The sequence below is a fragment of the Platalea leucorodia genome, assembly GCF_965183815.1.
Source record: "Platalea leucorodia genome assembly, chromosome: Z".
Lineage (NCBI taxonomy): Eukaryota > Metazoa > Chordata > Aves > Pelecaniformes > Threskiornithidae > Platalea > Platalea leucorodia.
The window spans coordinates 75,785,745-75,929,923 of record NC_138858.1 but is presented as its reverse complement, the minus strand read 5'-3'; the positions used below and the strand labels follow the sequence as shown (position 1 = coordinate 75,929,923).

The 144,179-nt window shown below is 39.9% G+C and overlaps 1 protein-coding gene across 7 annotated transcripts; it reads right to left on the bottom strand.

Annotated features, from left to right (window-relative positions):
* Positions 1-49,863: 49,863 nt before the first annotated feature.
* ELAVL2 (ELAV like RNA binding protein 2) lies at positions 49,864-104,238 on the bottom strand (the record flags this gene model as incomplete). 7 transcript variants are annotated; one of them, XM_082337481.1, is made up of 7 exons in its annotated part: positions 49,864-50,194; positions 50,670-50,708; positions 54,380-54,605; positions 57,135-57,288; positions 78,123-78,226; positions 101,457-101,697; positions 104,152-104,238. In XM_082337481.1, 7 exons carry the CDS (start codon positions 104,221-104,223, stop codon positions 49,864-49,866), a joined length of 1,167 nt encoding a protein of 388 aa, XP_082193607.1. The 7 variants fall into 7 exon arrangements, with proteins under 7 accessions (XP_082193607.1, XP_082193608.1, XP_082193603.1 ...); XM_082337482.1 differs by having other exon boundaries at positions 49,864-50,191; positions 104,152-104,235; XM_082337477.1 differs by having other exon boundaries at positions 101,457-101,694; positions 104,152-104,223.
* Positions 104,239-144,179: the final 39,941 nt, after the last annotated feature.

Below are 144,179 nucleotides of genomic sequence, written 5' to 3'. Positions count from 1 at the left end.
CAACTTTTAAGAATTCTCAAAAGATTTCATGCTTTTTCAGTAAAAATACACCAGGTTTTAGGACAAAGATTTTGGTTCCTTTAAATGCATTTTCAAAATATTTCTATTGACCTGCTTTCTGAAAGACAGCTGCCAGTTTATGTTCAGCTCCAATGCAATTAGTCATTGCTACCAAACATACAGATTTGGAGTAGAAGCTTTTATTTACATAAGTATATGACAAATGCATATTAAATATAGATAAATAACTATATAAATACAGTCTAAAGACACATGTTTTCAAATTAAGGGAAAATGAAATGCTCTTTTTATACGGGAGAACATAACATAAGTGATAACACATTGGTCTGCCATTAGGTAAAGAAATACTTATTCAAAGTTACAAATGTAATTATTCAGCTGCTTGTAATAAACTTAATGCCTTTGCATTGTGTGTTGATTTACCTCCAATACTTCATACCAAGTACCTGACAACTTTCTGCAAACGAGAAGTTGGCTTTTTAATGCTGAGTAGAAAAAAGAATTGTAAGACAAGTTATTATTTCTCCCTTCTTTTGGAGTTAAAAATAGGATTGGTTTGTGTATATATAATTGGTTGAAGGCAGTAGCAGTCACCTAGGCAGCCAAATAAAAATCACAACAGAGTTTGCTAGTGTACCAGTTCTCCTTGTTACACAGTTTTAGGTACAGAATCACAGCTAACTGAAATCAGCAGATCGCAAGCACTGCAGGGATAAGAGACAGGATTTTAAAGCTGTGCTTCAGCCAATAATGTAGTCCTGGCTTTGTAAGTGCCAAAATTTGGTGCTTAATCATAAACATCATTCCTATTTCGAAATCAAATACTAGCCATTGGGGCATAACTAGTATTTGTATGGCTAAGATATCACCAATTAAAGGAAGACTTAAAAGTTACAGTTAGTTAACGCAACCAGTAAGATGTGACGTAATGTCCATGTAGGGATCTTGCTAGGTCAACAGCTATCCTAATCCTAAACACGTCTCTAATGTGTCGTAAAACTATCTGATAACTGGAAAGTGGTGCATAGTTAGTATAGCTAGACTACCATTTGACTTGGATTTGTTAGGATTTCCTAAAAGAGTTCAAAAGATGTGTTCAGTGGGATAAACGTTGACGTGCTACAGCATCCAAGCTGTAAAGTTCGCAAGAAGCAAACTTTTCTACCTGTTTAAATCTCAGTTCAGCAGGGTATTATATATTTGCAAAGGTGAAAGTACTAATAATCACAACTTACAGGTTGCTTGCTGGAGCGTAACACATACTTACTCGTGTTCATATTCAAAACCAAACAGCTCATCAATGAAGTTGCCCTATCCCAGAGAGCACTAGACCTGTGCAGGTGGGCGTAGGCAGGCTCTCCACCACTTAACTGGAGGCACCAATGTCCAACACCACCTCCCCTCACACCATGGCAATAGTTTGGTACATCCAGAGCAAAAAGTATTGGTATGTAGACGCTTCTCTGTTCCCAAGAAAACGAGACCCCTTCTTTCCCACACCCTTTGGCTGGGGCTGCACGGCTAGAAGGCGCATCCCCTGGGTGGTGGATAGGGGATCCCTCTCTGGAGGGTGCACCGGATAAAATTGAAGAAGGTGCCGCGAACCAAGGCAGCCTAAGGGAAGGCCACCCTGACAGAAAAACCACTGGCCCTCCAAGTCATGGGGGTTGGGCAGGAGGCCAACTACCTCCTCCTGGAAAAAAAAAAAAAAAAAAAAAAAAAAGTTGCAGAAACGACGAGCATCAGAAATGGCGGGGATGGAGAAAATCAGTAATGAAGTGAGGAGGAGGAGATGGAACTGGATCGGTCATGTCCTGAGGAAAAAAACGATAGAAGACTGCGCTGTGGACCTTGGGTGGACTCCAGAGGGAAGAAAGCGGGGTTGCTCAAAAACGACCTGACGTCAGATGGTGGAGGTTGAGGCACGGCACGCAGCCGCAGACCGATCAAAGTGGAAGAACGATGTTCGCGCCTTGTGTGCCTCCTGGCACTGAGAGAATTCAGATCAGATCAGATCTTTCCCACACTGTTAGTCAGACATTCCTATCGAAAGCACTTGATTCACTTGTACATAGTGGTGACAGACACTTAAAAACATGGTAAACACACATCACTACCAGACTGTGGAATCTGCGTCTGCAAACACAGGTATGCCTTAGCCAAGCCTAGGTAACAAAGAAACATTTAATTTTGCACATCTTTAAAATACCAACCTACCTATGTGCATAAAAAATTGTCTCGTGTTCCAACAACTGTTAAAAAAGACAATGTCAATTTGTTACAAAACCTGAAGCCAGGAAAATTTGGCTCAGTTTTTCGTATTAAGAATATTCTTTATGCAACTACAATCTAAAAGAAGAAAAAACCAAATAGATTGTTTATCTCTGCTACAGCTCAACCACCATCTTCCCCAAGTTTACTAGCAGATGTGGGGACCCTGGCATCTTTTGAAATGTATCCAGCAGGATACCTACAACATCTAGCATAAAACAAGAGGATATTAGAAAATGTTGATAAATAGAAAGTGTTCAATCTTCATGTTACTGAGACAGCAGATATCAAGAAACTGTTCAAAGAGTATAATGAGATCAAAAAACCAAGAGGTCACACAAAGTGAGCCCAGGGACAGACTGGCCTGCAAAACAAGTAATGAAAAGCTCATTTGCAGAGGGATAATTGATGTAACTGTGTATATGATCAAAATTTTCTATTTTAATTAAAAAAAGCCAGAGGGTATAAAGAACATATATACAATAGCAGAGTAAATGGAACAGTAAAGGTAGGACATGTGGTTTCTGTCTTTCTAAGAAAGATTATAAGCTTAACAAAGCCAAGAATTTTTGATTCAATAATAAAAAAGAATTAAAGAAAATGTACTCAGAGAATGCTTTTTATCTTCAGTTTTTCTGTAAGAAAGAAGCAGACTTTTTTAAAATACTCATAAAATCAGTACGATATACTTTAATGGACAACTGAATACAATTCCCAGCACTAAAATTTGTGATCAAGCATTTAAAATGAGACCATCAGTTTTTTTTTTTCCCCTAAAACCTCAGCCTTATAATTAAAGCTGATTTCTACTCCCTCTTATTAGTTTTATTTCAATAAGAACACCAGCCAACAAAACAGAGCTGCACCAGTGTATTATGCTTATAGGTTTTATCTCACATCCTATTTAGCAGAAATTTAAAAAAAAAAAAAAAATCAGCAAAAGCCTAACTTTTTTGTATGCTTTAAACAGACTTTTGGCTTGCAGGACACTGACTCAGTTTTTCCATTTACTACCTACACCATCAAAAAAGTGGCAAAAACCTGGGAACAGAAGGAAAAGAAACAAGGGCCATAGAGAAGATGCTAGCAAGTGAAACTATCACCCTTCCACTGCAGAACAATACACTCAAAAGAATTAGGTGGACAATAATATTTAGAAACTTTAGTACGTAATGTTTTATGTAAGCCCAGGAAATGTATGTAAATGACAATCTATCTCAAATATTTTAAAACAATGCCACGATGGAAATCAGTTACCTTTGCCTCAACAAGGAGTTCTAAGCCTGAAGATTATATTTGAAGTGAAACTTTTCTTTCTTATTTTTTACAGTGAGAGGCAGCCACAAATAGTTTTGGGGTGAAATGACGATGGAAGATAAAATTACCAAATGTGATCTACTTACTGCTTTTATCAAACGTGCTGCAAAAAAATGTTGCAAAAGCAAATAATCCTGTAGAGAAATGTAATCTCTAGATAATTTCCCATGCTCTGGGATTCATTGTTACACAAACTGTGTTTGTTGTTGCCAAGTTGTGAGCAAATAAATAAGCTACATGGGCAATTTTTTTTGGTCAACAGATGAACATTTGTACCTCTTGGATCTCTTTTTGCTTGCAGAAATGGGACCACAAAAACAGATGTGAGGTAGAATATGCTCAAGTATAGTCCTGGAATTCCAGAACACCTTAGCTAAGATACTTTAATAGCATAGAAAGCTCAAGTTCTCTCTGTAGCAGCATCAAGGTGATTCATGAGTAGGAGGAACAAAAGAAAGTACATAACAAAATGACTGATGACACTGACCAGACCAGTAATTGGCGTTCTGGTGTCTTCCCCTCCCTGCCATCTCCAGCTCATTTACTTGTATAGCATTTATGTGCCTTTGTATTTTGTTATCATAAATGTTCTCAAAGTTGTTTTTACTGGCATCAGTGCTTGTTTGAATGACTCATGCCTCATCAGTGCCCTCCTGCAGATTTGACAGCTCTAAATTACAGCATTCCTCCATTCTGTGGGACTGGGTCTTAGAGGGGATGGCAACTAAAATGCAGCTAAAAGGGCATTCCACCACGAGACCCTTGAACTCATGCCCACTAAGCTCTGGCATCTGATCACTCATTCATGTCACCTTTTTGACCATAATATTCTGTTTAGTAAGATTGTCAGAGGGAAGGAGAGTAACAGTCTCTGATAGTTTCTAATAGTCTCTAACAAGTACACAGCTTTCTCCAAGTGGGACAAAATTGTCTGCCAAATTCTGCATAGGCACTTTTCCTTGATTTGGTTGGAACTTTTGGTATACATGACAAGCAGTAGTAGCATCCTCAGAGTCACTGTGCATTTCAGGACAACATAAAACATAGCTGCCTTGCGGTCTTCCTGTAGCTGGTTACAGGTGTTTTTTAACATTTTTTTGCAGTAGTGTCCATGAACCAGGCTGGTGCTTTCTAAACAAAACTGCTGTCAGCACCGAGACAGGGGCCCTCATATAAGTAGAGGCTAGAAATAAACAGAACAACTTATCAAAACAATATTCACTATTTTCTGCTGTAATGAATCAGACAAGGTTGCCACTGGTGCCATGTTTCTAAGAAAACTCTCTCCCAAGTGTGATTGTTCACACATGCACATTTTCTAGTGCACCTACCAGAATCTCCGATGACAATTCAAGTAGAAAGTGGCTCAACACCAGTTCTTCTCTTTTGGATATCCTCTCCGTTTAGCAGAGATCAATGTTCTATTAATAATTTTGGAAGTACATAAAGAAGAGGTATCATCTTTGCTCCTTGTGCAGCCAAAGACTTGTTGCCATGTCTTCCTACTTCACTTATGACACTGCAAGCCATTAGCCTAACATACACCTCTTCCAGGCTCTTCCTACAGGTAAAATTGCTGGGACAGTTTGGCATTTACAACTCTGCATTACCCAAAACAGCCTTCATATTTTCCGAAAGAGGTCTTCCCTGTTGGTGCCATGGGCTTCCTGGGGACTCATCATCCCTTTGAACAAGACAAGAGCTTTGACTTTTTTACCTGGTACTGGGTATTTTTAAGGCCAATATTACAAACCATAGCTTTTTTCTTATTTGCCATATTTTTATACATTCTGGTGATCTAGATTCTTTGCAGGAATAAGCTCACCTCAGTAAACCCATGAATTATTTACCTACTACTAAATTTTACTTCACTTTTAGAACTAGTATTTCCAACAACAAATTAATTTGATGGATCAGCTTAAACATAGCATTTGCTTCCAGACCACAGCACAGATCTCATTGCTTCCATTTTGCTTCTGATTACGTTTGCTCATATTGAGAGCATGCTGGTTCCAGCAAAACCTTGCAAAAGTGATATAATCCTTTTAAATTTTCTTGCATCTTTTGTCAAATTGGTTTAGGCTCAACCTACCCTTCCACATAGAAAGAGCAAAACTCTTCATCTTTCATGAGCTTTAGGTATGAAAAAGGGGTGAGCTTTAGATCTGCAAACCCCAAACCCAAGACCTACCTACTGCCAAGGCTGTTTCCTCTCTTCCAGGAAATATCAGTATCTGCAGTCAGAAAACCATCCTGAAAACATATTCCAGGCAACACATAGTTTAGAAGGCAAGGGGATGCTGAACTTGTGTTCTCATCTTACTTATTATCTTGGCTCTGGTATTAAGTGCTTCTTCTAGTCCCAAGTTGGAAGACCATGGATAAGCTGACATGTTGTAAAGCTCCTTTGTATTCTCTGCTATTTGACTGCTGGCCAAAATAGAGATAGAAGATGTTATTTGGTGTTTCATAATTTGTCTGTTATTGGGCTATTGTGGGAAACAGTCCTAATAACTAAAAATCTAACCTTGAAGTCTCAAGAATTGTTGTCCTTGAATCAGCTTGACAGAAGTATTTAACATCTTAGGACTGTATCACAATGTTGGTTAACATTAAATTTTGATTTTTTTCTATTTTTGTCTTCAGGTTTCAGTTGTTTGAAAGAGTCACTACTGGAAAGGAATATGTCACAGTCTACGAAAACAAATTAACTACCTCCTTCTCCTCATACAATTTTTTTTTCAGTAAGGAAGAAGTGAAAAAGCAATTGCCTTAGACTGGGACGGTAGTTTTGTTGAGAAAGTAGGACACTGATCATTGATATAGAGAATCTACTGGTTTATTATTGATATGTGTTTTCTGAATTCCTATATCATTAGCAGTAATAGCATCAACATATCAAGCATGTGACTGACCAAGATAATCGCAGGGAATGTTCTGCACAGGAAGTACCAGTACTCTTGCATTGCACACAGATGGCAATGCCCTTTAAATAAGCTAAATACTACAAATTACAGCAATGTTAGGACAGGAAGGATCCATACTCTGTTCCAAACCAGGTTTGAAGTCCTAGAAAGCAACTCACACTATTTTTTTTTTTTTTTTTTAATTCTAATCCTTTTTGCATTTAAAGGTAGCAACATCTGAAGCAGTCAAGGAAGCACAGGAGAATAAAACCTGAACTGCTGACACGGTCTTCAACACCATCCTGTACAAATTAGAACATTGCAGGCCAGGAAACTGCAGTTTCACTCACCTGCTCCCTGACAGTCCAGCCATTCAAATTCATTAGCCTTAACAAGCCCACTTTACAAAATGAACCAGTTTAGGTAACTGGCAGTTGCAAGGGTACTTTCATTAAATTAATTGAATTTTCAAGGAACCGCATGCATAGGATTTAAATGTATCTTAGTCTGATGATGCCCTTTGAAAGGTATTCATTTCTTAAAAGTCTCCCCAGTAAAAATCTCCAACCCAAGAGCCATCAGCAGCAAAAACGACACAGCAGGCCTGGTATAAAGCTGCTTATTTAAACACCTGTAGTAGTAACCCTTCAAACAGTGGTTCCTGCCATGTGACAAATGGAGCCCTTTGTAACCCTGAATGATGGTGTGTGGCTGGAGACAAGAAATAAAGATCAGTCTCTTGCCAGAGTCTTGACAAGTCACACGTTTACTGCAACAGCTCATTACAAGCACTGTTAAGGGAGCATTTTTCCGTTTGTCTTTCACACACACAATAGTTGGTCACAGCAGTATTTGTGTCCCTAATCTGATTAGCTCAATAGTGTCTAAAAGTCCCTACTCCTACAGCAGTCAATTTACAGTAAGTATTGAGCTGAAATAAAGCAATGATTAACAAAGTGAAGGTGGGTATAGACCTTTGGAAGCACAGGGGAGGAGAGGAAATGAAATGACGCGCGCTGTAGACTCTGCACTTCCAGAGTGCATCATTTACTCACTTTGTCTGGCCTCTTCCCTGCATGGAAACACCACATTCAGCTTTGCTGCCTAGCTTGTTTGTGTGCATGCAGGATTCAACACCACAAACTGCGGAAGCCCCTCTTACACAAGGCACAATCTTGTTCATATTAGTCAAAAGTGTTTTCGTTGTTTTTGGTTTTGTTTTTGGTTTTTTTTTTTTTTTTGTCTGAGTCTGTTCTCACTAGTGTAAGGAATAGAAAAATTCAGTACAACTCATGCAACCTAAGGCAAAAACAACCCCTTCCACATCCCTTTGATAAATACTCAGTTGGCTAATTTCCAATTTACTACTAAAGCACAGTTTTGTTCCTGTTCAATACAAACATTTTTTAAGGTGAGATGGAAAACAGTACAGGCCTGGTATATAGGTAATGCTTCCAGACAAGAAAAATCTACTAAATTAAGCATAACAGTTTAATTTTAGTGTTTTTGTTTGTTTGTTTGTTTGTTTTTAATACTCTGCACTTCAGAAAGCAGCTCAGAACCACTGGATTAAAACATGCAGATAAACCCCACAGAATTAGATCTATCTAAATTTTCATATTATTAATTGCCTGATCAAGGAAATTTGGGTGCTAATGTGAGGGTTATTTTGTAGTATGTTGGTGTTTTATATATTAGCATATAAAGATTACATGCCTGGACAGTAAACCCACATATTAAAATTTTAAAACCATACAGAAGAGTTTATTTAAAATCAGGAAACAACATTTATTGAACACTGTTTATGATCCTGTGTGCCTCTGAGTACTGTGGGACTGAGTACTTATCAGGGTAAGTACAATGTGACAATGGAATTAAAGAGCATGTAAAGGGTCTAATAAAGCTACAAGGATGCGTTTCCCCACCATTACGACCTGGATTTTGCAGCCTTAAATTTCTTTTTCAAATATGTGCTGTACCCTACATGCTTTTTATGGAAAGGAAAAATAATTGATTGTAGCAAGCACTACATATTGAACCTGGCCATAAAACAGTTGCAGCTTCAGACAGAGACTGGATTACTTGGACTTGGCAATGTCTGGAAACGCAGAGTCCCTGGGGCCTCGTGACTGCTGCTGGAAGACTCCAGGTGTTTGCAGCACAGGACCTCCGAGCCTGCATTGGTGGTGGCACAATCTCAGTCTCAGTATTCAAAGAGTCTGATGCTTTGAGATGTTGCCGAACTTTGGAAGAAGAATGAAAGCACAAGTTACCATTTCTCACCTCTGAAGTGTTCAAAGTCCAGTGAAACTGAACTCTCGGATAGAAACACCATAAGACGACACTTCTCTGTTCCACAGCTGTTCTTCCTGCAAACTATGGCATTTCGTAAAAGTCTTCATGAAGCAGTCACTAGATATATTTCTATTAAGATTTCTTTTGCTTTTATAATGCAGTGTGCCAGGAAACAAATAGAGAGATCACTGCCAGTTGCCCCCATGTTTATTCCTATCTCAGTGTATTCACCACTGGAAGGCATCAATCTACATAACATCACTCCATAAAAGTAAATCTTCACACTGAGAAAGTGTGAAGATTGCAAATTGAAGTACCCGAATGACAACGTCCTATTTATCCTGTAATTATAAACAGTTGCCTCCAGTGCCCTATTTTGATGTTGTTGTTGTTAACAATATGGCTCAATCTGCCTTTGCCTCACAAGAAAGTAAGACGTGCTGGGCTGATAGCAACCTTGGAAATTTTATTCCAGTTTTCAAATGCAAATTGGCTAAACTGATAAGACCTTTTTGCAGTTTGAGAAGCTGTGAAAACCTTGTGAACTTATATTCAAGCTAAGAATATTAACTTGACTTGAGAAATTCCATATTCCTATGCCTTACAACTACCTTTTTTCTGCCCTCTGCCTCATATGCCTGTCAAGGGCGTAAGAAGCAGATTTCTTTATCCATGACTACACTGTAATTTGAGAGGCAACCAAGCCACAGAGAATGAAATAACTGGAAGCAGGGTAAGGGGTGTTTCCCCTGTTTCTGCAGAGCAGTGAAAGGATGGGATTATTCCCTCCAAGCTCAGAACAGAAGGGACTGGAGAACTGAGAAGCACTCACAGAGGAAACAACTCCTGGAGAAGAGAGAAACAAACAGGCTCATTGTCCTAGCAAAAATGACCTTCATTTGGCTACAGGATCAGCCAAGAGAAAAGAAATCCAGCTGGCTGAAACGCACACAAATGTGTTATAATTCAGTAACAGTCCACAAAGAGGACACAACGCTCCTAGAGTCTCTGATCACACCCCAAAGATCCTGCAGATGGGTGAGGAAATCAGCCATGGCAAGTCAGTTTCATCTAGCTCTCACCTCCAGTCACCTCTTTTGCCCAGTTGAAATTGGAGAAATTTTGTATGAAGCCATTATAAACCTGATATGTTGCCTATTTCAACTTGCATGTGTCCCTGAACATCAAAATGTCCTCAAGGCTGCTGCAGTAAGAAATGTGGTATTTAAGCTAGTGGAGTATCTTGAAAGCTCAGCATTGACCCAGGGGGCTCAATTGAACCAACTAGGAGACAGTAACAGACAGACATCTGCCAAAGAGGCTAAAATCTAGTCACAACTGACTCTTATTCTCAGCCCATGGAACGTTTAGAGTATAGATATGCAATTCAGATATCAATTGGAGCGCACCCCATAGGGTTGTTACCAGACTTACTCAGATTTAAAATGCTAGGCTATTTGCAATTACAGTCATGGCCTGTGCCTCACATGTAAGGGTACAGCATAATTTTTCCGGAGTTTGGAAAGGAAAACTAATAAGAGTATAGTTTACTGGAGACAGAATGGTATTATCCGAATTCGGCATGGATGTGGGAATGAAATTTCTGCTCTTAAACACACAACTTTACAACCACAAATGCAATATTCAACCCTTAAAGAAACCCTGCAGAAATTCTGGGAGACACCAGCCCCTCCTCATAGTGCACCCCAGTGCAGTGTTCCTCTTCACACACAGGTTTTCCCCCAAGAAAATCCTTAGCACCAGGTGGCTCCTGAAATTTCTACCTGAGACTACACAGCTGCTGAGCTCTCCTGATCTTCACACCCTTCCACTTTTTTATTCTTTTAGCTCCTTAATATTACACATCAGCAACAGGAAGACAAAAAGCTATTTTTTGCGGTTAAAAGTTGGCAGTGTCTAATGCACATGAAAGCAGGAAAGTTTAACTCTAGTCCCTAGGTTGCTGTCAAATGCATACATTGATTAAATATAACTAATGGAAGATATACACACTCAAATGTTAATAAAATGCTGCTTCTCCCACAGTCACCGTCATCTAATAAAGGTCGTTTGATCTGTTTACAAAACAAATCATATTATTTTACACTCGTGGGTAGCGTTTTAGTTGTAGGAGGCAATTTCATTCTAATTTAATGGCAAAGAGGAATGCCTAACTTAAATACCCATTATATCCACTCTCTGGCTTCAAGGAAATTGCATAATGTGAAGGGAGGTAGACACATCTGTGCTTGTTAAACTGTTAAAATTAATGTGTTTAAACTTTATTTAGTGTACACAATCTTATCCATTCTCCCAGAACTGCTTAACTGATGCTAGATTCTAATGAATATTTTTAATATCTGTTGCAGAGGAAGTGGAACATGTAGCATTCCTGATCAAAAGCACAAATCCAGCCATCCCTATGAAAGTTAACTCCAACTCCCATTTATCACTAAAGAATCCTACACCAACTCATAGTGTTTCTACCTTTAAATCCAGCTACTGCACTCCATTATTATATAATTGTCTATTCAAGCCTACATTTAATAATAAATTTCCTTGTAACTCTATAACTGGTATTTCATTCTTAATTGCTTGTTTTAAAGCAGTAGTTACAGAGATGCATTGAGATAATGGCCTGCTTATACTAAATGCTATATACACTACAAGAAATATATGAACCTAAAGCATTTATAGACCAGATCACAGGCTTCTCTAAGGAGAGAGTCAAGGCACTGTACAGAAGCTACTATGATGGACAGTGCGATATCAGAAAACAGTGTGACCTTGTATTTGTGAATACAGTTTGCTGTCTATATGTTCCTAGTAATTTCAGATAAGTAGTGTCTTTCATTGCTGTACTGTTACATACTCAGCAGAGCATCCAAAAGCAGTCTGCAAACTTCCTAATTCCCCTGGAGTCTGATGCATAGAAACACCAAAAGCTACACAACACCAGAGTCAGTCAAAGCCAGTCAACCTGGCATCAATAAAGCTCTCCATTTCCTTAGCCAAATTCTGTCTCAAACTAGGAAATGCCCCATGAAGAATATACTGCCTTTGTCTACAAAGCAGGTGTTTTACGCACGTCAAAATACTAGTGTATTAAATTAGTTAAGCAAGTATTCATGCTCCTTTGTGTTTGCCATGAGTACCTTAGCTCCATACACAGAAGCTGGTATTTCTGTTTAGGTTTTAAAATTGACTTATGGGATGAAGTTTTGTAACACTAGCAGATAGAGAGTAAAACATTTGACACCATCTACCTTTTATTGCTTGTTTTGTAGGCTACAAAGAGAGTAGAGGTTAATACTAAGAAGATACACTGTTTTTAGAGAAGCAGTTCTCTCCTTTGACTTTGTGTCAGTATATAGTCAAGGTAGGATCTTAATTGGATGCATAAGTTGGCCTCTCTAGACCAGCTGTCATTTCTACATGTAAAAAATATGATCATCTTTGTCTCCTTGTAGGTTCTCTTTCATGCCTATAATGCAGGAATGGGTAACGCATCCTGGCCAGCTGCAGGCAGCCCAACATCCAGTTACCACAGATTTACCTTTAACTTCCCAACACTCTGAAGAGCTGTCATTAGGAAGACAGTTTCTTCAATTTTTTTCCACACAAACTGTGAAAATTCCTTCCTTAAAAATATTTTAAGCCAGGAACAAAACACATGTAATTACAAGCAAGTGACAGCCTCTCTCTGCATGTGTGTACACCAATTTAAAAGAAAATATTTTTTACTGTCTCTGCAGGGCCAAAAATAGTGACTTCGGTCATGGTAAAGTTGAGATTTTTACCTTCCTTAACAGGGCACATAATAGGCCAAAGATAACAGACTTGAACATAATGACATTCTTAAGGGCATGCCTATGCAGCACAATAAAATTGTGCAGAGATACGCAAGCTAGATTAAGGACAAGTACCATACTTTAACACAGGCTTCTATTCCTAGTTAATCACTTCTGTTAAGAAGCTGGCAATTAGCATGGGTGTAATGTAGAGCTAATGCAGCCACACTGTTTCTATTAATAGCGCTCCGTCTACATGAATGTATAAGGTGGGATGTGCGCTATTTGAAATCACCTTTAGAGACCTGGTTTACCCAGTAGCTTTTTTCCTTTTTGTGTAGTCAAACGTAATACACAAATTTAGATATAAAGTCAAATGCAGTGTGGAACAACCCTATGTTGCACTGTAAAGTTTTTGCAATCTTCTCTACCCTTGAATTTAACTTGTATTCAGAATGGCATATGCCGATTGATTTTGTTTGAAAGAAGACTCACATTCTGCTTTTTAACAGCAAAATTTAGTTTTGCATGTTAGTAGGTCCTCTTTCAAGCCTTCTCACTAGTGAATAAATAACATCTCAATGTTATTAAATAAACATCACAATGTTATTATATAAATGTACTTTTGAAATCTACAAAAAAATCTCTTGGAAAGTGACAGAGCTCCAACTAGTTGTCCGGAAAAAAAAAAAAAAAGTCAATAAGATGCAGCTTCCTTCTTGCTGAGGTTGGTAGAATGAATTCTCATTTAAAAAGAAAATTTTATCTTTCTAGTTAATACAGTTTATTTTAGTCTTCTGTCAGAGTCTTCTTGCCTTCCAACTACATTTAGATCACTACATGTTAGATAACTAGATGTTAAATTTTGGTTCCTTTTTTTTTTTTTCTTCAAATTTCTTTTTTCAATGGGGACCTAGAAGACTATCTTCAGGGACTTGAGTAATTTGTTCTTATACTTCTAATTATTGTCTTGCCTTTGCTAGGCTAAATTCATAAAATCCTGTAAAGTTTACAACCATTTAGTAAGAAGAAAATGATTTCTTGCTGGCTTGATCAAGTGGGACCAGAGTACTTTGTCACAACCTCCAGAGAAATCAAAAGCTAAAGCTTGATGCTGCAGATCAAAGACAAGCTATGCTTTTCATATTCTTCCCAATTTGTGAATTCTCACTGCACTTTTCACTCAACTTCAAAAACACGTAAATAAAAAAGGTCTTTAGATTTCCCAGGCGTAGGCAGGGCACTGCACAGCAGATGATTAACCCTGCCTGCCACCTCCTGGCTGTGCAGCCCTTTCCAGGTAGCTTTGGCCTCAAAATCCCTCCTCACATGCAGCTGGGAGGTCACTCATGTAAGAGGTTAGCAACAACTGCTACATGCTAATATGACTCCTAATAGTACTCATGAAGCATCTGTTGGAAGTGGCATTGATTTTGTCTCAGCAGCCTTCAAAAAAACTATGATAGAAAGGCAGCCAAATAGAGTCAGGTGCTCTCTCACTACCTGGGGAGAAGAAAAGTTGTTTTCCGTTTTCCTGGTGTTTTAAATGGCAGGTGAAGTCCATCAGAAGTAGTACTCGAACTGCTATTCCTGTCTCTTTTCAAAGCACTTCATCTGGGAGGAAAGGTAGTCTTAGGAGAGCCAAGGCCACATTCCTGCTTAGTGGAGAGTCTACGCTGTGGCCAGCTGAGGTTCACTCGTGTTTCTAAGCACATGCAAGTGTGCAATCCCACTGACTTTCAGGTATCTTCATAAAAGAATGGAAAATGGCATTAGTCTCTCACTTTAAACCTTCATTTGTGCCTATTCATTTTTCTGTGCCACACATCTTTTACGAAAACACTAGCAATTGGAACAAGATTAATCACTACTCTCTAATGAAGGTCCTGTGCTGATTAAAAACTGCTTCTGAAGAAAATTTAGAATCCATCAAATCTGTGACTTATTTTTGCTGTTCACAGCACATTTGAAATTTCCTGGGTTTTTATGTATTCAATACAGTTTAAGAATTTCTTTGCAAGTTGTTTTTCTGGGAGCCCATAAAGGGCCACAATGACTATTGTATTAACAAGTTGCTATTCTTTTATATTCAGAAAAAATAATGTAAGTAGAAGAATCACTATCTTGTGTGCTGCACAGGAATTCTACCAGCACACTAAGAAAGATCAAGAGGGAAGTTTTAGTTTTTAATTTTAAATTTAAATCACATTATACAGGAAAAATAAAGTAACACTAGATCCCCTAGTTATTTTTAAAAGTAAGTTTTATAGTTCATCTGGACGTAATAATACATGCTGTACAATACAGAACTACCAGAAAATGCCCTACTTACGATGTATAATTGAAACTATGCTTACAACTGAAGTCTTCTGAAGAAATTATCCAAGTTTGGTCGTCTGGCAATCCCCCTACTCCACAAAAGGAGATTATAGGGAATGCTTAAAAAGCATTTATCCATCATGACTTGCAGAAAGTCATTAAAAGAAAAGCGCCATCGGAAGTTCTGTGCAGGATGATGAAGGTCCAAAAAGTACAGAGGGTTAAAGCTATTAACTTTGATTACTAAGACCAAAATAATTATAAAAAGTGTAATTACCTGCTAAGTTTCTTCATTTAAGACAGAGAACAGAGTCTTTCTGGTCATGCCATTTCATGCTAATTCTCTGAGAATGACGGATATTACAGATTATTTAAAATCATCCCTTCTCTTTGAAATTTAGAAAAAAATGCATCCCCATTACTATTTGGTTTCCTAAACCCATTTGCCTCTGTTAAAGAAAATCTAGACTGAGTTAAATTAATTTTCTTGCTTCTGCATGTTTCCTCTATTCTCTTTAACTTGAGAACTGGTCATATAAACCTTCTGACCCTGTGCAGGGCCAGTAATGCCATTCTCCATGTGTAGCAGAGGCAGAAGACAGTCATCTCCAAAGGACAGTGCCCTGACAACTGCAACACCACTTGACAAAATGCCGTGCTCTTCATAATGTAGCCAGATGGCTGTGCTGAATACCTGTTGATAAACAACTAAAATATCTGTCCCTCTAGAACCAGTTAGTGATAATTGAAACTTCGGAAAAGAAAAAAATTATCCATGTAAACAATTGACTAATACAAGTACAGTTTTAGTTTGTAGCCTTCAGAATTCTGAAGGTTTAATAATACAATTTTAAGGGTGTCAAATGAGGCATGATTTAGAAAAATGACTTTGCATATGCTATGTAGCAATCCACAAGGATGTACTTACTGAAGGTTCACATTTTTCTTTGTAAGTTATCAAAAAATTGAAAGTGACTGGCTAGATAAATCCACTGCCTTACGTATTTCATATTACATTATATTTAGCTAGTTATATTTCTGTCACGGAGCAACCATGGAAAACCTCTGATAAATCCTGATCATTTCATATCAATTAAAATGCATCATTGACCCTGCAAGGATGAAGAATTATCAGGTCGTGGAGCTAATACATTGTTAAATTTTATGGTTAATCAGATTATTACAGATCATAAATATTCATGGTAAAAGTGAGACAGTTTCCATGCACAGTCACAGGTACAAAGAGACTAAACTTGTGAATCTGTATGGGCATTGTTAACATTGACACTGTTGGCAGCTCTTTGAAAAGTAGGATTTGACAGAATTGTCTTTACAAACTTGGTCACAACAGTTATATAAGGTCCCTTTATTCAAACCGTTCCTGCTTTGACCATAACTCCAGTCCATATATATGACTATACCAAAAATACTCTAAAAACATACCATCTGAAAACCAAATTTGTTAAACTACACTATTCCCCTCCCTTGAGTTGTCCCAGAATTATCAAAACAGTAACTTTTGCTCTGGGTCTAAAAGACTAATATTAGGCTATTTGGGAATTAACTTCACAGAATATTCTCTTGTTATTGCCCTTTGGACAGGGAAGACTTATGGATGTCACCTATCTGGACTTCCGTAAGGCCTTTGACACAGTCCCCCACAACATCCTTCTCTCTAAATTGGAGAGATATGAATTTGGTGGATGGACTGTTCGGTGGATAAGGAATCGGCTGGATGCTCACATCCAGAGGGTAATGGTCAATGGCTCAATGTCCAGATGGAAATCAGTGACGAGTGGTGTCCCTCAGGGGTCCGTTCTGGGGCCAGTGCTGTTCAATATCTTCATCAATGACATAGTGGGATTGAGTGCACCCTCAGCAAATTTGCAGATGACACCAAGCTGAGTGGTGCAGTTGACACGTCTGAAGGATGGGATGCCATCCAGAGGGACCTGGAAAATCTCAAGAAGTGGGCCCATGTGAACCTTATGAGTTTCAACAAGGACAAGTCCAAGGTCCTGCACCTGGGTCGGGGCAACCGCCAGTAGCAATACTGTCTGAGGGTCAAAGGGATTGAGAGCAACCGTGAGGAGAAGGATCTGGGGGTACTGGTAGATGAAAAGCTTGACATGAGCCAGCAATGTGCTCTCGCAGCCCAGAAGGCCAACCGTATCCTGGGCTACATCAAAAGAAGTGTGGCCAGCAGGTTGAGGGAGGTGATTCTGCCCCTCTACTCTGCTCTGGTGAGACCCCACCTGCAGTACTGTGTCCAGCTCTGGGGTCCTCAGCACAGGAAAGACATGGACCTGTTGGAGTGGGTCCAGAGGAGGGTCACAAAAATGATCAGAGGGATGGAACACCTCTGCTATGAGGAAAGGCTGAGAGAGTTGAGGTTGTTCAGCCTGGAGAAAAGGCAGCTCCAGAGAGGCCTTACTGCAGTCTTTCAATACTTAAAGGGGGCTTATAAGAAAGATGGGGACAAACTTTTTAGTAGGGCCTGTTGTGATAGTACAAGGGGTAATGGTTTTAAACTAAAAGAGGGTAGATTCAGACTAGATATAAGGAAGAAATGTTTTACACTGAGGGTGGTGAAACCCTGGACCAGGTTGCCCAGAGAGGTGGTAGATGCCCCATCCCTGGAAACATTCAAGGTCAGGCTGGACAGGGCTCTGAGCAACCTGATCTAGTTGTAGACGTCCCTGCTTATTGCAGGGGGGTTGAACTAGAAGACCTTTAAAGGTCCCTTCCAACCCAAACCACTCTATGATTCTATGACAGTTACTGCTTTAAGGATGAATCTAACTTGAACATCTTTGTTAAAAGAAGACAGCTTCAGAAGAGCAACGAAGAACTAGTGGGAGACAGGAACTGGAAAATCACAGTCTAGATGTGGCTCAAAATTGGACTAATCTAATGTAAAAGCTTCAGTATTAACCATCATTCTTAGATGTGCTTTACATATCATGTACAAAGCCTCCCCTTTACAAACTGTTTGGTAATCTGCATGAGGGAGAAAAATCTTTCACCGTTAACATGCAGCTACAACACATCAGTTAAAAAAAATCACAGTATAAATACTGTAAACCATAAACACTTATGAATAATTCTGAAGGTTGAAAAGTTTATATGCAAATAAGAGGAAATGCTAATTGCTCCCTTTTTAAAAGAAGCTATTTCCTACAGATACTGATCTCCAGGTTTTAATACTTCTTTAATTCTACTCTTGGTATGTTACAGGCTGCAGAAACAGCACCTAATTTAATCTGAGGTGCACAAAACTCACGCTGAGGCCAGACTACACTTGATGTGGGAACACAGGAACTTTAAAAGGCAAAAATGGTGATCCATGGAGAAATAATGTGGGGAAGATTGCAGTGCACAATGCTTTACTTTGCATTCCAGACAGGTTATTCTTCCTCAAATTTTTAAAATATTGTGGCTGAAAAAGTACATTCTTAAAAGATGTCCCCAACAACAAACACAGAATTTGCCCACAATGTAATTTAATCAGATATAGGCCTAGAGAGCCAGCATCAAGAACCATAGGTTTTGAGCATCATACCTCTCTGATAGTTTGGGAGGCTGTTTTACAAGACAGTTGTCCTATGGCTATAATTAACATGTATCATAAATGGTTGCATTACATAATTCTGCTTTCAGGTAGTTGTGGGAAGCCCACTGCTTTTCTTTTTCAGGATACAAATCTATAGCAGGTTACAGAGACCTTATCTGTCTTAGTGATAGAAGCCTTAAGTTTGTAAGTTCTGCCAACTGTTTGAATCAAGGCTAGCTGAAAACAAGGTCTCTTGCAGATTGCTCCTGTCAGATCAGGAGACCAATGAGGGCAATGCCTTTATGACAGAGCTCCATTTTGCCACAAAGAAGGCACTACGTCCTATTTTGTGGCACATAGCAGGAGGCAGCAATTAGGCTAGAGAGCCCTGCTTAAGCAAGACCTTGTAGCAAAGAAACTCAGCTCTTTCAGGGCTAGGCTGCCTTCTGTGTCTGCTGGTAAATTCTTTCAGTTGTGCCGATCCTTTCTACCCTGTGTTCATAAATGAAGCCTTTGAAAAATAGTAAAGGCTAGCCAAACTTCTCTTCCAACTATACTTTGTGTATTTCTGGGTGATGGCAGTGAAAAGTTGGAGCTGATAGTTTCCAGAACCAGCACTGACCTATTTTCTACAACTATTTTAAGATGAGAAGTAGATATCACCATCGCTTAACAATACCCTACCAATCTGGCAACAGTGCAAGTGTCCTTTATTCTAGGTCAGAAGCAGCCCCACGGAGATCAGACTGGTTACAGTAATATTGGACCCACTTAGTATAAGAACAAGCCTTGACCATATACAAACACATTTATGTTTTCATACAAACTATGAAGTAATCTAGTCATTCAGTGGCATTTGATTTTTTTTTAAAAGTCCAGCTTCATATACAATGCAGAATTTAAATGTCATGTTTTCTGTTGCTTTTAAAACAGGAATTTCTATGTTGTCCAGCTCTTTTCAGTTGCTTGAAATATTCTACCATCTGAAATCAGAGTGCCTTGGCACTAAGGGAGCCTCACAACTAGAGCCGGAGGAAATAAACAAGGTGCTCTTTCTGAAACAAACCCCAGTTTTCACTTAGCAAAGATACAGCAACATAAAGCACTTAGCGTTTTCAAAAGGAACTACAGGCACTTCATTTCATAGCAAAACATACAACACTCAAAGCAACTGAACATTTGTTATGAATTTTAAGATGTGTGTAATAACCTGCATGTTCAAGAAGAGGTTGAATATTGTATCTCCCTTTAACATGAATATAAACAGAGATATCAGGGAACCAACTGAAACAGGAAAAACTATAACCCTTTAAAGAAATAAAATTCAAGCTGAGTGCCACGTGTTTAAGCCAACAAAGAAGAAGAGGGAGCATTCACTTTGTTATCTGGCAGTCTATCATCTAGCAGACTCACTCAGTCCCCTCCTCTTCTGTTTCACACATACAAAATGTTCTCTTGTCACCCCAAACTTACATACATTACAACTAGTTTCCTCAGTTTCTAGCCATTAAACAAATTATCTGAAAACTGATAAGGTCAGCACTTCTTTCAGGTGTCACATGTAACTTATAAAAGCATCCTACTAAGAGCAGTGAGTTGTCCAGCATATCTGCCATTCTCTCTTCAAAGGGATAGTAACAGACTAAAGAAAAAACACATACACATTAGAAACCTTTCAACCTGTCAGGCCAACAGAGAATGAGCCATTTTACCTACTGTTGTTATTTATTCAAATTTGAGATGATTAAAGACACTCACAGCAGAAAACACCAGCAATTGAAAAAGAATTGCTGTACTTGTAAATAAAATTCATTCCATTTAAGAGCTCTGTTGTCTACAGGTTCTACAACACTCAGAAAGAAAGGTTATTTCTTTTAACAGCTTCCTTTGAATCCCGACCTTTCAACAGCCTGCACTATGGTTTCTACCTATTCCACTATAGGTGGAATCCAAAACCCAGCAAGTCCCTATACCCTTTCCTGATGAAATACTTTTTCTCCCTTCTCCATCTTTGTTCACCCCCGCCCTGAAGAAGCAAGAAACATGCTACTACTTTCTGCTACAGTAAGTCATCTGCTGCAACCCTAGGGTAAGCGGATTTTTCTATTATAGACTGTGCGACAGCCCTTCCCATAAAAGTTTAATGGAGGTATGGGACACTGATGATACCAAGGAAAGGATTAGTTGTGCGGAGGAGATTGGGAGGCATGCCACAAGGGCTGCAGAAGGGAGTGCTGGAACACAAGTTCAGAGCAGCTTTCTGTGGCAAAACCTCCTTTTGGGGCTCATTCCCTATGCAAGCAGAACTGCCGTGCAAAGTGTGTCGAAACCTAGATTAGCATTAACAAAATAACTAGGGAAAAATTGATTTAAATAATTAAATGAAATTGTTGAAAGAGGCTTTCTAGTTGCTCATGGAAGAAGAATTAACTTAAGATATTTAAATTACAATTCTGTAATTGACACATACATATTTTTTAAAAGGGTATAATCATCTTGATGTCAGATACTCAAGACTTGTGCCAAAAAAATAACAATAGATTACAATTGGCACTTTCCACACAATATTTTAATGGCAAGATTAGATACCCATGTTGAATTATCAGCAGCTTTCTGCAAGACAAAAGCCATTTCCACACAATTATCCCTCTTCTTACATTATTTCTAGGACTTTCTTTCATGACACATGGTGTAGAGCAGCACAGTCCCCTTTCTGACTGTGAAGATCACTTTCCTATATCAGAGTTAGCAGTTGCAGTGCACCACAGACCCCTTCTGAGCACCTAACAGATGAGATGGCACACACACTAGGCTCCCAGCTAACCGGTTCATTGCAGATGTGCTGCCTTAAAGCACAATACACATGGAAATCAGATGCTTGTAGGCAATAGCAATCTTATTACAACCACACAAAGCCAGTATGCATGCAGTAACATACAAGTGTATACCTGAAAAAGGCACAGGAGGGTCAAAGGAAAGACTGTTTGGAACAGACTACAAGGGTAGTTTCCTTGCTCAAATATAGTACCTGTTACAAAGTATGTAAAAACTAACGACACAGTGGTCTGCAAAAGCCTTTCAAGCAGTACTACTGCTCTGATTTTTCCAGCTACAACTCACTGCTGTGGAAGCTACTATAAACCTAGAAGTGGTAGCTTATGGCATCAGAAACTACAACAACATACTATGCACAGCTGTGCGTGTACAGTGGCAATGAAGCGCTCAGCTTATCTAGGCAGATAAAAATCAGACTTGGATGGTTACAAATGCCTCTGACTTTGAGGGCAAGGTAAAAAAGAGACAATCTTACTGGTACTTCATGGAATAGGAAGTATAGGAACACACATGTTACAAGCGACCTCTGGAAATCATCTGGTTCAACATGCTGCTCAAACCAGGTTCATCTAGATCAGGCTTCTCAGGAACTTGTCCAGTTGAGGCTTGAATATCTCCAAGTAGAGACATCCCAGAAAAAATTAACTCATGGCCTCTCTCTAATCCCGTCAGTCCCACCCAAATTTCCACTTACTGTCACATTTACCTACCTCACCAATTTGGTGAGAAGAAAACTATGGAAGACTGTGACAAGGGCCTTGCTAAAGTTGAAGTATACAACACCCACTGCATCCACAGTGTCAGTCCCTTCATCATAGAAGAAGCTGGGTACATGGGCTGCACAGGATTTACTTCCTGTGGCTGGAAGTGGTTTCCAGGAGGATTTGCTTCATGGCCTTCCCAGGGATGCAGAGGGGCAGACCAGCCTGTCATTACCTGGGATCCTCTCTTCAGCCGTCTTGAAGATGGGTGCAACATTTGCCATTTTCTCCTTCAGCAGAAACTTCCCCAGGTGTCATGACCTTTCAAAGACGGTACAGAGCTGCCTCCAGGGACATGAGCCAGCTCCCATAGCACCCCTGGGTGAATCCAAGGTGCCACAGACTTGTCTGTGTCCCAGTGGGTAAAATGCTCCTTAACTCCATCCCTTTTTCCCCTTGGGTAGTGTCCTTCCCCCAGACTCTGCTAGGAGGCTCAGGGATATGAGGGCAGGCCTCATCAGTGAAAACAAAGAAAACCAACAATAATAAAAAAACCAGTTGAGCACTTTGACCTTTTTCTTTGTCATGAGGTCTCCTGCCCCCACAGAGCAGAAGGGCTACATTTTCCTTAGCCTTTCCTTTTACTGTTGATGTGCAACAGGAAAGCTTCTCTATGCCCTTCATTGCCTCACCAGTTTCAGCTGCAGCTGAGTGTTGACTTTCCTCACCGCACCCTCCACACTCAGGCAATGGGTACCCTCCTGGTAGCTCTTCCTTCTTTCTAGCTCGTCTTCCATTTCCTTTATGCATTTGTGACTCTCCCGAGTCTTGCAGTCCCCTGGACACCTCCATTCTGCCCACGGAGCCCTCACTTCCCTCACGTTATGGGAAACCTCCCCCTAATTTGCAGGCCTTTTCACAAAATTAGCAAGCCTCTTTCCAAGGAGGCTCCTGCCCCACATTGTCAGATGTATCCCAACTCTGTCAAGCAGTCTTCATCCTTTGAGGAGGGTCCCCAGGAAACTGTGTTCATTCATATGGTCATGCATGACCATATTTGAATGGCCACAAGAATTTTAAGGTCAAGGGACAGGATTTCTATTTCAAACTGATGTGCAAACATCTGGATTCTTAAAATCCTCTCATCAGGCTTACTACTCAGACAGGAAGAAACTCCAATTCCATCCAAGGTGAAAATTAAGAGTGCAAAATATATAAAGATATGAATATATAGTACACATGAACACATATAACTACTCAACTTACATGTTATCTTCCTGAATGATTGTAGACTGGCTGACATCACAATTAATTTTAGCAACAGAAGTATAAACCATGCAAGTTGATTCAACACATTTCTATAGTCTAGGAAAATTGTGTAATTGTATAAGAAGCTATTGTGTTTTGAACAACTAAAAGGCATATATAAGGGAATTCTGTTGCAGGCTTCAAAGACTGGTCTGCTATTGTCTGTTTCTTGCATACTACTCTGTAGTGCTTCACAAAGCTGCTTGCAGTCCACCTAAATACAACTTCCAGAATATCTTATAAAATCCTTGCAATGACAGCGATTTTCGGACACCGGCAATCGTCTTGATGTCTCCTGTTCTGTTCTTGTGATAGGTTTGTAGTATCTCACAATCAGGATGCAATAGGAAGCACTTATTGTCTCTGCTGCACAAACAGAAATTCTGTAAATCCTTCTGGTTTACAGATGGTTTTTGATTACAGAGGATGAGATGCAATGACTCAAATGTCACTTTTTTTTCAAATTGCTGCCAGACAGCTTTGATTATTTACCGCTTCATACCGCAACTTCCATATCCTACTGTACCAACATAAGTTGGAAAAAGATGATTTAAATATCTCACACAATGCAAAATGCCATCCCATATTTTCCTCAAGAACATGGTACAAAATCTCGAGAGCACTGATAGGACAAGACTGATTGCATGAATGTCAGCAATGGGAAATAATACAATGACTAAATGTTGAAATACTACAAGATCGGCAATGATCTCCCTCCTCTTACTCAAGAGAAAATCCACAGCACCTACACTTGAATCCTCATGGTCTTTTAGCCAATACTGAGCTAGAGTCTCCTCTCAGTGCATTTAATCCAAATACAGAATAAATATATCTTAGGTGCGAAGACTAAGTCTGTCTTCAACATCCTTCCAAGCTGAATAAAAACAACTCCAATGAATTTTAAAGAATTAAACAAATTGGAATGTTATCTACTTATTTTGGAGTAAAGTGCATCCATATACATCCCTTTTCAAGAGGAATATTTTTATTTATCCCCTAGGTACTGGAAAGAGAGCAATAAATATCTTGGTGTATAAATATAGTTATGGCTAACAATAGAACTGCTCTGCTATTACAAAGCACAGTAAAACAAGTAATGGAACCTGTGGGCTTCATGATTTATGAGTAAAAACCTGTAAGAGTTTCAAGTCCATTTGGAAACAGAACAGGAACGGAGCTTTAAAGATTTCTTGTATCTAATCCTACACCATCATTAACGAAAAGCATTACTCACTCCCTGATCTGTATTTCTGGTATGGCCTCTTCATCAGTCTATGAATGCAGATATAAAGCTGTCCATCATCTGTACGGAAATGTTCTACAACACCTTTTACAAAAAAAAAAAAAATCAAAGCAGCAGCTGAAACTTGGTCAGCATTTAAGGAATGAATATTGCAGCAAAAGCACAAACATGACAACTCTCCTGGAGATTAAAAGGAAAAATACCATGCACTGCTAATTTACCGGTTTACTCACATATTTGCAGGGAACATTTACCAATTAAATTATAAGGATCAACAGCCTTACACCAACAAGGCAATTGAAATATCACTGTGAAGAAATTTTCATCTGCAAACTTCTTCCCAATTTACATACTTACAGTGAAGAAATAACAAATTGGTCTGTAAAGCAGAGCAATGGAGTAGACAGAAATGGTTTTAAATTGCCACTTTAAGCACAATTTGTCTTCTTGGAGGGTTCTCAGCCATTCCAATGGCTAAAGCACTGTAAGAAGATGATTTTCAAATGTTGTCTTCCCTGCATGACCTTGAACAACTTTTGCCACCTCATCTGTGCCTCGGTTTCCCGCCACACAGCGAAGGCAGAATGAACAAAAAGTTATACAAGCTGAGCTGAGACACTGAATGGAAAGTATTCCTTCAACACAAGTGACTGCAGTCATATATTCTGGTCTATGCCTTTTCTTAGTGTAGTCCCTGCCACCTTTAATGCTTAACAAAATAAATGGCCTACTTGGCTGATTTTGTTGATAAAATGAGGCACCTTGTAAACACTCTTAGGCAAAGACATTTTGTATTTTCATCTTAAGCCTCTTCCAGCAGTAATGCTGATTTCCTCCTCAGAACACCCCAAGATTAAAATCAGATCTAGGTATAGAAGAGAGTATAGGAGTTAGGTCCTTCCTACACCTCCTATACCACCTAATGCTGGTGATTTACTGCCAATTAACAACTGCATATGCAATATTTTCTGAAACAGCTTCTCCAGTCACCCGAACATATATTACATTGCCTATTTGTTCTGAAAGAGATGCTTTAAGTCAATGCAAAATAAGCACTCAGATCATTAATTTCAGCATATGTGATTAACTATTGTATACTGCTTTAAAACATTCGCTTGAGCTAGTAAGCTAGACACTTGCCCCCTTGGTCCTCAAGGGTTAGCCAGCTTGTACAAATAGTGTAAGGGCGAAAAATAAAAATAAAATCAGCAAAAGTTGATCACAAGGGTGAATATAAAACTTTGTTTTATATATACACCACATATATATAATTTCAGTGAATTTTAATACAAATTTTAGTTTCAAGAACTTTAAATTCTATAAACAATTTTAGCACATCTTTAATTACTTTCTACTAACATAAAAACAAAAAGTTTCTAAAAATATACCTTGCATATATATTCCTTAAGGAACCTTTCAATTTCCCTCCATACAGTAAGCCCCTGTTGACAACAGAAAAAAAAAAAACTACAAAAATTATGACAATCTCATTGTTTCATTTTCTGTAAAGGCTGCATTGCTTGCAACACAGGAGCATACATGCAAAAAAATCAGTAAGTTCCACTTCAGATAAAAAGAAAGCATTTCTCTAGTCCTGTGCCCTAAATTCTGCTTTAACATAAGGTGATCAAGAGGGCGAAAATTTCACAAAATCTTGAAAAAAGACCTGATTCCATCTCCTCTTCTCTTCCCTTTCCTATCTAAACGTAAATATAATTTGTGTCACACATGCTCATTGCCATACACAGGAAATTAGCCTCCCTTGGAATTCATCTTTGAGAGTCATCAGAAGGGCAAGAGTTCAGAGACATCAATAAATTACATCTCAAACCATACAGAGACCAACACGGGATGTAGGAAGACAAAATGGCAAGTTTCTTGACTAAGTTGCAAACTATTTATAACATTTCAAAAGGCTTATTTCACTAATGTGTGAAATAAGTTGCAGTAATGGTTTAATGTAGAAAAGTCAGCAACTATTCCCGGTCAAAACCACTTCTCTTCTTTATTCCTCCCCTATGGGAATATTTTGGCAACTGGAGTAAATGCTAAGAAAAGGTATGTGAACCCCTCATGCTGCCAGCAGCTCTCCATGGATGGAGCTGCTCCCCACAAGGCCCTCACGGGTCCTACCACACCCATCCCAGACCCTCAAACCATGTCATCAGATGCCGATTATGGAGCACCACAAAAATGCAACTTTTCTAGTTGAGAGCTGAGAAAAAGACTGTGCCATTAACATTGGCATGTTTTGTTGGCTCCCAAACAGCCTGTCCAGGGAATGAGTAGAAATGAGGCAACATCACCGTTCCTGGAGTGGAGCAATTCCTGAAACAGAAGCCAATGATTCCCACCTTAATGTTACAAGTTTTATTTGCACAGGACAACCAGAGAAACAGCAGAAATCCACTGCAGACAGATGTTTACAAGTCACAGATCATGAGCAGGGTTACAAGCCTCTAAATGGGTCATGGGCTGTGTCCCTGGGGTTCCAGCACCTACCATAGAAAGTACAATACCTAAAAAAGTCAGATTCAAGGTTTGTTGTTTTGTTTGTTTCCCCCCCCCCCCCCATCATCTTTTAAAAGTCACTGTCTTTCAGAGGTATTTCTATATTAAAATGGTCTTTCCACAGAGAAAGACAGTACGAGCTTGGCTAAGACATTCATATATACATTTTCTTCCCTCTGTCACTTTTTGTAGGTGAGGCTTTAACAAATGCTAGCAAGGCTTCTTGTTTTGACTGCACAAGGGAAAACAAAGCCCCTGGCAACAGAACTGCAATCGCTTCGTAAACACTGTGGTAAGAAAACTGGAACATAGCCCATATTTCATGACTTTCTAAAAACCTTGTATCTGGAGGACACTGATCTTCAAGAAGTAGTTCACTTAAACAGATTCATATATTTCCTACCTAAAAACATTAATGTATATTCTATTTCAAGCCACTTAATGGCTGAAAAACTAAAGCTTCAAAAAAGGTAGTATGTACCACAGTATGGGTATTCACCAAAATGTCTTTTTTCTTTAAGCAGCAAGTGCAACAACTGATTTGCTGCTAGACAAATGTTATATTTTTAGGTGAATTATTTTAAAGGTATCTAAATTGCTTTTTTATGGAAAGATTTTTTTTTTTATTTTAAGGCAAAAGTGCCAGATTTTCTCTTTTCCTAAAACACTCACAATTGTTTCTTGAACCAAAACAAACTTTTACTTCCGCATCATTTTAAGTATATCTTCTTCCAGTATTGAAATAAAGCAAGATTTCATGTTTGAAAACATATTTCAATAAGTCTAAGTTTTCAGAAGTTGGCCTAGACACTCTAATCTGCACAGACAACCATGGAAAATGCAGGAAGTGCTCAAATAATGACTGTTTTCTGACTACATATATGCAAATGAGAGGATGCACAATATTACAGTGCTCTGATTTATGAAAAGATGGCTAAGTTTTCTCAAACCAGATGGGGTATGAAATGCCAGGGCTGGGCAATTTGTGCCAGTCCACTGAGTGATTTTTTCTGAAAATTAACTTTGCTTAAAGGCTGTTATCTGTGGGAATCCTGCTTGGTCCCTTGTATTTTTATTGGTAATATTAAACAATTAACGGAAAAGCCAAATCAGAAGTTTTCTGTACTAAAGACTGAAACCCATCATGACCTGCTTTTGGACAGTTGGATTCCCTTGACAAAAGGACTGACAGGCCAAGAGTAATACTATGCTCTTTTATTAGTGCAACAGCAGGAATAGGATAACACTTATTAAAGTCAAGCCTGTTGTCTGCAGAAATACCAACACTGACTACACCTAATATTGCTAATAAAAATGTTATTATCCAGAGAAGCAGTGGCTTTTTCGGCCATTCTTATTCTTGGAGTAGCTTCACTGAGGTTATCTGAAGAGTTTCAATAGATTCAAATGACACTTTACCCACCATATACACAAAATCTCCAAGTTATTCCTCTAGAAAGTAATAAAATAATTTGGAGAACCTACAACAGGATACATAAGTACGTACATACATAGGTACATAGGATTCCCTCCAGCCTTATTTCTGTCTAGCAAAACTTCTTCTTTGTGAATTTATGGACTTCAGTTTAATGGATTGTTTCAGACATGATTTATTGGTCTCATTTGCATATAACTATGGGAGTGAGTATTCCTTCTCCCACTTCTCTACCCTCACACATACATGTTAACTAATTATGTGAGAAGTAGATGCCCTGGATTTAAGTATCTTCTTAGACACCAGCATGCAAAAGGAAGCACTGGCATTTCAGGACACCAGAAGAAAGCTGTATTGATAGATGGTACTGTACTCTTGCATTACAGTGGTCAGATATGATCCCATAGCAATCAAATTTCTCATAAGTTACTGCTAAAGTTTTGCACAATAAATTATTCAGTTGTTCATAAAGAAAACCTTTGGTGTTATGGATTTAATGATGTATTCAGTACAATTACAAAAAATGTCTTCAAATGATCGTGCAAAGGCAAACTTCCACAGGATACACAATCACGTGGGACATGGCAACCCTGGATATACATACAGACTGGGGAGCAAGAGGCTGGAGAGCAGCCCTGCAGAGAGGGATCTGGGGGTTCTGGTCAACGGCAAGTTGAACATGAGCCAGCAGTGTGCCCTGGCAGCCAGGAGGGCCAACCGTGTTCAATACAGTGCATCAAGCACTGTATTGCTAGCCAGTTAAGGGAGGGGATTGTCCTGCTCTACTCTGCACTGGTGCGGCCTCATCTTCAGTACTGTGGGCAGTTTTGGGCCCCGCATGACAAAAAGGATACGAAGCTACCAGAGAGTGTCCAGAGGAGAGCCATGAAGATAGTGAAAGGTTTAGAGGGGAAGCCGCATGAGGAGCGGCTGAAGTCACTTGGTCTGTTCAGCCTGGAGAAGAGGAGACGGAGGGGAGACCTCATCGCGGTCTACAGCTTCCTCACAAAGGAAGGAGGAGGGCAGGTGCTGATCTCTTCTCCCTAATGACCAATGATAGGACCCAAGGGAACAGCAGGAAGATATGCCAGGGGAGGTTTAGGTTGGATAATAGGAAAAGGTTCTTCACCCAGAGGGTGGTGGAGCACTGGGACAGGCTCCCCCGGGAGGTAGTCACAGCACCAAGAATGACAACATTCAAGCAGCATTTGGACAGTGACCTCAGACATATGGTGTGAATTTTGGGGTTGTCCTATGCAGGGACAGGAGTTGGACTCAATGATCCTTGTGGGTCCCTTCCAGCTCAGGACACTCTATGATTCTATGATCAGCATAGACATGTTGAAGGAGAACGGACAGGACTAAGTTTGGTTACCCTTTAGAATAGTATAAGCTTCTGATCTGAGAAATGCCAGAGGTGCTCCCAATTTTCAAATACCCGTTGGTTACTTAGCTTTAATACAACAAGGTCAAAACATTTGGCGACATGAAACTTCACATACACACATGTGCATACACCAGCTGTAAAAAATATTTTGGTTTGCATGATTTCTGCAACAGCATGTGTGTGATATATTGGCTGTATTAAGAAACAGGCTTTTTTCCCCGCTCCAGGGGTGAGTCTGAATAATTTACATACTTTGCACAGCTGGACAAGTGTGTGAAAAACAGCACTTTGTACAGCTTATGTGTGTGCCAATCAACACACAGGCTGCTAGAGAGACAAGTTGCTACAGCCTCTGGCATACTTGTTAAACAGAGACCACCACTCTACCAGGTTACCTCCTTCCATCAGGACTTCTCCCACTATACAGTACCAGCTGGAAAAACCTTAACAATACACACCAGAGTAACTCTGAATTATGTAAAAGATTGGAGATTCCTTTTAAGAAACAAAACAGAAACCTTCTTCCTCGAACTGAGCCACTGATGAAGCAGGTCTGCTCTGCTCCACTCCAGCTCACAGCCTGACCAGGGACACCCAGATGTCACATGGGAGCTCTCCAGGTCACCTGCATGGCAGGCACAAAAACCAGGGTGACTGTCCAATTTGAGTCTGTACAGGTGTGGATGTTTGTGAAGTATTTAAGTGCCAAAGCACCCAAATTGTGAGGCACCCTAATAACGCCTGCCACTGAAGAGCACCAGCAGCCAGAACATCCCTCTCTGCATCTGCTCCATTGTAGCAGAACATAGCCAACTGGGTCTGCAGATCTGTCCCTCACTTCAGCCACAGACCGTTTTCCTTGTTTAAACTGTGATTGTCTTTACGTGAGCAAAATTGGCAGTTACAGTGATGAACAATGACAATGCCATTAATAGGCTCCTGCTTAAATCTCTCTATTAAACATAGGCCCTCATAGAGGCAGAGTCTATGGTGTCAGTTTAACAAAAGCTGACTGATGTATTAATGAGAGAGACTCATTAGCAAAATTAGATCTGCTGTTCAGCAAGGGCTGATGGTATCACCCTATTTGCGTTAGAAGTGCGCCCGTTGGCACCCAGTATTTCTGGCAGAAGACTGTTGAGGATAAATGCTAACCCTTCCCTCCATAGCACAGCAGCTCTGATTTAAAAGTGCTACAGCAAGTGCAACAACCCAGCGTTTGGCTGACAATTAGCAAATACTTTCTGCTGGTAGTGGGCTCCCTGCAATGCATATGTTTAGAAGAAAGCTTTAAGCATGAATGATAGGCTCTGTGTCTGAGTGCCACTGCTACATCTGTTACCAGTGCATTTGGCTAGTGTCCCCTTGTCACTTTTCTGAAATACCAACAAAGAAAACACAGATCCTTTGGGCAAATGAAGCAGAGGTGCAAATTGCAGTCACACCTCCCTGTCGCATTGCAGCATCAGTTTTTGTCTTCATAAACAACACAGACTCACTTGCCTACTCATGGCAAGTAGCCACAGTTCACGCTTGCAATAGGGATCAGTCGCAACAGATTACCACTGAGTTTCATGCTATAGTGTAAGAGACAAGCTTCTGCACAGGAGGAAAAAAGGAAGGACCTCAACTTTGTTATGGATCTGGATTTGGTGCTATACTTCTGAAAAGGTCCCCTCACTCACCCCTACTATGACCAACAGTGGCCCGTGTGCATGTAGGGGGAGTGACTGCATTGCTACAAGTGGTGGTCAAGTATCTGACAGCTTATTGTAGGTTTTGCTATGATCCAAGCAAAGAAGCTACTGTTTACAGAGGGGGTAGATGCAGCTTCTGATAAATTAAACCTCCTGAGGGGAGAAAAAAAAGAAATCCCCGGGAAAAAGAGCACTTGGACATAAGAGGTCAAGTCAAGTAGACTTTGAAGTGCTCACTGAATGGTTCACAAAACACCCACAATCTCCCTCCCTACTTTTCCTCCAACCTCTAAGGTCCCTGCAATGACAATTTTGGCTGGCATAAGACACATTTTTACAAACCAGGAAAGTTAATGATACAGTGCTACATAGATGCAAGGAATCTTGGGAGCAGCCTGAACACTTAACTTGGAACGCTTAACTTTGATTGTATTGCAGTTATAAAAGCTTGAAAATGTAAAATTGATGTGAGCAGGTCACATTTGATTTTGGTTTTGTAATGAGCATATTTAGCCCAGTGTTAAAGAAAATATTTAGCTTTAAAGGGGACAATACTCTACTACTGATTATATTTAATTTACATCTAGATTATAATAATTGCTTAGCAATTAAATTTTTTCAATCATGCTTTGTTGGATAGACTTTCAAACATACCATGTACAATCCTGATACTAACAGGATTTATATTTTTTATTTATTTCTCATGTAGAGAGAAAAATATTTCATAGCCACTAACTGGTTCTATTCTAGAAGTGTCTAATACAGAACATATGAAGCCAGATTAGCACTAGTGCTGCATGAATACTGCTTATTCTTTGGAAAAATATCAGATGCAGGGAATTTGAATTAACCACACAGTACTGGTGGACATGAAATTACTTTGGCCTCAGAAGCCTCAAGAAGGGAATTTGAGATAAATGAAACTCCCTTTTTTCATTCTTTGTAAAATTAACAATGTCTCCTCATGGATTTTCATTAGAAGATTTAACATTAAAAATAAAAATCAGAAGCACTGAAGTTACATTTAAGAAGACAAAGTGCAGAACAGACATGCAAAATAAGGAAAAAATACCAATCCCCCAATAAAAATCCATACAGCATTTTGCATGAGCAAAACAGGGGAACAGGCATCCTGCAAGTCCAGGGACAGTTCCTGGAAAACCTTAGTGGAATATGAGCTACTCACCTTTAAGTGGTAATTCACTTGCTGGAAGCAAAGAATACTACTAAACCAAGTCTTTAGCTTGGACCAATGTCTTGTCCACAGTACGCTCATTGAACAAAAAGATGAAGAAATTTCTTGGACTCTGACTTTGGTTCTCAAAAGTAGACTTTTCTGCTATCTTAAACAACTTATATGCTTGCTAGTTACTAGTGAATGTGGCCATATAGGAGATGTCCTGAGTAACAAACTGTACATGAAATGGAAAGTAGAAGCCATACCTGTGGCTCACCAGGAAAGGACTTTTTGGCATTTATTCTCCCATGCTCATTAGTTCCTATATACACTCTGGTTAAGTGATTGGGAATATAAACTGCTGTGATTAGAAGAGATATGCAAGCTCTAGAATCATGATCCCTTTCAGTGTTACTGATCAGCATGTAACTTGAAAGAAAAGGTCATAGCCAAAATTAAAATGCAATAAATTTTGAAGTAATTAGCTGTAGTACCTTTTTCTTGTATATTGTGAAATGCTTGTAGAGACCTCAAACAAGTGACATTGCTTTCCTCATCTTGATGAGAAAAAGTCACTCCTTCCAAAAACTGGAATCTGTATAAAATGCTCTATTTTACAGCACAGTAAAGTTTGCTTTGTATTTTACAGAATAACACAACATGCTCACCTATGGTAACACCACTTTCAAGGATAATCCATCCTTTCATTTACATCGTACTCTCTGTAGATATTTTTGTTATGTACAGCAAGCAGATATGTATAAACAATTACAGACTGAGTGAGCAGATAGTTTCTGCTCTTTATGCATCATCTTCCAAATGTTTCTTTAATGAAGACAAACCACTTCTTGCTGAGATTGCAGACCTTTTTAAAGTATACATTAATATTTCCAGAGCTTATTAAAACTACACTTTCTAAATTTTTAAACATTTAGCTATTGCAACTGTCACAATTTCAAGGCAGAAAGGAGAGATGAATTACAAAACATTACTGTGCATGCAATGACTTAGCATAGCCATGGTTTTGTAACCAACAGACTTTTTAAAAGCCAGAAGAAACTCACCCACTAGCTTCCCATTTCTATATAAATTATCACACATTTTAAACCAGGACATCATAAATTAACAATTTTGTGAACTTCTCTGTACTTTCTCCTTAGTATTCTTCAGTTTCAAAACCCAAAAGGTTAATAGTTTCTCCAAGATCATTCCACATTCATTGTCTGTCTTTCTTTTTGAAATGATTTTAAGTATTATGTCAACAGAAATATAAATGAGAGCTTTTCTGGAAAAACCCATCTCTCACAAAATTTAAAATATTATGCTTTAAAGAACTTTCATACTGATAAGATTTAACACATCATCTCCATCAAGACAAATATTTTAGAATTTTAAGTTCTTTGACCAGACATCAGGATAGGAAAGCTACTGTAACTGCCCTATTTGGGAAAAAAAAAAAAAAAAAAAAAAAAAATCAGCATGTATCAACCAAATGTTTAAATTGGTTAAATTGGTTGTTAAACTTGTTTGCTAGTGAGTTAATGAGGTTCCTTTTCTGGACAGGAGTAAAAATGAAAGTACGAAAATAATCAATGGTGCCATGCCACCAGTTCTTTTCAAATACTTGAAGAGCATGAAGACTTCTCAACTTTGGTGTTCTTCCACTTTTTAAAAGTAGCTGTCAGTTACATTAAATCTGAATAGCTAAAGAAGTTATTATGGATTCACACAATACAGTATTTCCTCAAAGATTACTCAATATGAAGCAAACTATAGAACTTCAAAGTAGAACTTGCGTGTTGCTTGTGTGAATAACCTGCAAGGGAAACTCAGTTTCCTACATGGTATCTTGTTGCAGTTAGCTGCTGCAAAACATAGGGTTATGAACAGTAAACAAGTTGCCTGTTTTCTGAATCAGATGTATGCACACTGATACCAGAGGTCAGGGACTAAAACTAAACCTTGGCTTTCTATTAGCTCTGTTTTCCAACCCTGCAGGAAGGAAAAAAAAAAAAAAACAGACATGAATTGATGCTCTTATTTGTCTCACTCCAGGTGAGAAATAGCCACATCCATCACTGCAGAAAACAGCTTTCTATACAAATATCTTTCTATACACGCAAGAGAAAAAGGAGATGCTGCGATACAACTGTTCCCCTGGCCTGGTGGGCATGTAGGGTTTTTTCTGTCAAAACTGTACATCCTCCAGATGTACAGACAATAAACCCTAGAAAATTGACACAGGTCAATCTGTATTTTTTTTTTTTTTTTTTTAAAACACACATCAAATTGGATTATGCAGTAAGACCCCAGCTGCCCAACTGAAAATTAAAAGCATAAGTTTATCTCATTTCTTTCAGTGAACCCACCAATTGCCAAAAGTACTCCCTGATGTAAATTACTCTGGAGACTCACTGGTTTCCAAACAGAACCTAAACACACACAAAGGCTTGATGCTCTCCGCTGGAGCTCAGAGTATCTAACAGCTGCAAGTGACTGCTCTAGCTAATTACTCCCAGCAACAAAAAGAATAAACAATCACTACAGGAAGAAGGCTCTCTGCCAGTGAAATATTAATGCATTTTTAGGCAGCTGCTGCTTGCCCTGAATCTTGGTTCAAGTTTTCTCAAAGGTAAAACTCCTTCTGTAAGTTGCTGTTCCTCTACCTGTTTTTACAGATTAGCAAAAAGGGTAGCATGGTCTAAAAAAGATTTCAGGAAAACTTCAGCACTTACTTTTTCAGTCAAAATTCCTTATAGAAAACAGCTTTATGTTTTTCCTGTGTCAGGGAGTATTGCTTACCTAAGACTATTTACTCTTGTAGACCACCTGTTCACAGAAATATTTTACAGCATACCCTAAACATGGTTAAACTTTGCATTCTCTTGTTTCCTACAGAAGTCTGTTCATAACTCTAACTTCTTCAGAATTGCTCTTCATTGAGCTTCATTTTCCGTGACATCATGGTGTGCCTCATCCCAGATGAATGCAGCTGCTTTAGTGATTCTTCAGCACAGATTTGCTCTTTAGCAGTCATTGATTAGGCATTTCAAAACAGAGGCATCTAGCATCACACAAACTGGTACAGCAATCTGAAAGCACTAGCAAAGATGCTCCCTGCAGTTTTAGCAGTACAAGCCATGAAGAATAGCACACGATTATGCATAAAATCATACATTATTGTATGTCTCCAGCTAAGTGAATGCAGGGCTGTAGCCCAGAAGTGAAGCAAATATGAAATCACCGTAGCCAGGCCCTTGTTCACGGACTGGACAAAGTATCTGCAAGCAAGTTTAAGGTAGTATTTTTAGATTTTTCATGCCACTTCAATGAATCAGTTCTAACGTTAAGAGCTTTTTTAAGTAGGGGTTATTCCCACCAACAGCAGCAAATTCTTCAAATACATTTTCCTTTTGACCAACATTTACTATAGTACTGCTTGAGTTCAAATTGAACTGAACACTCTTCACTTAAGAACTGTTTCAAAGCAGCCTTTCAAAGCAGCAGCACTTACAGCTCAATCAATGATAAAATGTGATGGACCTAGCCACAGTCATGGTATGGCACGTGTACTAAAAATAATGGTTGTAATAAGATCCTCCAGTGATTAATACACATGAAGGTCAGGGAAAATCAGCTCTTCCGCTGGAGAGGAGTGATTACAAGGCTCAGCATTTCAGAGGCTCTGTTCTGCAAATATGATAGAGCTTCATGAGCCGCCGCGCCCCCTCCCCCCCAAAAAAAACAAACAAACAAAAGAGCAGCAGGAATCCACTCTCACATGCATGGAGCCTTTGTTTGTGACCACGTCCATGGGATGCCACTGAGGTCAGTGCTGTGCTGTGGCATTATCCGAACTATCATGGCTGATCAGTGTTACACTGTGAAGCCTGGATATCTTAGAATCATAGAATTGTTTAAGTTGCAAAACACCTTTAAGATCATCAAGTCCAACCGTTAACCTAGCACTGCCAAGTCCACCACTAAACCATGTCCTCAAGCACCACATTTACACCTCTTTTAAATACCTCCAGAGATGGCGATTCAACACTTCCCTGGGCAACCTGTTCCAGTGCTTGACAGCCCTTTTGGCAAATAAATTTTTCCTAATATCCAACCTAAACTTGCCCTGGTGCAACTTGAGACCATTTCCTCTTGTCCTATTGATTGTTACTTGGGAGAAGAGACTGACTCCCACCTCGCTACAGCCTCCTTTCAGGTAGTTGTAGGAAGCAATAAGGTCTCTCCTCAGCCTCTTTTCTCCAGGCTAAACAACCCCAGTTCCCTCAGCCGCTCCTCATAAGACTTGTGCTCTAGACCCTTCACCAGCTTCATTGCCCTTCTTTGGACACACTCCAGCACCTCGATGTCCTTCTTGTAGTGAGGGGCCCAAAACTGAACACAGTACTTGAGGTGCAGCCTCACCAGTGCCCAGTACAGGGGCAATATCACCTCCCTGGTCCTGCTGGCCACACTATTCCTGATACAAGCCAGGATGCTCTAGGCCTTCTTGGCCACCTGGGCACACTGCTGGCTCATATTCAGTCAGCTGTCAACCAACACCCCCAGGTCCTTTTCTGCCAGGCAGGTCTCCAGCCACTCCTCCCCAAGCCTGTAGCGTTGCATGGGGTGTTTGTGACCCAAGCGCAGGACCCGGCGCTTGGCCTTGTTGAAACTCATACAGTTGGCCTTGGCCCATCGATCCAGCCTGTCCAGGTCCCTCTGTAGAGCCTTCCTACCCTCCAGCAGATCGACACTTCCACCCAACTTGGTGTCGTCTGCAAACTTACTGAGGGTGCACTCAATCCCCTCATCCAGATCATTGATAAAGATATTAAGCAGAACTGGCCCCAGTACTGAGCCCTGGGAAACACCACTTGTGACAGGCCACCAACTGGATTTAACTCCATTCACCACAACTCTTTGGGCCCAGCCACGCAGCCAGTGTTTTAGCCAGCAAAGAGTACACTCATCCAAGCCACGAGCAGTCAGTTTCTCCAGGAGAATGCTGTGGGAAGCCAAACAAAGGCTTTGCTAAAGTCTAGATAGACAGCATTTGCAGCCTTTCCCTCATCCACTAAGCAGGTCACCTTGTCACAGAATGAGATCAGGTTAGTCAAGCAGGACCTGCCTTTCATAAACCCATGCTGACTAGGCCTGCATGTTGTCCCGTACGTGCCATGTGACAGCACTCAGGATGAGCTGCTCCATCACCTTCCTCAGCACTGAGGTCAGACTGACAGGCCTGTAGTTCCTCGGATGCTCCTTCTGGCCCTTCTTGTAGATGGGTGCCACATTTGCTAACTTCCAGTCAATTGGGACCTCCCTGGTTAGCCAGGACAGCTGATAGATGATGGAAAGTGGCTTGGTGGGCGCTTCTGCCAGCTCCTTCAGTACTTGATTTTCTTGGTCTTGATCAGGAAATGGAGACAGACAGATTTCTGAGGACAAAGTTTTCCAGAAAACCTGGAAAATCCCTTTGTTTTCAAGCATCACTTCTACTAATGGGTAGGCCTCTAGTTGCTTTTACCAGTCTGCCTCTGTTTCATGCAGTAACTCCATTTTCCAGTGAATCCTGGAAAAAACAAATCAGTTTGGAATAGCATATACCTGGATAAAGTGTTCATTTTCTTAACCTCTTTGTTTCTTTTCTTATCCCTCCTGTTGCTTTTACACAGAATATTTGCTGCAGAGTTCCCAGACTACCGAATTCAGCAAACTCAATTGATTGTCTGAGCTGATTACCCAGCTCATCATATAACATCTCCTGCCATGCACAAAACTACTGTTTTGACAGCATAGAACTAGAAGGCTCATTTTGCCTTTGATCTTGCAATTCCAGCAAAACTGCATATAGGTTCACCTGCCAGTGGTACAGTGGAAATTAGCGTGAAGTCTGGTTTTCCTCTCCACAGTGACAATGTGCAATAAAGAAATCATTAGCAGTGGAATTTGCATAACAGAGCTCAAACTAAACGGTGGTTTGTTTTTGCACAGTTTATTTTCCTGCAGTAGACAGGGTCAAAATATTTTTTCCCTTGACTATGCTGAGAAAAAGTGAATCCTTCTACCTCTACTGAATAGAGCAATTGATAACTATTTTTACTGAAGGGCAGCGTATTATTAGTATTTCCAAATACCTAATACTAAAGAAATGCAGCTCCACTTGATCCAGGGTCTTGGGGAAAGAGAAAGCATTTTCATAGATACAGCCCTTTAAAGATTAGTTTAACCTTAAGCATTTTTCTATATACGTTTTTTTCATGAAAATCAGCTTCTTGATTTCACAATAGGCTCTATGCTTCATTAACCTCTTAGAAAAATCTTGAACACCAAAAGAACACACCACCACACAGGCTAGTAGTTTCATTAATCAGAGATTTGCCTTTACCCCTTCAGATACAATTTTTAACACCTTCACTGAAACACAGTAAGTGGCCTACTTTCAGGAAAAATAATCACCTAGCAGCTTCCAAAAATATCAATATATTTACGAACTCAATTTGAAATGTAGAGAGGAATAAAAATAGCTACAGAAAAAAGGGTTAACAAGATCACAGTGAAAAATGACCATTATTAGAATTACTTCTGTTCTAGAAGAAATAAAGCAATTCTATCTCTATTCTATCTCAGTGCCATTTTTCTCTTTTTCAACTCATCATTATAGCATGATTTTCTACTTTTCACAGCGAATTTCTGAAATTTCCTAGGACAAAGGCTCCTAAAAAAAAAAAAAAAAGACTATCTCAGTAAGTTGTATTAACATTTATCATCTATTTAAATGTCAGTTTCCCAAAAACACTTTAACAGATTTCTGAAGGAGTAGCTGTCCATAAACATTTAAGGCTAGGGATGCCTTATTGCCAAGGGATGCACCGGATAGCAAACTACCACAAGTGCAATAGCCCTGTGGCCAGAGAGAAGCCATACCAGGGTACACTGTGTCTTCCAACACCACCTTGACCCTGTACATGCAGTCCTTGCAATGAAGAGATCAAGCAAACTCTGGACCACATATCAACCAGAGATGCCCATGCTCCCACGCTACATCTGAAGTCACGTTTTGTCTTGCCTCCACTTCAGCTCTGAGGAAAGGCAGGGACAAGGGGTGACAGGTTCCTTAAACAAGCCTGCCAGGCCTGGCACAGGAGATACCCAACAAAACACCCTAGCTCTCATATGCAAAGATCAAGAGCCCTGTTTCACTTTTCCCATGTAGCTATTCTTGTATATCTTTAGCACTGTACGACAGTTTATGATTTCCTGACGTGTGCTTTTAGGGAGCTGTTATAGCTGTGAACAATTTAGCATGTTTCAAGCCTACTCCTGTTAAAAATTCACTATGTTATTTACAAGAGCACACATGCCAGAAATACATTTTCAGGAAAGAGCAGCATGAAAAATGCCATGTTTACATGGCAATATAAGTGCTGTTCACACATGCAAAAGTACACAGTGGGTTTGCCTGCCTTATGAGGGATCTCTGCCTCTGTAAGCTAACCATGGGGAAGCATCAGTGTTATGTTTGATATTTAAAACCACTTGGGTTGTTGGTCCTCCACTCCTCCCAAATCTTCCTTTCAACTCTGGAGTAGGGAAAAGATTGTGCCTAAACGCACAGAAAGAAAAAGATTACACTGAAGCCGTGAACAATGCAATCTTTTCTTACCTGTCAAGATCTCTGCTGGCAGGGCAATCCAGATGAGCTTCCAATTGCTTTAGAAAGTGTCTTTCCACCTTCCCTGGTCAACGAGGTGGTTGGATCTTCTTTCTTTGGGTCTTCTCCCTACCAGCATCTTGAACAGATGTATCTTGTCAACTGTACCCATACATCTTGCAGCAATAGAAAAAGCATGTGCAGTCTAAAGTAAAGAAAAAAAAAAAGTTAGTATTTATGCATCAAGGTAATTCTCATTCCCTCCTAAACCTTCCCCCCATGAATTGCTCCCTCACATTTGGGGAGATTTCTTTTTATTTTGCATATCTGCTGCAGTTGTTATAGTTCCAGAGCACCTGATTTCTTTCATAACTTAATTTGTAGTAATGAGAATTTATGATCTTCTAACTGCATCAGTAATACAAGCATTAGGGCACTGCTGTAATTTTAGGACAGAAAGGAATTAAGAATACAGACTTGTTTGAGCTGAGTGCTGCATTTCAGTCCACACAGTAGGAAAGCGCTCCACCTTGGTGAAAAACGCTTAGCTTGCAAGCTCATGTTAGTAGCCGAAAGGAGAGAAAAGCATGCCAGTGTTCAAAATGAAATGACAGTGTCATATCCTTCCGCTTCCTTCTTTTCCCCAGACTGAAAACATCATACTGGCATACTGATAAACTAATATTAATAAATCTGAATGTGAAGCATCACTCCCTCCGTAAAGCACTATGCATAAAATATCAGGCCAAAGCTGGAAGTGACAACACATGTGCAGCTAAGGCTGAGAGATGAAAAAAAAAAAAAACCCTCCCCCAAACCAGCTTTGCTTCATTTACTAAGAAAATCAGATTCTTAAGAGGGTTGATAGAGCTCAGCTGGTGAGCAGCTGTCTGGATTTAGAAAGAACAGTTCAGAATCTGTAAGGTTTGCCAATATACGAAGACATTTAAGGGGACCTAATGAGAAACAAAAACTCCACTGCCTGCAAAGTGAAGTGCCATTCACTGTGAACATGACACACCTGCTCATCTATAGGCAAAGAGCCTGAACAGACAGCAAGAATTGAACTAGGTAGATCCCAGATGGTATTTCTATGTCAGCCTGGAGATTCTCAAGGTGGAGAGATGACAGTACCAACATGAAGAAAAATGCAGCTATCTTCCCAAAGCTCTGGTGTGCAAGCAGGTTCATTTTAGGCAAAGAACAGCATGTCAGCAAGTCTGATGGAAGATTCACACTGGATGCCTTCAACAGACTCCGTCTCCCCTCCTCCACAGCCAGGCTGAGCTGTTTAAGATCACTTCATCCCATTGGTTACTGTCATTTTGGTGACTTCCACTGCATAGTGCATGCATTCTTGGAGAAACACTAAAGTTCAGAACTTTCTGAACCCAAAGTCTCAACTCTTAATTTTCCACCTGTCTTAGTGGCTAAGTGACACCAGATAATGACAGGAATGGGGTCTCTCCCAGAGCCAGACACCATTTTCTCCCAATGTGTGGACACTCGGAGAAGCCTGCTTTGCTCAAAACGACACAAAATCCCAAATGAGCTTCCAGTCCAAAAGTCTGCTAGTACCTGTTACCGTGACTACTGCTGGATTCTGCCAAATAGCTTTGAATTTGCAAATCTACCCAACTCTTCAAAGCCCTTTCTGCTGAAGGGATACTTGACATGGGGTAGACTCACCAGATTATAGGGTTCTTTTCTAAACAGGATATTTAGAAAAAGCTAAAGATCAGAATTTGAGGAGGAATACTTTGTGACATCCGTCACAATACTGCCATATTGTATGAAGGACCTTTCATGTTTAGGAATCATCTAAGAAAATGCTGTCAAATATCAGCAAACATGATCAGATAACACCTTGACAAGACTCCTTGAAATCATATACCATGTATTCCCTGGATTAGAGTTCAAAGTTTATAAAAGAAAAAGTGTAAGAACTAGACAATGCTATAAGATGATCTCAGCCTTAGTACCCTGAAGTAAAACAGAAACATTCCCACCTGGAATATTTCACAAGATTGATCTTCATCAGTGGAATAAAGTACCTGCTAGTTCTGAGAGACAAGAGGCGTAAGAAAGTGGCAGCATCTTCAGGAACTTTACATAGCTGGAGAAGTATCAACTTTTTCCAAGAAAAGAGAGTTTGCCTTTAAGTGCCTGGTATGGACCAGTTCCTTCATTGTCCTATAGAAATCCTCATCTGGAGCTGCTGCTAAGGAAAAATGTCTGTGTGGAACAGAGAACAAAGTAAGTTATTTTGATATATCTAATAATTACTTCAAATTCTGTAATGAGGAAGGAAATTTGGTCAAGTCTTCATTTTGCTTTCTAGGTAATAGCTACAGAATTTTATTGTGACCAAATGCTTAAAGCAGGGCCTCTCAAAGTCTCCTCAAAGATTTACCACAACCAGGTGAGGTACTCAAGAAATATATAACACTTCACAGGTGGCAATTCAGTCAACCAAGGAAGAAGTTCACTTATTTATTTTATTAGAATTTTATTTTATTAGAATTTTATTTTATTAGAAGTTCACTTCTAATTTTTTAGTTGAATTTTTTCTGCTCCCCATGCTTTGCATAGATTTCAAAGAAGCCCACTATCAACTGACAGAACTGCTGAAATTTAGTATCACAATTTGAAAGCTCTTTTTCAGGCTTCTGCTGCCTTTGCTTTTATTTTTTTCCACACACATTTTTGCTTTGCTTCTGCTTTTCTGGAGAAGCTATCTTGGTAGCAGGAAATGAAATACTCATTTTCCCAGGGAAAACAAGAACAAGTCAAAGGACTAAAGAGGCTTGCCTTTGAAACAAGAGAAGTCCTGATGAGCCTCAGACAACCTGAATTTTCAACAACTTTAACTTTCCTTTCCGGTCCAGACTTGACCCTTTTGGGGTTCCCTCCTCTCTTCCCCCCGTTGTTCTGAGGGATGGCCATATAAATGGCTAAGACATCAGCTTCAGGGTTATGGCAAATATTAAGCTACCTAGAATGGGGAAGACACTGTTTTCAATCAGGAAAGTAAGCAGTAGCATCCAGGAATGAGATCTTACTAGAAAGGAAGTTGTTAATCAGGTGTGGATCAGTTATTAAGTCCTAAACAGGCAACCTAATGGAGCTAATTTGAAGATTAATTTTGCCCTTTCCGGTCTTCCCTGAAGTCTGTAAAACACATAGCCTATGTTCCTGTTCTGAAGGTTTTCCCGTTACTTGCACAAATCTATTTGCATGGCTTGGATGCACAATGAATGGGCTGGTTAATAATAGATCAGAGAGGTGGGATGGGTCACAACATACATGTGTGGCTGTTGAGTGTTAGCACCACAAACAGGAATCTGAGGAAGCCTAAACTTGCTCTACTAAATATTTTGCCTATACAAAAAAAGCCCACCGTCAGTGGGCATCATTTATAGCAAGTGTTACAGTTACTTTCAAAATTCAGATTTATAACGTATCTGAGTTTGTGGCAGTAAAATGGATACTGCAGCTGTTTGCAATGAATATGCAACACACCACTTCAAGAAAGCAATTCAACCAGAAAGTCTCTGGAGTCATAACTTCTCAAAAAACTTTAACTGTTGAACAGTGAAGACAGGCAGCTTGAAGCGAAGGGTAAAACTGAGCTGTTTTGGATCCATCAGAATAGTGCCAATGTTAGCCAAGGACAGAAAAAATGAAGTCTGCCACCATACTTTTGCTTGTTGTATTCTGTATGATGGCACAACGCACAGATAGTAGTAGGAAAGAAGTGTTTCATTTTGACCTATCTCCACCTTCCTTCTGACAGAAGAGAACACCTTGCATTTCTAAAATTTAATACCAAACTTTTGAGACAGGTAGACATCAAGAAGTGGTGGACTAGCTTTCAGGGCTATTTATTTTTTTTATTAGAGAATATTGTCTTTCGTAAGTCTTGGCAAATAGCCCTATTGTATCAGCAGCTGGGTGACCTGCAGAAGCTTTTATCAGCAGAACATTGATTTAAACACTTGAAACTAAGAACATCCTTGCACTCAAAGCAACAAATACACATGCTGTACTAAGCAAGGGTCCTACTGCGTAAATGAGAATAATTTATTAATAAAGAGTTGCTTCAAATTAAAATTCAGGTCATCTTATGTTTTGTGTAAAGTATGAAATGTTTATAATCAATACTCTGCCAGCAGTTGTAGCAACTTTCTTTGCAGCACAACAGGGTCACTAAAAATGCCATGTTGACTTAAATTCCCTTATGTATAGGACTCACATGATATAGTACATAAAATAAGAAATCAGATGTTTTATTAACTTTCTGCAGTTATGCTTGGTTTTTAGAGTGGCCTTACAAGTATAAAAAAAAAGTTTTCCTTGTTCCCATTTATGACTCAGAGCAGAATGTTGGTGAAAAACAGAAAATAGGAGAGCAGTTACAAGATAAGATAGTAATGCATCAAACTTGATAGCATAGAGGTAGACAACCTCTTAACCCACTGAACTGAACCCTTCATGTTGCTCTGAAGGTACCTGAAAGTTTACATTGCTTCCTCAATTTTTCTCATAGTTACTTAAAGTGTGGGCAACAAGTTATGCTCTTAGATTAAAACCGCTCTTCACTCCAACAGCAGACATCCCACATTACCATAGGGTACCTGTTCCACCTCCTCCCACCAAAAGACCCAATCTCTCCCCCGGCTTTGCTTTAAGCTGCTTGGCCCAGATGACCTCTGATGTGCTAGCACATCTGCTGGCCTAAAACATTAGTCATCACAGCAGTAGCTTTGTAGACAGGTGCCTCTACAGCAATGTTTAATTAGGAAAATTTCAGTGTAAAAATAGATGTGTTGTTCTTGGTTTTGAGATGCCCACGTTGAAATGTTGAAGTCCGAATGCCACAACCAGGCAGACAAAGCCCAATGTTAAAGAAGGTGCAAGCACAGCTGGATCAAGTGTTGACAGGGTTGAAATAGCACAATCCCAGGCTATTATTTTACCCATGATGGAGCATATCTCAAATTGTGTTCATTTCTCAAACTGTTATAGTAGAAAATTCTGAGATACTCTCTGCTAGTCATAAAATAAAGCTATAAATTTTTTGATAGCAAGTCCTAACTAGTTGCTGCTTTTCAAGATTTAAGTCACCATTCCTATACATTCAGTCACCTTCATGCAGTGTGTTTGAAGTGACAATACAAAGGGAAACAGATTTTAAACAGTCAAGCCTGCTCAGCACTACAGGTAAGAGTATCCCAGATTTACTAGTACTTGATGACCCCTGGGTGTTATGGAACAAATACACACATGTACAACCCCAACAGACAGTTGTCTGCCTTAAAAAAAAAATGAACCTTTTTCATTCACACTGGGAAAATACTCTCTTGCCAGAGGAAGGCTCTTCTAGCCACAGGTGGGAAGTTCACCTGTTGCAGTTGATTTCATTGCATACATCTTTAGTAGAAGAGGCCACACAAGCCACAAGCATGTTTCTGCAGTAACAAAGCCCTTCCGCAAGTGCCCCAGCTAACACTCATGTCCCCCAGTGACAGCTCACCCTCTGCCAGGGTCATGCTTCCAGCTCATACCACTGTTAGTCCCACACAGATGTTTATAGACATTTCTGGAACTCTTATTATTGAGTTACAAAAGGAAGTAGTCCTCCTCCACCATATCACATGAAGCAGTTTCACATTTTCCTCCTTAGCTTTATCATAAAACTTTAACAGAGTAAGAAAAGTACTACCTCTGTATAAATTTGCACCAGGTTCCCTTACTCATGAGCTCTGACTACACAGAGGTGCTCAGCGACATAGCATCAAATTTGTATTTTTCAGCACTGACCTTTCCTCTGGGCATCCACACTTATAACTGATAATTTTTAGTGTTGCTCCTTGACTGCCTGCTTATCTGCAGCTAACCCTCAAAATATAAGCAGTTTTGATTTTAAACTGAAGGCAATTACATAAACACATTGTGTCCTCATTTCCATATAACAAAATAATTCAACCATGGCTAGTTACACTGTACTCAAACTGGTGTGAGTTGAGAACTAAAACTATTCTTCTGTGAAAGAGTGCGAGCCGAACACACAGATGTCCCTGCTGGAATATGAACTCCAAATATAGCTCCTCATTTGCTGCCAAGCACTGTCTTGCATCCTTTCATTACTCCAGCACCAAAGAACATAACCACATAATAAGTCATCAGTACACACTATTTCTATACGTAAATATAGAGTCAGTTTGTTAACACTGGTTCTGACTGACATCTTGAGGTATTATCATCTGCATGTGTTGTTCACAGACTTATGACCTCATCATCCAAGTAAACTTGACTCCATCACACTGTACTGATGGGACATGCTCCACACCACAACACATGCTACAAGGTTTTGTATCAAAAAATCTCACAGTAAAGATCTAAAAGAGAAGGTGAAGGAAAACAGTTAAAAATAAAAGCTATACTGCATAAGCCACTTTTGGAATTGTATTCTCACTGGTGGACATTCATTCAATTGAGCAAAGCAAATGAATTTAGGAGTATATGTACTTTAAAAAGGGCAAGAGACAGCTGACTAATTTTTAAGGAATTTCTTCAAGAGCTGGGAACGGAAAAGAACAGCAAACTAAGGTTAACTGAATATCCACTCAATTAATGGACCCCAGAAATTAATGCAGCAATTAAACAGCAAATGGACATTGCAATAAAGAGTAAATCTTTCCCCCTGTATTTATCCTAACACACTAGGGCATTAACTTAGCTACACTGAATAGCAGTCTGCTAGACAGACAGCAAATTAATTTTTACTGAATGTGTCTAATGACCCTCATTTATTACATCACCCTAAGCATTGAGTGGCTCCTATAAAACCAAAGTGAAAAGATTCAACACTAATTCTAACATAACAGTACTGCTACACAGCTCCACTGTCTTACCTCCTTGTTGATAAGTAGGATCCCAAGTCAAGTTAAAAGGAGCTCAAGAGCTTTGCGGAAACCTTTCACTCACATTGCTTAGCCATTAAAGCAGAGGACAATATGGTAAAGGACCTGCTCATGACACTGTTTTCCCTTCAACTTTGTTTATTGATGTACTGAACATGAAAAAGTACAAAGGATCCAAACACAAAAGAAAACATGTACAACCTCTTAAATACTCAACAGAATATATTTTCTATTCCAACAGATGTGAATTAAGTCATACTATACAACTTCAAATAAATACCAGCCTTATATTTTACTAAGTGCTCTGATAAACACTGTAAAGTGAAGCCCAATTTACATGCCTTCTCATCAATGCCGTTAGTTGCTACAGTAGTATAGGAAAGAAGCATGTAGCTACTGTTTTCCCCACATTGGAAAGTTTGTGATTCCTACAGTATATACAATTCTTTAATGCAGAGGATTAGCTTTAACAATCTAAATGCACCTAAGAATGAGGAAGTGCTCAGGAAGCCAATTGATTTTTGAATAGCATTGAGTGGGTCAGCATGAAAACTCGCTTATTCACTTTAGCACGCGCTTCACAGTATATGTACTGTACTATACTGAAAAATTTATAACTACAATTTAAAAGAATAAGAACCAAACGCAACTGCAAAGATAGTGTACAACTATGTTATGCATAGAACATTGCTTTTTCTAAGGGGAAGCATATGAGCATCTCAGTTTATACAAAAAGCAGGACGTAACTACATAGTTGTCAGTGCATCCTGGTGAAGGCATCAAACCCTCAGCTTTTTTTTAAAAATTTAATTATAAGCTAGATGCTAATCAGAAAATATTCTGTATTTTTTTTTTTCTTAAATTTCTTCGATACATGGTAAAGACTTTTTCTATTTCCCCAAATAGTGATTTAAGCATCATACAAAGTTAAATTTCAATAGCATACAGGTATTTATGGTTTTTTGTATGAAAAATGTAAGGAAATTTGTTCAAAACCTATGATATACTCGGTTTTTACCACAAACATATTTATAAACAAAAATGTAGCATCACCATAAACAGCTGAAGCTAGACTATCTACAGACAAAAATAGCAACAGATCTGATGCACTGTAAATTCAAGTCCTCAGGACAACAAAAATGAATAAGCAGACCTCAAGTAACAATGTTAATGCCATTTACAAAGAAAAAACTCATACAAAAACATTCAAAATTGAACATCACTTGGCATGTAACTTGAAAAATAAACTGAAATCAAAATTAGCTGAAAGGTTCATAACTCAAGGTCTTATTTACATTACACAAAGCTCAGGTGTTAGCCTTGAACATAACTTTCAAAATACCTCCAAATATACCCAACTCAGGCCACTTCTGCTGATTTGCTACTGCGCAAACCATACTCAATGTCTTTTCTTAAGACAAAACAATTCTTCAAACAATAGCAAGTACATCACTAAACACCATGAGCTCTATCTGAAGGGAATTCTTTAGGAAGAACAGATTTTTTTCCCCCATCTCTCAGTATTTTAAGTTTCCTGCTTGCTCTTATATTCTTTTTTTAAATTTTCATTTGTTTCAAAATCACAAATTAATGTGAGCCACCTATCACTTAATAACCAGGATGATCAAAGACTCCACTGATGATTACAAAAATGAAACCAACAGTGCATCCCATTGACTCTACTTCTTAATACAAAGGTCTCAAAAGTATTTCTACATCATAAATCTTTCTAAATTTTCCCCAACAATTGCAAATTTCCTGGTAAGTTTTAAAAGCTCACTAGGTGTCATATGAAGAGATTTCTCAAAGTATTCAAGTCAAAATATTTGTTCCAGGACCAGTAAAAAGTTTCTCCAAATTTTTTTTTTTTTTTATAAAAATAGATGCTTTTTTAAACCCACATCAAAGAGGCTCTTATCTCTTTGGCAAGGTACTGCTTTACGAAAAGTTCTCCAGTATTCTTACAATAAGCTTTTATAATGTGTTCCCATTCCCCAACCCAAATGATAATTACAAAATAAATACTGCTTATAACTTTTATAAATAAAATGTAAACTTCAAATATTTTTCTTGAACAACAGAACAGCAATGCATTAAAGTGTAAATTAAACACAAGGCAAATCAAGAAATAACAAAAAACCAACTCAAAAATGTAACACAAAGCCTCCATATTTATTCATAGGTTAAAGGCAGTCATGTAAAAAGAAAAAACTTCTTCCCTTAGCTGAAACATTTTAAAAGGTCCACCTTCTTCAAAGAAGGCAATAGAATATGCATTGTGACAGGTAAAAACCCTGTACCTCTTGTCAATATTCAAACACAAAAGATATTTAAGAAGTGTTAATTCAAATATTAGCAATAAAAAAATCTCACATATTCTTAGGATGCTAAGTAGTCATTTTATCCCCATTTCCACACTGGCATACAACAAAGGCATTTACTAATGCATAAAGCTTCTTGTAAATTGCCTTTGTTGTATAGTTTTCATGTATTAATGCACTGAGAATAACTTGTTAGGCTTTGTGCGTTTTGTTTGTTTTGAAGGAGACCTGCAATACTCTGTCCCCAAGGCGGTATCCATTCAGGCTCGCTATTGCCATCGCTGCCTCATCATAGTTTGTCATAGTCACAAATCCAAAACCTTTGCACTTGTTGGTGTTAAAGTCACGGATGACCTTCACATTGGTTACTGCTCCGAAGGGTCCAAACATTTGCCAGAGGATACTCTCATCAGCATCTGGGGCTAAGTTGTACACAAAAATGCACCATCCAGTTCCTGCATGTCCAGGGATATTAATTCCGGCCAAACTGGTCATTCCATCAATGGTCATCGGAGGAAACCTACTAGAGAATGGGGGAAACAAAATGGAATCATATAGTAGCTATTCACAGAAAATCCCAGCAAAGAAATTTCAAAATAAAAAAGAAAATGATACAAGGCCTTTCACAGCATGAGCATGGTGGCCAGACTAATAAGGTAACATTGCTGTTAGGAGGGAAAAAAAAAAATATTTGCACAAATACTATGTACAATACATACACAAGTAAGGGGAACAGTACTAGATCTGTTTGAAATGAAGTAACACAGAAAAACAAAAGAAAAGCATGCTATAAAACCAGTGAGGATTAGTAAGTCATTTGAAACAGGAATTCCATGGAACTGCTACAAAAGGTTTGTCTCCTTCACGCATAATGCACAAAAAATAATGATTTCAGCTGAAGTCTCAACATGCAAAAATCCAACATAAGTCTTACTGAAAGAGTACGCAAAAAAATTAAAATAATTTGGTTAGTTATGAACCTAACAGTCCTTTATTACCTCTTTACTCCATAAGCCATGTTGAGCAGATTATCCAACCTGCAAAACATTTAGCAAAGTGTTCAGTCTTCAGACTTTTCCACTCTTTAATCTTAAGGAAACTTGGATAGTACTGCCGTGTCCCTTGCACTGTACAGAACTTCATGCAAAGTTAAAGCATCACCATAGAAAGAGCTGTGGCACCTTATTACACCTGATACAGTTAGTGAATACAAAATAGATGTCATTGTGTAGTATCCACAGCCATAAATAGTTCAGTTCAGAAAGTGCACCATTACCACAAGTTTGGCCTAAGTCAAATACTGTTAGCATAAAGTTACAAGTCAGTGACCACCTCAGTGAAATTTTCCACATTACTAACTTGTTTTGGATGAAGACGCTACTAAGGCTTCTGACAGTTTGCTGACATGAATACCCGGACAGATGCAGGGTTTTGGAGCAGTAACAAATGTTAGAACATGAACTGCAAAAAAGATTTTCCATCTTCCTAACCTTTTCCAGAATAAAGTGTTTTTAGGATATTGTGTGTATATATATATATATATACACACATATGCACACATATATATTAGACTGTAAGCCTTCTCCATGTATTTCTTCCCTCACCTTCCCCCAAGCTGCTAAACTGTAGTATGCAACTGCAGCTCTAAACTCTATGGAATTATCTAGCCAGTACCCAGAACATGCAGTGCCTACCAATCCTATTAATCTTATTCCTGAAGTTCCTTACAGTGCCTCTCTAAGAAAATTTCTGCCCTAAAGAAGCTCTGGTTTCTTTCCGGCAAAGCCCAGACATGTGAAGAGAAAGTCTTGTTAAAGGTTCTCTTCAGGACTCCACAAAATATGAGCTTCAGTAAAAAAGGTGCACTTGATTTAGTTTTTATCTTACAGCTACCTTACATATCTGTACCTTATTGTGATTTCTCTCCAGTAATGAGCTATAGGATTTAAGAACCATTATTAGTATACAGAATCTAAACTCAAGTGCTGCAGTAAAAACTTGAAAAAATATTTGGTCTTGTTTGCAGCTAAATAAAGGTCTTAAGCCTCAGAGCATTATGATTCTGCTGTGAGCACGGTTTGCAGTATGCACTGACAAGAAAACAAGCCACTGAATCCCTAAAAAAGCAAAAAAGAGGAAATTAAAAAACGCCTGACTACTATCAGTAGACTTAGTGTGGACGACAAAGGTCTACTCTCCTTAACATTTTGGGGGTGGAGAGGGAAGGTGAACAGTCCCAGAATCACCACCTATTACAGGTCCTTGCTGTAGAGCAGTCGGCTGAGGACTTCATACAGTAATGGTATCACTGTAACGGTTTTCATCAATTACCTGGATGACTTGAAAATATTCTGGAAGAATTTTCAGGGGCATTCACTGCACAATTTTTAAAGATTCTTTAAGTTATACATCCTACAGAAACTGAGGAACAATTACATATAGCTGCTTTTGAAAGTCCAGCTCAAGATTTTTCTTAAGAAAAAGAGAAGCATTGCAGTGATCCTGTTGTTCTTTACTACTAAAGTTTATGCTGACTCTTTTTTTCAGGCCTCTGTCAACCATTAAGAGAGACAGGGCAACTGTATCACATAATCCTGTCTGAAATATCAACAGCTAAATTTCTTGCATGCAAAAGACATGAAAGGTCTGAAGCACTGGTGCAATCTGAACTATGTAGCCAGCAACAGAGCTGGAATGCTGCAACAACAGCAAAGACCTAAAAACCAAAAAAGACAGATTTTCCTTTACAGTTATAAAAATCTAAAATTTGGCAAGGCTGTCTCTTTCAGAAAAGAAACAGAAGCCTGAGGACTTTCCCAGAAAAATTCTAAAAAAAAAAAAAACCAACCAAACAAAAAAAAAACCAACAAACAAATCTAGTTTTGTCTGCAATCCTAGTTTACCTTTTGACCAGTCAGTTCAACCTTGTTCTTCCTTCCACACTGATAAAAGTAATAAAGATTTTACTGTTCCTCTTATTCACTACAGACTTGGTACCTACACAGTGCTTTTTGTTACCATTATACTTTTAAATGGAGCAAATCACAGTATCTACTATGGTTGTTTCAGGCATCACTTTACACTTAGTATCTCAGAAAAGAAAAGAAAAAAAAAAAAGAACAACAAAACCAAAAAACTTTCCAGTGAAATTTAAATGAGTATTCATATAAGTACACTTCCTTTTTACACAAAAATAAATCACAAACAATCAAATAAAATTTTTAAGGTTCAAAGCCTAATGTTGCAGGACAGGGATGGTCTATTGAATGCAAAGAACTTTAGGTCCTATCCAAAGAAAGAATTCCCAAAGCTGGAGAATTTTTACAAGTCATGATAGATCTACCTGCAGTACCGGTTAAATATGGATGCTATCCCAGCCAGTATCAGAGTAATACCGAACACAGCCAAGCATCAGGGAATAATTGCACTCAGGAGAACTCAAGGAGTCAGCAGGCCAGACTTGCCAGAATATGTTGAATGCTATAACACACAGGCTGTACAACAGCTCCCTCATGATCTTATGTCATATAATGCACATGGGTCCATCCTGCAAATGCAACTTCTGCCCCTCTGCCTTGCCTATGGAACAATGGCAAGCCTACTTTTAGTCAATATTCAGCACACTGTTTAAATTAACCTTTTTATTCCCTAAGAAATGGTAAGAAAATCCACCACATAGTGAATAAAATTGGTTTTCTCTTCCCTTAGGGCAGAAAGCCTAGTCTAGTGCTGACCTTCACACCTATGAGGCACTTGGAGCACATAAGGCTGAAAAACTGAGAAAAAGAAGAATTCAGAAGTTCTGCCAGAATTGCAGTCTATGAACTCTGAACGTTCAGCCTAAAAGCAAGGGTAGCCAATGCAGAGCTTTTGAAGTTTGGTATATTCTCTTTAAAGAAAACTGCCAGCTCATTTTATTTCTTGAAAAAGAAAATAGAAACTATTTGCGTATATTACAGTTTAACACATTCCAGTCACACAGCCCAAGGGCAGAGGGTAGGAAGAAATGATCAAAACCACTGAAAAAAAACGCGAGGTACTCATGAATGTAGATAATACAATATTTGTTTCACTTTGTTCTCACCATCTGTCCTTTTCAATATACTAAATATCATAGGGAATTGTATGGCTGTAGTTTCAACACAATGGGAACATATATCCGCAAAAAACACATGCAGAAAATATTTGAATAATCTTCATTACAAAACTTTGTAATAGAAGACGAAGTGTGGCATGCAGGATTTAGACAACTGACTAGTCAAAAAACTGAAAGCCTGAATGGGGAGGAAAGATAGGGGGTGGGGAAGAGGAGGCTGGCTGCGGCATGCCATATGGCTAAGAAGAAAATTGAATTGCATAGGTCAATGTTAACTGAATCAACTCGCACATTAATCAGCAATAATATAGGAAATTAAAAATAACCTTTAAAAAGAGAGATTTTTTTAGTGACTGTGTAGAAGAAAGACGTGATCTCGGTTTAACTCTAATTAAGTAGGTTTAATAGATGCTCAAATTCTATCAATAGGATGGCATACATTTTTGCTTTTAGCTGTGTTGTAGGACCATAGCTGAAGTTCAACATTTTCATGTGTTTCCTTCACACACAGAAATTAGAGAAGCAGGGAAGGGAAAGAGTGGAGCAAACAAACAGAGCCATGGGAACATGTGGCTTCCGGCACAGTTGCACACAAATATGTATCTGACTTACCTAAAACGTTGAGCCTGCTGAGCTAGAGGTGCTGGATACCTTCTGTTTGGAGAATGGTACAGCTGTGAAAGGATGGCCTGATTGGTTTTTTGGCTTGGATTGTTAGCAAACTTTACAGTGATGGGCTCTGTGGCACCTGGAGGTTTCTGGCCATTCAAGCCCTTGATAGCTTCTTCTGCTTCAATTCGCTTGTCAAACCGGATAAATCCCACGCCTCTTGATACCCCTGCACACGGTGAAGGAAGCATATAATAATTAATTCAGAGACCCTGGAGTATTAGATGTTAACATTTGATTTTCACAGCCAATTGGTATGTTAATGGCCAATTGCTGTGAACACATGATAATTTTGAGCTTATTAGAACTGAACTTTTGCTCAAAGATATAAGACTTTTCTACTGTAATTTTTTTTTTTTTTTTTTTTTTTTTACATTTAACCGACATAAGATACATTGTGTAGAAGGCTTGGAAGGTTGAGGGAAAACACAGTGCAGACAACTTAAACATAGTGAGTCAAAGGATAATTCTGAAACAAAGCAATTTCAGGAGGGATGGAGGTGAACCCAGAACCAGATGCACTGTAACCTCTGTTCAGTTCATGCTGCTGTGCAGTATCTAAATTCACAGAAATTCTGTAAACAGCTTAGTCATCTGCTCCCTAGCAGCAAGAAATAGCTTATGCTCTCCTGCAGCACCCATTTGAAGTTCACTTTAGAGCAAATATGCTGTGAGGACGAAGAATGGAGTGCAGGTTCTAGATTGCAGTAACGGGAATTATGGCCCTGTTTTAACAGTCCATGGTTATCACCAAGTAAAAGATTCCGTTTTAGCATACCACCATACTTTTGTAGGTGTTATTTTTGAAGGAAATTTTTCTTGGGCCATAGATTCTTCCTTGGTATAGAAAAGTCAAAGACAACATGCAAGGGGATCAGTAAGTGTTTATAGAAGGTCTTAGGAACATTGTACCTCAATAATTTATAGTGTGGCTTAAATATAAACACATTGAAGGGTCAATAGTTGAACCAATTAACCAACTAGCCAACACTATTTAGTTGCATGCTTTGTTGTAATATTCCTAAATCTCTTTAGAGGTCCCGTATATTTTGGTTCATGAATAAACAGACAATTTAGACACTTGTCCTCACTTGAGAAAGACAGTAGCAACAAGAAATGTATTCTGTTCATAAACAATGATAATTCAAACCATCAAAGTGACAATGAGCAGGCATAAGAAAGCTTTAAAGAGGCAAATGTCACAGCTTCAACTTTGCATTTTTCATCTGTCAGTTTGTGTCACAACCTTATTATTCATATCATTTTGAGTCTACCTCTTCCAAATTACTAAGAAGGAGGGAAGAAAGCTTAAACCTGAACAACAGTCTATGCCAGAGAACTACTGTGCATATAACTAGGATTTATAAGTACTTGGAATTACATTACACATTTAAAAGTTTAATTAGATTTACTTATTTGGCCCATTTATCAAATCCCACTGTTTCTATGCATGAACATACAGGAACATACTGTAAACACCTATTTATTGCACAAAGACTGGAAATTTGACCTGCAAATCTGTTGCTTGCACAAGTCACTATTTGGCCTTTAGCTTTCCTTTCCCTGCCTCTCTACACTCTCACCAACTCACACTATTAAAACACTCCACAAGTATTATGTGTCAATATTGTGATTTCTGTTAACATAATGGAATTGCAAAGTAGTATATATGAGGCCATCCATAGGTCAGCCAAGTGTCAAACACTGGCATGCACAATCCTTTCAGACTAAGACCATTTGAAAACTCTTACAGCTGAAAGCTATTTGTCACCCTTGATAACATGCACCTTTGACAAGGTACAACTATACAAAAAATGAAAGCTATCTTATTATTCAGTGAATAATTATGTGAGTAAATGAATTCTTCTGCCCAACACCCCTAGTTTTTTTAGAAAGATGAGAATTCGAAGAGCCCTGCTCCTTTGTATGTTGCTTTGCACACTCGATATTTCTGTCATGTACTTGGCATCTCATTTGATTGCTTATTTTTGGAACAGCCCTGATGGAAGCAGGTGAGGCAGCAAATCATAAAGCTCTTCAAGATCAGCCATTTGAGTCAGCAAAAACAGATTCATTACTGTCCAAGTCTGAAGAGTAACCACAAAGTGCCACTGACACCCACTCACTGGTTAAGCGCATACTGTAACAATGCAACTAACCTGCTAGAGCTTAGGTCTTTAAGGCACTGCTAAACACAGAATAAATCTGCTTCCGAGGAACGCAAAGTTCATGTTATTCAGTATGCCCAAAGTTAATGAAGCAGCCTTGAAAACGGTCTTAACAGCAATTACCAGTCTGGGTCTTTTGTAATCCTAGCCTCAGAGAGCCAGCTGTGCATTTCTGCATGAAATTTTATTTTTATAAAAAAAGTGTTTAATAGCATTTCATAAGGCGCATAGGGACTATTTTCATGCAGCAGCTTGGAAAGGAAGATTATAGCAGCTGTAAATTTATTACAAGCCATAAAACAGGCTTCAAACCTGCACCTTCAGGGTGGAAATGATTCAAGCTGGCTCAGTACACTCCACAATCTATTTTTGTCCATGCATATTTATGAACAATTCCAGCAGAAAATTGCATTTTCTGGCCTACATACACCTTTTGTACATTCTAGAGACAAGACTATCGTACTAAAAGGTGATATATTTCTTAAACTGCCAGTCCAAAAATGAAAGGAAGTGCAAAACTGCCTACTTACCAGTGACTTGGTCAACTAAAATACGAGAAGTAATAATGCGTCCATATTGCGAAAAGAGCTGTTCCAGTTCTTTCTGGGTCATTGTTTTTGGAAGTCCACTAACATACAAATTTGCATCTCTGATAGAAGCCGAACTTGGTCGCGCATAGGAAACCTTAGGAAAAAAAGTAAAAAAGCTAGAAATAGAACACTTTAAAAACAGCTGAAATAGGACAGTGTCAGTTTTTTGACACATTGATATATTTTTAAGGGCAGCCAGAAAAGTTACCTTGCAAAGCCAGTTAAGGGTTTTTTTTGGTGCTGGCTTCTGTGAAAACACTGAGCATAGACAACATAAACCACACAGCAGAGGCTGACTATATGAACTCATATATAATTTAAGGAATACTTTCAAAGGAGAAAAGCTAGGTAGACACTCCAGCAAGCCTTGGTGGAGAAAGTGTTCTCAGTTAGCATACTATAAGATTAAAAGACAAATTTAAGAAGATCCAATAATGTTTTCCTTTTAATTATCATTAAAAAGCATTAAAAAATACAAGGAATAAAGATTTCACTTTGATATCTAGGTCAAAACCACAGAAAGACAGTCCAAAGCACTTAGAGGTTTGCAACTGTTTTTCAAGTGCAGCGCTCTTTGTACGTGTGTTAAGCTTGCTATCAAATGACACACAATCATTCGTGAGGTCAAGATAAACTCTGCTACATCACTTTTATAGGCCAAAGAATGAACGGTAGAAGTAGAAATGCAATTCGCATTTCGGCTGTTCAGCAGCAATTTCTGCAACACACAGGTCTTACAACCAAATGCCAAGTAACCGTGAGCTTCTCAGGTCCTTCTGGACAGCAGTTTTTACCTGCTGCCTCAAGGTGTCAATCAGAAATATTTTAAGACTTTCAATTAGATTCTTCAACCCTTAGACACATGCTACAAAAACAGCAAGTTGAAGAGTTCAGTACCTCCCACTGAAGTCTGTACAACCGGTTTATCCTTATTACAGGAAAGATTATAACAGAACATCCATGCCTGTGAAACAGGACAGGACAAAATACTTTATTTGGAGTTTTCACTGTACAAAATGTAAAGGTGAAAACGAGCCTCAAGAAGTGGTCAGATTTATCTCCTTTCCTTCCCTCCCTGCAACGCAGGATCAGTCAACTCTGGGCAGCTGGAACTTAACTCTGTAATATATCTTTTGCCTAATCCTTTCACATTTATTTTCAAATCCACCCCGTCTCATTTCTATGCAGATCAACAGACTCTTAAGACTCCTATGGAAGCAAAGCAAAAAAGGCAATTGAGACAGAGCACTCTGGAGGCTAACCAAGCAGTCCCCTGAACACTGCTGTGATCATTACACATTCTACCCAGAGGGTTTGTACAAGGTATCTTCCAAAGCTGGCTGAACAGGGCTGACCTACAAAACCCGTAGCTGTCCAAGATAACACACTATGCAACAGAGCCCTGCGAGCCACAGTGCCTTGCTCTTTTAACATGACAGCCACACAAGAGCTAAAGACCTGTGTTCAAAGTGCTTGTCTTCTGATCTCCCAGACAGGCAGCTGGGAATAACCTCAGCCTTTTCTCCTAATTTATTTTTTTTTTGGTGAAGATGTGCAAATGTAATCATAATAAAAAAGCTGCCAGTGTCCAGTTTTACAGCAGGAATGACAGAATTTCCCAGTTTCCATACAGTTTGCTTCAACTCCAGTAAAGCTGCACTGAAGAACAGTTTATTTTCCACTGGAGCTGAGCCCACTGAACTAAAGATTACTTAGTCCTCTTTCTTCTGCATGCCCCCTCACTTTTTTGTATTCTTAGAAATATGCACTAGGGAACTGTCCACAGAAGAGCTCATGAAAATTACCACCATCAAGGTGCCAGGTAGAAAGACACAGACCCTTTAGCAAAAATGGATTCAGTGTCTATGATGCTAAGTGTAAAAAAACCAACCAACCAAAAAAAGACCCCAGCACATACTTAAAAAATATTCCTGACATCTGGTCATGGCAGGAATCTGCTATGTGACTCTGGACAAATCTTTCCACCTCAGCTTCCCATGTCACAGGGACCTCTTCTATAATCCAGTCACATACACAGACAATGGGTATTCTCCAATAAGTTACAAGTTTTTTGTGGTTTTTGTGTGTGTTTGTTTTTGTGGTGTTTTTTGTTTGTTTGTTTGTTTTTTCCTTTCCTTTAAAAAAGACTTTGGTATCTCTTGTGATTTTTTCAAGATACAGTGTGAAGAGAAAGTAGTAGTACATTTTGTAGACTAGCTGGGAATTGATATATTAGATTTTATATTTTGACTTGATTCTTGCCATTTGCCATTTAAGAAAGTCAACATAGGATTATTCCTAGAAGACAATATCAACTACTAGCTAGAGTCAGATTCACACAGCAGGAGTGTTCAGGATTAAGTGCCTGTAACCTGCCATAGGAAGCCTCTCAATCAAAACTGTAATAGTAAAAAGTGATTATGGCCATTTTGCAGTATCATAAGCAGTTTATCCATATACTATGCAGCACCACTTTAAATTACAGCAATGATGGAATCTTGTAAACTACTGGAAACAAGACACCAGATAATAGATGTTACAACAACAGCAGTCGTGTTCCTGCACATGACAGGATACTTGATTCTCAAGAGCCTTTCACAAGGCAGATGAGAAATTTAACAGGTCCTCCAGGAAAGGCAAATACATAATTCTGATCTCTTAAAGCTTGCTAGAGTAGACTCAATACTCAAGCCCAAATCTCATCAGTAACATTAGCTCTTTCAGAGGAAGAAAGGAAAGGAGAGACCCTACTATTGTATCATTTTGCTGGTTTTGTTTTAACTAACCATGCCCTTTCATTAGATGAGTATTTGCAAAGTCAAGGACAAGAGGTACCAGTGGAACTACGGAAATAAAGATGAGGGTAAAGCAGTCTTGGAGGGCTAAGAGAAGAGGAATCAGACCTCAGCTACCAGCTGTATGGCAGATTCTGACACAGCTGGGTCAAGTGACTGATTTTGCTGGTTCTGTACTGAAGGGTTTAACACCAAAGTTTTTTGAAACCAGTTTTTTTCTTGAAGTGCTAAATCTGCTACCATTATACAGCAGCGAAGCCAAAGCCCAATACTTGCAAGTTGTGTTTGAAATCAAGTTATTTTTTCATTCTCTATATTCAACCCTCACACTACATACACCCATATTTGAAAGAACAGTTTCTAGATCTTGAGTCATTTTCCTACTCTTCCACATGCAAAAGTATACACCTATGATGTTCCCAGGTGCGCAGAGAGTCTGAGGGGCAAGCTATACCAGTGACAGGAAAACAGAGTAAAGCTTGCCTGCATTCAGCCAAAGCAGCAGCAAGGGCAGTGATGGCTACCCAAGAGGTAGAAAAATAAAACAAGTAAGGAACAAAAGAACTTGCCCAACTTGCCCACTTGGCTATGAGCTTCTTGAAGAAATAAAGCTCCATGCCACTCTTGGCAGGATGACCTTTAGGAGACCCAAGGCCAGAGAATGGAGACAGACTGCCTGGGTGACAGGACTGGACACAGTAAAATACTGAATTATCAAAACAAAACAGTTCTGAACAGCTAAGCAGATACTTGTTTTCAAAAGAAACCCTTCCAGCCCCCCACATTTAACTCTACCTAGTAGGAGGGCAGAGCAACAAAGTCCATTTTGTAACTGAACACAATGAACTGTTATTAATGTAAACTTCAACACCAATGGAAGCACAGGAGGACAGGCACTACTTATAGATAAACTAGATGTATAGCTGCGTGCATCACTGGCACATCTCAATTTTATCTGTGAGTTTTTAATTCTCTCTGGAATTGAGATGTGACTTATCTTTATATTTAACAAGAAAGCTATGCAACTACTGGTCAAACAACATTTCACTGAGAAACTCAAAAAAACCCCTGCAGTTTGCTGAAGATTAAGGAGGTATTGTGGACTTTATATTAGCTTTGAACTCAGATAAATACCTGTTACTAAGCTGTTTTCTAAGCATGCATGCTTGCAAGCACTCTGGACAGAGATTGCAGAATGTAGGCCTCACAAACTCCTTTCAAACAGGATGAAAGAAGTCTGTATGAATAGAAGACACCAAAGGCCTGCCAAAACCCCTAAACCATACTTCATAGTGCTACTGTTTTCCTAGTCTCCAAACTATCTGGACTTTGCTCTAGAAGTTATTCTATAGACGTCAATAGATTAAAATAGCTCCATTTTCTAAGCAATCTAATGCAGTAACTGGACCTTCCCTCCAGCCACCCACCACCAACTGTCAAAGTCATTCTGATTCGACACATTAGATAGAATAAAACTGAGGAAGTACAACGCAAGCAGAAATAACAGAGTTGTGTTCTTTATAAAGAGAGAAGGACACACACTTAAAAGTCAATAAGTGACCTGTGAGGCCATGCTTAATGCCTAAAACTTCTTTCCCTCCTGGATAGTGATGCTAAGGTAGGCTAGAAACAAATAACTAATTCACAAGGTCTGCATGATCTGCAGTTCAAGTTCAGTAGTGCTGAGAATGAAATTAAAATTTTCCCTTCTTACCCATACACTGTGCTGATGGACCTACCTGGTGATTACTACAGCCCAGCAGCACAGGTGTGGATACCACAGTTCCTATAAAAAAAGGTGCTAGAACAGCTTTGTAAGTCTGGAAACCATGTTTATGTCCCTGCTCACCATCTCCAGTGACTGATCGATCACCTCCAAGCCAAAGGTCCATCCTAGCAAGCAGAAAATCAAGCAAAGGTGTCTGGGGGCCTGCTTGGTTGAACAAGGGATTAAACTCCAACATAAAAACAACATGTACAGGATGTGAAAGCAGGAATATATAAACGGTGTCCAATCATGCATGGATGAGGTTAGGAAAGCTAAAGGCCACCTGGATTTGAATTTGGTGAGAGATTTGAAGGGCAACAAAACAGATCTGTACAAACATACTGGTGGCAAAAGGAAGACTGAGGAAAACAGGAACCCGCTGCTGAACAGGGCAGGGAAACTGCCGACCAGGGACACAGAAAAGGACAGGATACTTGGTACTTTCCTTGCCTCAGTCTACCAGTACAACTGTCCTTCAGGGATCCCAGGCTCACGACACAGTAGAAAGTCCGGAACAAGCAATACTTACCCTTAGTGGAGGAGAATCACACTGAGGAATATTTAAACTGCACAGACCATGGAGCCTGAAAGGTTGCACCCACAAGTGCTGAGGGAGCTGATGGATGTCATTACAAGGCAACTCTTGGTTGTCTTTGAAAGGTTATGGGGAACAGGAGACGTTTCTGATGAGTGGGAAGAAGCAAGTATCACCCATCTTCAAGAGTGGCAAGAAACTCTCTTGCTCTCTGGGCAACTGCAATCAAGTCAATCTCAACTGAATTCCTGGGAAGGTGACTGAGCAACTAACCATGAAAATCTCCTCCAGTCACATGAATGACAAGAAGGTGACTGGAAGTAGTCAGCATGGATTTATAAGGGCAAATCATGTCTGACCAACCTAGTAGTCTTTTACAATGACACAACAGCCTTGGTGTTAAAGGGCAGAGCAGTACGTGCTGTTTATCTCAACTTTAGTAAGACTTGACACTCTCTCCCATAACATCCTCAAAGTGTACATTAAGTACACCTATGTGTACCTAAGTACATACTAGATAAGCGGGACAGTGATGTAGACTGAAAACTGTCTGAACTGCCAGGCTCAATGGGTTATGATCAGTGGCATGAAGTCCAGTTGGAGGCTAGTCACTGGCCTCCATCAATACTGGATCCAATATTGGTTAACATCTTCACTAGTGACCTGGATGATAGGGCAGAGTGTACCCTCAGAAATGTCACAGATGATACAAAACTTGGAGGAGTGGCTAATAGGCCAGAGGGTTATGCTGCCATCCACAGGGACCTCAACAGACTGGAGAATTGGGCAAACAGAAACCTCAAAGAAATTAAACAGGAAAAGCGGAGTCCTTCCCCTGCAGAGAAATAATCTCATGTACCAGTACATGCTGGGAGCCAACTGGCTGAAAAGCAGCTTGGCAGAGAACCTTGGAGTCCTGGTAGACACCAAGCAGATCCTGAGCCAGCAGAATGTACCCTTGCAATAAAGATGGCCAACAGCCACCCAGGATGCATTAGCAGAAGCATTATCAGCAGGTCAAGGGAGGTGATCCTTCCTCTCTGCTCACCATTGGTGAGAGAGTTCTGGAGGGCTGTCTCCAACTCCGGGCTCCCCAAGACAAGACAGATATTTACAACTAGAGCGAGTCCAGTAAAAGGCCACAAAAGTGATAAAGGGACTGGAGCATCTCTGATGAAAGGGAAGGCTAACAGAGCAGGGCTTGCTCAGTGTGGAGAAAAGGTAGCTCAGCAGGATCTTTGCCTTAAAAATCTGATGAAGGGAGTAAAGAAGATGGAGCCAGGCTCTTCTCTGTCTGGCAATGGGCACAAACTGAAACACAAAAAAGTTCTTATGGAGTGAAATCTATGTGGAATTTCCAAATGAAAACACCCTTTCATGGTGAAGGGTGGTCAAGCATTGGAAGAATGCTTGCCCCATCCCTGGAAGTGTTCAAGGCCACGCTGGATGGGGCTTTGAGCAACCTGGTCTAGTGGAAGGTGTCTCTGCCCATGGCAGGGGGATTGGAACCAGATGATCTGTAAGGTCCCTTCCAACCCAAACCATCCTATGATTCTATCAAGAAGTTACTCAGATTTTAGAGTCTAACCCTGCAGATGTTCAAAACCCAACTGGACACCAGCCTGAGCAATGTGCTTATGGTGAACCTGCTCTGAGCAGGGGGTTGGACTACAGGCCTCCAGAGGTGCCTCCAACCTCAACCATTCTGTGATTCTGCAACAACACATAACAAATCTTAAGAAAATTCTTTGAAATACACTTCTACCCAGGCTCTGGAAGTAACTTTAATCAAGTGAAGGTAACAAGCCAAGACAGAGGATTCCCACTCAGCTCTTTGTATAAAACCAATGATACAGTAATTTTCCCCCTATTCCTTCCAAGAGGAATTCAAAATAGAGACACTGTCTTCCAAAGGGGAATTCACAGTGCTGGACACATGCTGTCACAGATCAAGGATATAAACTCAGAGTGAGCCCCTCAGAAGAGGGGAAATCCACAAAAAAAAAAAAGCTCGCTAACTTACTGCAAGTTTACCTTATGCTACAGAACTGGTATCTGTCAAGATATAAAACCGTATCTGCAAAACTCCTCTCACTTTTCCTCTGTCAAATGAGCATGAATTCTTTCATGGTGACAGTTGATGCAGTGATGTTTATTGCCCATGCCCTAGCTGGTAAATGCTATTTGGAATAGAGTTTGAGATAGCAGTCAAGGCCTATACTGAATTAAATTTAAAGAAAGTAAATGAAAGCAATAAGCTCTAACCAGTAACTACTACCATTACAAGTTCAGTTTCAGTGTTATTTCCTTTAAATTCTTGAAGTATGTTTACAAGGTATTTTTTACATCTAAGAACATATGTGGGTCACAGATTACCCTACATGGAAAGTAGCCCAGTGATTACTCCTGTATTCTGACTGATGCATATTGGACTCTGGGCTGGTTAGTCACAGTAATAACACAGAAACTGAAATCAGTGCTTCATTACCGATATCCAAACACTATCTCCAGTTATTTTGCTAAGCACCTGAAGCTCTATGCTCTATGTTTCTTTTAGATACTTGCCTGGCCAGAACTTCAGAAACCCAGTATAACTGAAGTTTGACTTTCTTTACTGAAACATTACTAGTAATCTGTAATTACTGCCAAGTCAGCATCACTGAAGAAAAACAAGGACACCACAAAATGTTACTGGCATAAGGCAACTAATTCCCATGCAAAAGAAGCTTGCCTGGAGTATGGGATATACAGTTTCTATTCATTATTGATGTCAAAGTCCAGCTATTTCACTTGTGATACAGATTTAAAGCAGAGACTCTCCAGATTCATCTACCTACTTCATCCAGTTTACTCATTCAGTAATTACTTGCTGACAGTTCTAGATTCAGTCCCTTCAAACAATATACATATGCACTGAATTAGTAGCTGTGCTAAAATATTTCTTCCACAGCTACTTCAACAGGTGAATATTTAATAAATAAACATTAAGGTTATGCAGTGTCAAAACCATTGAACACAATGGAAGTCAAGAAGCAGCCAGAAAGCCTACAGTTTTAAATATTTAATGATGACACACACAGTACAACACTGAACACAGCTACTCTGGAAACACCAATTTAAAAACAGTTTTACTGGAGTATTCCACTGCAATTAGCAGGAAAGACACTTGTTTCTAGAAATGCAAACATTACAACACCACATCCAAGTATTTCCACTTCTTTAATTTCCTGACATCAACATGAACTGATTTACGATTTACAATTTACAAGTCAAAACTGTGAAAGTTAACAGGTTAAAGAAGTTGCCAAAAAGAATAAAGAGACTCAGTCCCTACAAATCAATGTTTCACTTTATTACTATCTGCTACTACCTTTGGACACGTCAGCACCATACTTCCACCTTTTCTATCTTATAGCTTATTAGTAGTATAGGGTGCAAACAGAGTGTTTGCATTACTGAAAGAACTTTAGGAAAACATGATATTGAATTCTAAACACGTCTACTTCAGGTATTCTTGCAAGTGTTTAAATCTGAAATCTTGAAATGTTAAACCAGGATTTCAGTAGATGTTTGCAATCAATAGCTTCCAGTGTAAACTTTCAGAGTGGAACACTGTTTTCCTTATGAATATTATCTGGTTCTTTTAAAAACGCTTGTTTCAGTAGAAAAAAAAAATCCAACAAAAAATCCAAATAAATTACCACCCACTCTGTGCAGATGAAAATGGGTTAAACCTTCCTGCAAACCAGACAGATTTATATTGGGAAGAGGAATACATTAGGAATATATAAGCCCCCTTGGCAAGCACAATAAAAACAAGGACATATTTCTTTGGTTTTGTTACAGTAATGTTCTCAGAGACCATTGTGCCAGGCAAGTGTTCTTAACTTGCACTTAAATTTAACTTGCACTTAAATATGAGATGCTATGACTCAAGAACTCTTCTTAATTTCATTTCTAGTAACAAGATGCTACAGCACACAGCAGAGACCGGGTCTCAGCTGTCACTAGCCAGCGATAGGTTGTCTGGAACAGGAGAGTACATTGCTGTATATTCATCATGTTTATTTTCTGTCTCGCCTCAAATGAAAGATAGTTCCATTCCAAACAAAGCTGAAAGGCCACTTTTCCCAGTATACGTAAGACTGCCTTGTTAGACCCGTACATGCTGTGCTGAGTTTAAGTTTGTGGTGCAAGCTTGCAGCAGCATTTGTTTTTGTGAGCAAAGCAAACTAGAAACACAATCGGCTTCTCTCTGTAACAGCAATTTAGACTCAATCCCGTGGAACTACAAAAACATACTACTTACAACAGCTTCACTTGTGTGTGCAGATTAAGCTAGTAAATATAACCATATCCCATACAGGTTTTGCTTTTACAGCCTGCCCTGAGATAGGTAACACATTCAGAAAATGGACGCGGAAGTAACAGCCTTTCAGCACTACCATCAGAAGAGGTTTTGCTGTTTTAGTCCACGTCTCATGAAAAGTACCAGCTCTGACAGCTACAACCAGCACCAGAGTTGCAGCCCCGAGGTCAGCCATGAGATCCATGTCTGTTCTGTGCACACGCAGCTGAAGGCATGAATGGACCAATCTGACAGCTTGTTCCTCCAAAAAACAGACACAATTAGAACCCGATCTGGCCATGAAGTAGTAACTGGTGGGGGATCATGATGGGCTATGCTTCAGAGACAAACGGCTCATCAATACACTGCCAGATATCAGAGCTATCTCTTCAAGGACTGCATGGAAGGGGGTATATTTATAAGGTATCTATAAAAGATTGTTAATTTTCTCAGGATATTGCAGTGCAGAGTATGTCAGTTGCTACAGGCACTCTTGACGAAGGATCCCCTACAACCCTGGCTCACAAGGAGAGCTACACTGACCAGGGCAGCCATTTCTACGTCCAAATCAACAGCTCCATTAGAACAGTGTTGAAGCTCCAGTTCCTTTACAAGCTTCTTATACAAGCAGGCCTAAAATATGATGTGATTACTAATGAACTTAGTAGTTCACATGAGCATGACTACCCAACATAGGAGCACCTGTATTTTATAAAGCTCTTTCTTTGAACTAGAATAATTTTACCTAGATAATAGGAATTTGCCAAAGAGCTGTAGGCTAAAAATACCACACCACATCTACTAAGACTCACAAATACAAACCCAACATGGTTGGGGAAGAAAATAACACAGGGATCTGTTTTTCAAAACTAAGGAATGACCTCTCTGCAGGTAACTTCCACTGAAATAAAGTGAAGTCTCCTTACAGATGTAGTCTCTTGCAGTGTTTGATCTACTCACAGAAAAGTCTTCCACCTTTATGTATTTATCACCTTCACTCTTAAGCATGTAGTGCACAGTACAGACACTGAATATAAGGTCTCCAGCATCTGAGGCTTCCACCAATTTTCACATTAGTTACTGGACAGAGTGGAGCATTGCTGAGACAAGTACTGGAGATCAGAAGGAATTTTTTTTTTTTTTTTTTTTTTTTTACTTTCATTCCTCTTTGACAATGTTTCTGTATTTGACTCTTGTAGTCAGGAAAGAACCACCATAGCCACTTGTGCTATTCGCCTGCAGCACAGCCCATGCTCACTTCACTTTTCATCGGACAGCGGGTCAAAAATCCTAGCTCCACAACAAAGCTAGGAAACTGAGCTAGCTGCTCAGATTATTTGGGTCAGCATTAAATCTAAGGAAGAATCTGGTTTCAATTCTGGCTCCAAGTCCCAGCTCAGCATTTTAATCCACTCCTCCCTCTCACCTGTGCAATTTCCTCAGAATGGGACATGATTTAGTCATCATTAAAGCATAGGAAGTAGCAAGTTCAGGACAGCAAGAGAAGTTTAAAGAGGAACTCAGACCATGAGCCGGTCTTGTCTGGATGAGAAGACTAATGAAGGCCTAAGACAGCAGTGAGACATTAAAGATAACTAGACTGAGAAGCTCAGAAAGCCCATAATTAAGTACTCTTGAGTTGATTCTCAAGGGTGGTGGAGCACTGGAACAGGCTCCCCTGAGTAGCAGTCACAGTGCCAAGCCTGACAATATTCAAGCAGCAATTGGACAACATCCTCAGACATATGGTGTGAATTTTGGGGTTGTCCTATGCAGGGACAGGAGTTGGACTTGATGATCCTTGTGGGTCCCTTTCAACTCAGGACACTCTATCATTCTATGATATGTTTTGTAAGAAAGCATGGGATTCTCCAGTCTGGGAAGCATTTTTTCCCGGTACTATTCCCCAGGTTATCTTGAAATGAAGTACCGAAATACCTCCTTGTAAAGCCAAGATATTTTCCCATATGCTGAAGACTCACTATGTAAAGTGCCTGAGCACTCGTGTTGACATAGGTAAGATGAACCACTGGTCTTTCATCATCAAGTCATCAACTCGTCTTCCCTCTCATCATCAAGCCAGTCATTATGCCATGAGTTTTCTAATAAAATATGGCCAGTTCTCATCACTAGGTAGGAGCAGGACTGATCAATAATGGTATCAAATTCAATACACATAGCAATAACAGGCTTGATCAGAGCTACAGTTTCAAAAGATATTTTAATGGGCCCTTCCCCTCCTCCAGCCTATGCTGAGAGTACCCAGCTAGATGGATGCCCTTTGCTTTGGATTCAAGGAGCCTTGATTCAAGCTCAGTTTCACATCCTTACATAACACTGCGTTATCCAAGAACACTAGCTTTCATTTGGAAAAGCAGCAGCCATGACATTGGAAAGTGACATCCTTATGGGATTTCAGGTGTCACTCTGTGTAGCAGTTCTCAGCAGCTAAACCTGCTCCAGAAGTATTTATACCCTTGGTTCTCTTACAAGCCAGAGAAAACTAGCAACTAGAGTTCACTGTGTGTCTGACAAGGCTGTCCGCAAGCAACAGAAGGTTTCTTTGGGTAGCGGAGGTGCTTCAATTAGATCAGCAGGCCTGTTCTGACCTTCAGTAGCTACCAGATAACAATCCCTTGTTCCACAGTTCTGAGGAGGAACATGGCTTCTAAAAGAAGCTTCTTCCAATTTGTAAGAGAATTTTCTGCAGGCAACTATTTTAAAGGTATCTGAATTTACTTCATCTAAGAGTGACAAATTTGTGACTCAGCAAGGAAGGACAGATCAAGTTGATCTTGCTCTTAAGAAATGCACTATTCTGGTATCTTGCATGTTTGTGTGGTTCTACCAGCTCTCTGAAAACATTCCTCAGAAACACCAGTGACATAGATTTAAGATGCTTAAGGCATATTCTTAAACACAAAAATTCTGAAGTCCTTACTTTTTCATGGGTAGACTTTGAAAAAAGTCAAAGCCATGACCAAAGTTAGCAAGAGGATCTTTACAGAGGATGTCACAATACCAGATGAGGACTTTCCAACGTAACAGAAAAAAAGCAGTCTTCCTATATTTGTTTTTGGCCTTGCTTAGGCTAAGAGCCAAGTGTAATATGACAGCACAAGGTATTTTGAATACGGTTATCTTATGTAAAAACTGCATTTGTGTTCTCAGAAAGACAGTGTGAGAGACAGAAAGAGCAATCAAGGTAGAGGAGACCTCTGAGCAATGGTTGCCATGTTCTGTAAGGATGGCTCAATGAATTTTAGATTAAGCGTCCACAGAGGTTGACCTTGCAAAGGGTGAACTGGCTTTCCTTCTGTTTAGTGCTATAAGAACTGATGAAGACAAAAGGAGCTGTTTGCTGCAAAGGTTAAGATCCGAAAGCACAGGTATGATGACTAGGTTGGATGGGCTCTAAACTGCATTGTTTCTATTAAAATGGGCCCCAAACTGCATTGTTTCTATTAGAATTTAAATTAATTCTGTAGTCTTCAGGTAATTCTAAACACATGTATTCTACTGTAAGAAAAGAGTGGATGAGGAGAAGAACTGCAATACAGAATTCACTACATTTGTTGGTTAGTTCTTCTCCAACTTTAATTTTATATTGCACTTCATCTCAAGTTGGCAGCTTCAGTTCCTAGCTCTTAATTGTGTTCCTTTTTTATGTTTTGTTTCTAGTTTTTGTGTAGTTTTTTCCTCTTCTGTTTTCCTTTACTAGATTCAAGGTCTACACATTTCCATTATGCTAGCATTCTCTTACAATAGCCTTCTTCCAGGATGAATTTAGACTTAAGACCAGTCTTTATATGGCTGAGAGGAAGAGTACTAGGAATCTTCCTTAGGTTATAACTGATTAAGGACAGCATACCGCTCAAAGAGGAGGACCTTGTAAAACTGCTGCTGTACATACCACAAAAGAACACCAGAAATAGTCTTTCACAAGACTTGGTCTGAAGCAGATACATGAGACCCAAAATGCCATTTGGTGAACAGAAGCAAATGTCATACTACACGCACATTAACAACAGAAACCAACTGGAAATCCTGCTACGGATGAAAACAGAACCAGAGGTTTTCCCAGAAGTGCTCAAGATAGTACAACAGTTTACCTATATTATCAGAAGTTTATCATACTGCTTTAGGAGAAAGACAATAATTAAGTTCACTGACCTCTTTCTACACTAAAATAGGAGATAGGAATTATACACTACATTCACAGAATAGCAATTCTGCTGTTTTGTCTTTAAAAGGACTAATATAGAAGAATGCTTTAAAATTTGCAGTTCCAATTATCATTGTCTCTTTAAAAATAAGAAATACTTAACTTAGAATTTAAGTACAAAGAAAAGTTAAGAAACAAAAGGAGATCTAGTCCCCAAACATTTTCAATTTCTTACTTCTCACTTTCTGATAGTCTCAAAATCCTTCTGCCATGCTTTGCATTCCTGATTCTGATCTGATGAACACTCCCTCCCCACTCACACCCAACCAGTCAGTATGAGCGCCATGAATTTCAAACACTTCCAATAAAAAAGCCCCATACCATTTCATTAGAGGACAAGAGTACACAGGATAATATCCAGCCCTCCACAGCAATAATATGAACACGAACAAAAATCTCAAAACCAGCAGACCCCAATTCTCCTTCTGTTTTCAGAGTTGAGGTAAATCCGTTCACAAGTTTTCCCTTCTTCTGAAGGAAACAAGTATACTTCAACTTCTCCGTGTTTGTGTCTAGGGAGTTGCTGCTGCTGTCAGAGACCCTGGCAAGCACATCCCTTGGGTCTCTCTCGCATTATTCATTCCACAGATACACCTTATAGAAATGCACAAAACATATCCATTGCCACTTACAGTTATTACTTCACTGGAATATCTTAACAACCTTTCAGGAAAAACTATTACTGCATGGATGAAAGACACCCAGAGTCAATATTTAATTAATATGTCAAAAAACTTGAAAGCCACTAGCTTAATAGAGGTCAATTTGTCTGAAGACTTCCATAATTTCAAAAATAAGTGTGGCCATATTTCACAATAGTAAAAGCATTCTCATGGAGAAACAACTACACAGATTTAAAAAAAAAACACCCAGACAGATCTCCATGCCTGGCATTTGCAGTGTTTCGGACCCATGCATAAAGTCATATCCTATTTAAAGGACTTTGCATAGCATGGGGAGGGCAGAGGACAGGAAGATGCATCATGGATTTCAGTAGTAACAAGCAGTTTTTGTCGGCTTTGTTGGCTTTTTTTGCTTGCTTAAAGCTTGGCTTTTGAGCAATGCTTGTAGTCTTCCTTCAGCTCCATACAGTACCATTGGCCCCTTCTAACATCTCCATTTCTGTGTCAGAAACCTCCTGTGCAGGCTCATAAAGGACCTTACTGCACTACTGAGGTTTTTGGCTGTAAACCTGCTCAGCAGCCTTAGGGCAAGCTGCATTGGTCTAAGGATCCTCTGCCCCAGGGAAAGCAGGGACAGACTCCTGCAAGAAACTCAAATCAGCTGCAACACAGCACTTGGGGTCCAAACAGAAAACAAGCTATGTAGTTGATGAAGGTGAGATTAGCACATTTTGTAGTTCAGTCTGACACTGTGTTATTTTTCTCAGAGTGGTTAGGCATTAATGAACAACTGTGTGACCATAACACCGTTTACAGGAAGTGACAGCAATATGCATTCAGAAGTGAATCCTCCTCTCAATATTATTCAGCAACACGAAAAACAAGCAGCCAGCTTAAGCTGGTTAAGTAACATTCAAAGTCTGAGGGGATTTGAATTTCAGTGGAGAACAAATTTTACCTGGGGGTGAAGAGGCATGTGTGGGGTGGGGAGGGGGTTTAAAATGGAAATGCTGTCAAAGCTTTAGCGGTAACATAGCTAAAAGATTGTATAATTACCATTTATATAACTCCTGCAGAAATTTAAGGGGAAAAAAAACACCTTTACCTTTGTTCCAAGACAAATTGTTCTTCTGCTTCAGATCTGCTAGAGCACTTCAATTTTACCTTGAGAATACAGTCCTGAGGTATTTAATTACCCTGTCAAGACCACTAAATGGTCTGGCACCATGCCCCCTCTCAATCTTTGCTGATTGATAGCATCAGTAAAACTCACTAGCTTTAATTAAACCTCCAAATAGGATCCCCTTTTGCTACTCACTAGATCAATGTTCCTTAGTGCTGGAACGAAAAAAAAATCGAGAAGGTAAGGAGGGTTTCTCTCACCTTCACAGCTCACTTGCCTCTGGTATTTTAATAGACTTTTTTACACAACTCATATTTCGTTGCTCCCCAGGGACATTAGTTAATGAAAAAAATTACTACAGAAAGTGACACTACCAAAATTTTCCTCTACAAGTACCAATGGTGAAGATAGGAACAATCTCAATCTTTTACCTGCTGCACTAACTTGGAAATCAAACTAGCATGTTTCCTTTTTCAGCATTTTGTTATTTTTCCATTAAGTGTACACAGCATTTTCAAGAGTACTGTAATAGGTAGAAGTTCATAAAGGTAGAGATCTTGAGTACTTAAGTTAGAGGATAATTCCTTTAAAATGCATCTTGTTGTAAATCTAAGTAATGGTGCAAGGCACCAGTGAAATTGCATTGCATGATGACAAGTTTTCAGGATGCTCTGCCTCAGAGGACACTAACAGAGTTGTGGCACATCCGTCACTTCAAGTCTTCTTTTGCTGTACTGCACTTCTTTGGGCATTTGTAAAGCTGATAGTTCAGTATTAACTCTTCAACTGAAGTCATAACTAGCTCTTCTCGTTACACAGCTTTCTACAGCAGGGCAGTTAACTAGGTGATGATGGCAAAGTAGGACATCTGTGCCTGTAGCCAAAGAATTTGTCAAACCTCATTCCAACAGGAAGCTGGCAGAATGTTACATGTTAAGCCTGATTTTTTTTTTTTTTAATATATGCAAAGCTATAGAGGAGTGGGAAGAAAACCTACACATTTAATACTTTAGATAAAATATTTCTTAAATCTCCATTCCCCTGACAGGTGATAATTACCCATGTAAACACCCCAATAGTCCAAAGAATTTAAAAGAGGAGGAAACCTTACCAATTCTGATTTTTAAGAAGCACTAGCTAGGTAAAATACAGCTAGATAATCAATGCTATCTTATAAAAAAGGACAACTCCTAGGTCTCTAGCCTGGACAAGCTATTTTCTTTCCCCTTTCCAAAGCATATTTACATACATGTCTATGCATGTATCACCAGCACTAATGAGTTAGAAAACCATTTGCCTGCTCCCACATGCAGGGGCTCTGCTACTTCAGGCCCTCTCACACTGGAGAGCTGGGGACAGGACAGCAGGAAGCTCCTCAGCCCCAGTTCACCTGGCGAGGGAGGAACAAGTACTACATTGCTGCCATCTGCAGTGTCCTTTTGGCAGCTATGATCCACCGAAGACCATGCCGATCATTCAAGCAGTCTAGCATCCATGGAGAAAAGCCAAAGATTTTCTTGTGTCCTCCTGCTACCCCTAATAATCTACATAAAAAGCTGCCTCCTATTCGACATCTTAAACAACCCTATGCCAGTTCAAGGATAGGCCATTTATTTGTCCATTCCTCTTTAGACAGAGGACCTTACTACACTTTCTTGTTCATGTAGAAGTCTTTTACACCACATTGAAAGATATTCCTGTTCAGATAATCCCACAATAAATTCAACTTTTTTTTTTTTTTGAAGGAGTTTTCCCAGGAGCAAGGGGAGGGGAAGCCACTCAGGATTTCCCCTCTCCCAAGCAGAAGCCAAGCCAACAAAACATGCACCAAATTTTCTTATCACTATGTGAAAGTCAGTGACTCTTATATGCTGTTTGCTCCTCGGAGTTTTCCACATTTGCAAAGAACTGATCTTTCCAGGACCACCTAAATAAAAAAAAGTCATGGACAAGCAAGTGGGTAAGCAGAAAAATCACTCCAGGCACAGAAATGCACATTTTCACTGACTCTTAAATAGAACAGAGCTGAGGTGCTTCCCAGCAGGCAGCTTCTTCCAAAAGAGAAGCCACAGAAAATGCTTTACCTCTTCTAAGATATGACTGTTTTTCATGCTAAAGTTGCATAATGAAATGAAGCCCAAACTTCACAGGCTACCTGCAACACAAATAAGCCTGTTTACATTGCAAATAAACCATAAATAATGCCATAGAGCACCATCTAATATGTGTAGGTATTTTGTCTAGCAGAGTGGGGTTCAGGTATCTAACACACCTAGATGTGCCGTCAACATCAATGCATACCCACCCCACAGTTTTAATGTTCAGGTCAAATCAGAAGGCAACACAACTGTTACCAGGTTAGACAAGACTAAGACTGCTATGACTTGCTTTGGAGGTATGGATCTGAAATTTGGTTAAGATACTTTGCTAACAGTTCAATAAAGTATTCCATAAAGTATTCCACAACATGTTCTTTTTAAAAAGGTGTCAGGTAATAGCTTTTAATGTCATTACCCATACAGAAAAACTTAAACCAGCATTTTGCAAATCCACCTTTTCAGTATATTTTATTTCAAGAAAACAGTAGGTGGCATCCTCTTTTAGGGATCAGAGAAATACATCTAATGACTAACAGGCTAGTAAGAAACAGTGGATCAGAGGTATGTGTCATGGCCCCAATCTAGAACATCACACATCAGGATCAGGACAATTCCCTCCGAGCAGGAATGCTCTCAGTTCAGCTACAATGTAAGGGTTCATCACCTAACCAATGAGGTTGCTTCCAGTTTTGTAGACTAACAGAAAACACTTTCAACCATCAATCTAGTGAACTACTAAAACATTTCTACAGAAGTCCTAAAAAAGGTACAGAGAGAACAAGTATCTATTTTTTTTCTTTTGAAGTCAAAATATCCACTAACACTATCCTGTTCCATCATTTTTCATATGAAGGTATATATAAAAATCTCAATGATAGCCATTCTTTAAAGCTGAAAGTAAATCTAAGGGTTGGATTCCGAGTTTGCCAAACATTTTTTTTTTTTTTTAACTGAAGTATCAACTCTGGACAAATAGGAACACTGTGGTCTATAAACTGTAAGTAGCCTCTGCAAAGGTCTTGGCACTGAGATCTCATAGGTGATTCCCTCCACCCCAGTTGTTGCCCCAAGAGGCAGCAAAGGCCTCAGACATCAGCTTTACCTCTGCTCAGTATTGCCTCCAAGCTGATCTGATGAATATGTGAATTACTAAGTGCTTCACAGTAGGCTGGGCATTTCTCTAGGTTCACAGATAAAGGCAGACACTCTTGATAAATCTTCTTTCAAGTCACTGCCACACAGACATCTTAGTTCTTTTAATGGGAGAAGCAACTGTCCAATATACAAGTGCCTTAGTCTTAAAACATACTAGGGATCCCCTTACTCTCTGCCCCTTCTGCACTGTGGAAGAAAGTAAACCCAGCCTCTTTAAACAGCATCTTGGGAGAATCCAGTCATGAAAATATGGCCTGAAACCCAGCTTCTGTCCAAGAAGAGTAAAGGAGAAGGAAGTAAAGCAGTTTTTCCTATCAAGTCATGCACACTAACACTGAATGATGCTGCTGAAGTTAAACAGGGCTGAACGTGGTTAGCTAGAGCCAGAATTTTACCTGTAACATGAACAAGCAACATTTACAGCTACTTTTTTCTAACTAAACAAAGATTTTTTCTTTATTTTGGTGAAGAGGTCATCATTTCAGCTTGTGACAACTCAAATGTTTCAGATATTCTTTAGCTAAGGACATCTAAGGCACAAATCCCTGAAAATATACACATAGGCTTCAGTCTCACTGCAAGGGTCACTGTCTGGTATTGTTTATAACCTACAATTCTACTTCCACATCCTAGGAAGGCAGGAAAGGAAAAGCACCAGTGTCATCACCCACATCTGTCTACTCCATTTTCACTTTTTTCCCCAACTTTTTTTACAATCAGTTTTTAGTTACAGAAATACAGTGACTGTTTGCATTAATCACTTATCAAGATGAAAGAGGATTAAGAATTCATATACTGGCAGTATAAAGTAAGTCACTGGAAACCCCCTTCAGGGATCAATATTGATTTGGGAGACCTGGCTTGATTCTCTATGACAACATTGTTTTTTGTCTGGTTACACAGTCATCAGAACTTCCAGCTTATCACTGTGGGCAGATGCATTTTTTATGTGTCCAATCCAAGACATTAAATGCAAAGATACAGTGTACCTGCAATACTATTGGAATGCAAACCCATTTCCTTTCTCACTACCACCCAAAAGACAGCTTCAAAAAAACCTGGAGCATGACATTACTTTCCTCAATTTTCCCCCAAAGCAGAAAGTGGGAGAGTCCGCCTGTGGGCAAGAAGTCTGCCAGAAGCACATAGGGAGCTTTCTGCATCAGAGCACCTATCCATGTCTTTCATCCACTGTTATTGTGAGTCATGATTCACCATTTGTTAAACAGCAGTATTTAAGTTTCAAATAATGTAATCCACTTTATTAAATCTTATGAATCCAGAACAGGTAGGGCACGCTAACCATAATTACTGCCATCTTAGTTTTGCCTCTGCCATCTTTATGTGGCTCTGCATTGCTTTATAAGTTCTAACTTTTTAGAGGTGAGCTTTATCCTATGGCTCAGACATGGTCCTAGTTAGAGGGCAGTCACTATTCGAGTGATCAGCTAGCAAACCCTGCTTTTTAATGAGGAAGAATGGGCTGGCTGGAACATGAATTATCTTCAGGCACCAACACCTGTGAAGTATGTTCAAAAATCTGCAATCCCTGATAAAATTTATCTCTGCTCTCTCAAGATTTCAGAGCCCAAACAATTCCTCAAATGAGTATCCTCACTCTTCTGATAATGAAATAAGACAGTAGATGAGAAAGTAACTCTTAAGATTTCTGCTTCTAGAAATTCAAGAAACTGGATTTAGTAAACAAGAGATGCAGGCATTACAACACAACCAAAAAACCAGGAATCCCAAACATTAGAGACCTACAGGCTAGAGCCCTAGGAGTCCAGTAATTCACAAATTACCAAAATAGTTATTTCAGCATTTCATTTTAAGGATTTGTAAGAAACAAGACACTAGCAACCTAAAAAAGGCAGTATTAATAAGGAAGTTATACCATCATCTTTGAGAAAGTAAGGAGAGAGCACATAGTGCAGTGTTCACACTGTATGCAATATTGCATTGCTGCAACTAAAGCATATAGTAATTTCTCAGTTAAAACAATTCAAGCGCACATCTAAAATGTTAAAGTACATAAAAAAAAATGACATTTTCTATACTTAACCATAATCTACCTCTCTAGATCTAAACCGACTAGAGAGGACTAACCATCTGCTACACGGTGAAGTCCTAGTCTATTCTATTGCCATTAGCAGAATGCTTAAGTTACACTTAGAAAGGGAAAACAAATCATGCATATGATCAACGAGAAGTCAAGACACTTCATTTTCTTTAAATCATAATTAACACTACATACCTTTATGGTTTTAGTCTGAAGTCTCAATCCATTCAGAGTGTTTATAGCTTTTTCGGCATCCTTGGGGTCAACGTAGTTCACAAAACCATAACCCAAGCTCTGTCCTGATTAAAAAGAGGAAGAAGAGTGATCATTACTACTGCAGTGCTACGCAATGGATAACTAACAGTGTTTAAAACCTATATAGACACGCTGAGCAAAAATTGCTTGTATTAAAAACAGTATCTACCCCAAATAACAAAGTTCTGAAGGATCACAACACCTAATTTTTCCAGTAAGGTTAGTAGTGTTTTTTTTAACTAGCTTCTTCTGTTCCCAAGGACTGCCCCTAAGATCAACACAGAAGTGGCTACAGTCAGTTTAATGGAAGACTTCAGAATTGCTATGCAAAATAGGCTCAGGAGTTTGTTATGATCCATTGCAGACTAGAGGAAATGAAGGAGCTTCAAGGTTAAGATGACATAAAAAATCCACTACTCACTCACTTTTGAACTTTTTAATTGAACATAAAAAGTATAAAGGCAAAATTGTGAACCCATGCTTGAAAATGAGCGTGTTTCAGATATACTTCAATATCCAATTTGAACCAGATTTGAAGCCGAACATTTCTACAGATGTTATTCATACACTAAATAGAGCCTCTCAGTAACAAGGGGTTTAAAGGCTCATTTTGTTCCTATATTCAAAACAACTGGTACAAATAACTGGTCATGAGGTAAGTATCATCCAACAAAGATGCAACATTTCCATGTTCTTTTAGCATTGGTAATTCAGGTGACAGATGGACATAAAGCATTTTAAATTAGCTCTAAATCACTGAACCACAGCCCATTTCTAACAGCGTATTCTGTCTAAACATTTCATGTTAATAACTTGGGAGTTTAGCAGTAGTCATCTCATGACAACTTCAAAACCTAAAGTGTGCCATCCTTAACTAGCTGCCTTCAGCATACACATTTAAAAACAATTTTAGTGCATAAGAATGCAAATAAATAGAAGAATTTAACATAGCAAAAGGATACCACTTAGTAAGAATGCTATCCTTCATTAGCACAGACCTTTTCAGAAACACTCTCCCATACTCCTTGACCATTCTTTTCTAGAAACTGAAACAATGAGGTCCAAAAACCAGTCAACAAGCCAAAAGGGAAGCATCCAATATATCCAATTCACAAAATGCTAGTTTGAAAGATTAGCTTGGAGATATAACAATATAAAAGGATAAATAATACTGCATAAAGCACAAATAGCAAATTCATTTATTGCCAGCAAAGATATTAAGGAACCTATGCTGTATTGAGTTCTTGTATAGTATCTATACAGCATGCATTAAATAGTACATAACGCAAAAAACTGATAGGAAGTTTGTAGTTGATTAAATAGGACAAGAGAGGGTTTAGTAACAAGCCCACCACTGCTGGCATTCATAATTTTGTACAAATTAGTCTACCATAGCACCAAAAGTTAGAAGACACCACCACTATCCCCCGCCCCCAAGCTACCCCCATTCTTCCCAATCTCCTCCCCAAAACAGTACACACAAACGCAAATAAATTGGCTAGATGAAGCCTTGAACAGGTTAATGTATGCGAAGTTATTAATAAAACACACCCAAAACCCAACTGGACAAAGTCCTGAGCAACCTGCTCTAGACAACCCTGCTCTGAGCAGGAGATTGGACTACACAATCTGCAGAAGTGCCTCCAACCTCAGGAATTTGGTGTTTCTGTAACAAACAATACAGAAACATGCAGAAGCATTTCTGTATTCATTTACTGCTCTACCTAGATATAGCTAAGTTCTTTATCCTAGAAGTCCCTTCTTCCTTATTAGTTTGCTTACAGTAGAGCAATTTCTATACCTGTCACCTCCATCACTCCCACTGTCTGTAGAAAGTCTTCCCAGCAGTGTTCCCATAAAAGAGCAACTTAAAGGAGTGTCACTTTTCGTGCATGTCTTTTATTTTAGTCTTATCTCCTAATACAGAAATAATGATTTTTGGTGTTATTATTAATCTCCTAGGAAGGAACCCATTTAAACTACAACCTTAAAAGACATTAAAATCTCTAAGAGAAAGCTATTTCATGTAAGACATTCCCAATACACTACTCTCTAATTCCAGAGTGAACACAAAAAGATGTGCAGAAGTTATTTCTACTACCCCTTTGTTCATGTGATCTGTTTTTCACATTAAACACACCCAGATGACTGCAGGCAAAGAACATACCCAATTATTACAAAGGATATCATTCATGATCAGTTCTTCTGCAGACATTCTATTAGTTAAGCTTCATGAATATTAGTAGACTAACCTAGGAAGCTGCACAAACAAAATCCAGTAATTTATTCAGGACAAGCTTGAACTAATTTCTGCACGTTTATCTTGCAATTTTGCAATTGAAAAAGCTTTCACTGTGAGGGTGATGAAACACTGAAACAGGCTACCCAGAGGGGTTGTGAAGTCTGCGTTCCTGGAGGTACTCAAAGCCTGACTCAACATGGTCCTGGGCAACCTGCTCAGGGAGAATCTGCTTGAGGAGGAGGAGTTGACTAGATTATCTCCAGAAGTCCCTTCCACCCTCAATGATTCTGTGAATTATTTTATTTAATTCAGTTTTGTTTAATTTGGGTTACCATCTAAAATTCAAAGTTGTTCAGATCTGACATTCCAAAGGCCTTAACCTGAAAAGGTTAAGAAAAGCTAAAACGTCTTAAAAGAAATCGAAATTTTGCCTGAAGATTAGTGGTTCGATTACACATTATCAATAATTCAGAGTCAAAAAATCACTTTCTTCACAGAAGCACATAAGAAAGATGAATCTCAGCTCTCAACAAGCAATACATATAATAGCAAATTGAATCCGATTTCTGGAATTGGATGCCTGAGGGACCACTCTTAAGTCTTCCTGCTTGTGTTAAGGCAAGATGCTTGTTTAAGAGGTTTGCCAATTCATATACAGATGGCTGAGTTTTAAAAAATCCAGACAAGCATTTCACAATATGCAGTAGAAGTAGCTATTTCAAACTACCCATCAGATATCCCAATTATTGCAAAGTATGTCTGACAGCTGGTGGTATTTCTCACGTGGTGGGAAAGTGCCAAATGGGTTACAAGAACTCAGAAGCTCAGTTCTTCCTAAGGGTTTCACTGATGTACAGGACTTCAGTCCAAACTTATGCTAGTACCACTGCAGCTGTACAACCCAGAGAGAAGTCCCATCTGACTGTAGATTTCAGAGGGAGAAAGATCAGTATACCCACTGCACACAAATTTTACTAAAATAAAATTCGAGATACCTGGCCAGTATAATTAAAACAAGTTCTCCTTCTGTGCAGCTTTTTCACCCTCCTCAATGTCTAAACTTTTTGCTTTCAAGACAAAAAAGTTTAGACAAAAAACTTTCTACTTGGTTTAAGTAGAAGCTAGATGCACTTAATCCAAATCAGCCACCACTTAGAATATCTAAAAAGAGAAACTTCATTATTTAATAACTGTAATGACTAATTTGCATTGCCTGAACCCAGAGATTAAAATGAACACTGACAGAAAACAGCTCTGGACTCTTCCATCTGTGCCTCTTCTACACCAAACTCCATTCTGCAAGACAGAAATCTGCAGAACACATCCTTGCTTCCAAGTCTAGTAACACAGTTGAAGTAGATTATGTGTCCGAGTCCACAACAGGGTAATGGAAGACAGAAGGTAAATCTACAGTTGTCCACAAGTCAAATAAGCCTCAGATTTAAATGTGTATCAAAAAGTAGCTTAGTTTCCTACTGTTTTAATACAGGGTCAGCTCCATCTGGCTCTTACCCCAGCTTCTGTTTTTCCAGCTTGCGCTTAATGACACATTAGCCTGAAAAACCTCTGACACCTCTCCAAGTGAGCTGTCCTGGTGCTCTGTCTACTATTATGTGTATAGGTATTCTGAATATTCAGTTTACCCTTTCCTAGATCTTCAAAATTACAGCCTACTCAACCTCCATACAGACAAGAGACTATCAGTGCACGTCGATAATTTATTCCATAATTCAGACCTATAAACAGTAATAAGTTTAGCTTATCCTAAAGAAAGGAATGACTGAGTTTCTTATTTTTGTGGGTTATCACTTGTGCCAGTAAGAAGAAAACATTCACCACCTTCAAGGGGAATACTCTGTTCATTTGCAGAAGTGAGCAATACTTCAGAAGTTACATGCTATCAGTTGGGCTTCTTCTCATCAATAGTTCTTGTGGCTATTTCACAGCACTGTTTAAAGCTGTTTCTGTACACTTTCTACTAGATTTTATGCTCGGGACACTATGAATATGAGACAATGTGGTGTATAATAACAGTTAGTTAAATGATTGGTAAAAGAAGAAACCACTTGAAGTAGGAAAAGTCAAAATGATCTGGAAGGAATGAGGAAATGAATGGAGGAAAATCAGTTCAACTTTAATTTTGCTTCAACAAAATCTGATAAAAAACCAAAACCCACGTAGTAGTAGAAGTGCATCTCAAGCCTTTAAGACAAAGGACTTAAAGCAAAAGTTATGATTTGGAAGTTCATATTCATTAATTACATTTTATGTTTTATGTAACTGACACTTGCAACAAAGTCAAATTCAAGGAAGTGTCAAAAAATCCTTTCAGTCAGGCTTTTCTTTGAACCTAGGCATGCTATATCCACCACTAAGTGGGTCACTGACAAATGTTCAACCTATAAGTATGTGGCCTACGAGAAAATGAGAACTGGAAAGCACTATGCTACTCACTTTAATAGGGGAAACTGTTCCATTTATGTTTTAAGTTTATGAGCTCCGTAAATATCACTTGACCACCATGTATGACGATGATGCAAATTAAAGAGTAATTTATTAGATAATGTGAAGTTAGTTTTTGGCATTATAGTCAATATACAGAATGGATTTTGAGAGGAGAGGGGCAAAAAGTAATTTCAAACAACTTAATTCTAATCAGTCTTTGAAAGGACTACTCAAGAGACTGAGTGGAGATCCATGTGCACACTAGAGAAGTGTAGACAAAGTAATTTAACATTCAATAAGAAGCAAGTAAAGAACACAGTGATCCAGTATTTACGAAAGAAAAGTAGATAGACTTCACAGTCAGCGAAAGACCAAAAAAAGTTTCAAGTAGGAAGCAGGAAATAAACAAGTAGGAAAGTATAGCCATGGTCACAGTGCTCCTGAATTTACTACTGTGCCTTGAAAAATGTCACCTTTTTTTTGCTTTAAAAATGCACAGGCTCTAATTCACAATACTTATCAGAGGAGTAATCACCAATAAACTAGTTCTATCCTGCCCAAGTTGTTTCGCAAGTGTTTACTGGTTTACTATACACGAAGCCTATTTAAGTACTGCATACAGCTGTAAAAGCCCAAAGAAAATCCTCTGCTATATAACATTCAGAGACTGTCCCAAATGAATGCTATCCACAGAGGAAATGGTCATACAATGTAGATGTGATAGAAGTGATGCCTGTTGTTCATTCTTAATTTTTTTCTTTTAAAAGTAGCAGCAATATTCCTTAAAGCAGAATAGAGCCCTTTTAATGATTGGTAAAGCAATAACATTTTCCTCCTTCTGACAACAAAAATGTTCAACTTTCTGAATAGGAATAATCTCATTCTAGAACTCTAGTTATGTGAAAGGATGTCTTGGTTATTTCCAGCAACTGCTTCAAGATTTTGAAGGAGACAGATTATAGACAGATCACAGCAAAGTTCTGTTGCAAGAACTGAATTCTAGAAGTAAAAATAATAATGAAGACTTAGGTTGGACTACTGGAGATGTGACACAAGTGAAGAAATGACAAAAAGATCAGGAAACTTAACTGGTTGTTTAGCAAAATCCAAGCCAAGTCTAATTATTCCTTAAGGTAACTCTGAAGGATCATGGGCTTAAAAAAAATTTCTACACTGTACTGTACATTTCCATGAGGCACAGCTATTTACACCATCTAAAAGAGGTTACTGCTGAATTACTGCATGCTCAAAAGCAATTACAAGCCAGCTCACTTCACTTGATCACCATTAATTACTTATGCAAAGCTCTTTCATGAACTTGGGGAGGAATAGGATATCTAGAGACAAGGCAATTTTTGCTATTGCTCTGTTACTATCTGAATTATTCATAATGGAGAGGTAAGAGAGTTGGTGACATGAAAGAAAGAAAAAGAAGTACTGAAGCTGTCTGAACACTGATGCATCTTACTACCTAGAAAAGTCCTCTGCTGGAGGAGTGTTTGTGCATGAAACACTTGGTTGCATGAAACAGCCTAGGTATGCTGAGGCATCCCCCAGTTCAGTGTTGGGAGACTAGCTAGTGAGACCTGTCACATAAGAACAGACATTGTTCTAGACAGGACAATTTATAGGACATTATCAACTAAGAGTACGGAGCAACAGGTCACCTATTTTCCTGCTGGTTGGTGTAGTCTAAAGGTTTCACTTGAAGTCCACTTTCACAGCAAATACAGGTCATCTCCTCCATTTGAAGGGGGAACCTGACATCACTTGTTTCTTGCAGTGTCTGCTGCCATCCTCAGTTGCATACACACCCCCCTCTACTTTGTTATCAATTTAGAGATCATATATTCTGATTATTAGATGAGGCACAATTCTTTTACTAGATTTAAATGAAGTGTTTGCACTCTAAGAGCTGGTGGTATCTCCCTTCTACCATCTGTCTACTGACAGACAGTTTTAAAGGCTGGACGGCTAGCAGTGACTGCCTGTCCAAGGCAGCAATTTATGCCTCAACTGGACTGCGGGCAGCACCTGTAAATAGTAATGAACAGTTAGGCAAGTGAAGGATAACTTGACAAAGGTTTTACTCTCCCTAGGTAATGTATACGTAATTACCACCTCTTAGCAGTTTATTTTTCTCAAGTACATTTTTACTGCGTCTTCTAAGCTTCCTGTTTCTCTGGGAAATCCAGAACTTATTTCTAAACAGTAATTCAACTACACTGTAATGTAAGAAAAACTGGAAGTTAGGCCAAACTAAATTATCTATCCCCACCAAGCCTGTTTTCTTCTTTCCAACAAACCTGCATTAAGATTCTACTGTTATGTTAAGGAGTTACACAAACAGCTGAACCAGACCATTTAGCCCAACCACACCAGGCCAGCAATTAAGATGTTTTACAGCCTCTCCTCTCAACCTCCCTGGGAAGCGGCCTGCCTGACAACTTTTCTTGCAAGAAAAAGTACACTCACAAACCTTTATTTCCTTCCTTTTTCTTTTTGGAAGCAACTGCAACAGCCACAGACAGTGGCTTGTCTTCTAAAGCTTTAATATACCTGCCACATAACAGCTAAATTCCTCCATGCTGCACTTCCAAAAGGAAGGATAGAAAGGACAAGAGCCTTCAGATCAGACGGCTTCCTTGAAGGCCAAGTTAAAGAGATCCTCTCCCTTTTGACTACTCTACCTGTAAACCTGGAAAATAGGTGAAATAAAGTGGGACCACAGCACATAAGAGAACTTCTGTAATGAGACAGATTCTGCAGGAATGTCTCTGTGTAGCTGTTCCCTTCTGCAGCGGCCAAAGGATGACAGTCTATTTTATATCAGACCTTGGATCACAAAATGGCTGTAAAATGCTTCTGTTACGTTTTCAACCTACGAACTACCACTCAGTTTCAGGAGGAATATTCCCTAAAGTCTGTAGGCACCTCAGAATCAAGAAGAAATACTATTTCAGACACAACTACCAAAGGCAGCATCTTCAACAGCTCTCTAGTCAGTGTTGCTGGGTTGGATGCATAGTAAAAGAGAGTTCAGTCATCAGAACTATGCAGTCCTGTTAACAAGAGTTTGCCTGAAAAGTGCTCAAGTGTCATTTATAATCTGTTACACCTTAAAAGAAAGGCTTGAAAGGTAGACAAGTATGAGCTTTAACTTAACAGATATTAAGTAAGCCCCTTCAAAAGGTACGTCTGAAATACTGTCAGAGCTGCATCACAGAGGAAAAGTCCCTGTGAGATTACAAATGCACAGTGAACTCAAGTGCTGCATCTTCAGTAATCTCGCAACATTTTATCACTCCTAAAAAAGAATGCATGTTGTTTTCTGCATAACATCATGATTAGAGAGCAACTGATTAGTATGGTAGTGTTATTTCATGACTGATTAAAGCATCTTAGTAAATTACTAGGTCTTCTCTAAATGTTTTTTGGGCAGAAACATGAAGTCTGACCCCAGAAATTTCTGGCCAATATCAAGCCTGCTTATCTTCTGCTCTTGAAGCCTCCTGCTGTCCAGTTGTCTACTGAGTTTGTGTCCACATGATTCTCCTCTCTAAATAGCTACTGCTGACAAAATCCAGAGCCAATACTGTAGAACTTCATCTTTGCTTGAGCACACAGCTGGTATTTTTTTCAGCACTGCTCCATTAGTATACAGTGGTATTATCACCAGATGACTAACAGGTGCTGAAAAAACAGTGACTTCAATACTAGAAGAGTTTCTACTGCTGCATTTCTTCCTGCAGTCAACTACTTGCATTATTTCTACATGCTCTCCCTACTCACATGAACCAAAACACTCGCGTTTTAGGAATGCGGCAAGATGCCTTTGAAAGCTTGGCACACCCGCCACACGAGGGAGTCCTTGGCTGCTGTTTCCCATCAGAGCTATCAAATACCCAACGCAGGGCCTGAGCAAGCTACCTTTTGGAAGTAATTGTTGATTATATTACCAAAGTACCCAGCTAATCCTGCACCTTTTCTGGAATTCTTAAACATTCATGTAAGGTCTGCAGACCAAACAGAATAGACAATCAACAATTTCAGGTAATCATTTTTCCCACAAAAAAAAAATAATTAGAGCCAAAACAAATACTACAATCAGCTGAGCTCTCAAACCTTTCCAGTATGTACTCAGCTTCTTAAAAGGTAAGACTGAATGAGTTCTATGAAACAAACTGGTTCATTTTAAGGAGGAAGCAGAGCTAGGTTTTTAAGTTCCACCTCCCCTCCTCCACTTACTGATCTCCTTAACATGTAGAAGTAATGTAAGAGAAGTCGCATTGATAGCACTCAATTAGTGGGGCTAATTCTTAGAAAACAGAGAACCCAAAACTATTATTCAAATTATCATCCTGATACACAAATAAAAAGCAAAAAAAAAACCCCCAGAACACCACTTACATTTGGTTAATAATACATCTGAAAACTAATACATACCACTAAGATATAAAACTAGCTTCATGCTCCAGTACAAAAATTTACCACAAGCATATGCTAATTGTACTCTGGAAAATTAAAAATCTCAATAGCAAATAATACATATTCATGCATTTACCTTCCACAGAAGGCAATAAAAAAAAATTTAAGATAAGCAGGCATTTTAAAAAAATAGGAATTTTTTCTACAATATAGTCATTGATTTCAGTGTAGTGACATTTCAGGCTATTTCAACTTCTGCAAAAAAGATTTTCTTGCAAAATAATTAATTAAAGGAATATAACCAGCAAGAACTACAATATCACACAGAAGAACTGCTAAAAAAGCCTATCTTCCAAAAAACCCTACATACTATTTACATCAATATATGACAGTGAATAACATACTTCTGAGGGTAAGTCATAAAGTCTCGGAGCTGAAATTCAGTCTCTCTAAGTCTACAGAAAAAAAAACCCGTAAGACTTCTAGCAGGCTGGGGACTCTGTTTTTTTATAATTTAACTTCAGCTATGTATGCTGCCTTCAGTGCTTTACTCCTTGAAGATCTGTCAGTCAGTCCTTGATTGAAATGGAATAGTCCATTTTCTAGTGAACATTAATACATTTTCTGCCACCAGACATGCAAGTGGTTCATTTTACAAATGCTATTTTCAAAAACTAAGCATAACTTTGTTTAAAGCTGTAAATTTCTGTCTCTGTGTATGAAGTTAATTGGTAAAGATCCACTAAAGTACCATTAAGACCAAGTCAGCTTCATATCTTTGTAAACAGGAACAAGTCAAGTTCACAGCAATTGACATTAGGCTTTATTCTGCCTTTCATCACTCCTAAAGCTGCAAACACTGGCAGAAGAATACTGTTAAAAGAAACATACATGACAACATTACAAGCCTATATACAAAGGCTCTCATTTGAATTCATCTCATGGACCCATATAATTTTTCATAACTCTCCTAGAATTTGAGTGGAGATGTGTTCCCTGATCAGCACACAAAAGCAGAAATGGCACTGCATAAGAGACAGCATTATGTTAAGATCTACTTAAAACTGCAAGTAGTCACAGCCTATGATGTCCTGAAGGCAAGCCAGTGAGGCCATGGGAAAGATCAACAGCACTTCTGGCCTGTAGTCCAACTTCAGGAGCATGAGGAGTTTGATAAAGAGTTTCAGATATAGGATTAAGAAACACTTGAAGCTTTTATTTGTCTGGATTTGCAATTCAAGATACCCGAATGCTCTGCAATATGCTAGGATGAGCCTCCTGAGAGACGAGCACTCATGTGCCAAGACAGGGGGATCATTCAGCTCGTACCAGCTCTTTTTCAACAAAGTTACTGCATCTTCATAAATCACCGTTGTGAACTGTGTCTGATTTAAGCCACCAAGATTACCACTTTCTTATTTTGACACTGATCAAGGATAGAAGCACACAGCCAGACATGCAATTCACTTAACTGCAGAACTGCACCTAAAACTACCTACATAGCTATGGTGTCTCTAACAAGAAGGGCTAAAAGAATAGCACAGAATACCAACAGTGTTGCTTTTTTCTCATTTACTTTTATCATAAGTTACTGTTCAAGCTTCACAGTTCTTTCAAGTTTGCATTTAGGCTTAAACTGCATTTTAAAAGCAGCTTAAGCAAAATGAGGGAAACCACATGAGCCACTGAGCAATTCCCAATTTAACTGCAGTTTGCTCGTAGTTCCAGTAGATGGATTCTATTTACTGAACACTCATAACTCATACACCACTGAGCTAGCAACCTAAGCAGCTTTCAAGGAAACACCTGTAAACCATGATCACTACTAGATTTGATACTTGGATGCCTCTTTCTCCCAAACCCAGTTTCTCAACTATTGCTCTGAATCTGCAAAAACAGAAGCTGAAGACTGAATGAAAAGCATCAAACACTGATCAAAGTACTTGACAGTTTGTCCTCCCATACAGTAGGAAGATTACGTCTGTAATTAAACAGCTATTAACAGAGCTGCAAGTTATCTTAAAAATCAGATTTTTTCAGGAAGAGAACTGCAGTTTCATCTCAGCCACGTTCAACTGCACCCTCTTATTAACTCAGTGCTACCTCTTGCCTTACATCTTGCATGATTCTCCACATGCGAGGAACATCATCTGCTGCTTCATCAACATAAGGTTGTTCATGCCATACAAAAGTGAGGGTGCAGCTCTGGTTCTTCCCCACAGCAGGCAGAAAAAGTCAAGGATAGGGGGTATTGTGGATGCTAAGATTTACACAAACCTGATCAAAGATGTTCAGTAAGCCAGAAGAGATATTAGCAGAGTGTTATTAACAGATACACCATGTCCAAACAGGAAATCTCAATGCCAAAACACACAGTTGGAAGCAGGGACAGCATGGGAAGGTGTATGCTTTCGCACAAGCGAAAGTAACAGGGCATTTGCTTATGGACACTATAGGAGGTTGAACACTGGTAGTCTTGCAGGTTTCAGCCTCTTGTGTTCAAACTAACTAGTGACAACCATGAACTGCTTGAAATAACAATGACTGACCTAGGGAGCATGCTTTCTTACTAACGAGCTTGTCATATTACAAGTAGAAGCTCCTTACTATGCTAAGCTGAAAGTGTACCATGAAAATTGCTACATCAGTTACTTTTTTGAAAGCTGTCTTTACCCTTTAATTTTTACCTCAATTAGTAGTAACATGTTCTATGCAGCTTAGAAGTTTTGTCTGTCGCAGTCAATTTGCTCCTTCCCAGGAATATGGCTAGCAGTGTTAAATATTCTGTCATATTGTACCACCTAGTCACCTTAAATAATAAGCAGGTGGACAGAGCACCTTGTTCTACTGCTGGGGTGTTTAGAAGCATGCAGTAATTTGTGCATCCAAGTAAAAAAAACTAGCATGACACTTGAACATAAATTCTTTTCCCAAACTTCACATTAACACATACTACTATTGGGGTTTGGTTTTGTTTTTCTTTCAGACTCTATCTGCTACTTAATCTGAGAGTTTTGAAAGACATCCTGAAATGTGCTGTGATGAAAAGTTTGAAAACTATTTCCCCCCCCCAAGGCACATTTCGCAAAAGTTAACTTGCAGTGTTGCTTTCAATCACGTGGCTTTTTTTTCTGGTCTTTACTGATGACTGAAAAACAGTAACAAGAACAACTACTAATCTGCAATATCAAGTAGTAGAAAACAAGATATTTCTCACCGTAGACGGTAAATACACACAGAAAAAGGATATGCCGAGAAAAGCTGACATTTTCATTACTTGAAACTGAAATATGTCTCCACAAAGTAATTCTTATAGGAACACAGCAAAATTCCTCTGGAAGGAAGCTTTTCTAATTTAAAAATAAGTGTGGTGGTGGGGAATAATCAATGCATCTTGCTACAGATGCAAGAACTTCACAACCGTTGTGCAGCAGCATTAGGCTTCAAATGCATTTCAAAAAGGGCTGTGGCTTAACCTGAATAAAGCCTTAGGTACCAGAAAGACCAAGAGGAAAAAAAAGCCACTTTTACCTTCAATAGCTCCAGAAACTCAGAAGACAGGAAAGAATTCAGACTACAAGTATTCTTCTGTTTTAGTCAATTCTACCAAATGCCTCAGATAAGAGAAGGTAAAAACAAAGTAACTGAAACAACTGGTCAATAGTGTGGAAAGCTTGAAGATAACATAGCTATGCCTTTGATAACTCTGGGAGTTGACAGATTTACAAAAATTCTTAAAGGAATCATAAAGTGAAATACAAGATCTGATCTGTATTTGTCAGTTATTTTCCCTTTTCATGTGGATTGAAGTATTATGTCACTAAAACTAGAGGCTTGCACATTTTTCTTCTGTTGCTTTCTACAACTTTCTACCTACTTCTACGCATGCTTGGCATACTATACCAAAAAAAATTAAAAAAATCCATAGAAAATGACAAAAAATCCATAGAAAATAGTATAATAAGTCCTTTTCTGCAGTTGTGCACAAAGAAACATGATGTCAGCCTGGCAAATCTGTATTGTAAAAACTGCCAGTTGAAGTGTACCATGATGAAAGAAAATAAAATGTAGAAATAAAGTGCTTTCATATAGCAAGGTAAATACATGAAGCTAAAGAAAGTTCCTTGCACATATTTAAGGTCTTGCTTCTATAATGCAATATACTAGCTGCTTCAATACATAATGGACCAACCATGAACCAGTTAGGACCATCTGCAGCTTGAAGTCTTATTAGTTACCACTTTGCTTGTGGTGGCTGAAAGGAAGTACCCACTTTCTGTAGGGATACCCAGGTCCTTATAATCCACATGACATCCTTGGCTTCAGGGTGTGCAGGTCAGTAACACTGCTACCCAAACTGAGGTATTCACTGAAACACACCTTGATTCTTATAAATATATTGCACTAATCTCACAGAACAGTTACCCTGAAAGGCAGTGATGCATACAAAAACCTTCAGATCACTCAAGGTCTTTTAACACACGCTAGTTTCCACTAGAATTAACATTTATTCAAACAGCTTGCCTCAAATCACTAGGACATAACAGTAATATACACCTACAAGCACCTATGAAAGAGTAAGCAGTGGTAAGATGCGCCAAACAGGCAGCCTGGGGACTCCCAAGGTGGAAGCAAAGAGCACTACCTCTGCTAAAAGCACACAAGATATCGTACGTCACTGGAGGACCAGTGCAAATTTGTAAGACCCAAGACTTTCATGGGCTTCTTGTAAGTTACTGCAATCACTGAGAAGAGTGAATTTGAATTTGTCTGCAGAAGATTGCAATAGAATGTATATTGCATTAATCCCCATCAAAAACCACAGCGCTTTCTGAAAAGCAGTGATTTAATGATGTTCTAATTCACTACATTCAGAGAAGTCCCTAATCATATTTAGCCTTATAAAAAGAGTTCCAGTTTTAAAACATTAAGTCCTTGCTTCTACTGTATATTGAGTTCAGCTCATTAATTCAGGTTAATATATGGATGAATAACCTGTTCAACCATTTTAAAAATAGCTTGTTTCCACAATGTCAGTAGTAAGAGCTGACTAACTGAGCAACTTCCTTGAATCCCTGGAACAGACTATGCAGGTTTAGTCAAACAGTTTTTTGCTACCTTTGTATTTGTAAAAGCAAAGCCTATAAAATTCTGAAAGGTCAAAACACTGCTCTGCCTGCGTAAGAGCAAAAAGCAAGTGGATAGAAGTGCAAAGACAATCAAGTGCTATCTTGCTTAACATAAGATGAACAAGTTCCTTCATTTCCACTAGCTTGCCTGACTCACTTCCAGGAGACAGGCAAAGTGCAATAAATTATGCAGTTTACTATGAAAAAGCACAGTAAATGCTGCTAAGTCCTTTTGAATAACATTAAATAGCAATATCCAGAACCAGAGAAGAGTAACTATAGGATACAATATTAACAGGCTTAAGACAAGTCTCCATTAGTAGTGCTCTGGATCCACACACACGACTTGTTTGAAAGCATAACTCCTTCAGGATTATTCCTGCAGTCCAGACAATAGGACAGTGCTCCACCCACCAGCTAAGCAGGCCGACTCTATGCTGTTGCACTTTCTTCCAACAAGCACACAAAAGTTCAAAATTACTTTTACCTCTGTGCTACAACACACCAAGTCCCTAGGCCACATCAGAGACTGCACTGTAACAGCTGCAGGGTTCAAAACATGGACTTATCTTGAAAATTAAAAATCTGATGTTAAGAACAATTCTCCCCCTCACACCCACCCCCAGAAAATCTATGCTTCAAAGTCTTAAGCAAGTTGCTCCAGAGAAGTGATCAGTCACCATATAGAAATATAAATTTGCCTCCAATCCCATTGGGTTTTTATTCTTGATTTCACATTTTAGTCAAGGTATGCACAAGTCATCCTACTGGCAAGATGCAGTTTGCCAGGAAATACTTTTTGTCCACATCCCTGCCCAAATCAGAAATTGTCAGGCTGCCAGAACTCATTCCTTATGTCAGCACACCATTAAGGAGCAGCTAGCAAGAACCCCTGCCTCTCACAGACTCAGCACACAACAGAAGAGCATCCAGCTTCAGCTAGCTCCTCCTTTAACTGCCAAACTACTCTCCCACCACGAGTGCACTCAAAACCTTGCAGAAACATCTGACAGATAAGAGCAGTATAGGACTGCAAACATCATGCATATTCAGAGTGAAGGCTGAGAAGGAAAAACAGCTTGGGAATTTCACAAAAATAGCAAACATCTTTTGGAAAGTGACAAAGTTGTAGTTGTCTGTTCAGTCATGTGGTCCTCCCTGTATCAGGCACTCGTGCTATATAAGCAAATACCTGGAATTCCAGCTACTCACAGCCCTACCATCCTCAAAATTTTCATTTTTTTATCGTGGGAATGTTTAAAACTTTCTACACTGTAGATAAACAGTCACTTTGCAGACTAAGCCACTCCACAGATATGCCATACTATTTGTCTCCTCTTGCTTCCTCTGGGACACGAAGAAAGGAAAACAACTTGCCTAGTTTTTTTCCTACCTCATCTCCACATACAGTACTTCAAGGCGGCAACAAGTCTAGAGCCTCAGCTTAAGGCTAAGTATATGACCATACTTTCTTCCCATATTCCTGTAAGGTTAGTTTAGATGCCCTAGAATTAGTCTTACCTTAAGGCAAGTGAAAGACTTAGGGTTGAAGAGTAAGCTAACACCGTTCAAAGCAACAGTGATAAGAGACTTGAAAGAAACTGCCAGCCTAGGCTCAACTGAACAATGAGATCACTCTGAAACCTAGAAGTTCACATATAGAAAAAGTCAGGAGCTTTGCAGTAGCACTGACAAGGGAGAAGGTTCTCAACAGTCCTGCTCTTGCCAGACATTAACATGGGCTAGCAGTTTTTGCATTGGTATGACGGAAGTAGAGAAAACTAGAGGTGTACAAGTTTCACATGTTCTAGATTCAAGCAGCCAGACAACACACTTTCTACTGCTTCCACTGAGAACACACTGTCTCTCCCTTGGTTACTAGAAGATTGTTGTAGAAGTCGCAGCAAGCATAAGAGCCATCACTAATAGATGTTTCACCCATGCTCTGCTGAGACAGAGCACCTACCCCACAGGAAGAAAGCACCTACCCCTTCTCCATCTCACAGCCTCAGTTGTTTAAGCAGACTACAATTCAGTATTGTCACCAGGTGTTTCCTCAGGCTCCACACCAGAGGAGACTACTGTATAACCAAGGATCTGACAGCAGAGTCCCTCCTAACACTGCACTGACTGTATGCGTATACATTGCATACACTAAATTATGACCAATGTTACTAGAACGATTATTGCTGTTAACAACATAAGCTTAACTCTGATGACATCATGTCCAACTCCATACATGTTTTCTATTTTCTTCTGTGACCAACCCAGAATCCTTTGCATTTATTACCATGGTTCTTCAACAAAAACAGAGAACATGCATGAGAAATTTCAGTATTAACAACTAAAAACTATTTCTGTATAAACATTAATTGCAAACATACTGACTACAGCTGCATCAACAATTTTATGGAAGTGTTCAACTTCTAGGCAATTTTTTTAGAACTGTAGTTATAGACACCTGCTGAGTTGTGTGCTGCATTTTGCATCTGCACTATGTGCAACACAGTCATGGGACAATACTTCAAGTATCTGAGAAATTAGTATCTGCAGAGGGCAAGATGAAATATCCACAGTTAAACAAGATAGATACACCTGTTTCCATAAGACTAAAGTTGACAGGACAGAAGGAGAAAGAAATGCGACCCCTCCTCTACATGCCTGTGCATCACACTGTACTATTTCTAGATTGTAAAAGTCTATGAATTTAAGGGTCACACAATAAAACCTGAAGAATTTTACTCTAAGAGCCTATAATATTGACCATAAAGAAACCCCACCACAATGTGACAGATTGTTACCAGCCACAGGGTAAATGGGAACACAGATTTTTGGGAAAAGGTGTGCAAAAGGATCAGGCTTTCAACTAACATGTAAGCTTCACAGAAAGGCAGTTGGATCAAGTTTGAAAAACAGGCCTATATAACAGTGATCAACAATAATGCTCTGAAATAGACTTTGTCTTCAGGTTTAGAAGGCAGGAAGTTTGACAGCAGGAAGCGATGCAAAAAGAAACCTTCAGGTGGGGAGCACCTGGCTCCTTGTACTAAATGGAACAGTCTATTACCAGGGCTTCACAGCTACACAAGTCTATAAATGTGAAATACTGTTCCAGGCTACATCTCTAAACATATCCTACCTCCTTTTCTAGTAGTACAAGCAGGCATGCTAAACCACAAACAGTCTATATATATGCATTATTACTAGTTCAAACACAGCTGTGTCAAAAAGATAAGAAAAACTGACTTTTCAACAAACAGGTTCTCTTTTAGAGAAAATACGTTGTGAATTTTATGAGCATATGATTATTATAATAGGAGAACAGTACAGGAGCTTTGAAGCTAAGCAAACTAAGAAATTCTCCCTAATTTATGACATCTGATTTCAGCTGCTCTCTGAAATGAAAGTCTGAATCCACAAAGTTTCAGTTTAGCTAACAACTCCACAAGTACTCCTGGGCAAATGATAAATAAACAAAGGCCTGAAATCATGGAGATTATTCCACGACATAAAACTAAGCATATATCTTACACGTGAATTTGCACTAAAGACAGCACACATTAAAAAGAAGTGCAGTCTTCTGTTTTGTAAGGACATCACATTCATTGTAATTTTTACCTATATTCAAGTTTCAGAGAAGTAGGTCTAGAAAATGCAGTTTGCCATACTAACGAAAGTGTTCATTTTTAAGCGGTAGCTACTACTGTCCCTTGCATTTTGTCAACAGCTGCTAATTCCATCTGTCTTGCACACGCAGAAAGCTTGTGCTTTTAAGTGCTTGAACAGGGGCAGTTCGATGATTAGACTTCATCCCATACATGTAAAGTATTTTTAGCCTAATTTTTATAATTACACATGCTTAACATTAGATTAAGTAAAATTTTATCTGCTTCTTTTAAATATGTAAAAGCACTTAAGAAGCTAAATTAAACAGCTATCTAGAGCAGCTGATAAGAAGTCAGTTACGATGCTTTGTTGAGACCGGGACCTCATACCTATTGTACAATTATATGTACAATTATGTTCATGTGGTAGTTTTGTACCTGGTACATACATACGTCTGCATTAGTCAAAAAAGCATGTAAGAGTTAGTATAGACTGTAAAATATCTGGGCACAATGACTCATTCCAGACAGATTTTCTGGTTAGCAAGTGAAGATAAGTGACATTCATGCCCCACTTCTCAGATGCTGGTCTCACTGATAGGATTCTCACATGAAGAGACTCTCGTTCAGCAGCCTTTAAAATCTTCATTAGTATCAAGGTTTAATTTCTCTACCTTCAGTAAAACAATACAACAACAATCAGCTATTTTAATTCTTGCTGAGAACACTTTCAGTGTTTTTCCATTAGCTGAGCAAATAAACTTTGCTTCAGCTACCAATGTTGCCCCCAACAGCAAGCTGTGCCCATGAACTGCATGCCTGGAGATGACCAGCAGGAACCTTCTGCAATTCACCTTTCTTCCCTACCTCCCTCACAACTAAACCCTTAGATAAAAACCAGTAACAGACAAGAAGTTTGTTGACAGTACACTGCAAGGAACTATAACCATTGGTTGAAACAATTAAGACATTTTAACAAATTCCACTCCATGGAAAAAGCATTACTGAAACTACTAGAACAGCCCTTTAGAAACAGGGCTTCAGACTGCTCACATGAAATTAAAAAGAACTCCAGAGTGCCTCCCTTCCCTCCAATAGGTTTTCTAGAGGCAGCGAGCTTAACTCATCTCAATCCTAATGTGTGCGGACAGATTCAAGGAATTAGGGCACTGATCTAATGCAGTCTTAAATGCACTCCAGCATTGCAGATGTAACTGCAAACTGAATATTAAATAACAGGATGGGAAATAATTTGGTTTAAATCCACAGGATACTCTCACAAGTATGCGGGTCAAGATGACAGTAGCTATCCTTGATCCCTCTGAATTTCAACATGTGGCATTGGTGACCCAGTATGTAGCAGGCTTCTTCATGTCTTAAAACGTACTAGTGGATCACATCAGTAGGGTATGGTCTGGGATTCTGACACTGCCTGCTAATATGGCCAGATAGGTTAGAATTTCTTGTTTTCTTCATCAAATAATGTTTCACTGCTGAGAAATGGTTCACCTGCATGTTTTATTTCATTCACCCATGCAGGTATTACCAGATCTTTTAGCATTCCTATACTGGAGCTGTCCCATCTGCTTGGCAAACAGCTCTTGGTTCCAGCATGTCATAAATGAAGTTTCACCTCATGAAGCAGGTGAAGAGAGCCAGGGTCTCTCTGTAGAATAGTAGTAGCCAGAGAATGCATCCAATACTGATATGGACCAATCTGAGTTAGACAGTCAAAGGCAGACCAAAGCTTTACCCCTTATCAATTCTCATTTGCAGTTTAGCCTGTATGAAAACATATTTCCATTTTTATGCTCCCCTAAACTTCTCATCAACTAAAGGTATTCACCAAGTATCTAGTACTCATAACAGTTCATTTAAGATGAAAAAAAATACTGTTTTAACACAGGAATTAAACCACTATAGTTCTGAAATTCATGCCATATCTCTTCCTTCACAGAAACCTCATAACAATCTCTGTTCTGAATTGTAGAAAGAAAAGGAAAATTTGCTTTTCAAGAACTCTCTATAGAAAACGTGAAAATCAGTAAGAACAGGACTGGAGCTAGAGCATTCTCTCCCCACCATCCACAAACACAAGGTAATCTTGCTCCAGGCTACTCAAAATCAGAAGTATTGCTCCCAACGCAGTTATAAGGTCAGACACCACATTCCTCAAGCTCAGTTATACTAAAACCTTTTGGAACAAGAGTAATGAAATGTTTTTGCTGGCAGGTAAAAGTATGCCTCAAAGCTGAGGAGCTGCTCTCTGAAAAAGGAGAAACACCAACTATATCCTCAATAGTTCCAACCCTGGCGTTCTCATCTACTAAGAATGTAATTGAAATTCAGAACCCTTCTTAGGCATCACTTTATGCTCTACAGAAGACATCACACCTTCAAACAAGAGGTCTGCAATTAAGTCTCGCTCCATTCCATTCCCAGGCAAGGAGTCTTTTGACACTAAGTAGCAGCAATTTGAACTTCTGGCACACAAAATATCAAAAACATCATTTAAGGATGTGGGCAATTTGCATATCCATCTTTAAGACCTTGAGGCTCACTTCTGTGTGCCTGCAGGAGCCTCTTAATTGGAAGAAGCATGTAATCCTCAAGCAACTTTAATAAGGAATGCTAAATATGAGAATTTAGATCTGCAAGACAGAAACACTTTGAATAGCCATCCCACTAACTGATCAAGTACCAGTTATATCTTTCTTGACCTTCTGTTCCAGGAGTGGGAACAGCTAAGTGAAGGACTTTTTGCTTCAAAGCACTGAAGTCACTACCTATAGAGAAGACAGGCTTGTTTTCTGCATCAACCAGCCTGCAGCTGAAGACAGCAAGGTGTGGCATCAGCCCAGTCTAGTTTCTTTGGCATCACCAAGCACATTCGGTGTTCTTCAGTGAAGAGCAGAGATTGCTTTGAGGTTTGGTCAGCCCGGAAGGACTAAAAGCAGTGGTTTCAGTAGCCAAGGCTAGCATACTGAAGCAGGATGCTTCACAGATTTAACCATTCCACTACCTAATGTCTTAAGAGCAAGCCACCTGCTATGTGAAGAAGTGGTGGTCATTCAGATCCAAAGGGGAGGCAAGGCAACCTCCATTCAAAGGCACAGAAGTCAGCCAGAGACTATTCAATAAGAAGGAAGCCAAAGGATCAGTGTCAGGCTTTAAGCAGCCTCTTCACTTGACTCATTTTGTGCCACTAAATGGTGCCTACCTCAGGGAGGGTAAGTGGTCAGCAATCACTAATTGAAATGAGCAACAGCCATGAAGCATGGCCTAGTGAATTCACCAAGACAGAGGTGCATGTTCTGGCAGTTGTCTTTTAAAAGTCATACTCTTCAGGCAGGATTTCCCTGTTTTGGGGGAATTTGCTTTCAAATTTATGAAGTGTGTGTAGAATAGTCGGTAGAAAAGATCAAGCCTTAAAAAAATCCCATTCTTGCAGTCGTAGAAGTACAGCATCACCTCTCTAGGCCCGAGTATGGATATTTCCCCTTTCTTTATAGTTTCCCCTTTGTAAGGTACCTGAAGTCAAGCATAAAGTTGACTGATACTGTACAGAGCTGAACTGCAGGAAGTCCAAGAAGTAGGGCTTTAGAGGACAACAGCCAAGACTTCTAATCAAGTGACCAATGCCAAAAACATCCCGTTATATGTAAGAGATTATTCTCACCATGCACAAGTAAAAAGCTTAGACACAGTCAGAAATGCCGTCTCCGGCATGCAGTGAGTGACGACAGAAAAAAGCATCCTCAAAAAAGATGGTGATTATTCACTGTTGTATCAGTATTTTCACTAATTGTGTACTAGCAGAATGCAGGTATGAGCACTGGCAATTAAACTACTTTGTATTATTCAAAAAAGGTACAGGCTCTGGCTAAAGTCAGTCTCACTGTGCAGCAGACTAGCTGGTTAAATTTAGGAGATTGCTAACTTAGCTCAATCTGCTCACCCTCAGCAGGTGCAGATGTAGCTGAACTAAACACTTGGGAAATACTCCCCTTAGACCTTTTTGCTGCCAGATTCTTGTTTAAGCATTGTCCTCATACCAATGACACAGCATTGTCTGTATCAATGTCGGAAAATGTGGCATAACTTCTTTCTGCCATGCTAGAGCAAATATGTCATCAGGACAAGAGAAGAAAGCATGTGCTGCATGCCAAAGACAAGTCCTGGGGCTGGTGCCGGAGCTGCCTGAAGGTTTTTAGGTCTTGTCCTCCACTACTCATGTACACAGTTGGAGAACACATCTCTCCAGCATACCCAAGCCATCAACAAAAACGTGTAGCATGGGCTGAAGCCACACGCAATCTTCGTCAACTAAAGCTTTTGTCTTCCCATTTCCCACTGTTGCTGCTAGGGGAACACTGAGTCACAAAGAAGTTTTTATTTAGCGTGAGAAAAATGTCCATGTTCTGCCTCTACCTTTTGGTAACAGTAAAGTATTGGCTTCCATCTCTTAAACCAAAGCACAGAAAACATGCAGCCTTGAAGGGGTGTAGTTTTAAACACACAAAAGCTAACTAGCACATTCAAGAGCTGCAACCAAGAACATAAGTTAAAGATGTGTTCTTGAAAACTGGGTATTTGAGGACTCTGCAAAAAAAAAAAAGCCAGGAAATAAAGTACCAAAGTCAACATTTCTGAAGAAAACTGAAGAAATTCAACATAAGTGGTACATCAATGTTTTTTAATTTGAGAGAGCTTAGAGTTGAAAAACGGAGATGAGACAAACTGAACTTTGCCAACCATCCTTTCATTCTTGTTTTAAAGTGCAAGCATCCATCTGGTAGTTCTTTCAAAGCTAAACAACTGGTCTAAATATATGCAACCTGTGCAGCAGCTGCTGCTGAAATAAAGTACTAACAGAATACATCACACTGCAGTTCATACTTGCACTCTCCAACAGCACATATTGATTCAAGTGTGCATCCTAAAGAAACTGCTCAAGTGCTGCAATGCAAAAGCAGATCTACCTACAAAGCTGAATAAATGAAGTACACCCTTTTCCCAAGGTGCAAGTTTAATTACCTGCATCCCTGAAAAAGGAAGTTTTGCATCAGCTAGGGCTTATGAAGTCATGACTCCATTCGAGTCAAATAAAACCTCAAGTAAACCTTATATAGATATCTACTTTTCCACATCTGAATCTTCCTTCCAAAGACTCTAAAGCTCAAAAGATTTAAATGCCCTGTCAGCATTTATAGCACTCATACAAACCTGGACGAAATGCAAATACAGACACTTAATTTTTGGGTGTAGAATCTAGATAATGATAAACCTAGGTTCCTTCTGACTAGCAACATCAGCATTCCTTTCTTCTGCCTTTATTCCATGATTTAAGAGAATTGCAAAACACTATCTGACAGCTTACTGCTTGGAAAATGAAGAGATGCAGAAAATCCCAAAATCAACATACCTGTTATTTTGTCCCTAACAAGCTTGCAGGATTCTATTTCACCAATGCTGCCAAACAGACTCTTCAGCTCCTCTTGTGTCATGTTCTGTGGAAGGTAGTTGACTATTAAATTGGTCTTGCTGTCTTCTGTATTCCCAGAATCAACTGGTGATGAGCAGTTGTTTATGGTGGTTGAACCATGGGCTGTGTTATTGCAAGTTGGTCCATTAGACAGTTGCGTTTCCATGGCAGCAATTACCTGCTGAAAAACACAGAAAACAAGAACCATCAAAATTCATATTTCACCATCTATTAGGAGAGTCCGGACAAGAATCTAAAAGACCTGTCACTATGCAGAAGTGGTATTGCCAGGGCCATATACTGCCTCTATATGCAAAAAAACCCCCACCACTACAGAAGTATTTTAACTGCTAGTCAAGGCAATACTTTAAAAACTTACAGGCAAATAAAGTTGTCACTAAAATCTTCTAGGAGCTCTCTCAATGAAGTCAACACTCAAAGCTTAGTTTCCATCCTCCCCCATTCCCTTCATTTAGTGGCATCTCAGCTTTCTGTTATAGAAGTTACCAAGCAGAATTGGCCTGTTGCAAGGTTAATCAGTTCTATTAACTTACAACTGATAACTGAAATTATATGAAATGCAGCTTCTAAAGTGATAGTATTTGGTTATTTTCAAAAAGAGGTGGGTGTTAACTGTATCCTGAGCCTATTTCTCATAAGCAATAGCAGAAAGCAAGATTAGTAATTTAAAGAGATACTTAGAGATATAGGAATGTGCTGGGATGGAAAACAAACTCTTCCTTGATAACCTCTAGGTCAACCTTCTGTCTCCAGAGGTTGGAAGTCGATTTCTAAATGCTTTTATTTGATTAAACTGACAATTCCTGGTTCTCACTTCTTCCCTCCCCTGCACCCTGAAAACAGTTAAATTTGATACTTCAACTTGATTTACTTTTAGACGTCAAAATAAGGGAGTGATCACCACTCCAGGAACTACTGTGTTTCACCTCAAAGTAACTGACTGTATGATTGGCAGATACAGCAGCAATCATTTGAAGAAGTGTCAGTACTTGCCCACAAGCTACCACATGTACAAAAGGCTCTCTGCCATCTCAAGTCAGTCACCAAATGGTAACAGTTGGTAAATACAGCGGATTTTTCATGGCAGCCTAATATCCAAGACTTGGGCAGCCTACACTGTTTGAGACCAACTATATAGGACAACATCCAACAGAAAATTCTATAAATTAATTCTCTAGTAATAAACATTTCAACACAGAAGCAAGGCTCATCAAGAAGTTCCACTAAAAACCAGCGATCACTGAAATCCAACTTCATACTTAAATTTCTAGGAATTCTCACACAAAAAAAGCTTCCTGTAAAATTGCAGTGTAACGTCAGAACCTCCAGAGGTTATCTGTCCTAACTGTCCTGTTCAAAGCAGCATATGCAATCAATGCATACCCAAACAGCTGATTAGGTCGACTGTACTCAGGGAATGCAAATTTGAATTTCCTAAAAACATGAGAGGGGATAATTTGAGTGCCTTAAACTACAATTCAGATATTCCTGGGAACGCATTTCTGTGTTCTGCATACAGAGGTATTTTCCAAGAGGTTATTTCAGCATAACGCAGAAAAGGGAAGATGCATCTATTAAGAACATTTACAAAAATGTGATCTAGTTTTCCTGAGGAGCTACAACTGGAACAACACTTTCTTCCCTTGTGACAAACTCCAAGGGGTAACCAGCTCCTGGCACTATGATGAAACAATTCTGCTGAAAAGATGAGAAAGTAGATGATCCCAATTAAGATAAATTACTTTTCAAAACACTAGTGTTATCTGGCAGAGCTAGTAGCCACAAATGCTGTGCTCTGACTGAGACTCTCTAGGATTACTTTTTTTCCTCCTCATTTTCTTTTTTCTCAAATTTAAAGTGTTCATTGATCAAAATTAGCAGGATTCAGCAAGGACAACAAACAATCCTCACTTAATTGCACATTTATTTTCATGTTCAGGTGGCAAGAATGAGATCCTAAGCCAACATTCAAGTGAACAGCTGCAGTAGCCTGTGTGTGCTGAAATTACAGCATTCCTCAGCTATAGAACCATCTGCTCTGAATAAAGTGATACTAATATATTTTACAAATAATGCATATTCCATTGATAGGTTGAATACAACTGTTCATAAAACACAAAGCACTTCAGCAGTTACTAAATATTTTCCACCCAGAAAAATAGTTTAAGAGATAAATTTACAGTTTTCAAACAATTTCTTAGAGTAAGACTTGCAAACATACTTTTAAAATAGTAATCATAAATACACAGTATACACGTTTTTAAAGTTACTGCAATTTAGTATTCAGACCATACCAAAACCATTTTAGTACAATACTACTCTTCAATTATCCACACCAGGTATTTTGAATTAGTACTAAGATCTAATTGACATTAGAAGAAAGGCAAGCCACTGCAGTATAATTTCCACAGGAGATCACCATATTATAGAAAAAGTTGTCATGGTACGCCAGTGTGCTCTAGGCTCTCACAGAATAGGGACACAACCTACAGCCTATAATGAAACGTAGAAGACAGTTAATGTTCCAAATGGGAGATTAAAGAGTTTGGTATGGCCTCAGCACTATTAACATGTAAAAAAGTAGCCTACAGAATTTAAGAAAAATCCCACAGACCCCAGTCCAAGGCTCTGCTGCCCACGAACCACTTCTAAGCAGAGAAGCCACATCACACAGTCTGACTGCCATGTTAGTTTGGAGTTGCCGTCTGCAATATGGACACAAAAAGTACCGTATGTTAGATTAGCAAGATAATGCAACAAATCAGTTTGTACAAATTTACAGTAATTGCATTTATATTCCCAGCACGTCCATGCAGTGTGGCTTAATTGGATTTGAGGCAATTCCAATCTAATCTTTCCAAATTCAGTTCTAAAGTTATTTTTCTTACATGAAATAAGAAGCTTATTTTTAAGAAGATTTAAGATAATGCAGTCTAGTTACCCCTGCATCTACCCTGGAAACTACCTCCAGAACCACACCATGTCCAAAAGGAACTATACCACAAAACAAATTTTTAAAACTTCAAGACTGAAGGAAGAGGAAAGAAAGAAAACGCAGTGAGTCAATTTTCCATTAGCACATAAGATGACCGCGCATCATTGAAAAACAGCTCCCCTTACGTGCCTTTCCCAGCCCACAAAAAAATACACAAGATGACAAACTCCTTCGCTAGAATCCAGTCTGTTCTTAAAATCCTAGGTTTTAAAAATGAGGTAAATTAAAATCTTGCATAGATGGTATTTAGTAAGTTTCCTTGCAATAGCTGTTTAAGAGTACCACTGGATACACAAGTGGCAGTAGAGTCATGGATTTCTCAAGTGGAACAACCAGAGCAAAATATGCAAGGGAGAGTTCTTCATAAGGGTATTTTTGTCCCCAAGCACTTCATTGTTTGTTTTTAAATAAAACATCACTGCAAACCCAGTTGGATTTGAATTGAACAGTGCTAAGAGGATACCACAAAAGCTAATGGGCCATTTGCAGATGATTACAAGTAGTCCAGATGTTAAATATAACCACAATACTGGCACAAATAGGAATACTCCTGACTGTTGCCACAGCTTGAGACTGGTGTAAATACAAGAGATCCTTCTTGCCCTTGGTTAGCAGATGAGGTAAGTCTACACTTGATAAAAAAAACACTCTGATTTTGGAAGGCTGCTGCATCCAGGGTTTATAAACATGTACTTCAGAACAACTTTTCCTGTTTTAAAACAGTGTAAATTAGTCTTCATTTCAGTTTGCTACTGAAGTCCATATGGTTAGCTGACTTCATGCCTGTCTTTATTTCTAACTTAGGATGATAAGACCTTTAATCATCTCTTTTTATGCAAAACACTGAGGCTTTGGTATCAGCTGCAAGCTTGCAAGCCATTCTCTCTGGTCTCAACCCAAAAACAATCCTAACAACTGCACTTCTGAAGCTCACCATTGTATACAGGCAAGTATGTTTGATTAACTGCTTATTACACAAAGAAAAACTGAAAGTCTCAACTGACTTCTTTTAAGTCCAGACAAGCTTTATTAAGTATTAAATATCAGTCTACAAAATTCTCTGTCCTACAGAGACTGTAGGGATGTGCGTAAGATGATATATTTGGATCTCTATGTCTCTCAGCAAAACAGCACGACCTGATAGATTATTTGCTTCCTGTGAGCCCTAGGCTGAAGATGGAAAACTCCAACAGGAGAGCTTACCTGTGTGCACAGGACTTCAGTGTACTTTTCACTGTGCCCTTGAGCATCGCAGCATTTCTCAAAAAAGCAAAAGAGCACCTCTCATTTGAAGTACTTCCAGTGTACATAACACATCTATCTTCACTGAAGTGTTCCACAAGATACATCAATGTACATGTCTGTTCTCTTAACTACCACACTGTTATGTCTCAAAAGCCAGTTTTGCTCTACCAATTCCTTTACCATTTTTATTACTTTCAAAGCTATAGAGAATGCTCTTTTACATCTAGTTTGAAACACTAGAGTTCTTATCCTTTTACTTATGCTTCTACCTGAACTGAAAAAAAGGGGATATAGCTAATTACGCTGGAGAAAAAAAAATTTAAAAATCCTTTTCCAGCCTAAACACTGTACTTTAAAGATTAAAATGACACATTAAAACAGAATTTGAGCTGTGAATCATCTCCAAAAAAGTTTTAAAATACTGAGCTATTGAAGAATCACTAATATCATTAAAAAAGTTAATACAGTCTTTTTGACTATTAGCCTCAAAGACAGTCTTACACTTAGGATTATTAAAATAGCTCAACAATTACGGCATTCAAAACCTAAGAAATCAGTTAAGTCCAATAAACAGGGCTCTACGCCCACTAAAGAAATGTAAGTTTGTCTTAAAATACATTCAGATTAAGAGAACAACTAAGTGAAGTTGGAAAAGGAAATCTTTCTTTACAGGCCTGCAAGGAAGCAGAACTGAAGACAAAGTTGTCCATTTCAGCCAACTGTGAGTGGTTCTCTTTGCTAACAAGAGTGCATGGGAGCCATCTACCTTTCAATAAACTTACTTTAAATTCACCAAGCACAGTTAAGATTTTAGATCCAAACACTCTTAAACACTGTTGGTGGATCTCAGTTTTTAATTAGCTGCAATTCAAGTAAGTCATGAGTAAGGTTTGCCTAGCAGAGAAGCAACTGGGTTGTTTTTTTTTTTAAAGACCAAAGACACCAGGAGTTAAAAAGCCATATGCTTTACACAATTAGTTCTGGTTGCCATAGAAGAGCTCCAATTATATCAACAGTAGATTTTTATATGAGCGCTTTAGAAAATAAAAGCGGAGCTAGCAAGATGAAGACCAGCAAAACAATAGTCACAGTGGTCTACCAATTTTCCCTGCAAAACAGGTACTTCAGTGTATAACATACTCAACTGCTCATGTTCAGCTGAAAATGGAAGCTGAGGCTGGATCCTGACAGTGTTGAGACAGAACCAAGGTGAGGTGACAAAACAGAGAAGCCTTCAACCACTGTTACCACCTCAGGTGTACATTCTAGGGAGACACATTTAGTGCATGACACTTTTGGCCAAAGCCTTTCTATCACCTGTTTTGATTCACACCTGTGCATCCCCATCATTGAGAAAAAATATATTTTACATAGGTTCTATATACAGAATTTAATTCTATTGATAGACGCCACACCAAAAATCACTGCGCAGATGTCTGTCCTGGTTAAGCTACATACTTCTGAATGGTATTATTACATAAAGGTGATTACAGAAAAACCAGCACCCTGAATCTAAGTGGCCAGACACCAGATGTTAAACAGATCTGCCTCTTCCAACAATTTACCACTGTTCAAAGGCAACTGAAGCTGCACCATGAGATGCTTCCAGCCTCAAGGGTCACAGGTGATACAATGCTCTTGATAAAATCCAGAGAGATCTTAAACATGCTCCTGTGGAGTTATACAACAGAGACTTTCAGAACATGCTTTAGAATTCAGTATTTGCCCTTGCTCCTCTTGCATACAGATAGTGCAATGGAAGCACACAACAATTATCATATGTTGCTATTTGGATAAGCAGATGTTACAGATTTTGTTTTTGTAACACCATATAGCAGAACAAGCAGAACCCCGTGGCGGAGTACAATGTCCTTTATATCTTTCAGATATGAAGGTCTAAACCAGAACTTTAGTCTCGGCTTGTAATAAAGTTACCTTTTTTACATTTAAATACCCAGTGTATTTTACAGAGGATTTATAATCACCTACTTTGACTCACAACAGTAATGAAGGTAATTTAGCAAGGATAAGCTGTTTGTTTTCTGTGAGGAGTGTTGCCAAATACCTTAAAGAAAAATAATCATCATTATTTGAGGGCTCAGTGAAAGGCAATAGCCCTGACATAACCTAGATGCTGAATTTTGCTTTAAAAACCAGAATTCAGCAAAAAAAAATCTAATACTTCCAAAAAATATTTAAGTGCACAGTTATTTGTACTTTGAATCACTGCAATTCTTAATGCTGCCTCTTTACTGATTTTTATCTTTAGTGGAGTGTTAATTTGAAGAGCTTGGGTATTTTTCTTCAGTCAAGTATCTTATGACCCTGCATGAAAGCACAGCATTAATTCCTGCATGCTCAAAGCTGTACAATAAGAGATAATGTAGTCTGTTGAATCCAGCATATGCAAAAACTATTACATAGGCTGCTAGAACATCCTTTATGGATAAAGGATAGAACTTCTTTATGGATAAAGGCACATACAGGCCAGATGGCATTTCTTCAGTCAACAACCTTGCTTGTCAGAACAAAACACTAGTGACTCTTTCAGTTTCCCTGTAGGAAGGATAGTTGTCGAGGAGAGCTAGATGATTACCCTGACGTCCATACATTAACAGCACATATTGCGCTTGGTGAGTCTGCACAAACAGACTAAACAATGCTAATTTCTTAGTCTGTGTTTTTACTGTTATTTTAAAACAGCATAAACCAGCATTTCTCCACTAGCAGCCCTCCCCACTTGCATGTCTGTTCATTTGTGTCATTTCCTCTATTATACTATTGAAAAAATCTGTAGTACAAACTCGATTAGGGTACTGCTCCAAGAGAAAACTCACTCAGCCCAAGAGAACCAACCAGTAGAGTATCTCTTGATTTATGCAAAGTTATGAGGAGGAACGTTGTGATACAATACTGATCAAAGACAAAGAAAACCTCACAGAAAACTTAGAATTAGCTTCTGATAATAGGGTGGTCTCAAAATTTTCAAAGTAACTTACAAAGTTACTAATGTAAGCACAGGCAACTGTAAGATCAGAAAGCAGAGGAGTTCTGTGCAACAAAAAACCCAACTACATAGCCTCTTTAAGGTGACAGGTTAGAAGGTAAACCTTTTCACACTGGCTCTTGTATGAATCACTAAACAAGTAATATACCACTTAACACTTCTGTACCTTGGCCTCAAAGGCACAGTGAGAAAGTGAGTGAAGAGATGGAAGACAGATATGAAAAAAAACCACATGGGATGTAAGCAAAAGGATTTTAATTCATCCTTGTGATTGGTGCTGCAAAAGTTAATCTGCAGAATCTTTCAGCAAGGATGAAGAGACAGCTAAACAGACTTGCCCATTCCAGGTAGGCAATGAGAAGACAAGCAAACAACTGCAGGCAGCTGAACAAGAAACAGCCATCAGTACAGGCATGAATTCTATCAGGAAAAGAGCTTGACAGTCCTGATGACTGCACTAGAAGGACAGAAGGAAGAAAAGGCAAGTTATCTACTAAATGTAAAAATTTATAGGGAACACTGAAAATGTATACACTGATTAAAAAAATGTCTCCACACAGTATGCAATGCTTTTGGAAACTCTTGGCTTTCCTGTAAAACACCTAAGAACCTACGGGATGCTCTAAACAATGCCGCACTAATGCTACTAGTGTATTAGGAAAGAAGCCAGCATAAAGATTTGCAAGCAGTTCTGAAAAAATAATGCATGAACAAGGTGAGGACATGGCTTGACATTGGAGCAATCTAGATACCATGCAGGAGCTCTTCTGTCTGACTGCAATTACTGACTAACTACCTTGTCAGCTAGGGGAGGGAGATGTGCAGGGTAATTTAAGTTATCTTAGAAACCATACTAGAAATACCAACTCTAATAGTCCTCTGTAAAGAAAACAAACACCTGCATTCTGTTAAGTGATCAGTTCAAGTGAGACTCCAATAAAGTAAAATCATTTTTATGTTCCTACTTATTCAGGTCAATTTAGACACATAACTACTTCTACCAACATAACAACTTATTCCGTGAGCAAGACAACATCAACATGTAGCATTAATTAGCTTATGCATAGAATGAAAGAACTCAGCACAAAATTATATTCTTCCTTTTCATCGCCCTCTTTCATCTAAAAAAGTTTAAAGCCAGATGAAGGGAAACCATTACTTTTGTTATATTTGAAATACAACTAACTAAATGTCGAGTTGAGCCTGTCTGAACACAGCCAATATTGCTGATGTTCAGCAAGAGTTCCACCAGAACTATCACTGGATCGTGCAGACAGCTGTTCAGGCCTTAAAGAAATAGCAAGCCTCAAACAAGTTGTGAACAATTCCAGACTTAATCAATACTTCAAATGAGACCATTGTTTAAAGGAAAGGATATGCTCAGACTTTTCAACTGCACCCTACCATTCACAAAATCTTGCCATCTACAGTTTTTGCTCTTATTCATTTAACCACTTGCACATGCTGTCCCAGTCTGATGTGCTACCTCCCAGCCTTCTAGCAAAGTGCTCTCCAACCTAATACAGTTCTGTCAAAATGCGGATGTATCCTGCAAGAAATAACAGTATCTTACTGCAGACATTTCCCTTCAGCCTTGTACATCTGCAGTCCTCTTGAGTCTACTGAGAATAACAGAAGAAAACAGATTCGATGGGGTGAAAGGAGACAACTTGAGGATTCTTCAAATACAGCACCTTGATAGCTTGAAGGGTTTCAAAGTCAACATCCACTTTTAGACATACAGCACCTGCTTGACTTGAACTGGTTAGGGTGCCTACTTCAACTTTTCAGCATTTACCAGACTATGCCAGTTGGGCTGTGTAAAACTTTCTCCTCTTTCACACTGCAGTTACATCCTTCTGCCCCACTGGCAATTTCAAAAGCTGAAGTTTTACCAATAGCCAGGAAAAGGAAGCAAACCAGGTCAGTCTGACTCTGAAGAAATGCCCAAATTTAAAAACAAAAGTTAGAAATCTAACAGCTTCTTCCTGATGAAGAAAGCATGTGCCAACTTCAAGTCCACCCACTGCTCCATTTACTCTCGCATTCCTCTCCCTGAAGGAGAACATAGCTATAAGGTTTTGTCCCTTATGCACTCAATTTCCCTCAGTGCAATACAGGGCCCAGCAATGGATGACAGGACTCATCTTCCAGGCTGAAGAAGACAAGGTTAGAGGAACCCTTTGGCTCTGCTCATTTTTCATGGCACACTCCTCTTGCTCACAGCTCCCTCGTAAACTGGAGAGATGGTTGGGCCCAAAACCCAGCAGTACTGCAGATGCTCCACCAGAGGTGTGCCCCAGCAGATCCAGAGCCAGAGCCAGACCCAGATTTTGAGAACTTGGTATGAGGCACAGCCCTACCCTTCAAACCACAGGATGAATCGCACTGATTTCCTCCCTTCAGGGAAGTTTTTGTTCTCTCACAGTAAACTTTGATCTCAAATGTAGAGGAGGCAAGGAAGGAGTTGCATGACTGAATACTCCTGCCCCTTAAACCCTTGCATACACAGCTAGTTAGCTAAGCAACTGACATCCTCAGTCCCATACTAAAAGGCAAAAAAGGTAAGCAGCTGAAGTCAAAAACCAGCAGCCTCCACTCCTCTCCTTTCCTCCACAAGTCCTTTCAAAGTGGTGTCAGGCCAGGACAGTAACACTCATATGCCTCCATTAGCCCAGATCACCAGTGGCCTGACAGCCAGCCATGTCACAAGCTGGAGACAGCATCCTTCTTTTAGTTCTAGAACCGGTGACAAGCAAAGCTTATGTGCACCACAAAAAAGTATTCAAACCAAACTGAAACATGCACCATTACATACACATAGAATCAAGTCATTTTTGCACAGGAAAAGTTAAACGTTCCATTAGCCCTTCTGGGGAAGAAGAGATCTTCAGTAAGAAAAGAGCTCAGCTAGCAAGACAGGGCAAGAGGCACTGGAGTTTGCCATGAACTCCGCATCACAGCAGATATGACAGCGAACAAACTACCTGAACAGCCTGAGATATGACATTGTCCAAAACTGCTTCAGTGGCCTAGGATTGCATCTTACAGATGTTAAACACTATTCAAATACTAAATACATGCCTTCCCTCATTGGTGAAAGACCTCAAAGTAGTGCTTAAGGCAGAAAATAGGGATTTGTGGCACCAACTGACTTGAGCTACACAATTTTTTTCACAGCTGGGCATGAGGAGTTGGAAGACCAAAAGGAACACTTTTCAAACCAAAACATTTCCAGTCAGCATCTTCTGCCCTCTTCAGTCAAGAGCAGCTCACACTTCACTCACAGCCTTATGAGGCTTCCATTACTTCACTTCTTAAAATGAATTTAAGATCACCCAGGAAGAGTGAAGACATCAACGAGCCATTCTTGTCTGACAATTCGTAATGAACTAATATGAAAGAATATGGCTAAAGCCATTTTACTCTGCACACCTATTACAGATAAAGATTGACTATTCAGTCTGTAAGTAGCATTCTTAACAGTCTGAAGTTAATAACCACATCTTTTAGAAAAAACAACTAAGCTTAAAGACAGCTATGACTCCTCCCTGCCTGCCCCCCCCAGGAGTAGGAAGTCACTGCAGTTCCACAAGTGCAGCACAGACTTCCAGTAGCTGATGAAGAGAACTTCATTTCTTAATCCTACTATACCATGAGTAATGAATAACGTAACACAGATAGATCCATATGCTATACAGAGATGACTTATGTGCAGAAATCTTTATTTGTATAATCCAACTAAAAATGCAGAGATAGATACTTAAGAATTTTTCCTATTTTAAGATAATCTTGCTCTTGATTTCAGCCAGCACAAGTGTCTTACCTGCGTCTTAAGGTTTTTGACCTCTGTGGATGGGAATCCCTGCACAAACATAATTTCAAGAACAGAGAAACACAGCAGCCAAGATGCCAGAATCCTTTGTTAAATCTCCAAGAACTGGATACACCATAGTTAATACTGCTTATCATATTTTCCTAACATTCTGTCCAGAAAATATGAAGTTTCTGCGGCCATTTGGCTAGATCTTTCTCCTAACCTTTTGTTCATGGAAAGCCGTATCTAATTCGTCTTCCACCTCTAGTGTTTTCCAGTACTCCAATTTCCATTAAACTATAGTATCACTAAGTTGACTTACGACACCCTTGTTCCTTACATGGGCTAACCTACATGTTTTTATTTTATTCTCATACTGTATTATTTCATGTATTACGCTATGCTGAGCATTATACCCAAACCTATGAAAATTTCAGCTTGATATATTCATGCAGTAGACATTTCTATTCTATGTCTAACCCACTAAACATTGTATATACATATTACTGAAATCTAGATGTTGTTACAGCAAATTCTAGATTAGGTAATTTTCTTTCAAATTAGTTTTGAAAAGCTGACTTCACCATATTAGGAGATTTATCATTGCATCAAAAAACTGAAGTAATACCCCATTTCATAGTAAAACTAATTATATGCCGAATTCAATAGTGAGAGAAACAGCAGTCACAGAAGCACACCACTGCAACAGAGCTCCCAAACACTCAGAATCATATCTTTCCCAATTTATTTTTTTCTCCTGTGCGCATTTTCAAACTTTAATATCAAAGGAAAAAATCAAGAAAATTGCTTACAAAAAAAGTTGGTGAGAAGGCTCAAGACAGCACGATAGCAAGAATGAAGTCAGTCCAACAGCACACAGCTCTGAATAAACTTATACTTTCCTGATCTGTATCAATGCACATCAAGCACTAGAAAGTCCCCTTCTCCCCAAAAATCTCCCTGTAATACACACTATAGGACAAAAAAGAACCTGGACAGAGAAACTGGACATACAGCAGCAACCAAAAATTTACTTTGAGAACATCAACAGGGGGAAGATATGGTGCTGATGCTGACTTAAGATACCCTTGCTTCCTATACGGGCTAACCTGCATATTTTTATTGCCATTTCACTACAGCAATGCACTGATTCTGAGGCATGGGAGAAGGGCTTTCACCCAGCACTCAAGTTTGAGATCAGGAAGTTAAGCCCTTGGTTACCTCTAGCACCCTTTACAGCAGACCTGACAAATCACATTATTTGCCATGGCACCCAAAGCCTGACCTCTCAAGTGCTGAAGAATACCTCAAAATAAACCAGATGGTTCATTTTATACTGTGACATCCCTCTGACATGGAGAGAGGAATCTGAGTTTGGAAGTTTTTGTCTCTGTTTCAATAATGAATTACTTCCAAAACAGCAACAAGTCCACTTTCATGGGGTGAACATTATGCTTGGAGAGGGAAGGGGATGTCTTGTGAAGCAAAGGCATCAATAAATTAAAGGCTGTTCAGAAACAGTATGCATCTTCCTTCCTGGCACTTTTATCTTGCAAAAAAGATGACAGTGGTTTATACAGTGTCCTAAAGTTCAGGGTACTTATACATACACTTTACCAGCATCAAGTAAAGAATGTGTTTTACTACAGCAGAAAATAAAAATCAAAAGTAAGCACTGGAGACATGCTGACCACAGGTCAAAAGGCATCAGTGCTACAGAGAAGTCTGAACAAACTGCTATTGTCAGTATTAAAGTACTTGCTGGTATCAGATATGGCTCCTCACTGTCCTATATAATCATACATTCCCACTAAATACACACAGGAGTCCCAAAGAGTTAAAAACACAGAAGTTACACTACTTAAGTAGTTTGTAGAAGTTGAACTTCCACAGATCCCATTTTCAAAAAAGTGCCATCCATATTACAGATTAGTCAGAACAGATTCTTCAACAAATTATAATAGAAGCAGCTCTGAGTTTGAAAAAGTCTGTTTCATTAGGTGTCACTACAATCTTGCTTTAAAAGAAAGCCTATCAGGAAGAAAACTATTTACTCCACACAATTCATTTGGACAGGCTGCTCATTTAAGCTCTGCTGCCCACATTTTAAATGTGGGCATTTAAAAGAACAGCATAACTAAGAACATAAGGACATAAGCATAAGACAATCATCTGCTTCTGGAAATGAACTCATATTCAGGATAGCCAAAATTTGAAAGGAGTCAGTTATACAAAGTGCTATTATTGTCTCGCAGCCAGAAAGCAAGCATTTTTCCTTTTTTGCACTGTAGCTAACTACTTAAAGACATTACATTTTCCTAGTAGTAGTGCCATCATTCCACCTCCTTTCTTGCTACCAGAAAGAAGACAAAAATATATCGGAATTGTCTTCCACCTATTTCCTAATACACCAACCAGCACTTCTAAATCCTGAAGCCCTTACATCAATGACCCACACATCTCTGCCTGACAGATCAAAACTGTATTTCATTGACCCATTATATAGGTACAACAAAAAAGAACAAGAACATAGGGTTATTTTTAAACCAACTCGGAAGTCAAAAAGGATGTTCATCTATCTATTTCACTCTGCAGGCATGTTATACCATTCTACATTAAATGGACCTTTCAGTCAATGCTCAACTTTTAACCTTCAGAAGTTTATTCATTGCTTTGTAAAGTTTTGGGGAAAGTAATAGAAAAATAGGTTCAAGTATGCTTCCTAGCAACAGCAGTAAGGAAAAAAGAAATTCAAACCTTTCTCACTGCAAATCCTGCATAAATACTGTACAAAATGCATGGTCACTACAAGTTACCTGCAAGTCAGTTCTGTAAGAGAGTGCCTCAGCTGAAAGATCTGTAAGTGCTCAGCCTGTGCATAATGGCTAAAGTAAAAGCTTTACACTCTCTTACTCCAGGCAGAGAGAGTACATCAAGACTAGCTGCCTAAGGCTAGCAGTAGCTGCATCTGCAGTAAACTTGTTAATTTAGAGGAAAAAAAAATATTAAAAGAACACTGGTTTGAGACTCATGACTGCAGAAGTCCATTTGACCATACCAAAGCTCTAGAGCCTCATGTTGCAAAGACTTTTAAAAACCCAGTGCATGGGAAGGCTGTAAAAGTTAAAGTCACAAACCTACAAGTCACTTTAGAGAAAGTCCATGCCATCAGGAGAGACAGGGACATAAGGAGGGTGAGATGAGGATACCACACAAGTAGAACATGAAGAGCAGCATCCTGACACCGAGGACCTGCCATCAAGCGTCATTTGACTGATGATGAAAACGCTTGTAGTACAGTAATTATTTCCAATTTGCAAAAAGTAGACTATTGGTAACTTACCTCCCAAACCTACCACAAACTGCCAGCAGAAAAATACCAGATAGATTACATACACTAATTATAACCTGTGCCACACAAGTGTGTGCAAGTTTACATTTTGCTTTCTTTAATGTGCATCTTGAAAGGTCATGCAACTGCTCTGTAAGGATTATTCTGTTTGTATATAACAGCTTACTGGAAAATGGACTCAGCATAGGTCAAGTATCAAATGTTTTCTTACTTCTCTCAGCAGTCTGTGAACTCCCTACAGCAGTAAGAACAATTTCTGAAGCAGAGTCTGGTCAGGCACATCTCTGAATAACCTCCATTGAAGCTACAAATTCTCAGTACGTTGCTAGAAGGTTAAACAACTGTAACAGATAAGCTTGAAACAGATACAAGTCAGGTGTTGAGACTAAGATTTGTTGCATTTTCCACTTGTGTAAGATCCAAGTTTTTTACATTTTGTTTTTAACTGAGCTCTAAACCAGACCCAGTAGAAAAAAAGATCAAACACAGAATGCTGCCATAACCATCCCTACTAAATCTAGAGAAAATAACTCCCTTTCCTCCTAGATCTGTGGACAATGACAGCAGCTCGCATTCAAAGCCATATGACAACTTCATCTAGTTGAAGAAAGCTAAAAATGTTTAGGCACAGAAAGTGCTTAAACACAGAAAGGTTCTCAAGTAGCAGAGGCTGTCCTCACAATAAAGACATCCCATATGGTAACTATTTTTAGACTGTTAAGTATCAGAGGTTAGAGAAATCACATGGGTGTCTCCAAACTACCGGCTCCTCAGATGATTTTCATCCTTTGCATAAAGAAAAGGCAAGTTGGGATAATTTTTAGAACATAGCTCAAACTCAAAAAACCATGTCCCCTTCAAAATGCATTTAGCTTCCACAACTAAACATTCTTTCTAGTAAGGACCTGAACAGAAAGCAAGCCTGTAACTTTTAACAAAAATACCTAGAGCATTCAAAGCAGATCAGCTGAGTTATATTTAAGCTGGTTCTAATTCACTGCAGCTGCATCTAATGAACAACAAAGAAAAGCTTATTACTACATTAAAAGCTACACAGCTCAGAACTCAGTGGCTGAATACTCTCCAAGTTTCGAGCCTCCTTCAGTTGGCTGTACTCAGCATCAGCTACTCAATGATCTCTGTACCGTAGCTAAGCATGTAAAACCAACACAAACAACACCCTCCCATTTGCAATCTCTTGGACACATTATCAAGGGGGTATCAAAGAGGGTGTGCTATCTGATGTGTTCAGATGGTTGCTAGCAGAGAATGTCTGCATTCCTCAATATTTGAAGTACTCACCTGCTTTAAACACTGAAAAACAGAAGTTCTTATAAAGATAACTCATACACAGACTTTGACATAGGAGCTTGTGATCAGCCACACTGAAATCAGGTGAACAACCCAAGCTGCCTGCAGGATTTTCAAGCTCATCTTTCCAACAGATGACTATGGGTGCTCTAAAAATATCAGGTCTTGATGCAACTTGGACAAATATTGGTTAAGAACAGACCCATGTCTGTAGAACCCCCAGTTCTACACCAAAAAAAATTCAAGGATTTCCACACAGAATTACGTAAAAGTTGACTTAAAATGAACAGAAGTGTACAGCAAACACCAAGCCTCAGTGACAGATTACTAAACTCGAACTCAAGACTTTGGAATACTGTCAGTTCTCTCCACCAAAAACTTCTCAATCCTGAGCTTGAAGGAGTTTATTGGTAACAAGTGGGAGTCATCAACTGGCCTTTGATACACTAGTATATTTTTATGAAGATCATTGTTTAAGAACAGGGTTGTGTCAGAAAGACCTTTAAGATGAAGTCTAACCATTAGCCTAGCACTGCCAAGTCCACCACTAAACCATGTCCTTAAGCACATCTAAGGTTTTTTTAATACCTCCAGGGATGGAGACTCAACCACTTCCCTGGGCAGGCTGTTCCAGTGCTTGACTACCTTTTCAGTGAAGAAATTTTTCCTAATATCCAACCTAAGCCTGCCCTGCTGCAACTTGAGGCCATTTCCTCTCATCCTATCACTTGTTACTTTGGAGAACAGACTGACTCCCACCTCGCTATAACCTCCTTTCAGGTAGCTGTAGAGAGCGATAAGATCTCCCCTCAGCCTCCTTTTCTCCAGGCCAAACAACCCCAGCTCCCTCAGCCGCTCCTCATAAGACTTGTGCTCTAGACCCTTCACCAGCTTCACTGCCCTTCTCTAGACACGCTCCAGCACCTCAATGCCCTTCTTGTAGTGAGGGATCCAAAACTGACGACAGTACTCGAGGTGCAGCCTCACCAGTGCTGAGTACAAGGGGACGAACATCTCCCTGATCCTGCTGGCCACACTATTCCTGATACAAGCCAGGATGCTGTTGGCCCTTTTGGCCACCTCGGCACACTGCTGGCTCATATTGAGCCGGCTGTCGACCAACACCCCCAGGTCCTTTTCCGCCAGGCAGCTCTCCAGCCACTCCTCCCCTAGCCTGTAGCGTTGCATGGGGTTGTTGTGACCCAAGTGCAGCACCCGTCGCTTGGCCTTGTTGAACCTCATACAGTTGGCGTCGGCCCATCAATCCAGCCTGTCCAGGTCCCTCTGTAGAGCTTTCCTACCCTCCAGCAGATCAACACTCCCGCCCAACTTGGTGTCATCTGCAAACTTACTGAGGATGCACTCAATCCCCTCATCCAGATCATTGATGAAGATAGAGCTGTCCCCAGTACTGAGCCCTGGGGAACACTATTTGTGGCTGGCCACCAACCGGATTTAACTCCAGCCACCACAACTCTTTGGGCCCAGCCACGCAGCCAGTGTTTTAGCCAGCAAAGCGTACGCCTGTGCAAGCTACGAGCAGCCAGTTTCTCCAGGAGAATGCTGGGGGAAACGGTGTCAAAGGCCTTACTGAAGTCCAAGTAGACAACATCCACAGCCTTTCCCTCATCCACTAAGCAGGTCACCTTGTCACAGAATGAGATCAGGTTAGTCAAGCAGGACCTGCCTTTCATAAACCCATGCTGACTAGGCCTGCATGTTGTCCCGTACGTGCCATGTGACAGCACTCAGGATGAGCTGCTCCATCACCTTCCCCAGCACTGAGGTCAGACTGACAGGCCGGTAGTTCCTCGGATGCTCCTTCTGGCCCTTCTTGTAGATGGGTGCCACATTTGCAAACCTCCAGTCAACTGGGACCTTCTTGGTTAGCCAGGATAGCTGATAGATGATGGAAAGTGGCTTGGTGAGCACCTCCGCCAGCTCCCTCAGTAACCTTGGGTGGATCCCATCCAGCCCCATAGACTTGTGTGTGTCTCAGTGGTGTACCAGGTCACTAACCATTTCCCCTTGGATTATGGGGTCTTCATTCTGCTCCCCATCTCTGTCTTCCAGCTCAGCAGGCTGGGTACCCTGACAGCAACTGGTCTGACTATTAAAGACTGAGGCAAAGGCAGCATTAAGTACGTCAGCCTTTTCCTCATCCTCTGTCACTATGTTTCCCCCCCCCGCATCCAATAAAGGATGGAGATTCTCCTTAGCCCTCCTTTTGTTGCTAATGTATTTATAGAAACATTTTTTGTCTTTTACAGCAGTGGCTAGATTAAGTTCCGGTTGGGCTTTGGCCCTTCTAATTTTCTCCCTGCATAACCTCGTGACATCCTTGTAGTCCTCCTCAGTTGCCTGCCCTTTCTTCCAAAGGTCATAAACTCTCCTTTTTTTCCCCGAGTTCCAGCCAAAGCTCTCCGTTCAGCCAGGCCCATCTTCTCCCTCACCAGCTCCTCTTTCAGCACACGAGGACAGCCTGCCCCTGCACCTTAAAATTTCCTTCTTGAAGGATGTCCAGCCCTCCTGGACTCCTTTGCCCTTCAGGACTGCCTCCCATGGCAAGATTCACAAATCCACTGGGGAAAGACAGAATGAGGGAGAGACAAAAAGCATTTTGTTCCAGGATGTTTAACAATAAACTACTTAATTTTTGTTTGTGCTACAGAGGGCTTTGAGCTTTCTACTTCATTAGTCAAAGAAAATACACAAGTCAGCATCCTTAAATAAACCCTTCAGAAGGAAGTCAGGTAAACTTCAAGGAAGAGAGGTAGATCAACCACACACCAAGCTGTAACACACAGCAGCAGTGCCTTTAAACCGTCTTCCAGCTGAAGAGACACTAACAGGTATTTCTGAAGTATGTTAGTATGCTGAAGCACTACAGCCTAAAATTAGGAGGATTGTTTCCCCCAGAATTGCTCTTGTATTTCTCTTCCCTTTTGATTTTTCACACAGCACCAAAATCATTTTATGTTCTATTCATCCAGAATTGAAAAAAATAATCCACGAGCACTATCTGTTCAGTGAAGCACTTCCTCATAGCTGACTTATAACACAGGTACCAAGTATTTCTCCCCCTATCACCTCCATAGGCTCCCAAAACCAGCAGAAACAGTGTTGGATGTGGAACAGTCTTTAAACAGTAAACGAGTAACTAATATAAAGAGAGAGAGAAAAAAAACAAAACCCAAAAACTATCCTTAGTTCCAGTATTTTAAAAAACATTAAGTGGTGCAGTCTCCCAACTGTCACACCAGTCTGTTACATTCTAATTTGCTTATGCAAAGTACAGATTGTTGTATTTCTCTACAGAATCCACTACAGTAAGTGGATTAGCTACACAGACTAACATTACTAGCAAGACTCTTCTCTGAAGCACTAAGAAGAGGTATGACTCCGGGGGTGGATTTTTGCATTTATTGAGACAGGTGGCAGAAAAGAAGCAGCAGGAATCTTTCAACAGACCTCAGAAAGGAGTAAGTGGTAGAAGTGATTCAGCTGGCTGAGACAGCCCACTTGACAAGGAAGTGGAGAAAACTAACATCAATTGTTTTGCAGGCCTATCACAATTGGACTACGTGACCCAGAATAAACTGCACTAGTGTAAACTGACCTAGCAGATTCTGTTCACCTCAGGGAGCAATCTGCTCCTGGGACTGCTTGTTCCTTCTGGTTTTCAGCAAAGTGTTTGTGATTCAGTGATTCAACAATTCAACAGCACATAATCATGGGATTTCGGAGTCCATTATTTAGGGAAACACTCTTACTACCACCTCCATGAAGAAAACTCCATCACCCCATGAAGCTGTGTTCCCCAAACACTGGTGCTACACAAGATGCAAAACAAAAAAGTATTAGTCAAGTTTTTCTAGCTAAAAACAGGTGCTCCTGAAAGCTTTAAAAAAAAAAAGACTCAACACCTTTGCATTTTACTATTAATATTTACAAGAAGAATCTTCAAGAAGAGAAGGATATCCCAAGTCAAAACTGACATAAAACAGTAAGCCATATCAGTACAAGGTAAGTGATGACAGTGAGAAATGAACAAAATCTTCATCAGGTAAGCTCTAGGATGCTGGGAGCCATCCATTACACAGAATCTTTATTTCCAAGCCTTGCATATTTGAATGTTTTGTTTACCCCTTTAAAAAACCTATCATTTACCAGTCCTTACAGCCTGCTATAGCCAGATGTGTCCCAATAGCTTTTAGGAAATGACTTTTAGACATATGTTAGCCATCCCAAGACTGTAAGTGGTACTGAGTGGTCAATCAAATCACTGCTCCTACAAAAAGCATGCCTCCATACTGTCTGGAAACCCAGACTGTCCACATCGTATTTTTTCTCTAGCTAGAGGGCTTTCGGGGCCTTTCTACACTTAGCACATCAACTTTGTCTTGTTACTAAGTGAAAAAAGACTAAAGTCCTAGTAAGGGACATTAGTGCTTAATCCCAGTGTTCATCAAACGTAGAGTCACCTGGAAAAAGCAGAATTCGACAACAAAGAAAACCACAAATATGTTAGCTGAATTTGAATTATTAGAGACAACTTCAGAATCTAGGCACAGAACACAGACAAAAGAGACCTTTCACTGGCAAGCCTGATTTTGCAGGCCCTGCCATGTTTCAATTCCCACAGCTGCTCCAGCAGTAACATCTTCTGTTTCCCAGAGGTTTTCTGAAGTTGGAGTTCAGCTCAATAAAGCACCATATACACTATTCTTAGAATACTTGACCAACTAAATCACAGAATCACAGAGTGTTTGAGGCTGGAAGTGACCTCTGGAGATCATCTGGTCCAACTCCCCTGCTTGACCAGGGCTACCTAGAGCCGTTGCCCAGGACCATGTCCAGACAGTTTCCAAGCATCTCCAAGGTGGGACACTCCACCACCTCTCTGGGAAACCTGTGTCAATGCTCAGTCACCCTCACAATGAAGAGAGTTGCCTGATTTTCAGTCTCTTGTGTTTCAGTTTGTGCCCACTGCTGCTGGTCCTGTCACTGAGCACCACTGGAAAGAGCCTGGGTCTGTCCTCTACTCACCTTCCTTGCAGGTTATTTATATACATTAATGAGATCCCCCTGAGCCTTCTCTTCTCTAGGCTAAACAGTGCCAGCTCTCTCAACTTTTCCTCACAGGAGAGATGCTCCAGTCCCTTTGCCGTCTTCGTCACCCTTCGTTGGACTCTCTCTGGTATGCCCATGTCTCTCCTGAACTCAGGAGACCAGAAGAAGAGGGTCCGCCTCTCGGCATAAGCCAGGCAGAGGTTTTGTTAAATAGAAAGTTAAATTTGTTTCATTCCCAATGCCTAAACACAGAAGCCTACCTCAAGAATTTGAACAAGAGTGAAAATAGCTGGAAGTATATCAATGGATGTGAAACCCTATCCATGTAAGATACCACTGGCTGCTAACTTAGTACATTAGTAAAATCTACACCATTGTAAGAATGAGATGCAACAGACTCAATCCTCCACTATCACTCCCCAACAATTTCATGATCAGAGCTTTTTGGTCAAGTTCTGAAGAGTTATTAAGTTAAGGCACTATTGCTGTTTCTAAGTGACAAGTAATTTTCTAACTTTCTACTGTGAACAAAAGTCATTTGAAGCCCTCCCCTGTCATGACAGCTACAGTATTTCCCATTTCATTGGCTTGACAAGGAACCAAAAATCCAGAAGACCTCAATCAAGAAAAGAGCAGTCCCCATGATATACTTGCAAAGGGTTTCCTTGAAAGATGGGTAGAATTCAGAGATACTTGATTTCAGTTGTTAATGATGCAAACCCTGGATACCATGACCCAGGAGGTTATGTTCAAGTTTGGTAATACATTAAGCTAAATTCTCATTTCTCCCACTTCTGGGATGCTGTGAAAGCACTTCTTTCACTGATGCCACACAAGAGATCCACATGTACCTAGGGCACTGTGCTAAGCTTAGTGGCTGGAGAGCTGCCTGGTGGAAAAAGACCTGGGGGTGTTGGTTGACAGCTGACTGAACATGAGCCAGCAATGTGCTCAGGTGGCCAAGAAGGCCAATAGCATCCTGGCTTGTATCAGGAATAGTGTGGCCAGCAGGACCAGGGAGGTGATAGTGCCCCTGTACTCGGCACTGGTGAGGCCGCACCTCGAGTGCTGTGTTCAGTTTTGGGCCCTTCACTACAAGAAGGACATTGAGGTGCTGGAGCGTGTCCAAAGAAGGGCAATGAAGCTGGTGAAGGGTCTAGAGCACAAGTCTTATGAGGAGCGGCTGAGGGAGCTGGGGTTGTTTGGCCTGGAGAAGAGGAGGCTGAGGGGAGACCTTATTGCTCTCTGCAACTACCTGAAAGGAGGTTGTAGTGAGGTGGGGGTCGGTCTCTTCTCCCCAGTAACAAGTGATAGGACGAGAGGAAACAGCCTCAAGCTGCACCAGGGGAAGTTTAGGTTGGATATTAGAAAAAACTTCTTCACCAAGAGGGTGGTCAAGCACTGGAACAGCCTGCCCAGGGAAGTGGTTGAGCCTCCATCCCTGGAGGTATTTAAAAGACGGGTAGATGTGGTGCTTGAGGACATGGTTTAGTGGTAGACTTGGCAGTGGCAGGTTAACGGTTGGACTCGATGACCTTAAGGGTCTTTTCCAATGTTAACGATTCTATGATTCTAAGTCTCAGAGCTTGGCAATGACCCCTTGCATCTTTACGAGCAGTACAAGTACACAAAAATATACAAACCATGAAGACAGAAAAAAAACCATAACCCTGTGGCTAATTACCCAGGGTACTACAGGTGAAGCATCCAATCTTGCAGTTCTCTTCTGCTTTTTCATACCAATAATCCCTGAAGTTTCACCTGCAACTCTAAACACACTCAAAAGGCTACTTTCTTTATATTTGAAGTTTCAGAAGTCCAAACCACGCAGTGTTTGCACAAAAATGGGAAATCCCAAGTTTGACAGTGATAAGCAGTAGCCGTATATAGGCATTAAAAAGTTACTAATAATTACCAGCATCATCAGTTTATGTCAAATCTAAGGCAAACCATTTGCTTCCTGCCACTGCTCCAATAAACCTGCGGCACAAGAAATGCTGCAACAGACAAGCTATTTCTTCAAGCAGGTTTCCTTTAATCTTTCATATACCAGTACCAAGAATCTCACCCAGTTCTAGCAGATAAATTGTCTGACAAGATACTTCTAAAGTTTCCCTTTATATTCTCTGTGAAAAAAATCTCACCTTAAGAACAGTTGCTTTCATCAGGAGACAACTGGAGTTCAAAAATAAGGAAGTCCAGCCCCATATTTATTCTAGCTTTCAAAACAAATATTTTCAGACTACCTGCTTCTCTTCAGAAATTGTGTGCATTCAATATAAAGTTTTGACAGACCAGATACTTATCCAGCACACTGTGCACCATACCACGTGGCTTCTGAAGAGAAACTTGACCTCAAAAAAAAAAAAAAAAGAAACTGTGCCAGGCTTTGTCAACATGCTACATGAACTCTACTCTTCCCAAATTACCACCCTACCCAATCCCTTTTAAATCAGTTTTTAGAGTAATTTTCATGCATCAAGTGTTCCACTGCCATTCAAATTTGTTTATACTGAATTTCTTTCAATCCATTAACTCAGTGAGTTAAACCCTTACCTTCCTCCTCAGCACAATCTGTCATACAGGGGTAACACTGTCTCACAACCAGGAAATCTCACATAATGAATGATTCAAGCTTACTGGGAGTGTTAATGGGCATGAAGCACAAAATAGTAACTTTTCCTTAGCATATAACACACTTCATTTTTGTACAGATTGCCAAAGTGCTTTTAGTTCTATTTTCTATTCTGTGCACCAGCTCAGCTCAACTGCTACACAGGACAGAAAGTTTTGGCACAGAATGAAGTTATTTAAACACTGACAGTTATACACAACCTAAAACAGATGGCCAGTTCTCCTGTGAGTTTAAGACTTAAGAGAAAGAGCCATGCAAGCCTGGATGTGCTCATCAGGCCTGTTTTTCTGATAAGCCAGGGAACTTAATGAACCTGCCAACTGTAGTTAGTGCTCTGAAGTTATAGGTCTAGTAGACTTACTCAGAAACTAAGTTACCCTACACAGATTCAGCCTGTCTTCTGCCTTTTCATCACCATAAATAGATGCCAGACATCTGCTGTTTCTTCTACTCAAAAGAAACAATTTGAGTCAAAACCTGTTAAAGCACAGGAGTTCCTATTTGTGCTACAAAAGCTAAGCTGGCCAACATCCATCAAGACAGCCAACACAAGAGTTTCTGTCCAAGGTACTTCAGCCTTGCTCACACCATAAAAACAGTAGCTCCAGTTCAAACTTTGGTCCACTAAGGACAAAGATAATTGAAGGGGTTTTTAACTCTTGGGATTTCTCTCACACACAAAACCAGTCCATAATCTATGGTATTTTCTACAAAGTTTTCCCAGAGATACAAAGAGATACTTCTAACCATCATGCCTTTGGTATGCTATGACATTTTCTACCACAGAACTTATCAACGACTAAACTTGTCAAAATAGAGCCCTTTTACAGAAATGACATGGAGAAGTACTACAAAACCTTCTTGCTGAGCTCAAACACTTATGACAGTTTATTTCCAGTTTCATCATTAGTATTTTTGTCCTTTATTTAGAAATCATTCCAATTAAGATGAGGAAATGCTTGAGTTTGTCAAAAATAGGAAAGTGATGCTAGAGAACTGGCTCAGAAAAGTAAACTATTTAGCTATTTCTGTAACACGAAAATGATTTTTACCTTTAACATTATCTGTGATTTTTGTTGGTACATCAGTTCACAGACAGAAAGCCATCATGTAGCACCCTTGATGCAAAACACAAGCAAAAAGAAGAGCAAACACCACAAACAGAAAAGGTAAATGCCAGCATGCAACTGAAATTTTCAAGGAACATTACAAATGAGATTTCTTCCATTAGCTCTCAACTAAAACAAACTACTAAAAGAAACAGCCATCTTTCTAAACAAAAAGTGCCTATGACAATTTCAGGTTCCACTAGAATCCAAGTGGTCCTGCATGCAGATTAGAACTCTGAGGATTACTTGTCAGCAGTAAAGCCCAGACACAGAGGAAACAAGAGTTCCTCTAACAAGTCCGTAAAGTACTATGCAGATGAAAGACCTCCTACCTCCAAAACACTTTCAGTCAAAGGTTGCAGAAATTATGTGGAGACAGCTGTGGCAAAGGTCTATCTTGAGATTTAGCACTAGCCTCTACACACTCAAAGACAACAAGCTTAGTATGCATTTACTCAGCCATCAACTGTCTTCAGTCTTCACCAGTTCATTAGATGATGCTGCTGCTGCTAAATAACGCACTTTACTCCTCTTCTGCAACACTAGAGTCGATTCCCCCCCCCCCCCCCCATGTAACACCAGTGTAAACAATTGTTTAGATAGTGCAAGGTTCCTCCCCTAAAGGTTAGAGATGAAAAGCAAACTCTAGACATAGTTGATTGTTATTGGTATTCTGACAAGGTCAAAAAGACCTTCGTCTAGACTTCCTAATACACACATTTTTAGGCAAGTCCTCAAAACAAGAACTTAGCTGGTATTGCACATCCAGAGCTTTTGCAAAACCAGATCTCCAGTAACTACTACTACTTCTCATGCAACTCACAATATGGAGCGTAGATTACGAGTAAAACAGTAATTTCAAAAAGAACACTCAATCATGCACTCTATACCATAGCAAGTCTCCAACTATAGCCTAACAGCCTGAAAAGGAAAGAAAAAAGAGTAAATACGCATGGTGTAACATAGGATTCTGAACTACTGGCCAAGTTGTGTCTTTAAACGCAAGGATATTAACTGGTCATAGATAAGATGGAAAGCATGGAACTTCTCAGTCAGAAAAAATTAGTTTGCAGATCTTTACTTCATAGCTCTTTTTGTTGATGATGGTAAGTGTAAAAAGCAGAACTAAAAACAGCCAGTGAAAACAAGCTCTTAAAAATGAAGCACTTACATCTTAACGTAGAGGGAGGAAAAAGCATTCTGAGCATTTTTTTTAAAGTGTTAGCAAGCTGGCCAATTACACAATGTGTACTTTAAAACTGTGGAAGCTAATTCAACTTACCAGCATTGCTAGAGACTTAAGTCAACTGAAAAAAGACATCTGGAAAAAGGCAGAAGGAAGACCACAGAAAATGCGAGCCTGCTACTGATTAGGGCAGGAAACCTGGTGACAATGGACATGGAAGAGGCTGCCTTCTTCACCTTTATCTTTACTGGTAAGACCAGTACAAATAGCAGGTGCAGTGGAGTAAAGAACACTAAGCCAGACTCTTTTCAGAAGTATCCAGTGTCACGACAATACATTATGTTTAAACATACAAAATCTTCTTCCCACAGTGAACATGGACAAGCACTGAACAGCTTGCCCATAGAGGATGCAGACTCTCTCTGGGCAGAGCAGAAGACATCCAAACCCCAACTGGACATTGCCCTGGCAGGCTGCTCTAGGTTGACCCTGCTTTAAACTGGCGGTTGAACCAGAAAATCTCCAGAGATGTCTGCCAACCTCTGCAATTCTAAATCATTTCAGTCATTAATATAACTGATTAACTCATTACTATACCTTTCATAGCTTTTAATGGACTAAAAAAGCTAAAGTACACAGTAGAGGGCTGTTAACCACTAGGACCAGCTCTAGTCATTAAAACCAACATGGAACACAAGCAGAATGTACATGCCATCATGTGGCATGTATGGGAAAACCATGTGATCAGGCCCAGTCAGCATGGGTTTATGAAAGGCAGGTCCTGCTTGACTAACCTGATCTCATTCTGTGACAAGGTGACCTGCTTAGTGGATGAGGGAAAGGCTGTGGATGTTGTCTACCTGGACTTCAGTAAGGCCTTTGACACCATTTCCCCCAGCATTCTCCTGGAGAAACTGGCTGCTCGTAGCTTGCACAGGCGTACGCTTTGCTGGCTAAAACACTGGCTGCGTGGCTGGGCCCAAAGAGTTGTGGTGGCTGGAGTTAAATCCGGTTGGTGGCCAGCCACAAATAGTGTTCCCCAGGGCTCAGTACTGGGGACAGCTCTATCTTCATCAATGATCTCAATGAGGGGATCGAGGGCATCCTCAGTAAGTTTGCAGATGACACCAAGTTGGGCGGGAGTGTTGATCTGCTGGAGGGTAGGAAAGCCCTACAGAGGGATCTGGACAGGCCAACTGTATGAGGCACTTGACCTTGTTGAACCAGGTCCTGCACTTGGGTCACAACAATGCCAGGGAATGCTACAGGCTTGGAGAAGAATGGCTGGAGAGCTGCCCAGCTGAAAAGGACCTGGGGATGTTGGTTGACAGTGGGATTGTCCCCTCGTACTTGGCAGTGGTGAGACTGCACCTCGAATACTGTAGTCAGTTTTGGGTCCCTCACTACAAGAAGGACATTGAGGTGCTAGAGTGTGTCCAAAGAAAGGCAACGAAGTTGGAGAAGGGTCTAGAGCACAAGTCTTATGAGGAGAGGCTGAGGGAACTGGGGTTGTTCGGCCTGGAGAAGAGGAGGCTGAGGGAGATCTTATCACTCTCTACAGCTACCTGAAAGGAGGCTGTAGTGAGGTCGGTGTCGGTCTTCTCTCCCAAGTAACAAGCCATAGGACAAGAGGAAATGGCCTCAAGCTGCACCAGGGCAGGATTAGGTTGGATATTAGGAAAAATTTCTTTACTGAAAGGGTAGTCAGGCACTGGAACAGCCTGCCCAGGGAAGTGATTGAGTCCCCATCCCTGGAGGTATTTAAAAGACATGTAGATGTGGTACTTAGGGACATGGTTTAGTGGTGGACTTGGCAGTGCTAAGTTAATGGTTGGATTTGATGATCTTAAAGGTCTTTTCCAACCTAAACGATTCTATGATTCTAGAATACATTAAGTCTGTGTCCTTCTGTTTTCCTGCAACTGGAAAAAGAGGTATTGAGAAGTTTCCACTGTCCATAAGTGGTGGAGACTTCAGGATCTGTCATGTAGTCATCCTATTATTCTATCTGCAATAGCAAATAGAGTTCATTTATACTATATTTCACTAATATTCAAATGCACTTGCAGGTACAGGAATACATTATGGTAAATCTACACATCAACTTTTACCTTCCACAATTGTATCAACAGCAACAATGCTTAACAGGCAAGACAGGCAATGAGGAAGAGGGGAAGAGAGACTTAAAGGAGTATCTGAGACCTAAATTCCCAGCCCAAGGTCATACTATTAGTAAAGTTTCAAACTATTACTGTGTTATAATCCACATGAATGTTGGGGAAAAATAAGATGGCAAATCACCCATACGTCCTGTGGATGGACAGATGCCTTTAAGGTGTCCCTTACAGAAAGTACCAAGAGCAAGGCAGAAGATATACTTGTGTTATTGAATTAACCAGCATAAATGGAGAAAGAACTCACACACACAAGACTCTAGAAAAATTATTTGGCAAAGCAGCCATTTTTAAAATATTAGCTCAATACTGCTTATTATGCACTCATTAGATTACAACTCTTCACGCAGTCCTCTGCTTACCATGCAATTCCATTCTCCAGTTTATTAGATAAAATACACTCTACAATGTGGCCCAGGACAACAGTGTTCTCAAGAATACATCAAAGCATTCCATCTCCGCTCAGAAGAATAGCCCATTTTGTCTAATAAGCACCATTTTTCACCCAAGGTTATAGCCCTGCCACTGTTACCAGCATAAATAGGTAAGTAAAAGCAAGACCTGTCAAGACAATGTCTCTTTCAAATGAGTCCTGCCAACACTACCCTCGCCGTCTAAGTCAATGCACTCAATGAATTAACAGACTTAATGAGGAAGTTTGAGAAATAAACCTTTATGTTTCAAAATTTTTTGATAAAGATACAACTCCTGATATATCAAATTGGTATATGCCCCCAGTGCTGTTCTGATATTTCTACTGCACAGTCTACCTCCTCAAGGCTGTTGGTGACAGCTTCCTTATCAACTGGAGACAGACAAGATGTGTCATGCCTTTACAGAGGCTTCAGAACTGAATTCTTCAATGTTAAGGAATGGTTTTATGCAAGCTATAAAAAGAAAAAACATACTTGGGAATGAATTGAAGCAGAAGGAAATTGCCTTGAACAGCAACTGTTGCTTGATCCATTGTGCAAGTTCATCACCACTGTTCTGGCTTTCTGGGATTTTTTCCCTCCACAAATCAAACCTTGCCTATGGAATTCTTCATCAAGCAGACTCTCCACTGACATCTCCTGAAAGCACTAAGTTTTACAGCTGTGTTATACTGAAATAATTCCACCCCTCCCCCCATCTGTTTAATCTTTTCTTGCCTGGAGCACTTGTTAGATTATTGAGTACACCTGTGTTCTTCTGTTACCACAGCCTTTGCAGTGCTGTAGCTACCAACCACCTCCAACTTTAGTTAACTGTTGACAGTGGTTTTGCTTCCCACCTATCACCCTCCATCCTGATGGATGCCACAATGAGAAATTTCAAGACACTGTTTCAAAATGCTGAAGGACAAAATCGCTGGACAACATTTCAGTGATACCATTCAAATTAGCCATCTTCTAATTACTTCTGGCTCAACCTGACTTTCACCAAATACCTACCCCAAAACACAAGCATCTGCCTATTTAGCAGAACCATAACTAGAAACAACTAACTGAAGTTGAACAAAACAAACACTGTTCTTAACTCTGCTTGTTATTCAATACACTCATTTTTTTTCACATAGAACAAGGTTTTCAAATGCCATGCACGTTATGTACAAAGAGGCATTAAGAGCAGAGTAGAAACACTAAACTGATGAACAATCCCAGTGCTGCATGATCAGTGGCCCTGGCTTTCTTAGTCTTACCAGTGTCTTGGCTCATGCTGAGGGAAAAAACTGCCATCAGAAACAGCATGTACCAGAACCAGCCACAGCTATTCACAAGTGGCCACTTCTGCTTCCAGGAACTCCACATAGAGCATCAGGCAGGTGAGAACTCCAGCACAGCTGCATATTTCACTTCTTGACTCATCTTACATAAATTTAGCGTAAGATTTACATGAAAAAATGAGAAGACAGCTGACAGCTTAATATGAACAATAGTAGCTTATTGCTACTGGACTTGAAAGTGCACAACTGCAGTAATCAGTTCTTTGCTCATTGGCAGAAGGCCCCACAATGAACATGGCTACCTGAAGTCCTCAGGGGTTCCATTCACCTTTTCCAAATCAGACAATATTACATGCAAGGTACTCACAGAATATTAGAAAAGACAGTGGAAAATATGTAAATCCCAGTTCACTTACAATCCATATGTTAGCACAATCCTTTCTCTCCCAAATATCTGTGGGGTTGAGGAAGAAGGAGGGAAAAAAACAAGCACAGATCTGTGTTCTTGTACCATTTCCAAGGATGTTTTACTGATACACAGCAGTAGTTCTGCAGGTTTTAAGGGTGGCTACATTTAGCTTGAGCAAGATTAGTTTCATAATGCAAAAAAAAAAAAACAGGAAATGTTGATTAGCCAGCAAGAAGCTGTGCTCTGGCTACACCCACACAGCACAGTAAGTCATAAGCACTTCCTAATCAAGGAACAGCAAAGCAGTTCAAGGAAAATATACTGCAGGTAACTGTTGTGAAGTGTGCTTTTAGAGGAAGAGCCACAGAGATTGCCAGCTGCTCACTGTTAAGAGTATTCCAAACGCCTCTCTCCTTAATAAACTGACGACATCACCATGGTTCACTCCAGAACCTGACCTTGAGGAGAGGCTATTTTTTATTAAGTTGAAAGGTTGTTACAGTTCACTGGACTGAAAAGATGTATAAAAATTCAGGCCGTCTTCTTTACAAGAGGGTGATCAAGCATTCCTTTTATATGATTCCTTCTTGACATCACTTGGAAAGGATGAGTTTGAACGTCTTGCCTAGATATTAGAGAGCAGCTATTGTGCCTGAACAACCTATCAACATCTAGTCATAGAACAAGGATTAAATAAGGACATCCAAGAGTTTCATCTGACTACTATAGCTCCCTATGATATCAGTCTATTTCCAGGCTTCTCATGTTTCCATTGCACCCATTCACATGACCAGATTCAGCAGCTTGGACAGAGCAAGTTTTCTCATGTCATCACTCCCACATTTTGGTTGCATGGCTGAACCTGTGCTAGCCCCACCACATCAGTTTACCTCACTCAAGTCCAATGCATCAAAACTATTCTCAGGATGAAATCCTGAGCAATGGGCTTCTCCTGAGAAAAGTGGGAATCAAGACTTTATCACTAATCCTATTTTATCAAACTGAAACATTAACTTCCATTAATGTTCTGGTTTTATAAAGCCGAAGACAAAAAGTGCCACATTTCAACACCACAATGGCTAGTTACTAGCAGTCCCACAGGAGCAGTTTTAGATCCACTTATCTCCTCCCATTTAAGGGGCACAGCTCTTAAAATATGAACAAGAAACTATCTTTTGGGTTTGAAGAGGTAACATGACTGTAGAAGATAGCAACCATTTTGGTTTTGATCTGCATAGACAATCCCAACCGCTAATTGGAATGAATGGCCATGAGCTGGAATGCATAAGAAGTACAGTTTAGGATCCTTATTTTTAAGTGCCTTTAAAGCCCACTCGCATGAGGTATGCATTGCACTCAAAGGACTGCAGGCAGTGAAGAACACATCAGTATCAAGGCAAAGAAGCTGAAGCACAACCCTTAGCCATTCACTCTAAAATAGTAATGTTTTTCAATTCTCCATAATCCTCCAGGTAGTTACCTGGTTTTCATGACTACTACTGTTTGTCCCACAGAAGACAATGGAAAAGGCTGGTTAAACACATATTCCATTCCTTCCTACCTCCAAGTACCAAGAAAATTGTCTGCATCATATTGCAAGTTAAATATTTTTTGCAACAAAGTGAAGTAAAGGCAGAACAAAGACAGCTAGCTATTGTTAGAATAGCTGAGCCAGAGGCAATGCCTCGACTACTTACGATCCCTCCCTCCCCCTCTGCCACCACTGCCTTTCATGCTCAGGGGAGCTCTTCACTGTATCTCTGCATACAAATCCTCCTGAGATCACCCAGTATTATATCACACAGAAAAATGGACAGCAAGTAAGGTACTGTTGATACAAACAAGTTGTGACCAGGAAAAACTGTTAACTGATGATATGTGTTAAGCGTAAAGTAGACTTGTAAGAGCAGCTGCCCACATAGGGGGTAACAATACTAGGTGTCTAATTGCTATACCAAATACTTACAGCCTGAAGGAAAGAACAGAAAGTGTCAAAGTAGTATTACAACTGTTAAACAGTGCAAGGGACTGAGTTTCACCATGAAAGGCACTCACATAAGAACAGCCAGTAGCTTCATACTGTGCTGGCATTTCTGGTTATTAAAATACTCCAGCTTGGGTTCGTCAGCTTCTTCTCTACATAAAGCTTGCATCACATGAAACAAAGCTACAGCACATCTTCCAAACCAATGACCTCTTAAAGAGCACAGATGACAAAGCAGAATCTGATCTTGACATCTTTGACCTACACCAGCCTGTCCCTCCAATACAACTCTAGTTTTTAGGTCAGATACAGCAAGTCAAAGCTACCCCCCCCAAAAAAAGACCTTTCAACCATGCCATGAAACAAAGGCTTTGTTTACCTGAGTTGCGTTTGTTTCTTCTTTCTATAAGACTCAAACCAAAAGACCTTGCCATGCCTCAGTTCTCTGTCCAAAAAATGCATTTCATAGGCAAAAGAGGTAGATCAGAGTCATGCAGACCAGCAGGAACTTCAGGAGGTCTCCAATCTGTCTCCCGGCCCAGAGCAGGCTCAGCCAAGTGGTCAGACCAGGTTGCTCAGGGCTTTATCGTGTGTGGGCTGGAAACCCTCCAAGGAGGGAGACAGCACCATCTCCCTGGACCCCAGGCCCACTGCCCAGCTGTTCTTGTGGGGTAAAAGCTTTCCTGTATCTCCAGCCTCTCTGGCCCTACTCAGCTCACTGCCTGCCAGAGCACAGGGCCTTCTTCCCCTAGTCCCACTGGCATCCCTGCCGGGTCTCCACCCACCCAGCACAGGGCTGCACATTGCTCCTGCCTGAACTGCACAGGGTCCCTGGTAGCCCCTTCCTCTCACCAGCCCTGGTCCCTCTGGACAGCAGCCCTGCCCCTGAGAGGATCAACTACACCGCTCAGTTGCTGTCTGCAAACTTGATGAGAGTCAGCTTTCTCGCTTTCCCCAGGTCACTGAGGAAAACTGTAAACACAATAAATGGCACAGCGTCCCCAAGACCTCCACTTGTAACAAGCCTCCAGGAAGATCATGAAGTTTTAACCACTGAACTTCAAGCTCCAAAATCCTACCAGTTTTCCACCTACCTATTTGTCTACCCACCTAAACCTTCATATCCCAAAGCTGTTAGAAAGATTCTGTGGGAAACCACAGTAGGAGTCATGCTCAACTGAACATGGATGACATTATCACTCTTCTCATCCACAGACCTGTTAATTTCAAAGATAGTCTGTTCCACTACAATTTACCCTCTGTAAATCAACGCTGGCTACATCCAATCACCTTTGTTTTAATTTGCTCAGAAATTACTTCAAAGACAGCTCACACAATGATTTACTCAGGGACTACAGTGAGGCTCCCCATACAATCCTTACTTCGCTCTCTTTCAATAGCAGCAAACCTTGCTTTTCTCCAGGCATCAGCAACCTTTCTGATCTTCTCGATTTGCCAAAAATATTAGTGGCCTCACCATGACAGCAGACAATTCTCTCTCTACTCTCAGACCCATGGACCTGAAACAGTTGAGATTTCTCAAGAGATTCCAGGCCCAATCCTCTTCTACACCAGCAGCTCTTCTCCTCCTTGCACCCTCTCCCTGTGCAAAAAGAGCTCAGGAGACCTTGCCAGTGAAGACTGAGACAATAAAAGCACTGGGCACCTCACAGCCTTGTCTGTCTGCTGTCACTAAATCATCCATCCCATTCAGCAGCAATCCCATAGTCTCCTTTTTTTATTCTGCTACTGCTACGTTATTGGTATGAACCCACCTTTTTGCCCTTGACGTACTTCAACTACAGCTGAGCTCTAGCTTTTCTAACACCATCCCTTTATTCGCTGGCAATGCTCCTCTTTTATGTCTTGTCCTCACTGCCATCTCCTGTACACCTCTGTTTTTGCACTGGAACTCAGTCATGAGTTTCCTGTACAACCAAGCCTGACATGACTATTCATTTTCCTAAGTGCTAGAAGAGCTCTGTGCATCTGAGCTGCTCTTCCAGACAAAGGACAGATAGTTCTTCCCTCTCTTTCCAAGAGGGCCTGTATACCTCCATCACTGGAGAGCAGCCTCATGAGCAGTCCCACCACATCTCAGTTCCTCCAGCAGTCCCACAGCTCTGACCAACACAGACCCCTGCCTCCCACTGCTTGTCACCTGGGCTGCACACACTTATGCACAGGCACTCAAAGCAGGCTTTCTTTTGGCCTGTCTAATCCTTCCTGAGGGCACACTCATTGCTGTAACACCGCCCATATTTAGAGCCCCAACCTCCATTCTCCCCACTTAACTGCAAGCTATTACTACTGGCCACACCCACCCATCCCACCCACCATAGCTAGTTTAAAGTCCTTTTCCCCAGGCTGGCAAACCCTTTGGCAAAGATGCTCTTGCCTTACTTTGTCAGCTGTCCCACATCTCTCAGTCCTCGTTCCTCGAAGAGGGACACACTGTCCTAAGAGGCAAAGCACTGTACACAACACTAGCCAAGCCATTTATTAACTGTCCAATAGTGTTTGCTTGAACCAAAACTCTTACCTTTCAACTGCAGGACTGAGAAGACCTCCTCCAGAACTCCCATGTCCTTTGCTTGCAACTCCCAGAGCTCTGTGGCCCACTTGATTTACTTCAGTCTTCCCTTAGCTGTCACTGCTGCCCACAGGGATAAGCGGCAAATAGTGAGCAATTGTCCAGAAGCTGGACGAGCCTCACCAAGCCCTCTAGAGCATCCTGAACCACAGATATCTGACAGCAACGACCCTCCCACAACAGCATGTCTGTAACACAGATGCCCCTGCATCTCACTAAAATCAATCTCTGACCACGACCATCAGCCCCTACTTCTATACATTTGTGGTTATTATGGTTCTGCACTGACACTGTAGATTCGGATCATTGTTCATTCATTTGCTATGAATACTGAAAAACAGGACAGAGAATAGCAGTGGGGACTGACCATCCGTTTATCACTGGCTAAAAACCAAAGACAATTCAGTAGGCAAGTTTTAGTACCCAGCCACTTGTTAAGGGGGACTGACCCGCAAACTGAAGTTGCAATTACTATGCATCTGAGTATACCACCTAATACCAACACCAATACCCTAACTCTTCCACTGCTCAAAAGAAGGGACAAAGACCTAGCAGAGAGATGATTTAAGGTCTGTCACCACTGGGGAAGGATGACTGCATATTTTCAGTTGTGGCACTGAACACAAGACATTAACAACAGTTGCCTAGACCACAGACAGGTGGTAGGACCAACTTCAACAGCTGATTTCTTTGTTTAGCAAAGAAAAGAAGACTGGAGCACGTCATATGCCATGGAACTATTCCCTACCTAAAAATTAAGAAAACCTCCAACTTCTGACTCCCTGTTGGGAAGGATCTGTGCCTGTCGGGAACACCTATTCTGACAGAAATACAAACATTTAAAAACTTAATCAAATGCCAGTATGAATGAAGACAAAAATCTGTTGTCAGGTCAGGTCCTCACACAGAAATGCAACTAGCAGCTACCCTGCCTGGGGATCTACAACACTTACACACAGCAACCATCTCTTCCTGCAGGCACAACTTGGGGAGTACAGAAGAAAATACAAAGCCTTTCACAAATAACACCCTGGATGCGCATTCCTGGGCCACTTCAAAGCCTGGTTATTCCTTGTTAACTAGGTGACAGAGTTTGGAGAAGCACACAAATATTAGAGCAGACATACCTAAATTCAGAAGCCTTTTAACATGCAGCACAGCCATCTTCACCCTCACGTATCGTTCTGCTTAGCCAACTATGTCTGGCCATCAATACACTGCCCATTTTTCAGAGATTCACTGCCCTCTGACACAGACTAAGCTACTGACCGGTGACCTGTGTGGTGGGCTTGCCAGACACCCACCCAGCCTCCAACAGGACAGGGGGAGAAAACAGGATGAGAAAGCTCATGGGTCAAGAAAAAGGCAAGGAAATCCCTTATTCATCAGTGTTACGGGCAAAATGGACTCAAGTTGAAGAAAATTAGTTTAGTCTATTGTCAATTAAAATAGATTTAGCTAGTGAGAAAAACAAAATTAAACCACCTTCCCCTCACCTCCACCCTCATCCTCCCTGGCTCAATGTCAATCCTTCATTCCCAACTCCTCTGCCTCCTCCCCACCACCCCCCAGTGAGGTCAAAGAGGACGAGGGTTTACGGACACACTTTTCCCCTGCTCCAGCAACGGCCCTCCACAGCCAGCAGCTCCTTCAGGAAACATCCACCTGCTATGGCACGGGGTCCTCCACAGGCTGCCGTGCATGTATCTGCTCCAGCACGGTCCTCTCCACGGGCTGCTGGGAAAGGCCTGCTCCACCACGGTCTCCTCCCCAGGCTGCAGGGCCATGCCTGCCCCCGGCCAGCCGCACCACCTTCTCCTCCCCTCCTCCGACCTCGATGCTCGCAGGGCTGTTTCCTCACACTTTTTCCCCCTCATTCTTCTCCAGCTGTGTGTTATTTTGTCCTGTCTTAAGTAGGTTTTCATGGAGGCACCACAGACTCCCCCCACAGGCTTGGCTGGGTCCTGCAGCGGTAAGGCCGTTGTGGATCCGGCTGGAACCGGCCGTGTCCGGTATGGGCAGCCCCAGGCCTCCTCCCAGAGAGCTCGCCCTGCCACAAAACCCTGCCTTGGACACCCAACGCGGCAAGCTACTACTCCGCAGAGGGAAAGTTAGGCAGCCAGCTCTCACCCAAGTCCAGACACAGATCAGCATTACCCGACTAGGAAGTTCCTAGGTGGAGAAAGAGGAGGGAGCCCTCCTCAGTATCTTACTCCAAGTTTCCTTGGTCATTGCTTTCCTGGCAAAATCATGGGGGTTCAGAACAGAACAATTTATGAAAAGTGCTGAGGCTTCAGACAAAGCTCCTATTTCTCAGCCAGCACAAGGCTACACAAGTAGTAGCAGAAATATTTTTCTGGGGTGAAACACCCCATCTGGGTGCCTACCACCATGTGAAGTCCTCCACTGACATGCCACAGGACAAGCTACTAGACAAAGTTCATTTTCACCATGCTACTTCGGCTCCGAGCTTCAAACTCCTGATATAGCGACTGAAATAGGTCATTTTGCCCTCAAACCCTCAGGGAAGTGAGATCTGTTGCCCCTGGTATGGGGTTTTCTCCTCCCTACCTCCTCAAGCCCAGACGAACCCAGCGAGCTTCCTCCTGGTGGAGAGGAGCATCTCCTCTCCTTCAGCATCTCCCACACCACCACAGCAGGTCCCAGGGGGCCTGCCATCTGCCTCCGTTCCTGCAAGACACTGGCTTCACCAAACAGTCTCTATGGGAACCAACATCAGCTGCTTAAAATCAAGCCATGTCCAAGCTTGACCAAAACCAACCTCAACCCTCAAGCTTCAGATGGAGATGTATGGAGGACTTGTTTTGCTGGAGTGGGGGAAGAGTAAGGGGAGGAGAAAAAATACTTTTAGAAATCCTCGTAGAAGATTAAGCAAGGCAGCTGGGCATAGAGGTCCCTGTGCTACAGCAATAGCTTCTCACTACTTAGTCCCATCTAGTTTTGTGCTACATACAAAGCACCCATTTTTGAACAGCTAGCAGCAGCAAGAAAGGCTTAGGCTCTCAACTAAGGCTCCCTGGTACAGAGGAGCCACCTGTGTGAAACTGCTCCTCAGGGAACGTTTTTCTTAACCCAGTAACTAAAAGCCTGGTTTGATACTTTTTTTGGTTCAAGAAGGTGTGGAGAATGACTCCTCAAGTTAGGAGATATAGTGCATAATCTCCCTGGCCAAACTTAAGACCTACAAAAAATTTACCATCTACGTTTAAGAAAAAAAAGACTTCAATGTCTGCCCATCCATGTTCAAGTCAAGGCAGGGCAGAACCTCTGTAGGGTGTAGATCATCAAATAGCATAAGCCTCCAACCAAACTTTTTGAAGTGTTTGACATGAGAGCATTGATGATGCTGCCAAAGTTTCGACTTGGAGGTTGTCACTTACTTAAGACTGTAGTGTTGTATGCATGCAATTAAGCTCATCATTTTCCTCAGGTCAGGAGAGAAAAAACTAAACTAATATGTACCAGAAGGAAGGGCACATCTGGAAGCTGAGGACTCATAACCTATACCCACTGTTTGCTGAGTTTTCAAAAAGCATTACAAGTTACATGGAGTCAGGCATACCTTAACAGATGTCCCAAGAGACTGATCGGCTTTACAAGTTCTCAAGTTTGGATCACAGACACTGCTAAAACTATTCATCTTGCATTCAAACACAAAAGGCATCTTCACCTCTTTGCTACATCCACAATACTTCAAATACTTCTAAGTTTCAAGAAATTCATGCTCCTATTCCCATTTAATCCTGTTGTACAACTTCCATATTTTTCCACTGAGGATTAACTAACCGTTCAGTCCATACACATTACACATGACAAACACCTACCATCCACATTCAAGTGTTCAAAGCTGCCCAGCTAGTATTAGATGTTGTGTACATCACACAGTACCTGAGTGTACCATTTCTTATCCATTTATGTAGGTCAATGGAAAGTCCTGCATACGTGTACTGCATTTGATGGGAATTTACTCATAGTTATCTTAATTTGGACTAAACATATGATTAAAATCACATGCCTACAGCTCTTCCTAGTAGCCTAACAGCCAGATTTTTCAGATGTATACAGATAAAAGTAGCACAGCCTTCTTAGGTAAGCAAGTCATGAAAAGATACATAAACCAGTTTTTAAAAGGGCAAGTTAACCCAATTTAACAAACAGGAGGACAGTTACCACTAGATGACCATTAATTTTCAGTAGTAGAATATTCAAGCAAGTACTAGCAACAGCCACTAAAATTAGGTCCCTGATCTTGGGCACTCTGACAGTACCTACCAAGACTACGTGAGACTAATATGCAGAACTGTAAGTTAAATCTGATACTGCACAGTTAATTTAAGTCAGAAAAGGAAACTGTTCCTACTGAAACTATCAACTCATTTTCTGTTCTCATGCATTGCTTCGAACAGGAAACCTCATGCATTTGATCATTCTATGCAATTCACACCAAAGACAGGCAATTTGACTTAGCATTTCTTCAGTAACATTGACATCCCTTCTTTCAAAACAGGTAATCCTTACCCCACCTGGTTATACAGATGCAGTATTTCTAAAGATCAAAAAAGGCCATACACACAAAAGAAAAACAGGTGGTACTTTTACCATAGCAGAAGTCTGCAGTATCTACTTCCTTTGTAACGGTTAGTTCTGAAAGACTAGATTATCAAACCCCCAAATTAATAACGGAATCTACATCTCTCCTAATGTTACCCAACTTGGACAGAAAGTCCCCCTCACAGACACTTTGTAAGAGTCACAGAATGGTTTGGGTTGGAAGTGACCTTTAAATATCATCTAGTTCCAATGCCCCTGACATTGGCAGGGACATCTTCCACTAGATCAGGTTGCTCAAACCCTTCTTCTATGTGTCATCTGTGTTATACCACTCGATGTGGAAGCAGTCACCATCTCATAAACATTGAGCTGTGCAAGAAACCTTCCACACAAAAAAAAATAACCATACAGCCCAGTTATAATTTCAGCAGAGAAGAAATCCTTGATCAGAGCTATATCCAAAAAAAGCCTTGGTCTCCATCAGGATGGCTAGTTTTATATCCCTCAGCTGCACTGGCTCAGAGGAATTTCACTACAAGAACCACTCTCCTTGTAAAAATAGCTTTTATCAAAAGACAAGCATGACTCCATTTAATTTTCTTTCAGTTTGCTCAACTGTTACAGAAAAAAAAAATTCAGCTACTCAGTTGGTTAATGAGGCTGTAACTCTCATCTTGCCTACCAACATCTCAACTATGGATGCAGTCCAAGGCAAGTGCTATTGCTATGCCAAGTTTCACAGTTTCGCTATCTGAATGCAAAAGCAGCTTCTAAAGTCTTCCTCACTTTATGCAGTTCACTTTGTCAGCAATTTTCCAGTACCCTCCAAAATAGGTGCTCTGGCCAGATTAGCAACAGCAGTTTTAAGTCAGGAACTTAATTTTGGGTTATAGCTCAAGATGTAAGCACATCAAAATGAAAAAAGTTAAACTCATTAATAAACTAATTTCTTCACTACTGCATGCATGCAGTATATGCATAGTCTGTTACAAGAAGCATATGGTGTTTTAGAGTTATGACTTTAGTTTTCCCTCTTTTGGAAACAGAAAACTGCTTCTAATGCGTATTTGGGTAGAAAGGAACCACAGCAGGAAGTCTGACAAGATTTCTAAGCATGTTACTAGAGATAAAAATAATATCCTTAATTACAATTATCACAGGTATTAGAATTTTAAGATTTAAATTTAGAAGATTTAAAAGCCCTTCTTAAATCAACTGCGATATGCAAGCAATAGTGTTCATCTCTTACCTTTAACTAGTTATGTTTTCTGGTTCAAGACTGGAGATGAACAGTAGACATAGAAAATAAGTAAATGCCAAGATCTTGCTCTGCCTTTAAACTGGGTTGATATGTATGAAATTTAATGCTAACGGGTAAATAAAAACAGAGGTCACAGCATTAGTTCTCTGGCATTTCAAGAGGACGAACAAAATGGATGGCACCGAAACAAGGACTCTGTTACAAAAATAACATGGAAACACAGTGAAAGCATGTTTGTTGCTAGCATTCTTGTGATATATTACCCATTTCAGTGCAATGGCTATGCATGTAGATGCTCAAAGCAAATTCAAAGTCCAAATACCCCCTAACATCCTTTCCCTCTGCCATGACGACCACAATACCTACTCACTCCTGCATCCAGCTTCCTCATCAGAAACACCCCTTTACCAGACCAGAGCTCCAAGGGACCTCCTCCTCCTCCCCACCTTGCATGCACTTCTCACGGGGTCACCTAGAGCAGTGTTGCAGGAACTTTAACTATTTCTGTAGGTAAATAAGTGCATTTGTGCCCCACTGGCTCCATGAGCTATCAAAAGCTATTTGGCCATTCAGCATACTCTTCTCCAAAGGTACGGCTAAAGACCAGGCACAGCTGTTTCTGCAGCATGTCAGGGAAAAGACCATAACTTCAAGAATGCATTCACAGATACCCTGAAAATACTGAAGTTAATCACAGATAAGAAGTCGAGAAGCACTCTGCTTTGGTGCTGAAGCTAAAATCCCATGCCACAAACATCTACAAAACAAAAAGTGCCAAGCTCACAAGGTCAAGTATAAACACTAGGCAGACAAACCCTTGCCCCTTCTCTAGTGTTTAGGTATTTAATTTTTCACTTTTGATATCCATTGCAGCAAGCCTAGAATAGGGAACTCCATTTCCTGAAGTCACTTTATAGTTCCATTGTTAACAACAGACATGACCATGAAATCCTTAGCTGATTTTATCTACATTTAAGTATATTAACAGTAAGCTTCCAACATCATCACACAGAAACAAAACCTTGCAGCCCCCTGCACACAAAGATTGACTGTCCAAATCTCTATACAGAGAGACACAGCTCTAGATTCAATACTCTCAAAACCACACATTTTCCCCTACCAAACTCAATTTAGATACCATGCATGAATGTTAATGCTTGGAATGTATCCACTGCTCACCTTGAAATTAAAGAGAAGGCCAGCCTAAGGGGCCCCTTTCACATCTTCACTGGCATGCAGGTAGAGTTTGAATATCTGCAAAACTCTCTGGAACCACTACCTCATCCTGGCAATTGAGCCAGGTGGAAATGGCATAAAGAGTATGCACCTGTTTTCTTCTGCCCTGCCTCCTCCCCCTACCTCACTCCAGGTAATATGGCAGAAATCTTCAGCAAATCAATATAATAAGAAACAACAGGCAACTGAAGAAAAGCCACAGGGAAGCTGACTCTAAGTACCCTTTCTGACTGTAATTATTCTTCTGAAAAAACATATAAGAATAGTATTGAAAAATATCATCAGCAGGGTAAGAAGCGGGGACGCTACTGGTAGAGAAGTTGAATTTACTTTACTTTTGCTTTTCCGTATCTGAATCTCCTTCTCTCAACCCTTATAAGTCAAAGTGACTAAGGCATTTGTCTACAAACATTTATTTTAATTTCCCAGAAATTAACTCTGTTCATCCATTCTGTAAAACAATCCTACTAATTTCATTTCTGTTATTAAGATTTAAAGTACAGAAGAACACCAGCAATCATGCAATGGCAGTTTCATTCCAAAATACATGAAGTTTATTCAGTTAAATCTGAATAAGTACTTGGTTAAACAAACTCACCCTGAAGAGTCTGAAAGCAAATGCAGCTAGCACAGACCTACAGAAAGGCTGTTCAATACATCACAGTGAATACTCCAGGACACCTTGAACAGCCTTTCCAACCTCTGTGTAGACTGTTTTACAAAGCATTTGAATGTTTACGTTTTCCCTATTTTACCAGCACTCAGGTATTAAGTATTCATGAAACTGCATATGCACACTTCACATTACATTCTAGCAATTCAGTAACTGTCCAGCGTATAAAGTTTTCTAGATCTACTCTACGCTCAGCTGAAGGACCACAGAAAGTGTCTGGAGTCCTTAAGACCATCCTACAGTGTCCTCAGCACTTTACTATTTTCTGCCTTCCGCATCATTTGGTCAACCATTGCAGGTTTACG